The 126,256-nt window shown below is 48.9% G+C and overlaps 6 protein-coding genes across 6 annotated transcripts; 2 read left to right on the forward strand and 4 right to left on the reverse strand.

Moving 5' to 3' along the window:
- The first annotated feature begins 5,609 nt into the window (after positions 1 to 5,609).
- Positions 5,610 to 30,196, forward strand: LOC142026367 (E3 ubiquitin-protein ligase RBBP6-like). Its single transcript, XM_075019323.1, has 17 exons — positions 5,610 to 5,775; positions 9,881 to 9,980; positions 11,950 to 11,988; positions 12,622 to 12,658; positions 17,463 to 17,507; positions 19,918 to 20,006; positions 20,126 to 20,230; positions 21,075 to 21,206; positions 22,586 to 22,755; positions 23,550 to 23,653; positions 24,102 to 24,293; positions 24,374 to 24,452; positions 24,560 to 24,617; positions 25,785 to 26,150; positions 26,483 to 26,584; positions 27,871 to 28,781; positions 30,105 to 30,196. The coding sequence occupies exons 1-17, from the start codon at positions 5,610 to 5,612 to the stop codon at positions 30,194 to 30,196; spliced, it is 2,787 nt and encodes a 928-aa protein (XP_074875424.1).
- A 4,316-nt stretch (positions 30,197 to 34,512) lies between these two features.
- LOC142026368 (ubiquitin carboxyl-terminal hydrolase 42-like) lies at positions 34,513 to 38,243 on the reverse strand. Its single transcript, XM_075019325.1, has 9 exons — positions 38,219 to 38,243; positions 37,449 to 37,649; positions 36,925 to 37,035; positions 36,747 to 36,849; positions 36,538 to 36,605; positions 36,306 to 36,376; positions 35,766 to 35,848; positions 35,421 to 35,532; positions 34,513 to 35,102 (listed from the first exon to the last, which is right to left on the reverse strand). The coding sequence occupies exons 1-9, from the start codon at positions 38,241 to 38,243 to the stop codon at positions 34,863 to 34,865; spliced, it is 1,014 nt and encodes a 337-aa protein (XP_074875426.1). The 3' UTR covers positions 34,513 to 34,862.
- A 2,617-nt stretch (positions 38,244 to 40,860) lies between these two features.
- Positions 40,861 to 44,824, reverse strand: LOC142026369 (ubiquitin carboxyl-terminal hydrolase 42-like). Its single transcript, XM_075019326.1, has 11 exons — positions 44,809 to 44,824; positions 44,008 to 44,208; positions 43,448 to 43,558; positions 43,270 to 43,372; positions 43,055 to 43,122; positions 42,824 to 42,894; positions 42,195 to 42,277; positions 41,835 to 41,946; positions 41,429 to 41,569; positions 41,110 to 41,210; positions 40,861 to 41,014 (listed from the first exon to the last, which is right to left on the reverse strand). The coding sequence occupies exons 1-11, from the start codon at positions 44,822 to 44,824 to the stop codon at positions 40,861 to 40,863; spliced, it is 1,161 nt and encodes a 386-aa protein (XP_074875427.1).
- A 19,335-nt stretch (positions 44,825 to 64,159) lies between these two features.
- On the forward strand, positions 64,160 to 88,747 carry LOC142026370 (E3 ubiquitin-protein ligase RBBP6-like). Its single transcript, XM_075019327.1, has 18 exons — positions 64,160 to 64,325; positions 68,427 to 68,526; positions 70,496 to 70,534; positions 71,168 to 71,204; positions 76,006 to 76,050; positions 78,461 to 78,549; positions 78,669 to 78,765; positions 79,610 to 79,749; positions 81,129 to 81,298; positions 82,093 to 82,196; positions 82,646 to 82,837; positions 82,918 to 82,996; positions 83,104 to 83,161; positions 84,329 to 84,694; positions 85,027 to 85,128; positions 86,415 to 86,606; positions 86,802 to 87,331; positions 88,656 to 88,747. Exons 1-18 carry the CDS (start codon positions 64,160 to 64,162, stop codon positions 88,745 to 88,747), a joined length of 2,598 nt encoding a protein of 865 aa, XP_074875428.1.
- Positions 88,748 to 93,068: 4,321 nt separating this feature from the next.
- On the reverse strand, positions 93,069 to 96,299 carry LOC142026362 (ubiquitin carboxyl-terminal hydrolase 42-like). The gene is made up of 8 exons (XM_075019317.1): positions 96,005 to 96,299; positions 95,481 to 95,591; positions 95,303 to 95,405; positions 95,094 to 95,161; positions 94,862 to 94,932; positions 94,322 to 94,404; positions 93,977 to 94,088; positions 93,069 to 93,658 (listed from the first exon to the last, which is right to left on the reverse strand). The coding sequence occupies exons 1-8, from the start codon at positions 96,189 to 96,191 to the stop codon at positions 93,419 to 93,421; spliced, it is 975 nt and encodes a 324-aa protein (XP_074875418.1). The 5' UTR covers positions 96,192 to 96,299; the 3' UTR covers positions 93,069 to 93,418.
- Positions 96,300 to 99,972: 3,673 nt separating this feature from the next.
- On the reverse strand, positions 99,973 to 103,381 carry LOC142026371 (ubiquitin carboxyl-terminal hydrolase 42-like). Its single transcript, XM_075019328.1, has 9 exons — positions 103,366 to 103,381; positions 102,563 to 102,766; positions 102,007 to 102,117; positions 101,829 to 101,931; positions 101,614 to 101,681; positions 101,383 to 101,453; positions 100,754 to 100,836; positions 100,394 to 100,505; positions 99,973 to 100,128 (listed from the first exon to the last, which is right to left on the reverse strand). The coding sequence occupies exons 1-9, from the start codon at positions 103,379 to 103,381 to the stop codon at positions 99,973 to 99,975; spliced, it is 924 nt and encodes a 307-aa protein (XP_074875429.1).
- Positions 103,382 to 126,256: the final 22,875 nt, after the last annotated feature.

Raw genomic sequence — 126,256 nt, forward strand, 5'->3', positions numbered from 1 at the left:
CTTGTTTCTCATCCTCCTTCTTCTCCTCTTTCTCCCCCACCTCCTCCACTGCCTCCTCTTTGTTCTGTTCCTCTTCATCCCGCATGTCCTCTTCCTTCTCTGCGTCTTCCTCCTCCTCCTGTTCCCATTCCTCTTCATTCTCCTTCTCCATTTTCTTCCTCTTTCTCCTCTTCTTGCCCCTCTACCTCCTCTTCCTCCTCTTCTTTTCTCTTCTTTCTCATGTTTGTTCTCCTCCTCCTGTTCTGTATCTTGTTCCTGTGTTCTGTTCCTCCTCCTGCTCATCCTTCTTCTCTCCCTGTTTTTCCTCCTGTTTCTAGTCCTGTGCCACCTGTTCCTTGTGTTCCACCTCCACCTCTTCTTTCTCCTCCTCTTGCTCCTCCTCCTCTTCTTCCTCATCCCTCTTTTCTCTCTCTTCTTCCTCCTTGTTCTCATTCTCTTTCTATGTTCCTCGTCCTCTTCATTCCCTTCCTCCTCCTCCTTCTGCCGTCCACCAGTTCGTCCTGTTTGTCTTCTTTCTTTTTCTCCTCCTCCTCCTGTTTGTCCTTCTGTTAATTCTCTGCGATGGGGTCATCACAGCCTGGTTGGTTGGGTGTCTGGGACTCAGTGATGGATCAAGGGATTCGATTCCCCATTTAGAAATGGGTTTCCATAGGCCCTTTCCTGGTGCCAGCGTGACAGAAATGACAGGCTGACAGTGGGGGTTTTAAAGGGTTTGTGGGTTAGAGAGAGCAGGAAAATTAGCTCGTTCCACTGGGCATCCAGTGGGTACCTGCCCATTATGAAAGTGTTGTTATTTAAGTGCTGTTAGTTTGGGGTATCTAGGGCAGGTGGAAGACCCACGTGGCTCCGTGAGGTTCCCACCATTCCCATCCAGTTTGATGTGTATCAAGGCAGAAAGCCTCTGCCCCACGGGAGGGGAAGGTGTCATGTTCATTTCCTCCACCAATTAGCCCTCGGATGAGAAGAGGGAAAAAGTTCTGTCTGATTTTACAGAAGGTGCTCTGCGTGCTGCTGCGCTTCCCAGTTGTGTGCCAGGGTCATCACAACCTGGCTGGCCAGGTTCCTGGGACCTTAGAGGCCCATAAGGAGCGAAAAAGTCAGCCTGGCACCCAGGAACCTTGAGGCTGATAGGGAGCGGGGGAAGAAGTCTGCCTGGTGTGCGGGACCTCCGGGGCCTGATGCAGAGGGGAAAGGGGACTGATAAGCGACCAGCTTGGTCACAGAGCATGGCTGTTTGCCTCATAAAATGCAATTCGTTTTGCTAACTGTCCTACCAGGTGTCAGGAGCATGGGGGTACCGGTCACAAGTGCAATTGTGAATTGCCTTTCTTAAGTACTGGGACGGCAGCAATGCAGGGCCCAAGTCCCAGGTTAGGCTTGAGGCTACTGCTTTTACCCTGGTTCTCCCAGGCAAAGCACAAGATGAGTGTTTTAGATCACTTAAAAAATTTGTAAAAGTGCGACTTAACAGAGTTCGATGGCAAGGTTCACTCTGTTACTTACTACATGGGCGAAACATACAAAGGAAGATCGTGTTAGAATCGATTTGGAATGATTTACACAGAGATGGGAGGTGTGGAAAGGTATCACAAAGGGAGACCCTCCTGTGGAGTCACAAGGTTCAGAGTGGACCCCCTTGCTTTCAAGACTCCATCTCAGTGGGGAGTCGAGGCGCAGCTGGATCCAGACTTAGTCCCAGACTTGGTCATCAGTTTATGGCTAAAAGACTGTGTGTGCACAGTCAGTCCTTGTATCACTTAGTTAAGATTTCCAAGTTTAGCATGCTGTTCATCACTTAGCGATCCATTCGGGCACCTGGTGTTAGTTCGCTCTGCAGTTTGAGCCCTTGGTTTCCTGAAACAGGCCCTCAGGCATGGAGTCTTATAAAAGTACATAATTTAATAGAGTGGTACAGCAGCAGGATCAGCTCGAGCTCGGTGCCCCCAGACAGAAATCCAAACAAAGAAATCCCTGGGCAATTATACCCTTACAGACTATTCACCCCCCTCTTCATGTGATCTTCATGCACCTTTCACACGCCCTTTGGTCCAGTCGTGGTTGTGGTCGGAGATCTTCTGACACCTTACTGGATTCCTTCACTTTCTCCGGGCAGGCCCTTGTCTTGCCGAGCTGCAGGGGCTGTTGAGGGTTGTAGCCTTGAAGGCTCCTTATCATCTGATTTAGGCTGGCTCGGGAGGCTCCTGTTTTTACTAAGTAGGTACCCGTTCAGTACATCTCAGTGCAAGTTTACAGCTTGTGGCCTAAGGCTTCAGCAAATCCAGTTACTCATGCTAAGTAAACAGCGTACTAAATCCCAGAACATTATAATTCAGAAGTGAGTTGTTCTACTTGAAACTTACTTATTTAAGGTCAACGACTAATATCTCTTAACATTGAGAGTTGTCCCTGCTCAAGGGGAGAGTTGCCTGGTGGAGCAGGCCAGTTGCCGCCCAGGGAGAACTCAAATTGGGCTCATCCAACGACCTGTTGCTGTTAAAAGATCTCGTTGCTGGAGATTACTGCCGTGCAGCCATGCTGCCTAGCAGGGAGAGCTCAGAGAAGGCTCGCTTAGGCTGTCATAGTTATGGGGTAAAGTGGTTGGCTCATAGTCAAATTGCATACAATGGGAGAGGTATGCATAAGAGTCCTTGTACCCACAACTCTCGCTGTGCCGCTCTGCTCCTTTGTGGGTTTCCTAGAGGAGTTCTTGGCCCGGCTGCGGCTCAGGCTTTACCTCCTTTGGAGCCTGTACCAAATTGCTGCTGGTTTGGTTAAGGAGGGTTCAAGTGCATCCGTCACAATAATGCACATAGTCTGTCCTGTACTTCTCCAAGGTGGTCTAGGGGTGATTGATTCTGTATTACCATTTGTGCTAAAGGATTTTCAAACGTGGGTTTCTCTAGGTTTGCTTTATTAACAACTCAGAGTTGGGCCACCACCGCAGTGAATGGTGAAAGATAACTCAAAACCGCCTTCTATATATACGATTTTACAAAACAATATGCAATTGATGTTTTGTCAGAAGAAGTTCTTGGTGTTCTTGCACAAACTCTCACTTCTCTATTCTCCAGTGGTTTCAGAAGTCCAATACGTTTTCCTGTCTCAACCGATTCTTATTGTCCCGTCTCGGTTCTTCTGAAGTTAGTGGTCATAGGCAGAAGGTCTCCAGTCACCACAGTCACTTATCTTCTTACACACCAAAGATCACCTCTGAATTTCTGAGAATCACTCAGGTTGTTCTCTTAATTCGTCTTACTCTAAAGTTAATCACTTATCTATTCTTATGTCTGAGATCTAAGATGTATGATTCTTTTTCTGTTGATTCAGCTTGACTGGGTTTTAAGCCAGCTATGGTGAGGGCTACACGAGGGACAAGTGAGCAGCTTATGCATATTGTTTTATAAGCACCTGCATTCTATTAATCACATCTAAACCAAGCTCTAATCATTAGTTATATGTCTGATATGAATAGTCTTAGAAACAGTGAGGCTTAAGGCCTAGTTCCCTTTACATTTGTGATAATAATTTGATTTCTTTTTGTAGGGCTGTAATACTCTCTGCGCTTTCATTAATGGCTTTTTCTAAGTGTCTTGACACATTTGCAGCAGCTCTTTCTAGTTCTGCAACGCCTAACCCTGGGATAAAAGCTGTTGCAGGCAGGTGGAACTTTGTGCCACATTCTATCAGTGGGCTGTAACACTTCTTCCCATAGAGAGCAGTAGCTAGGAGCTACAGAGGCAGAAGAGAGACAGGTTCTAACCTGTGTGGATGGTATTAATGCACTTGGAATACACTTTTCAGCTCAGGTTGAGGGTCAATCCTCAACTGCCCTTTCTCCACCTCTCTAGTATCGCCCTGGTAGTTGTGTCAATGGGTAGTATAATCTCCAAATAAGTCTGAATCCTGTAAGTGATTTCCTGTAGAAGGGTTTGCATGTGCTGGATTTGGATGTTCAGGTAAACCGGTAAGGTTTGGACCCAGAGTAGATGACTCAGAGCAATCAGGATCCTACAGGCCTGTGGTGGCAACCAAAATTGTATCATTATCCTTGGTTTGATTACAGCTTCCTGCAGAATACCAGGTTAATCTATCTGCAAATATCCACATTGTCTCAAGAGTCTGCAGGGCCTGAGAAACTCCATCCAGGAAAAAACTCTACAGTGTGGTGGCTTATTAGAATAGGTTTGATGTACAGGCTTCTGGAGAAACTCCCTTCCATGTTCAGTGGATGTGGTATATAGTAAGGTCTTGGAAGAATCTGTGGAGGAAGACCAATTGCCTTTAGACCCAGAAACTGATCTGTGGAATGTTGCAGGCATAAGACTCCCCTTTTCATCTGTATGGTCCGAAGATGTGAATTGTCCATCTCCGTCCATTGTATCCATTTCAAGGCTCTGTTGGCATTTCCAGTTCCCAGCTGCTGCAGAGTCAGTAAGCTTGTCAATAGGTTTGCTCTCCAGGCATACCCAGGGACCTCCTTTGAGGCTAGCGACAAACCCTTCCTGGCGGAAGGGCCGTATGCTCACTTTCTTTGGTGAAAATTCATAACGTAGATGCCTGTCCTCGTACCACTGAGAATTCAGTGGGACAGATACCCAGGAGAGCTGATTTCTGGTAGAGGATGGGCTTTTAGTGCATACCCAACAGTCGGGCTCGTTTGCCTCCGCTGCCGTACTGTGGGCTGTGGCTATGGCCAAATTATGGAATGAATAGGTATAATCCATATTCCACCACAGGCTTATAAGCAAGGCTACCCTATTAAAACCTAGGCTTCCAAATCACTAGTAACAGGAAGAACAAACAGACGGAAATAGCAAAAATAACTATCCCTTGGATATAGAGGACAGCACTGAAATCAAAAGGGTTTCCTGACTCTGGAAACCCAGAAGGCATTGAAAGAGCTAAAGCAAGCAGTCATGGAAGCTCCCTCATGAGCCCTGCCAGACTACAACAAGCCTTTGGTATTATATTTACATGGGCAGAAAGGAATAGCCAGTTGGCCCAGAAACGTCTGCAAGCTGTAGAATGTGACTCAGCAGAACTAGACCTCGTAATTCAAGGCCTGATGTCCTGTGCTGGGGCTGTGGCAGCAGCAGCTGCGATGACTGAGAGAGCACTCAAACTCATTAGGCTAGTTAAGTGTCATGCGCGGTTTGTGCTTTCAGAACCTTCGGGAAATGGATCGCTGGGCTTGGAGGTCATTTGGGGAGTAACTCCTCCTTCCCTGCAGACCTGACCATTGTTTGATCTTTGGCCATGCATGGTGAGCTGCCCTGCTCAGCATATCAGATCAGCATATCAGAACACAGAGCTGCACACCCCCAGGCATGGCCTCCCCATCCTGTTGCTGATGTCTGTGCTGATCTGTGCCGATTGGCTTCTTTTCACCTGTGGTTCCTTGCTGTGCAGGGTTCGTTGTTAAGCAGAGTTCGTCATTACGTAGAACCTGCCCCACCGCCATGTTTGAGACATTAACTCTTTCGGTCTCTCACAGGGCCTCTCCCCATCGTCCGCCTGCCCGCCTGGGCTGCGAGGAGGAGCCGGGCGAGCATCGCCTCCATCTGCCACGGTAGACGCTGTCGTGGAGCAGGCATCGCCTGGCCCCGACCATGTCGTGTGTCCACTACAAGTTCTTCTCCAAGCTGAACTATGATATGGTCACCTTCGACGGCCTCTACATCTCTCTGCCTGACCTCAAGCTCCAGATCATGGCCCGTGAGAAGCTGACGGCGGCCAGCTGCGACCTGCTGATCACCAACGCCCAGACCAACGAAGGTGCGTGGGGGCAACAGGCACGGGGCCTCGGGGACTGCCCGGCTGGCGGTGTCGCAAACGACCCCGCGACAGCTTGGGTGGAAGCTGGAAATCCAGTAATAGTCCAGTCTGTTCATCAGGATGTTTCAAGGCAGTGCTTTCAGTGCAGCTACACAGATGATTTGTTTGTCGCAAAGTGTGCAAGGGGCGTTGATGAGAAGAGAGCTAAAAACTCACCTCGTGAGAAAGCATATTTTTAAGCGCTAGGGGGAAAACGTGTTCTCGGGAGTTACCCTCTTTTGTGGTAGAGAGAGTCTGGCATGTTAGTAGTCCTTGTCAGCTCTTACTCTGCAAATCCTTTCCCCAGCAGCATATCAGCTGGTTGGCAAGGCATCTAAGGCTAGTCAAGGCTTTTCTTTGTCATTTCACATATCGGCTTGCCTTCTGATGACTTCTGTTCTGAAGAGCTTCTGTACTTTATCTGGGTGAAAATACTTCTCTGCATAGTGCTCAGAGAGGTGCTTTTGCACTGCTGTCAGACTCCAAACGGTGGGTTAAAGCAGGCCGTAAAATAAAGTAGGAGCTTTTTTCAGTAACCTGTTGATAGCATACATATGACAGAAATTAGTAAAGCTAGCAGATTTTCAGAAGTATAGGTGAATTTAAAAATGGGATTTTTAAATTGTGCATTCAGCGCGAAGCGGAGCATAACCTGAGCTGCTTGTACTTTTTTGCAGGAGGAAGGTCGTGGATACTAATGCAATAGCTGATTTAAGATTTCCGAGTCCGTATGAGGCAGCAGTCAAAGTAGCTCTTGTTTAACTTGTCTGCCTCCATGAAATACTTCTTTGCCTTGGGTCTTTCAAGCATACCAAGTTTCTTGTCTTTTAGACTGTTATGTCTCTTCTGCTCTTGACTTGGAGATAACATCCAAATCTTCCTTTGCTTTTGCAAGCTTTCTGAGTTAACGGGATCCTTATTTTTAATCACAGGTCAGATTGACAAAAGCCCAGTAGCCCCTTACTGGCCATCCCTGCCAGTAAAACAAAAAACAAGTGTTGTGCTATCAGGGAATAGGAATCAACAATGTTGTTACCTCCAGCTTTGCTGAACATTTCTGTTGGAGCACTGCTTGGACAAGTGTGAAAAGTAGCCTTGTTGGGCATGACGTCACTGCTCACTTTGCAGATGTGGAGTCACGAGGTGAGGCAGTGTGACGCTGCTTTGCAGGTCCTGGTAGTTGCCGAGTCTCTGCTAGGGGATGCTGCTGCCCATGGGGAACAGGTTCCTGCTGGGAGACACCAGTTCATTCTGAGAGCTGTTAGACTAAGCTGGCTTCTGTTAAATTCAAATTGAGAGGGACTTCGGGAATAGCGCGCCAGATTTAGTCCTTCCCTATTTAAAAAAAGAAAAAAGTTGACTTTTTAGTCGACATTGTTTGGCTTCACCTCTCATAAAATTTCATCACCAAAATTAGTTCAGTTAATTGCGGCGAAGGAAAAATAAATGTCTTAAAGCCAATTGGTATCAGGCCCCTTCACAGAACTAACTCAGCAATGGACTCTGCTGTATGTAAACACTCTTCCACAAATTCTCTGAGACGGTGACCAAGCTGGTGGGATACTTCAGTACCAAATACAAATAGGTGCCGGGATAAGTGTCCTATACAGAGAAAGCCTTTCCTTCACCGCACTATTGTCACTCTTCAGCTGATCCATTTAAATGTGCGCTGATGGACTTTTAAGGTGAATTCAGTTTTATATCAGTCTGTTACTAGATGGCTGGACCTCTCTTCATGGTGCACTTAACAAGCGAATTGAAAACAAGCATATATCACCAGATATATATATATATATACACACACACATTCAAGGATAAGTCTATTCAGAAGGCAGGTGTCAATGCTTCTCTTCTAATGGTCAGTGAATTGTCACCAAGTACTAGAAGAGGACTTCTTCCTCTTTTTGCATCACACAGCTGTTGGGCATGTTCGAAGTGACCTCTGCAGGCTTGCATCATTTGTGAATAAATGCATTGGTTGCTGTCCTCATATATACAGTCTCTTCCTAGGCGAGGTGCTGCCACTTGTAAAGCTGCTGCAGAACTAGAACAATCCTCAGTTCAGCACAGGCGTAGCAAACTCCTGCCTTTTTGTGGAGCCGCTGTTGCTTGTCCTCTATCTCTGAAATGTCAGTCCAGCGGTTTGTGATCGGGACCAGAAAGAACGCTCTGTATGACTCCATTCAGCAGGTCGAAACAGCTGGTTTGGGCTTCTAGATCTGCAGCTGCCATGATGTCCCAGTTGCCTGCCTGGGCCCCAGTACTGCTTCAGCTCCTTCTCCATCAAAAAGTCCCAGTGCAGGCCTTTCTTGACAGGTGGCTGTGGAAGGGTTAGAGTTTCTTCTTTGAGAAGAGCTCTAGGGGTTGCTTTCAGGATATATGACTTCTGTAAAAGCTTCTGTTTTCGTCATTAGTAGTCCTTTCTCCTACAATTTGAACCTCCTCGGAAGTCCAGAGGAAGCTTGCTGTTCGGTTCCCTAGGGGGGAAGATCAGGAATTAGTTTCAGCTAAATGATTTCTCAGTTTTCTGAAGAAGCATTCTGTCATTTGGAAATAGAAGTAGAATGTTCATTTCATTGTGGAAATAATGTCTTCTGGTAGGTGAGTTTTGGGGTAAGAGAGGTTCCTGCCTGTAGGAATAATATACTGAAAAATGAAGCATAAATTGTGAAATATTCCTGTTTTGTGTGTGATCACTGAGCAAAACCACCCTGACAGAGCTTGACTAGATATACAGCATCTTTGGTTTTCAGACCATTGTTCTGATTCGGTCTGCAAAGGTAAGAGCTTTTAATATTTAAAACTGTAGGCAGATTACAGGGAATGGCTGCTGATAGTGATTTAAAATATTTAGTCATATCCAGCTTGTGTAAGGACAATATAAAAACCATTCTCATGGAGAGATCTTTGCATTTTAAGCTTACTCAGTCCAAGTGTCTCAGGTAGTTTGGTTTTTTGATTGTTTGGGCGTTATGTAGAAGGTCAGAAGGCTTTCCTCCTCTTCAAAGACTAACATGGTGTAAGCCCAGGCAAAGCATGGGTAGCTTCAGGCCCACTCTCTTTTCAAAAGGCTTTTCACGGCTGTCGTCGTAAGGAATTTTGTTTGAGTGTCTCAGCTCTGCAAAATGAATCGCAAGAATTCATAGAATCCTGGAATCATGGAATGGTTTGGGTTGGAAGGGACCTGAAAGATCATCCAGTTCCAACCCCCCTGCCATGGGCAGGGACACCTTCCACTAGACCAGGTTGCTCAAAAGCCCAGGGACAGGGCATCCACAACTATTGACATCCAATTCACATCCCTTGGGTTAATTCAAACTAGATGATAAGCTTCAGAGGGGAGATAGCACTTTAGTTGGAGCCAATTGTGCCCTACTTGTGAAAGCAAGCTCAACCCCCCCCCAGATTTCTCTGATCCAAATACTAGCATTGCCAGTTTTGTTTCCATTTACACGTAAAGCGCCGAGCAGCTGAGAAGCGGTGTTGTTGATGGATTAAGCTCCAAGGAATAGACAGAGATGGCAGGCACTCTTCTGTGTTCTGTCAGTCTTGACCACTAGCAGCACAGGGGAATTGATATAGTTAACAGCTAGGAAAGCAATGGCGCAGAGTTGTCATGCTTTAGCTGAGGGCCTCTTTTGTTGCAGGGCAAGCTAGTCAGACTTCAGAATCTGGTTTATGCAGGTGAGACTTTGCTGTGGTTGGTTTTTCTCCAAAGCTCTGTTGGTTTTGTAGCCTAACAGAAGCAAAAGCAACTTAAGCTAGATCAGGAAAGAACCTCACGCATTAGCAGACTCCGCTTCAGTGACCTTTGAGACCATTTTGCTGTTGGCATTCCAACCATTGTAAAACCATGAAAAAGATTGTGCTGCTTGTGTTTGATTATCAAACCTGAAGGTTTCTTGAAATGTACTTTCAGTGTGTTGGGACGATAAAAGTGCAACGTTCCATATCAAACTTTGCTTTTCCATCCGTAAAGGGATTCTCTGAAATGTTGTGTAATTATGTATTGATATAGGTTCTCGTAAAGTGGCAGATTCTTTTTCTGTATTGATGTTGTTTTCAGAATACACAGATGGTAATGCCCTGATTCCTAGGAACTCATCGGTAATTGTTAGAAGAATCCCTGCTGGAGGAGTTAAAGTCACCAGCAAACCCCGTGTTACGTAAGTATCCGTAAAGCATTGTATTCTTGGTTAGGGGTTTCAGTGCATTAACTTTTTAAATTGATATTAGTTTACAAGAGGCATTCAGATTGTATCTTTCTTGTTAAAGCTGCTGTTAATTTTTGTTGTCATGGGCTAGATTTTAATATATCTGTCCCAAAGCAGACGTACGTGTTTTGGCCTGCTGGGAGATGGGGTTGAAACTGCAACAATGGTAGCTTTTAAGATGATTCCATTGGGTTTGTTCTTGGGGTTGATTCTTCTGAGAGCCAAGTTGTAGATCCCATTTCCTCTACGTGGAGAGATTCCTTATTTTATGTGTTTGATTTGATTGCTTTTATAGTAAAGACAGATAGGCATTGTTGTGTAAACTTCTAATTTCTTCCCACCTCAGAAGAGTCTGATTGTCAGTGTTTGACTATTTCTTGCATTTGGGGGGTGCAGGGTGGGATATGGCAGGTATTCTTACCCCCTGGTAAATCTGGGTGTTTTGCATACTAGACACAGAGGAAAGACCAAGGGTTGCCAGCTGGCAAACCATGCAAACCAGAAGTTCCATTCATAAGTGATTCCTGTTAGTTTCCTAAAGACAATGTCCATTTCAGGCCAGAGAAAAAGAACACTCTCCTAAAGTGTATCACCTTTTGAGCGAGTACAACAAAGGAATAGTTAACCCCTTCCAAACTTGAAACTCAGTAAGCAGTTCAGCACGTTACCAGGCGTTACTAGTTCTCTAAGTCTGTTTTTACCCTAAGTTGCTATCAGTGCTCCAGGTTTTCAATCTATATTCCTCAGATTTCTGGAGGACAGAGAATCGGATGTGTTGGTTAAACTTACAGCTATGCAAATGCAGTGCTGACTACAGGATTATTGCTGTCATGTATGTATTCAGCTACATTAGCATTGTTTGAACATTCATGTTTTCCAGCCTTCTTAAAGAGACGCCTCTCCCCCACAATTAGTAGGTATTATTAGCTTGTGGTTTTGCCATGTCTTTCTCATGTTGGTTCTCAGGCAATAAAGTAGACTGGTGAGTTACTGTGTGTCTCGAAAAAACAGCACAGCAGCATCCTGGTACCTGTGAAGCATTTGCGAGCAAAAAACCCTGAATTGCTGTGAGTCTGCCTGTAAACTTTGGGCATATTACTTCAGCAGTTGCTGCAGTGCTTTCAGGCACTACCTAGGAATTCAGGACGGCACAGTGTTGTGCTTGTAACCATGGCCTTGTTTTGGCCATGTTTAACTTAAATATGTGTGCTTAGTGCCGCCTTGTCAACGCATCCTCCGTTTCTGGTTGGCTGGCGCTCTCTCCTGGTATCATAATCCTGCCCTGAAATGAGAGGAGAGATGCTGCTAGCATCAAAGATCAAGCAAAGACCTGTATGTGGGGATAAGGAAAGAATGGCGCTGCTGTTGTAGTGTTGAAAATGAACCAGGCAGATGAGCTTTCTATTCCTTCAGCTGGAAACATTGCAGAAACAACTGGTAGAGTGGTTAATGTTTGGGAACGAGGAATGTATGCTATAACGGTGGAGAGGCCTTCAAAAATGCGTTACTCACCTTGTTGTATGTTCTTCAAGGTAAATGGATGAAGAAAGCATTGCGTGGTAATCTAAAGTATTTCCCTGTACTTCCCCATCTTCAGGAGGTACGTGGCTGTACTTGCGAGCCTGGTGGTATTCTAGCAGTGGCAGGAAGCATGAGCCTTTCTAGTTGTACGTAAATTCCGCAGCAGCCATTGAATTGTCTCTGCTCATGGGATGCTTTGGATGACGTATGAATTGTTTGTTAACTAGATCAAGGGCTGCACGTCTGATTCCTGATGAGTGGCATGCAGATACAGATCAATAAGTGTGTGGAATCTCAGCAAGTTTTCAAATGTAATGACTATTGCCAAAAAGATTGTAGCCTTTTCAAGATTATCTTAAAGCAAATTCTGGCAAGTAAGACCTTTTCTTTTTCATCACAGGGCTCCTAAATCACACCAAACCCCAGAAACTGCTTTCAGGTGACATTTCTACTACTATTTTTAGTCAATCTTGCATATGCTAAATGTAGGAGCTATCTGAATACAGTGCTTGGGCTTTCACAAAGAAACTCTGTTCTAAAGCCTATGCTGCTGCCATTTTTGTTATCTCTTTGTCAGATGACTGACTGTTTTCTCTGAAGTAAACTTGCACTTCAAAGTGTCTAGAACGTCAGTGTTCTTTCTTGGAAATTAAAGTACTGTATCTGGTACCCATTTGTAATACTAGATATATACGGATTGGTTAAAGTTGCCTTTGTATTTTGAGAGTTGATTATTTAAGAACACCAAGCTGTGATACAGACTTCATCTTTTTGATACTGACGCAGCAGAGACAAAATACCTGAGGGCTTCCTCTTGCACTGTTGTGTTCTATAACTGTACATCTTAATTTGTGACAAAGTAGAAACGGGATTTGGGTCTGTTTGTTGGGTTTTTTAGTTGCGCTGAATGTGCCGAGAGAGAACAGTTTAGGTATATGAATAAATTTCCCCATTCCCTAGACTATCAGAACATGATGTTTTGATGTTCAGGTTTTATAACCTGTTGTCACTGCTTTATGCTGGGTACAAGTGCTTTACTTGAAATTCTAATCACCTTTATTTCTTCTTCCAGGAGTCAAACTGAGCCAGTGCGTGGAACATCAAAAGCAGTATGTAAAAACACAATCTCACACTTTTTTCTACACACTGCTCTTAATTCTAAACCATGTAGCCTTGTATTAATTTTCCAAACATTAACTAATTATATATTCCAGTAAAACCTGGTGTATGTTGTAAAGACAATGTCTTTGATTCAGCATAGGAAAAACTGGGTAATGCCATCACTTGCACAGTTCTAATGTAAATATTGGTTTTGGTGCCTAGTGATGCATTGCATTTCACATTGAATATGCTAGACTATTTCCTGGATGACTTTGTGTTGTACAGGTAATGTATGATCGCTTTTAGATCATGTAGGTCCGAGGTTTGCACAACTGAACATGGTGCCATGTTCTACATCTGTGTATAGCTAGTAAAGCGTATGTTTGTACATTGTTTTGTTTGTAGGTTGTTTTGTGCTTTTTGTTTCTTGCAATCCAAATTGTTTGGAGTGAATTTTCTGCTATTTCCACATTATATCACTTAGCTTTTTTTTTTTAAATACTCTTTTTGCCCAATGGATTTTGAAAATGTTATCAAAACTCACTGAGAAACCACCGTGGTTAAACTTGGTACTGTTTCTTAGTTGTGACCTGGGGGTTCAAACAAATAGCCAAACCAACATATCCCATACATTTTGAGGACAGTCATGTGCAGCTAAATGTTTCCGTTTCATGTCCTTAAATGCTTGGGTATTTGTTCCTAAAAGTGTATAATTGAAGTGATATTATTTGGGCCCCTCTGAGTACATGTATGTCTTTAAGAGATTGCCATGAATTTAAATATGGTTGCTCCGCAAAGTGGTATTTGGAAGTTCTGCATTTGATCTTTCCACTCTATCTGATGAAGCAGTTTAGTTTAATAGTTTGTCTGCAAATGAAAATATCTAAGACCCAGTGTAGAGATTTTGGCACAAGGTTAGAGCCTGGTGTATTTGTGGGTAAAATCCCTGTCATTTGTCTGAACTTCTGCCTGCAGTACTTTTTTGGACCTGGGTGGCTTCGGGGTTGGATGCTGCTTTGATTTCCCAAAGGTTAAGCCTTTCTTTAGTATACCCCCACTCTGAATTTCCATTTGGAAAAGGGGCAGCATTTTTCTTCGGGTTAGAAAACACTGTCATTCGGCTGCTAAACTAGAGAGAAGTCACACAAGGAAATACCTGACTGGTAATGGTCTAGATCTGGATTTGCGACTTGGGTCGAAGGCTAGGTGTAACTGTGCTTTTCAAAATAGCCCTTATAATGTAAAAATTCCTATTTGTTGGTTTTTATTTTTCATCTTCAAGTATAACTGCTTTTTCTTCACTAGAATGGTGTGAGGCTTTGCACTAACCCTGGATCATTGGATCTGATCCCTTGATCAGCTGTTTGGGTAACTTAATCTAGAAATTGATGAGCTCTGGGGTTGTGTTCTGTCAAGAATACAGCCTCTGATTCTCGTGGAATGGTATACAATGAACTTAAAGTGGAAAACTTCTTGTATGTTGGTGTAAAAACACTAAGCCTAAACCTGACATCCATAATTCTATCACTGATTGGTTCAACTTCCTTTTTGGACATGAAAGGCTCTCATTGTGAGCCCAGTGACCCTAGCAGTTAATGGAAGGCATTTATGTAAACTACCTTTATAGTATTTGATCTAACTGAGATGGGGTTTTATTTCTTGGAAAGAGTTCTTTTTCTCTTTGTTTACTAGCTTGTGTATAAACACAAATCACATCTTCATCAATAAGGTTACCATTCTTTCAGCCTCGTGTGTTCCCTGGTGTCTTTGTATTACGTTTCTAAGTAGCATCTTACCATAAGCTTAGATAGATGTCTCAAAAAAATATTTTGTTTTAAGAAAGGAAAAATCCTGGAGTGGGAGGGAAGACTTAGTGTTAGTTAGAACTAATTAAAAGGAAGACAAAGCAAAACTGTTCCCTTCTTGTTTGCTCTGACTGTACCTGATGTGGGTTGTGGGTAGCCATAGGGAGGGTGGAAGCCTTGCATCTCTCTTTACAAGTGTTCTCTCTCTCTCTCTGTCTCACACACAGAGTAGAAGCACTGCAGCCTCAGGTGCTTCTAGTGTTGGAGGCACAGTTAGCTTTATTCTTAAAGCTAACTCAGGTCTTGGTCTAAAGTGTGTGGGGTTTTGTTTTGTTTTGTTATTTTAAATAAACGTCTTTCTGCATGTATTTCAAAGCCAAACCTGGATCTTAGTGTGGTCTGAATAAATCACTGGGAAGGCTTGCCAATTATTGTTGAACAGTAAAGCAGCAATGTTAAAATCAGTTCAGATTTTTTTTTTTTAAAGGATGCACAAAACCTTATACTTTGAATATTTCTTAATTGTCTTGCTCTTATGTTAGCTGTCATTCTACACTTCCAAATCTGTGCTGCTGTCCTACCGTTACTACTGCCAAATCAAGAAAGTGAATCCTATTTGTTTTCGTATTCCTATTTCAGTAACTGCAAGGATCTCTAGTTGGTATTAGTCCTCAGAGGCTGCAGAAATGCAGAGAGTCACGCGCATTGTTTTAGCACCGCCAAGCACAGCTGTGATCCTTCCTGGCTGAATTTTCAGTTTAACCAAGCTATTGGGTTTTAGGAAACCACTGTAATTTAAATGCAGCACTCCAGCAGTGAGATTAGCCTTTTCCTCCTATTTTCTGTCCCCTTTCCCACTTGCTTTATGTGAATTTCTGTTTAGTCTTCTGTTTGAAATGGGAGTTAATACATTGACTGTTGATTGTGGGGTTTTTGAGGGTTTTCTTTATTTGGTTACTTTGGGGTTTTTTTCGGTTTGGGTTTTTTTTCCCCAGTTCTTCTGCAGTATTACCTTAGGGTTGTATACAAGTGTCGTGGAGGTGTTGTTTCTACTTGACCGATGGGAGGGACTGGCAGGAAATACTTCAGTAGAAATTTAAAGGAAAAAAACCAAAGACACAAGAATGTAGGATCATTGGAAGATGGCCGTTGGGCAAACGTACTAAATAGTACATTAATTTTCTATTTGCTGCTTTTGGTAACTGTTCATAGAAGGGAGTGCTTTCATCTCCTTTAAGAAATCAGACTGTTGCCTGCAGGCCATATAATAACTGCTTCCTAAAAAAATACAAGAACTAATATTAACTGTTATGTTTCAGTTACTGGTCAGTCCTAGACTGTTTAATGCCAGACTCCAATAGAGAGCTTTCCTAATTCCTTGTTTGCTTCTGAAAACCCGCAAAGTGATAATGGTTGTGCCTGCCATGAGAGAACATAGGCCTGTTTTTCCACATGTGAAGAAGAGTGGCATGTGGAGCATGAAGCTTCAAAATACTTGATCAGACTTCCGTTTTGACAGAAGTGGGTACCAAATGTTGTGAAGGGAAGGAAAGTTGAATCTTCTGGTAAGATTTGCAGTGGAAAGAAGGTCTCTTGTTCCAGGTCTGGGTGCTCCTTTCCAAAGGCACGTTTTCATGATTTTTTTACTTAGTGTTGGAGTAATGTTGTCTGCGCTTTCCTAAACATCTAGAGAAGACATGATTAACTGGAGTGAGGAAACATCTTCTGCATGTAAATATTTTGTCCCCAGAGTCTGCTAAAACTGCTCCCTTGAATTCTTCCACTACGTTAGGTAATAAAGGACAAGGGCTTTTTTCCAAGGAAGGATTTTAATCTCTGCTCCGATCCATTTAGGGACGTCTTGAGGAGAGCTCTTCAGTTTACGCTGTGACACTTTATTCTACATTTTTGAACAACCAAAGTCCTAATAAGCAGAGATTCAGGTGTCTTTCTGATCATGTTTTGCTAGTGTAAGCTTAACTGCTGCTTGTGGCATAATATAATTCCATATTCTGGAAAAGGAACAAGCTAAGCGTTACCCTGTTTACTTGTGGAAAACCAGCATTTCAGTATTAGTTCTCCATAAACGCTGCAGCCTATTGCAAACTAGTGGCCTGAGGGCTTCACTCCTGCAGGGTGTTCCAGGAGGTAGGTGGGAGGGAGGAGTGTGGTTGCAGTGGAGAAAAAAATTACAGGACTGTGCTCTGACTCCATGTTTTCATCATCATTAAAAATTGGGTTTGCTCTGCTAGTAAGAAGCATAATATTAAATTCTCACACCTCCGGAACTAATCTGGATAGTATGGCCTGTGGTCTAATAAAATACAAGACATCAGTATTGTCTGTTTTTGTAGGCCGCTCTGTCATGGTAAACACCTTTATTTCACTAATTTGAGCAGCCTGTTTTTTTCTAGACAAAGTGGTGGTTTACTTTCATGGCTGATGTTCTGGCTTGGTGTTTTTATTTGGGTGTTGTGGGGTATGGTGAGTTTGGCATTTTTAAACTTAGTGACGACAGGAGGGGCAGAGTTCATGGTTGAGGGCTGATACACCTGTGCTTGATTTTGCCAGGCAGCTACTGTCTTCATAAAAGCATAACTGTGTGCATTTAGAAGTGATGAGATGTTAACGGATTAATTGACAAGCTACACTGCAAATAAGTTTCCTGTAGTGATGCTTCCTTCTCAAATAAACTGAAATCCTTTTTAGCTGAAAATTGACAGATGTGAGCATTTGACAAGGGTCCCTCTCTGAGATACTGTGGAGCAGTAAGTTGATGTCGAGCGGGTTTGGTTATTTTCGTTTCTTCTCATTAACCACACAGGCACTCTTAAGGTGCCATAGGTTTGGACTTTGTTTTGAGCAAACACAAATTGCACGGGGTTGGCAGTGCCCCTGTCAGCGACACTCAGAGGATATAGTGCAGACTTTCAGACTACAGTAGACCTTAACTATTGCTATGTTTTGACTGTAGAACTTGAATATGTGTTTAATTTTTTGTGAACAGACAGATGACTCTCCTGCATCTCTTTCTCTGGCCCACCTTGCTAAGGTATAGATATATTTTTTTCAAATTCTTTAAAAAAAAAAAGTGTTTGCTTTGTTTTTTAAAATCTTATACTGTGATCTATAGCTGGATAACTGTTGTAATGGAAACAAAATTTAATTTAATTTTTATTAATTTAAAGTATTAATTTTAACTTTAAAATGGGTGTCTATTTTGGTACTAGCCTGTAAAGAGCAGTTCCCACTTTGGGAAGATAGAAGGGGAGTACCTTATCAGCCTCAACGTAATGTTGCACTATTACTCATCTTCCAGACACACAGAAGCAGCATTTCAGAAGCTGTTTACCATTTCTCATATGTTTCATTGATTTTGCATTGGAAACTAACAGTTTTTCCAGAAGAATTGAATGGGCTGTAAGTTACGGGCATTTGGAGGGGGGAGTGTGCAACAGCCAAAAGAGAATCGTTTCTGTAACATGGACAATTGCATGGCTGTTTTTGAATTTCTAGCCATTAAAGTTACAGATCCATTCTTTTAATGCTGCACAGTTTCATAAATGCTAGTATATAGACAGTAGACAACATAATCTAATTTGTTGGAATGCAGACTGTGTGAAGTGTGAAAGTGTACCTGATTGTTTCTAGGAATATACCGATGTGTATGTGTGGCATATTAGCAGATGTGACCTTCTGGAACTGTTGTAATGCCATGTTTTGCTATGGACCTGCTTGCATTTTTTGCTCAACAATGTGTACCTTCCTCTGGGAAAGCACTACTGGCTGCACTTTGTGAAAAGGCGTAGTGCTAGCCAATGAAAGAACTAGTCTTTAAAGTTACAAAGCTTAGAGAGGGCAGGGCCTAATGCAGAGGAGCTAGTTCTTTCTTCTGAAAAGGAAGGCTGGAGTTCATTTCCAAGAAAGAGGAATCTCTTCACACTGGTCACTTCTTTCCTTTCTCACTGAAGAAATTAAATTGTGTGCATCTGGGGGGGGAAAAAAAATGTTTGGAAGGTAGCCACCAAAAGAACTTGGTCTCCATTAGTGCTGTCCCTAAACATGTCCTTGGTACTGTAAACTTATGCCAAATTTTACTCTTAAAATATGAAGAAGTGTCCTTGTGGTGTACACATTTAAGCTTTTGAGAAAATTTCAGTATTTCAGAAAAATACAGGAACATAATGGAAAGCAGCTCAAACCTGTTACTTACTCTAACGTCTTTAGTGCAGACTGACTTGGCATGGAGGTGATGCGTTAAGAGTTTTCTGGTTTATTATTACTACGTATGAAATGCCATGTTTGAATTTTGGTCTATTCCTACTAATGTGTTGTGGGTTTTGGATGTGTTTTGTAAACTGTTGGGTTCAAAGAAATTAGTCAAGTATCTGTAAAGCTTTCTGTAAATGTTAATGGAAATGATTTCATAGGTGTTGCTCTGGATTATGTTACTGTGGAGAAAAAAATGGTGTCTATGAAACATCCATTTAATAGAATGTTGAAACTAGTTGGTTGCTTTTGTGAATGAATGCATATAAAAACAGAACCATGAGTGGTTGATCTGAGTGGTTGATCTGAATGCTAGGTGCTTGCAGGTCCACATCCTTTACAGCCTCTCCCTTAGACCCTGCTTGGATCTGGACTCGTGTGAAATAAAAACATTGGAACAAATACTACTTTGAAAAAACAGCTGGCTTCAATAATTTGAAAGATCTAGTTCTGCATAAGGTTGATATTACAATTTATATGTTAAAAGGACACAGTCAACTGGAAAAAAAAATGCAGATTGTGCTTCCTGTAGTTAAATCACTTAATATGAAGAAGTTAGTAGAGGGAGAAGCATGCAGTGTGGACTGCCTCCAGCACATGATGGTCAAATTTGTAGTGACAAGAATCTTTTGTCTTGCTGAGGGATTATAAAAAGCTTGCTTGCTTTTAATGCTTCTGTGTGGGAAGCTGCATTTCAGCAAGCAAAAACAACTTCCCTGACTCTTAAGTTGTGTGTCCCTTTAATGCTGCAAAATGTAAATAAGGATACTTGCATGCATCTTTCTCAATTAAATGTACAGTGGATGTCTTCTTCAAATAGGCTGGAGCTTAAAAATCACCTTAAAAATACTGGATCGTGTAATGTTGTCTCCTTATGCCTTCGGTCCACTTGGAAGACAATTGGATTGGTTACGCCAGTCTTTCTGTAAGGTACAAACAGAGCCTAAGGTTTTGAGTGCCCAAGAACACTCTTGTCAAGTAGGTTAACACGCACACAAACACCATGTAATAACGGTGTAAGGGCTCCCCAGAACATCTTCAGGACAACGGTATTTTCTATAAGCAGCTCTTTTCATGCAACCTCAGCTAGTGTTGTGCTGCTCTTTACAGGACTGGGTGAGCGGTGTTGTCTTTGGCTGTGTGGGCTTAAACGTGTTTCTAATGTGCATGTCAAATAATTGCCTGTTAAACAGACTGCCAATCTGGCTGAAGCCAGTGCTTCCAAAGAGGATAAAATAAAAGCTATGATGATCCAGTCCTGCCATGAATATGATCCAATCAAGTAAGTGTTGATAATGTCAGATCTGTTCTTTGAAGATTATGGAAAAAACTGTAGAGGTGTTTGGTTTAACAAGCGAGACATGTGCATACCTTGTTCTTTTATTCCCCCAAAACTTGCAGTTACATGAAGAAACCCGTGGGTCCACCTGCATCGTCATATACTTGCCATCGTTGCAGAAAACCTGGCCACTCTATGAAGAACTGCCCAAGAAATGGGATAAGATTGTGGGGGACTTCTGGTGTTACCTAGTTTTTAATTGTTTTACCCTGGCAGTTAGGTAACAAGTACATGAATACTCACGTGAAGAATTGTTTCTCTTGGGGTGAAATACAGAGCTTATATGGCAATGTTGCAAAGCCTTTCAGAATTTGAGGGAAACCTGGAATTAGAAATGTAAAATTTTCTTTTTTTCTAGGTCATGGACATGAAATGTGTCCATAGATCTTTCTCTGTGAACTTGTATGCGTGTTTTTGTACATTTCAATGTTATTGGAAATTTTTCTGGTTTTAACTCTTTTTAGTGACAGTTCATAGTTTTTAGTATTTTGTATAAAAAGAAGATGTTTCTGTTGACCCCATCTACTGAACATTTGTGTGTTTTAATCAGACAAGCCTCTGGTTGCGTCTTCATGCCGTTTAATGTTAGTCACTGAAGGTACATGCATGAGGTATGAATTTAGCCTTCATATAGAGATGGTGAACATAAGTTTCCCCAGTGAGTGATTCAGAGCACTGCATTAAGCTCTCCCTCTGCATTGCCCTTTGGAGGAGGAGGAGCGGCTTTGTGTCTCTTCTCTGAGTGGATGGTGAGCTAAGGACTGTTTCGCCCTTAAGGAACCTGAGGGTAAGCCAAAGAATGTCGACCGAATTCAAAACACTGCTCAAGCCTTTGGAACATCCTGGCTGTATTCATTTAGGAAAAGAAGTATTTTAGTCGAGCGACCCTTACGCTAGGTAAAAGGAGAGGATTAAAGGCTCTTGCTGCTTAAAATCATCATTGAAATGTCATTTTAAGTGTGGGTCTTAAGATGCGGTATGTCTGCATTTCTTGTCTCAACAGGACGAAAGTTTTGGGTCTGTGCCCAGGATGAAAAAGACCACAGGAATTCCAAGGAGTTTCTTGGTGGAGGTGAAAGATCCCAAAAGGAAGGGTGTCATGGTGACAAAAACTGGAAAATACGCAATACCACGTGTTAATGTGTAAGTATGGAATTAATTGGACCGACCAAAAAGTGAACGAGAGAAACCGTGCGTAAATGTCTGTATTGGCTTTGTGTGGCAAGTTTTTGGTAGCGGGGGTGGGGGGGAAGGTTACAGGGGTGGCTGCTGTAAGAAGCTGCTGGAAGCTTCCCCTGTGTTCAAGAGAGCCAATACCAGCCAGCTCTAAGACGGACCCGCCGCCAGCCAAGGCCGAGCCAATCCGCAATAGTGGTGACGCCTCTGTGATAACATTTTTAAGAAGGGAAAAAAAGTTGGGACAGAGGGAAAACGGCAGCCGGAGAGAGGAGTGAGAACATGTAAGAGAAACAACCCTGCAGACACCAAGGTCAGTGAAGCAGGAGGGGGAGGAGATGCTCCAGGCGCCGGAGCAGAGATTCCCCTGCAGCCTGTGGGGAAGACCATGGTGAGGCAGGCTGTCCCCCTGCAGTCCATGGAGGTCCACGGTGGAGCGGAGGTCCACAGTAAAGCAGATGTCCACCTGCAGCCCGTGGAGGACCCCACGCCGGAGCAGGTGTGTTCCCAAAGGAGGCTGTGACCCCGTGGGAACCCCGCTCTGGAGCAGGCTCCTGGCAGGACATGCAGATCTGTGGAGAGGAGCCCACGGAGCAGGTTTTCTGGCAGGACTTGTGACCCCGTGGGGTACCCACGCTGGAGCAGTGTGCTCCTGAAGGACTGCAGCCCATGGAAGGGACCCATGCTGGAGCAGTTTGTGAAGAACTGCAGCCCATGGGAAGGACCCACGCTGGAGAAGTTCATGGAGAACTGTCTCCCGTGGGAGGGACCCTGCACTGGAGTAGGGGAAGAGTGAGGAGTCTTCCCCCTGAGGAGGAAGGAGCGGCAGAGACAAGGTGTGATGAACTGACCGTAACCCCCATTCCCTGTCCCCCTGCGCCGCTGGGGGGGGAGGGTAGGTAGAGCATTTGGGAGTAAAGCTGTGCCTGGGAAGAAGGGAGGGGTGGAGGGAAGGTGTTCTGAGATTTGGGTTTATTTCTCATTACCCTACTCTGGTTGATTTGTAATATATTGAGTTAATTTTCCCCAAGCTGAGTCTGTTTTGCCCGTGACGGTGAGTGATCTCTCCTGTCCTTATCTCGACCCACAAGCTCATCTGAGCTAATTTCGTTGTTGATCCACTGAATGGGAGAGGTCTGCGGTGGGAAAATTGTTCCCCCCTCCCTATTCTAGTGTGGTGGCTATAGAAAAGTAGGTTCAACTAAATGCCTATGTTTTAGGAGGCTAATGTGGAGTGAGAAGAATTCCATCTCCTGTCTTCCTTTGATAAGATCCAAAGCTTGGAAAAGTTCTCCTTTACCCATCTTTAATTTGTTTCTTTTTCCTTCCCCTTTCCCCTCCTCCAGGGAAGCTTATGCTAGAAGAGAGAAGGAAAAGCCTCCCTTTTTACCGGAGGAGCCATCCTCTTCCTCCTCAGATGATCCTATTCCAGAGGAGATTTTATGTCTCATTTGTAAGGAGATAATGACTGATGCGGCTATTATTCCCTGCTGTGGAAACAGTTATTGTGATGAATGTAAGTGTGAACTCCCATGTTTGTTAATTCAAAACAGCACATCTGCTCTTCTGAAAGCAGAAAGAGGAGATAGCGAAATTATTTTGTTACCAGTTCTATTTTATACTTAAGTATACCCTGAATAGGAAAGGGCTCTTCTCGTATAAAGGGGGAAAAAAGCCACAGAGCTTTAATAGTTAAATAAATAAATAAATAGTAAAATACATAGCTTTTTAGTTAAATTTACATGCGGAAGGACGAGTATGAGAGGAGTGGCTGATTGTGCAGGTGATTGCAGTATTGGATATTGAGTGCATTTAGTTTGCCCACAGCCCTTTCTCTCATACAAAACTATATAGCCAACTCTGGTGACTTTCGGTGGTCTGCAACAAACGGATAGTTAGCAGCATTTGATCCACATTTTCCTCCACGGGAGAGTTGGTTAAAACCTTCAGAGCGCGAACCTAGTAATGGTTTTTTGAACCTACTATTTGTTTTTCTGAGACAAGTTTTATTCGTTAACCTGGAGGGTGGGGACTTCTCACTGTACTATATAGTGGGAAAAAGACTAGCTGAAACATCAAGACACAGCCTACTCTACATCTTCAAATGTTACAACAGTGACATACCAAAACTCTAGAGTTATTTGCTGCATACTAGAAATTTTTTACGCTATTGAACCTTTATAGCTTCATGCTCTCACTTCAAGACCATATTCACCTGTTGATCATATAGGTGTTTTTATAGTTGATTAGAACCCCCAAAACTTCCTTAGTTTGGCTAAATGCTATTTTGATTATTCTAATTGTACACAGGTATTAGAACAGCCTTACTGGAATCTGAGGAGCATAGATGTCCAGAGTGTCATCAGACAGGTGTTTCGCCTGATGCTTTAGTGGCCAACAAGTGCCTACGCCGGGTAACCTGATGACTTTTATGTAAAGTGCTTGTAAGAATAGGCTCTTTGTAAAAAGCTGAAAGGGAAGGAAATATTAGTTTACATCTGCTTAAGCAAGGTTGACTTGAATAAGGCTAAATTTACCTTTCAAGTGCATTATCTGTTATCACAGAAGCTTACAACTCCTTGGAGACAATCTGGCAAATTCAGGTCATGCTTTTGTTTAAGGTGATTGCCTCGCTTTCAAATTCTGTGTTAACAGGGCAGTACTTTGAATACAGACACTCCGAGTTACCAATCACTAGTATCAGTGTTTAATGTGATGTGTTCATGTATCGGCATGTTGATTTCTTTGGGGATTGATACAATTCCTTGGGATTACACAAGTAATTTTACTCTGTGGAGGCTTTTGTTCGTATATCTGCTGAAGTTTCATATTACCTTTGCGTAAATGTTTTTCTGCCTCTAGGCTGTGAGCAACTTCAAAAGTGGAGCCGGTTACAGAAGAAGGCACCGTCAGCAGATGTGGCACCAACAGCAGCAGCAGCTGCCACTGCCACCACCCCCACTCGTGAGTCTTACACCTCCTGCTGCTCTGGTGACTGCTGCTGAACATTCTACATATTCCTCTCTGTCAGTCAGCAGTTTGTTGGAAGAGAAGGTAAGCTTTGTTTCAACATTTGCAGCGATTCTTGTATTTTAGTAGAGCTTATTTTCCAACTGTCTGCATTTATTCACAAGGGCTGTCAGACCCCTGTACTAAGACAACCAGCATTACCAAGTCGTCTGGGCCCCCAAGGACAATCAACACACACCACTGGTAAGGAACTGTAACTTCTAATTTTTCTAAAAAGAATTTCTGTTAAAAAATGATCTTCAGATACACTGAATGGGATTTTTTGCTTTTTCCTCTCTCCACTCCAAAAGGTCATCCAGCGAGAGCCAGTACAATTTGCTCAGCAGGTGGCAGACCAGGCTGGGAACTGTAAGTGTTCTACAGAAATTCAATGTATTAATACTGGTAACCTGTTAAATGAGGCTGTAACACATAAATTCTACAACAGCTGATTTATGATGAAGTAAGTGTGCACAGATAGTTGTGTAGAATACAAGTGGTCATTAATTTTTAAATGGCCTAATTTGAATTGGCTTTAACAAAGGGGTATGTGCTCGCAGTAAGATTATTTACAATAGAAGTCCAGTGCATAATTGAAAAGAGGACTCTGAAAAATGCACGCTTTCTGAGGAAACCATAAGTGCATCTAAAAATCAAATCTAATTAAAGGATCAGGTGGAAAGCCACCCTTTTGCTCACTGGCTGTATAAGGCTGAAGAAATTGATTTCCCAATAGAAACCAGCCTCCAGCATTCTTTTTTGAACAACTTAGTTGATTCTGATTGAGCAAATCATTGGAAAAGTCAAGGCTGTTATTTTAGGACAATTCTGAGTTTCTTCAATTTAGTCGTCTCAGATAGCCAAGCTGCTTTCTCTCCGTTGGAAAGAGAAGAGTCTGTTTTATCTCTTATTGCTGTGCCAAGTCAGTCCTTCATTTTTTTATATGCTTGATGTTAGATCGACTGTAAGGGTGCACTGTGTTTATAAAATCTCAAAGATAAATCCAAACAAAAATGGGGATCCACCCCACAGATGATTTAAAATCTCAGATTCAGTAAGCAAGAAAATAACAATGCAGGGACAAGAACAGGCCAAGTACATCATCATGAGGCGACAGCACAGGAAGCGTATGTGGAAGAGGTTAAAAGAAGTTTGAGAGAAGATGAGTTAATATTTGTGCAGGACTTTGAAGGTTAGAAGTGCGAAATATTAAGTGTCTCCAGGAGTAGCAGAGGAGCGGTGGGCACATGGCACGTGGGAGATGGGAGTCTCTGTTAAGCGTGGGCAGCCTCCACTTGCAGCTGCAAAGCTGAGTGTCAGGAGAGAAGACCGAGGGGAGTGTTGGGGGTGAGGATGTGGAAGGCAAGTATGAGGATCAAGAAATGAGTGTAATCTCACATGAACGGAAAGCAGGGAGAAAAATGCTTAAGTTGAGAACAAGAAGTGCTCCCCACCATGCTCCCGCTTCCTTCGCTTTCCTCTTTAAAATCCGACAGAGTGTAACAAACAGTGACACATGGTTTTGGGTTTCTTTAGAGGTCCAAATCGAGGACGCCTGCACAGCGAGTGTACCCAAAGGACTCAGGCCCCAGCACTACCAGAATCAACACCAGTCTTTGTGCCTGTGCCTCCAGCTCCCTTGTATCCTCCAGCACGCCACGCACTTCCTCTTCCACTGGGGGTACCACCACCACCGTTTCCTCCTCAGTTTCCACCTGGCCAGCCTCCATCTGCTGGGTGCGCTGTCCCCCCTCCAGGATATCCCCCAGCTCCCGCAAACACGTCATCAGCTTGGGTTCCAAGAGCAGTACCCATGTCTCCTCCACCTACCATCCCAAGGACTCAAGCATCTCCTTTCTCTAGGGAGGAGTTTTACAGAGAACAACGGAGTCTTAAAGAGGAGTAAGTATTTGGCTCAGTGAAGCTGTGTTGTTCTTCATTTTTGTATTTTGATCACATAATGAGCTGCAGTTACACTCAAGTGCACCTGACGTAAGCAAAAATGACAGTGTTTTTTCCAGTATACTTTTGTGTTGCAGATGGTAAACATGCAAAACTAAACCAAGACAAATGTAATTCTAAAACTTTCCCTAAAACTTGTAGGAACGCTGAACTGTTTTTGCTGAAATGGGATGTTCCCCTGTTGCATTTGCATGCAGTCTATATTTTCTCATATTGGCCATGTTTTGTCTCTTGGTGCCTTTTTGTAATAAAGGTCAAACTTATTTTAACAGGGAAAAGAAAAAGTCCAAACTTGATGAGTTTACCAGTGATTTTGCTAAGGAATTGATGGAATGTAAAAAGATTCCAGAGGAGCGTAGGCATTCGTTTTCCAGGTAACTGGTTTACATGTCTGTAATGGAGCAGCAGGTTGTCTGGAAGAATCAGGGGGAGTTCCACTGCACCCCTCTCTCATTGGATGGATTGGATGATTCAAGGGATTAGCAGGGATAGGAGTTTCATAGGTAGGTTACTGGCTCAAATATGGCAGAGATTACAGTTGACTGATGGTGATAATGGGGCAGCAGTTGTTAAGGAACAGGGGTCTCTTTCCCTGAAGCTTCTCTGCAATGACATCCTTCACCTCCTGAGAGCCGTGAGGAGGCTAGGAACTGAATAGGTGTAGTAGCTGGATTTTCTGCATCTCCCTGTTCTGATTGTAACCATTACCTCAAAGCACATCGGAGGAGATATGTGAGAGAAATTGTCTTCCTCTTTTGTCTCTCTCCTGTAGGTACACGGAGAGATTTTAAGCTGGACTGCAGACTGGTGGCTTTCACTAGAATTTTGTTGACATTGTTAAATGAAAAACAAGAGAAACTTGTGAAGAAAAAACGCAGGGCAGCTGATGTTTTCTATCCCCCCAAATCACTTGGGCAGGAGTCTGCATAGCTGTCTCTTAGTAATGCTGTCAGTATCCTTCCTAGAGTAATGGCATTGAGTCATATTACTCGAGGCTGAGTTTAGAAGCATTTAGATACGACTCTTTCTTGAAGCGCTGTCACTATCCTTGGTTAGAGCTAGAGGTATGTGCAAGTTTTTGCTAGGACATTGGGCTAGAAGTGTTGATTGTAAGACTGCAGTGCAAGTATTTTGCATCCTGTACAAATTGCCAAAGAAGTAGTGAAGTTAAAGAGACTAAGCTGGCATTTTAAAATTGAGCTTTACTGTCTTCAGGCCAAATCGTGTTTTCCTGATGTTTGATACTGCACTGTAGCCATTAAGACTTGCTCTTTTTGCATCTTACTGCAACAAAAATGATTTGCGCTGCATGTCGTTGCAGAGTAGTGAAAAAATGGGTGCGTTCACATAGCAGTAGAGGCCACTATACACCACCTTAAATCAGCCGATAGCTATGGTAGTTCGCGTGGTAGAAGTGAGTGGAAACAGACTTAGCCTTCCTGTATGTTTTTCCATTAACAAAGCAACAGCTGTTCTGTCTTGTGAGCCGAAACTTGTACATGTTATTAAGTTCTTCGGTTGGCAGTAGCATTATGTCAGCAGCTGAAAGAACATAAGTGTATGGAGAGTCAAAAACCCCAAAGCAAATCTGGAAGGAAAAAACTGGGGAGAGTGACTGTTTTGAATTAACTTCGTGTGTGTGTGTTGTGTTTTTTTTAAGGTCCAAGTCTCCTTCTAGTGCTTCATCTTACTCTAGAAGTTTCTATACCTACTCCAAGTCAAGATCAGCTTCTTCCCCCTCTCGCTCCCACTCTCGATCATTTTGTCGTTCCCATTTGCATTCCTACTCGCGATCGCGGCTGTATCCAAGAAGAGGCGAAGGGAAGAGTCGTAACTATTGTTCTAGGTCAAGGTCAGCTGGTAATAGAGCTGGAAATTACCCTGGAAAATCTTCTGGAAGAGCACGCCATGTCGTCAAAGATCCTACCAAATCAAAAGAGAAGGAAGTGGAATATCCACAGGGAGATGGCAAAGGAAATAAACATCAAAAACACCAGAAGAGAAGAAAAGGAGATGAGAACGAAGGATTTCCTTCATTTCGTGAAAGATGTCCTGGAATGGAACCTCCTGCGAAAAAAGTGAAGGAGGAGCTTCCCAAGACAGGCGGCATTGAAACATCTTCCTCTCAAAAGGGTGAGAAGGTTCTTGGTACCCCACAGAAAGTTCACCCAAAAGTGACAAAAGATCACCCAGAAACCAGACCAGCCGAGGAGGAAAAGGCAAAGAAAGACCACAATGAAAATGACAGTGAGAGTAATGTATCTGCAAAAGATGAGGGAGCTGCAGGAAAAAGTCCAAAAGACCCCAAAGAAAAGTCTGCTGATAAGGTGAAAGAGGATACAGCAGCACCTGCTGCAGTTGACCAGCCTGAAGCAAGCAGAAGTCAAAGCCGTCCCAGTGTTAGCTGTAGTCAAAGCCCTTCTGAGAGTCAGCCTCGAAGCCACAGCAGCAGTGCCAGCTCGGGAGAGAGTCAAGACAGCAAGAAAAAGAAAAAGGAGAAGCAGCAGCACAAGAAGCATAAGAAGCACAAGAAGCATAAGAAACACAGGAAGCATAAGAAACACATTGGAAGCGAAACGGAATTGGAGAAGAGCCAAAAGCACAAACACAAGAAGGAAAAATCGAAGGAAAGCAAAGATAAAGATAAGCAAAACATGAAATCTGTCACTACATAGAATGACGGATATTAAAAAAATGACTTAATTCCTAAGTCATCTGTATTAGACTTTGATAAAATGTAAATGAATTCAAGCGTTGCAAATAGTGACATGGAAGACCCTGTGCTGCACTTAAAATATTGCTGCTTGATTATTTGATTTTTACATCAGAGCTTTATAAAAGTGAACATTTTGTAGAGAATTGTGAGTTGTGGCCATGTATCATGAAAGGTTTTGCTGGGGCATGTTATTTTTAACCATTGTTGATTAGTTTGGGTGGGGTATACTGCAAAAATTTTCACAGCTGAATTTTGTTTTAATTGCCTGGCAGAAGAAGGTGGTACCTGTTATAAAATAGCAGCAGCAAAATGCTTTGCAGAATCCATTACAGCCCTGTTATGTCACTTCTTGGTTATAATAAATTTTCAGTAAACTATCCAACGTGATGAGATTTCCAGTGATAGCTGAACATGAGCAGAGAAGAGACTAGTGACAGAAAAAAGGTACCAGTAGAAGCTTGCTGGTAGCTAACATGTACGAAAAATAACCATATCAAGGGGTTTCATTTGGAAAAGACAGGTAGGACTTTAAATCTTTTGAACTGATGCAATGTGGGGAGGTGCTGCCAAGAGGTATGTTTTTTTCCTGTGCCAAGCGGCCTTGTTTTTCTATTGTAAAAGGTAGGATGTGGCCCCAAACATAGAGCCACTCTTCACAGCTGGTCCTGACAATTTTAGACTAACGTTCAATAAGAAGCTGCCACATTTCAACCTTGTTCCAGTTTGTTTGGAAAGCTGTTGTCATTTGCCAGCAGACATTTACACATAGACTTTAGGATGCCCTGTAATCTGTATTTCCTCTCATAAGAATGCTGATCACCAAGGTGTTTGTGTTCCTTAAATAGAAGCTTTATTAGGAGTATTTTCATATGGTGGTGCCATGATACAGAGCTAACCCTTCCAATAAACGTGGGGTTCAGCAGATGAGTTTGGCAGAAGAAGAAAGCCCACTAGAAAGGCAGGCTTCTGCTTTAAGCTTCTTTGAACAATGACAGGAAATCTAGAAAATGGTTCGGGTGTGACGTCACGTTGGGGGGTCTGATGCCCTAGCGGGGCTGTGGTTCAGGAGGGGGGAGCCGGGGGGTGTGTGTGTGACGCAGGGGGGTCCCCGACTTTTGGTTCCCCCTCGTGACCCCCCCACCCGGACATGCGGGTTCCCCCCTGCCCCCTGCGTGCAGTGGGCGTGGCCTCGCCAGGCCCCGCCCCAAGCCCCCCGCCCCGCCTCCATCGCCCCGACAGACCCCGCGGCCCCACAGAGAGTGGAGGTTAACCCCACCCTATGGATCTCCGCCACCCCCCCCCGGACGCTATGGACTCTTCCCTGGCCCTATAGAACCCCCCTGGCCCTATAGACCCTGCCCTGATGCCCAGCCTTACAGACCGCCCCCAGACCCTCCATACTCTTCCCTGACACACACCCCCAGACCCTATAGACTCTCTTTGGATCCTATAGAACACTCCCTTTCCCCCCTGGACCCTGTAGATTCTGCCCCCCCAACCTTATAGTTCCCTCCTTTCACCGAACCCAGCCCCTGTAGATTCCCCCAGACCCCATGGAACCCACTCCCCCTCCAAGCCCTAAAGATTTCTTCTGGAAGCTATATACACACACACCCCCTCCCCCAGGACCCTATGGATCCCTGCCTCTCCCAAGCCTGGACCATCTAGATCCCCTGGACTGCCTGGATCCCTCTGTTATTCCCTGCCCTGGGCCATATAGATCCCTCTGGACCCTATAGATCCCCCTGTCACAGGAGGACCCAGTCATCTGGACATGCAGGCAGCCCCAGGTGTCCAGGTAGTGGACCAGGGTGTCCAGGGGTAGATGCCCCCCCGACCCAGATGCCCTGTAACTCCCCTCAGCCCCATATAAACCCCATAGTTCCTCTCCCCCCGGGTCATATAGACCTTATAGGCCACTCTTTCCATCCCTATAGGCCCTCCCCACAGTTCTATAGACTCCCCCAGCCCCATATGGACCATATAACCCCCCCGCGGCCATATAGACCCTAAAACACCCCCCCCACACCCCCATATAGATCATCTCAGCCCCATAAAACCCCCACAACCGCCCCTCCAAACCCCATACAGCCCCCCCAACCCCATATAGAACACCCATCTCCTTAGAGACCCTCTACCCTCAGCCCCTCCCACACCTTTGTCAGGATTTAACCCCAGCCGGCAACTCAGCACCACGCAGCCGCTCGCTCGCTTCCCCCCCACGCAGTGGGATGGGGGAGAGAATTGGGGGGAAAAAAGTCAAACTCGTGGGTTGAGATAAGAACAGTTTAACAGGACAGAAAGGAAGAAACTAATAATGATAGTAATAACAATACTAAGGTGACAATGGCCTGGACAACGCCCCGAGAGACCCAACATGGACGTCGCGGGGAGGGGCCCGGCGTCCCTTCTCCTGACTGACGGGGGTCTCGGACACTCCTGGAACTGGGGTGGGAGAAGGTTCCAGAAGGCCGGGACCTGGGGCCCAGAAATAGGGGCACAGCGGAGCAAAAAAATCACACACAAAAGCTTTTTTCACTCTGCTGTAGTAAGATGCTGGCAGTCTCCAATGTGAAAAATCATGAGTCCAGCAAAGCAAAATAATGAGACTTTAAGCTCATGATACTTGAAACAAACCCGTGATTTGCCTTCTAGTAATTAAGACGGAATATACTTGTTACAGAGATAGAAGACTATCTGTATAACAGTTACATAGACAGTTATGTAGATAGAAGAGGTAAATAACTTCTAGCGAGAGCCTGAAAGAGTTGCAGATCAAAAGATGACTGGAAAAAGCATGTAGAAATCTTTGGAAAAGAGAAAATGTAACACAGTAAAAGGCATAGCAGAAATTAAAAACTGAAGTCGGAGACATTGGTTTTTGGAGGTTTTTTTCTTCCTTTGAACTGTGGGAGAGACTAATTTTGGAATGAACTGTCAAAGGAAATGATGACTAGACGCTCTCAGGCAGGAGCCTTTATGTTTCCAAGACGTTCAATTTGGCGCTGAGATACATAGATGAAAATGGCCATTGCGTGCAGGAGGTTGGAGTAGATGATCTTCCTTTGGTGTACCTGACCCTCCAAGCAGCGTACCTTGGTACAGGCACATACAGTATGGTGTCGGGGTTTAACCCCAGCCAGCAACTAAGCACCGCGCAGCCGCTCGCTCACTTCCCCCCCCCCAGTGGGATGGGGGAGAGGATTGGGGGGAAAAGTCAAACTTGTGGGTTGAGATAAAGACAGTGTAATGGGACAGAAAAAGAAGAAAATAATAATAATGATGAGAATAATAAAAGAATGAGAATATGCAAAACAAGTGATGCAGAGTGCAATTGCTCACCACTCGCTGACCGATGCCCAGTTAGATCCCAAGCAGCAGCTCGCCCCCCCTGCCCAACTCCCCGCAGTTTATATACTGCACATGACGTCACACAGTATGGAATACCCCTTTGGCCAGTTTGGCTCAGCTGTCCTGGCTGTGTCCTTTCCCAACTCCTTGTGCCCCTCCAGCTTTCTTGCTGGCTGGGCATGAGAAGCTGAAAAGTCCTTGACATAGTATAAATACTACTTAGCAACAGCTGAAAACGTCAGTGTGTTATCAACATTCTTCTCATACTGAACCCAAAACATAGCACTATGCCAGCTACTAGAAAGAAAATTAACTCTATTCTGGCTGAAACTAGGACATATGGCATGCCAAAATCCTCTTCAGTCTGACTACAAGTACAAAGAAGCATTAGAAATACCACGCTTAAGTCCCTCTGGATTAGTATTTCATCTGCTTGTGTTGTGAATACTGAAGGACTGCATCTGAAGGGGAGAGATGCTTTTTTCCAGTTTTATCCTTTTGCTGCCACCAGGCAGCAGATTAGGGCTGAGACAGGGCAACTCTAGCCCACCAAGTTCATTATCCAGTTATATACTCACCCACCCCAAGTTTGCCAAATTCCTTTGTTATGGCTGTTTATAGCTCCTGCCTCCACAGTCTTCCATGGCAATGAGTTTTGCACCGTGTAATTGAGTCTTGGTGGGGATGTGGAACTCCTCCCCCCCCCCCTTTTCTTTATTTTAAACCTTTTATTTGATTGTTTCTTTAGGTTTCAACCAGTTCTTGTCTTGTAAGAAATCGTGTCTAATCATTGGGGTATTGCTATTCATAATTTCACATTTATTTTACACCTCTCATACAGGAACAGTTTGGCGTTGTGGGTTGTTCTTCTTGCCCCAAGTGATTGCCTGATGTGCGTCTCCGGGGTGCTGAAACCCTCCTCCTCCGTGCTGAGGGGTCACACTCGGTGCTGTGCACAAACTGGCTGCAGAGGTCAGAGCCCCGATGTGGGGATCTGCTCCGCTTTCTCGGCCGCAGCTGAGCGTGCTCCCGAGCGGCCCTGGGTGTGGGAGCCCGCTTGGAGCTGGCATTGGAGGGCCCTGCAGCCGCATCATCCCTTGGGGCTCGGTCATGACGTGGAGGACTTGCTCTCCGCCTCCTCTTCCTCCTCGCGGAGCGGTGGTAGTCCGTGGTCTCCACAACCCGGCTGCGGAGAGCGTAGCCCTGCCGCAGGGATCTGCTCTGCTTCTGCATTGGCAGGGTTTGCTCCTGAGCAGCACTGGGTGCAGGAGCCGACTGGGAGGTGCCGTTGGAGGGCCCTGGAGCAGCAGCATCCCTGGGAGCGTGATCACGACTTGGAGGACTCCTCCTCCTCTTCCTCCTCCTCGTCCCTGTTGAGTGGTCGTAGTCTGTGGTGTCCACCAACCAGCTCCGGACATCTCTTCCCCACTGCGGGGATCTGCTCCGGGCCCTCTCCCTGGCACCGTTCCTCTGGCAGCGGGAAGGGCTGCATCCGTGCTCCTCTTTGGTGCTGTCTTCTTGCACGGTGTGCAGAGGGGCAAGTGGTGGAGAGCAGACCGGGCACGCAGCTTTCCTTCTGGACACCAGCCTCAGGCAGCCGCAGAAGAAGCGATGCAAGCAGGAGCCCACGTAGGAGGTGATGCTGAGCCTGCCTGGCCAGCCCGCAGATGCCTCCCATGCACCTGCCTGGGTTAGCTGTCTGGTGCTGGCTGGTGCAGAGGAGCTGCTGTCCTCTGGAGAGTCCTCCATGCCCACCGCCATGTCCTGCAAAGAGAGCTGTGCAAAGGTCCTGCCCTTTCCTGCTGAAAGGACCTGAACAGTGGGGAAACCCCAGCAGCTGTGGGAGGGGACAGCTAAGGGCCTCCCAAAGCCTCTCCTGGAGGGCTGCAAAGGCAGAAGGGCCAAAGGCGGACAAATGGGGTGGATCGAGGTGGGATGCTTTGAGAGGGAGCAGCCTTGCGGCTGTGAAGAAAGCGGCAGCGTGGGAGGGAGAAGAGAGCAATGCCAAGATCCCAGAAAGAAATCTGCTGTCCCTCTGGTGCCCTGAGCCACCTCCCCAGGTTACCTTAGTCCTAGGAGGCAGACCCTCTGGTCCCACAGCATCCTCCTGCTTGCCCTCGGCCCCGCATTGACTGAGGGAGGAACAGGCATATGCTGGTGCCAGTGAGGAAGGCACCCTTTCTCCCATTTTCAAATCAGAGCACCTGGAGAAAAAATTTCGATGCACCATCGATCAGAATTTCTTCCTACCAGCTAACCTAATCCTACCCTCTTTCAGTTTAAAACCGTTCCCCCTAGTCCTATCACTACAATCCCTCGTAAAAAGTCCCTTCCCGTCTTTCCCTTACTCTCCTGTTATTACCTGACGTAAAACAGCAAATAGGCTTGCTGCTGGAGGACCGTGCTGATGTCACAATGACCCACAGATGAATCGTTCATCTCGTACCACAGTCCATTGCTGGCCTGTAAAAAAAAAAAAGGCAACGATATGAATCGTTGTTCATCAGGAGATGAACTGCATGGTTTCCCCACAAAAACGCAGGCAGAAAAACTCCAGAACCGCCAAAACAAACCCAAGCCAGCCTCTAAGGAGACGTTCTCCCCCAAATCCTTGGCTGCCGGTACCATTGCCGTGAAAGTTTGTCTTCCTTTTTCTCTTGGCGTGGAAGGAAGTTTCTCTTTACCTTTGTGTAGCAGAAATAGTGTCCCGAATGACACCCGTTACCGCTGTGCACCAGGACAGCGTATAAAGAGTAGAAGAGCGACTCTCCGTCTGGCTGAGACATGTACGGGCGAAGATCCAAGCAGTTGGAATACTTCACGACCTACGGAGAGACCAAGAGTGCTCAGAAATGATCCTGAAATACTACACGAAATATCCCTCCAAGACCAGGGGCCAGAGGTGTATAAATACATCTTTGGGGCTCACGAACACTTGGTTTTTCCCTAAAGCAACCTAAAGGTAATGGTTTGGGTGGCAGGAAACTATTGTCGGCCAAAGAGTACGTCCTTGTCTTCCCGCAGCAACTCTTCTCTTTCCAGAAGGGAACACAATAAAACTCAACAGCTTGTGAAAGTGCGGACCACCATGAGAAATATCCCGCTCCGGGAAGAAAAACGTTGCCCTCTGGTTGCATACTCACCTTGTTGATCTTCCCGCCGGTGAAATCTTCGAACCTTTTCAGGCACACCGTGAGGACCCTGGGCGCGCCATGGATTGTAAACCTCTTGGAGGCGGCGACCATCTTGTTACACCTTGAAACCGAGCACAGAGCCTTCGTATATGCCCTATCTTGCCCCAAAAAGGCCAGACACCCTTTCGTGTCTCCCCCACCCCTACGCTGTTTTAAGGCTGCTCAGATGCATAAAGCCATATTAAAATATTTGTGCCTGATCATTGCGCATCTAACCTACGCGAAAAGATGGCTTATGCTGGAGTATGCGCAGCACCTTCACGCAGGATCTAATATTGTTAATAATCATCTTACTGGCTGCATTTAAAGCAGTTTTCGCCATCCAGCTGCTCGGGTTTCACAAAGTCCGCCAGCGCTGCGGTGACAGATGAGGCTGCCTGGAGGAGTGAGAAAGGAGAGAGCTGATCTCCGGGAAATACTGATCTCCGGGAAATGTCCTCGCCCAAACACTTTATCAAGAGTTGACAAGACGACCCAGGTAGCTGACGCTGAGGAGAGACGCTGTGGACCCGCGAGGAGGCAGAAAGAGGGTACGATGCCGAATATTTCCCTCAATTCCTGGGGCTATCCAGAGTTACGTCTCTGTGCCACTGCTCGGTTCAGCTACCGATGGTGTGCAGGGTCATCGATAACGAAAATAATACAACCCGTCAGCCTAGGGGTCCGACGGGTGTCGAGGGAGGGCAAAAAGAAGAAGGATGCAGAGGGATCCTTCCATTCTGCCGCCAAGCTCTCTTGTGTTCACACTACGTGTTTTTTAAAGCAACTGTGTTGATTCTGGAAAGCTACGGGGGCCTTGGCGACATCTCGAAGCACGATTACAAACTCCCTTACTTTGATATCCAAAGGAATGTCCAGAAAGGCCTCGTAGGAATCGGAAACCGCTTTGCAGCTCGAGCACGTGACTGGAAGGAAATTCAAAATGCTCAGGGATAGGGGAAGTCGACCGGCTGTGCCGCTCTACGTCCTTCACACCTACTATGCCAGTCACACCATCGGCTGCTCATCACAGGCAGACAGAAGGACACGGACAATTCCAAGGAGAGCAACGGTTGTGGAAAAGTACCTCTGGATCGCAGAAAGCCCCCAAATATTTGGTGGACGATGGTAGTCGATTCAGAAGAGATGTCCAAGCTGGAAATAAATGGTAAGGCAGAGAGTTATTATCATCTCCTCCAGGTGTGAAAGCCCTGGGCATAGTTCTTCCTTGATGGCACTACACCAAGGAGTCCGAAGGGCTTGGGAACATTGCAAAATTAATTTGCTGGTGCTTACTTGCTGATTCCATTCAGACAAGCTCTCTGCATGGCATCAACAGTGTAACGTAAGAACTCGTGGGCATCCTCCTGCGTGCCAAGCTGGAAATGTTCTCCTATTACTAAAAAAGAAGAAGTTAGTAGCTTTCTCCTACAAGAACAGAAGAAAACTCGTCCAAGCCCCTGAGATGACTCACGTGAGAGAACACTGATGACAGCCGAAGGGTAGATGGCACTGCCCGAGGAGCGCAGGACTCTGTTAACGTGGCTTTCCATTCTACACATCACGCAGAAGCCTCGCTGGTGACCTGAAGAGGAAAGGAGGGAAGCAAGAGCCTTGGGTGAGCAAAATATCCACAGCGATGGGAAACCTAGTGGGGATTTTGAAGTTCTAAGTCTCCCCATCCCAACAAGCCCAGGCCGTTTTAGTGCAGAGAAAACTTTCTTCAGAGGGATGTTAAGCTGACAGAATATTTCAATAAAGCAAAGAGGGTTTAACCTGCAGGAATAGGGACCAAGACCTGGGGCTAGAAAGGGGTGCCCTTCTGAAGATGAACACGGCTCGATACGACAGGTGCCTTCTAGGCTTGAGCATTCAAAGACGACCAACTCGGGGGAACTGGGAAAGAAGGGCTGCTTTTTTTCTCTTCAATTCCAGATTCTTGGAATCCTGGGGAAGTGCCTGACAGGTTGACAAGGAGACGTTCCTCAAAGTACTCACACGACTGGCTGTGCTCACGAGACAGCAGGTAGTTGGCCAGAGGTGGGGTGTAGGTCAGGCACTGCAGGATGGAGTTGAGGAAACACAGATTGCTCGGGTTGTGGAGTCCGGCTCCAGCTCTCCATTGCTGCTGCCAGTCCATGTAAATCCTCTCCGGTGGAAAAAGGATCCTTTGCGGCGGAGCCATCCCCTCAGTGACGACTGCAGGGAAACGACATTTGAAAAGAGATGAGACAATATTGTTGCACGAAAGCACATGTAAAAAAGTTGAGTTCTTGACAGGAGTACGACCAGCTTAAACATCCAACCTGGAAGCATCAGGGGAAGCCTAACGCTGCCATCGAAAGTTTTCTGGTCAAGAAAGAGTTTTGGAAAACAATGTGTTGCCCTGCTTGCTTTCCCTAAAGTCCAACAAAGCCACACTCGGACTTCTACCTTCCTTTCCCTCTAGAGTCTTGAACTTCATTATCAAGCCTTCCCTCTTCCTGACTGTAATTTCAGGAAAACAAGCCCAGAAGGTAACCCTACTAATGTCAGATCTTTCTACGAGCAATGTCTTCTTTCGAAGACTGTACACAGTGGCAGAGCAGTGACCAAAAAACGCGTCTCCCTGCTTGAAAACACCTGGGTAAGTCTGGGTGCCATCAGGAAATGCCCCAGAATTCCCTCTCGGTTGTCAGGACCTCAACATCTAGGGACGGAGCACCAGCCACCTCCATTGCCTTTGGGGATTCCCAGAACCCAAGCCTGCTGCCGAAGTTGTTACTCACAGGACTCGTTCCCCATCACGGCCATCGCTCCTCGCCGGAACAGAGGGCAAAGCTCGGGATGACAAAGGATCTCAGGACACGCTCCGGAAAGACAAGACCGGCGCAAATCCCGTCACCTGATGGCAAAGAAATAATCGTAGCTCAACAAAATGATTAAAAAACTTCCGGCCGCTACTTTAACATCTGCCTTTGCCGTGCTCCTTTTCTGCCTCCTTTCCTACCGCTTCTTGCCGTTCTAGGCTGAGCCCAACGCCTCGGACTACGCTACCACCCCCTCTACTTACCTATCCTAGGATATAATAAAGAAATAATAATTAGCAAACAGGAACTCTGCCCGTAGCCCACCTCTGGCCAGCCCATCAAGGTGCAACAGCTCAGCCTACAGCTCCGACGGTATAGACCAGCCTATACTTTTATCCCGTTATCTACCCACTCTATGATCTGCCCTGAAAGTCAAACCATAATTACCTTTGTGCGAGGATGGCAGTTGAGAAGAAGCGAGCAGTAAACGATAAATGGTTGGGAAAAAACCCCAAACCAGTAGGCACTCAAGGAGCAGAGGAAGGAGCCGAGCTATCCCGAAGGCCAGCTCAGCCCAACTGGCTGCCCCTGGCTCGCTTTTTGGGATGCCAAAGCCGCGGCCAGGTGAGGTCACAAACGCCGGGCAGGCGCCGCATCGCTGCCCCTTTGTGACACGGGGGCTGTGGCCACGGACCGGGCACCTCAGGTAGCCAGCAACTGGGAGCCACTGGGCTTCCCCACGTACTGCTGGCAAAGGGCTGGTCATCCCTTGAACAGAGCTCCCACGTCTTCCCTGAGCCGCACCAGCCAGATGAATAAAAAGCTGCCCAGGGCCGTAATGAAGCGTCTTCACATCCGGGTTGACCTTGGATTTCTTTTCCACTCTTCCCAGGTCCAGGATTGCGTCTGAAGAGGTTCGTGTAGCGAAGCACGTGGTCTCTCGCGGGTTTATTTCCAATGGATTTTTAATCTGCCCCTCGAGATAGCGATGGGAAACCTAGTGGGGATTTTGAAGTTCTAAGGACAGTCGGCCACAGGCTGACTCTGAACTGGCGCTGCCAAAGAAACGTCTTCAGCAACTGCGCTGGGTTGACCTTGGTTGGCTGCCAGGCCCCCACCCAGCTGCTCTCTCACACCCTCGAGCTCCAAAAAAACCATTTGTACGTGGCTTTTTAGCACCTTCGCAGTTCGTAGAATCATTTAGGTTGGAAAAGACCTTCAAGGTCATTGACTCCAACCAGCAACCATGCCCACTAAACCACGTCTTGAAGTGCCTCGTCTACGCGCTTTTTGAACCCCTCCAGGGATGGTGACCCCACTGCTTCCCTGGGCAGCCTGTTCCAACGCCTGACAACCCTTCCAGTAAAGGATTTTTTTTCTAATATCCAAACTAAACCTCCCCTGGTGCAACTTGAGGCCGTTTTCTCTCCTCCTACCCCTAGTTACTTGATAGTAGAGACCAGCACCCACCTCACTACACCCTCCTTTCGGGTAGTTGTAGAGAGTGATCAGGTCTACTCTCACCCTCCTTTTCTCCAGACTAAACCACCCCAGTTCCCTCAGCCGCTTCTCCTAAGTTCTCCAGACCCTTCTCCTTGGCCTCCAGACCCTTCACCAACTTGGTTGCCCTTCTCTGGACACGCTCCAGCACCTCAACGTCTTTCCCGTAGCGAGGGGCCCAAAACCGAACCCAGGACTCGAGGTGTCACCTCACCGGTGCCCACTACAGGGGGACAACCACCTCCCTGCTCCTGCTGGCCACACCATTTCTGATACAGGCCAGGATGCCGTTGGCCGTCTTGGCCACCTGGGCACACTGCTGGCTCATCTTCAGCCGGCTGTCAACCAACACCCCCAGGTCTTCTTCTGCCAGGCAGCTTTCCAGCCACTCTTCCCCAAACCTGTAGCGCTGCGTGGATTCTTTGTGACCCAAGCGCAGGACCCGGCACTTGTTGAACCTCATACAATTGGCCTCGTCCCATCCAGCCAGCCTGTCCAGATCCCCCTGTAGAGCCTTCCTACCCTCCAGCAGATCAACCCTCCCTCCCAACTTGGCGTCGTCGCCAAACTTGCTGAGGGTGCACTCCATCCCCTGGAGAAAAAAAGAGTGATCTGCATTTAGGGCTGTTCTTGCAGCTTTCTCTGGGGTTCAGTCATTTTCTTGGAGCGGTTTCTACAACAGACAGAAGACGTAACCAAGACTACAAATGGGAAAATTGATTGGGGTCTAACCCACCAGGTCTGCCCCTGTCAGAGCAAGTCCTCGTCTTTATCATCCCTACGGCCTCCATTTCATAGAATCATAGAATCATCGAATGGTGTGGGTTGGAAGGGACCTTAAAGATCATCTAGGTCCAAGCCCCCTGCCATGGGCAGGGACACCTTCCACTAGACGAGGTTGCTCAAAGCCCCATCCAACCTGGCCTTGAACACCTCCAGGGAGGGGGCATCCACAACCCCTCTGGGAAAACTCTCCCAGTGTTTCACCACCCTCACCGTAAAGAATTTCTTCCTAATATCTAATCTAAATCTTCCCTCTCTCACTTTAAAACTGTTACCCCTCGTCCTATCGCTACACTCCCTGATAGAGAGTCCCGCCCCATCTTTCCTGTAGGCCCCCTTTAACTACTCTTCTCTACATTAGCCAGCTTCAGACAGCAGGCAAGTCGCACTTTACACCAGGGCAGCAGCCTGAAGCCCAGCAAGGGAAGATAAGGACTGACGGGGGGTAGTTCAGATTCAACAGCACTGAAGGAGGCAGGTAGTAATTGTCTCCTATGACAGAAAGAGAAACAGGCAGGAGGAGAAGAAAAAGAGCAAAGGTAGGAAAAGGAAACGCATTCTGAACACATTTTAACACTTGTCATCACCTGACATAAAACAGCAAATAGGCTCGCTGCCTGAGAACTGTCTCGATGCCACAACCATCCACAGCCATATCGTTCATCTCGTACCACAGTCCATTGCTGGCCTGCAAAGAAAGGCATCAGTCTCTGGAGATGAACCGCATGGTTTCTCCACAAAAACACAGGCGGAAAACTACAGAACCAAGAGTACGCCAACACAAATCCAATCCAGCCCCTAAGGAGACCTTCTCCCTCCAATTCTTGGCCGCCAGTTACACTGCCAGGAAGGTTTGTCTTCCCCAGCACACATTTTTCCCTTGCTAGGAAGGAAGTTGCTCTTTACCTTTGTGTAGCACAAATAGTCTCCTGCATGACAGCTGTCACCACGATGCACCAGGACAGCATATAAGGAGTAGAGGAGCACTTCTCCAGCTGTCTGGGACATGTATGGTCGAAGATCCAAGTACTCAGGATACTCCACAACCTACAGGGAGACCAGGAGGGCTCAGAAACGATCCTGAAGTACTACATGAAATAGCCTTCAACAGGCATGGTTTGGCTGGCAGGAAACTGCTCCCGGCCAAAGCAGCTCTGTCGGAGCAGAGTACATGCTTGTCTTCCCACCGGAACTCTCCTCTCCTCGGAAGGGAACACGAAAAAGCCAACAGGAACAGCTTGTGAAAGAGCGTACTGCTTTGGGAAATCTCCTGCTCCGGGAAGAGAAAGTTGCCCTCCAGTGGCATACACACCTTGCTGATCTTCCTGCCGGTGCAATCTTCAAACTTTTTCAGACACACTGTGAGAACCTTGGGCGCGCAATGGACTGTAAACCCCTTGGAGGCAGCAACCATCTTGTCACACCTTGAAAGCAAGCACAGAGCCAAGTGCTGAAATGCACCCAATTTTCCCCCAAGAAGACCAGACAAGCTTTCTTGTCTCACACAGCCTTACACTATTTTAAGGCTATTCAGTACCATAAGGCCATATTAAAAAAAAGCTGCGTCTCGTTATCGTGCATTAAGCCTATGTGAAACGATGACTTCTGCTCAATGACATGCAGCACCTTCCCGCAGGATCTAGTACTACTGGGTCGCTAGTAATCATCTTACTTGCTACACTTAAAGCAGTTTTCACCATCCGGCTGCTCCGGTTTCACAAAGTCCTCCAGAGCTGCAGTGACAGAAGAGGCTGCCTGGAGGAGTGAGAGAGGAGAGCAGTGAGCTGCGGGCAGTGCCCTTGCCCAAACACTTACTAGGAGTTGACAAGAAGACCCAGGTAGCTGATGCTGAGGAGACGCGCTGTGAACCCGCAAGCAGTGTCCAGAAGGAGGCAGAAAGAGGGTATGATGCTGAACATTTCCCTCAGGGAACTGAATTCCTGAGGGATTCCCGGGGCTATCAAGAGCTACTTCCCTGTGGCACTGCAGGGTCATCAATAATGAAAACGATACAACCCATCAGCCTGGGAGCCAGATGGGGTGCTGAGGGAGGGCAAAAGGAAGAAGGATGAGAGAACATCAAGGGTGCAGAGAGGATAATTCGTACTTGTCCAGCTTAAAGCCAGCACCTACAAGGAGATCAATGCCATGGCCTCCCCGGAAGAACTCAGCCCATTCCACTTCTGACCCTCCACCAAGCTCTCTTGTGTTCGCAGCATACGTTTTTAAGTCAACAGCATGGATTGCGGAAAGCTACAGGGGCCTTGGGATGTCTTGAAGCACAGCTATAAACCCTCTTACTTTTATATCCAAAGGGACATCCAGGAAAGCCTCGTAGGAATCGGAAACTGCTTTGCAGCTCAAGCACGTGACTGGAAGGCAAATCAAAATGCTCAGCGATAGGGGAAGTCACTGGCTGTGCCAGTTTCCGTCCTTCATACCTACTACGCCGGTCACACGATTGGCTGTTTATCACAGGCCAACAGAAGGGCACAGACAATTCCAAGTTGAGCAATAGTTGCGGAAAAGTACCTCTGGATCTCAGAAAGCCCCCAGATATTTGATGGATGATGGTAGTTGCTTGAGAAGACATGTCCAACCTGGAAATAAATGGGAAGGCAGAGAGTGTTCTCCTCCAAGAGTCTTGCTTTGTCTGAAAGCCCCGGGCATAGGTTTTCCTTGGTGGGAGTACATCAAGGAGTCCAAAGGGCTTGGGAACATCGAAAAGGTAATTTGCTTGTGCTTACTCGCTGCTTCCACTCAGACAAGCTGTCTGCATGGCATCGACAGTATAGTGTAGGAACTCGTGGGCATCTTCCTGCCTGCCAAGCTGGAAATCTTCTCCTATGCCTAAGAAAGAAGAAGTTAATAATTCTCTCCTACAAGAAGGGGAGAAAACCTGTAAAAGCACCTGAAATGACTTACGTGTGAGGACGTTGATGACAGCGCTAGGCTGGATGGCACTGTCCGAGGAATGCAGGACCTTGTTAACGTGCGCTTCCATTATGCACATCATGCAGAAGTCTTGCTGACGACCTGAAGAGGGAGAGAGGGAGGGAGGGAAGCAAGCTCTTCAGGTTAGCATAATAGCCATAGCGATGGGAAACCTCATGGAGATCCTGAAGTTTTAAGAACAGTCTCCACTCCTCCCAAGGTGCCAACGTCCCAACAAGCTCGGGACATTTTAGTGCGTAGAAAAGTTTCTTCAGAGGGATGCTTAACTGACAGAAGTTTTCTGTGCAATAAGCAAAGAGAGTTTGACTTGCAAGAATAGGGACCAAGACCCGGGGCTAGAAAGAAGTGCCTCTCTGAAGATGAACACACCTAGATAAGACAAGCGGCTGCTAGGCCTGAGTGTTCAAAGAACAACTCCTCGTGGGGTCAACAAAGAAGGGCTGCTTTTCTCCTAAATCAGATTCCAGATTCTGGGAATCCTGGGGAAGTGCCCAACAGATGTACAAGGAGATGTTCCTCCAAGTACTCACACGACTGGCTGTGCTCACGAGAGAGCAGGTAGTTGGCCAGAGGGGCTGTGTACGTCAGGCACTGCAGGACGGAGTTGACGAAGCACGTATTGCCCAGGTTGTGCAGTCCCGCTCCAGCTCTCTGTCTTTGCTGCCAATCCATGCGAATCTTCTCCGGGGGAAAGAGGATCCTTTGTTGTGGAGCCATTTCCTTGGCAATGACTGCAGGGAAATGACATTTGAAAAGAGATGACACGATTTTGTTGCACAAAAGCTTTTAAAAAAAGTCGAGTTCTGTACAGGAGCACTCAGGACAACCAGCTCTAACCTCCAACCCAGAAACACTGGGGGAAGCCTAATGCTCCCATTGATATTTACTGGTCAAGAAACAGTTTTGGAAGATAGGCTGCACCCCTGCTTATTTTGCCAGAAGTGCAACAAGCCCACACTCTGATTTCTGTGCCCAGGGCTACCTTCCTTTCCCTCTCGAGACTTGAATTGGATTCTCAGGTCAAGTCTCCCCTCTTCCTGATTGTAAATTGATGAAAACAAGCAAGTATCTAGCACAGAAGGTAACCCGACTGATGTCAGATCTTTCTGCGAGCAAGGTCATCTTTCAAAGTCTTGTACTAGTGGCAGAGGAGTGACAGAGGAGCGTTTCCCTGCGTCTAATCGGAAGCACCTGGCTAAGTCTGGCTGCTGTCAGGAAATGCCCCAGAATTCACTCTAGGTTGTCAGCACATTCAGGGATGGAGCACCAGCCACGTCCTTTGCCTTTGGGGATTCACAAAGCCTAAGCCTGCTGGCGAAGCCGTTACTTACAGGAGTCGTTCCCCATTGCGGCCATCACTCCTCTCAGGAACAGAGGGAAAAGCTTTGGATGACAAAGGAGGTCAGGACGTGCTCCAGAAAGAGAAGATCGGCGCCAATCCTGTCTCCTGATCACAAAGAAATAACTGTAACTCAACAAAATGCTGAAAAAAAAACCCAAACGCAACCCACAGAACAGCATCCGCCACCAACAGTGTTTCAGTGGCACTTGTAACCGCTGTCGAGCTGCAGGCTGATGGCCCCACTGTCCCTGTCACAGGACTCCAGTTGCCAGCAATTACCGAGGCCCTTTTGAAAGACTGCATTGCGTGTCACCTTCTCTGAAGAGGACCTGCTGCTTACCTGTGGCTAGCCTTAGCAGCAGAGCCCTCGGGCTCTCCAGCCCACACTTGCTCACCTTGGATGCAGGAGTGACCGGCTTTCGGCCACTATTTTAACGGCTGCCTTTGCCGTGCTCCTTCTCTGTCTCCCTTCCTACCGCCTCAGTCAGGGCAGGCTTCTTGTCATTCTAGGCTGAGCCCAACGCCTCAGACTACACTGCCACCCCCTACTTACCTATCCTAGGATATGGTAAGGAAATAGCAAACAGGAACTCTACCCGTAGCCCACCTCTGGCCAGCCTATCAAGGTGTAATAGCTCAGCCTGCAGCTCGGAAGGCGCAGACCAGCCTGTACTTTCATCCCGTATCTACCTACTCTATGATCCGTCCTGAAAGTCAAATCAGAATTACCTTGGAAAGAGGATGGAAGTTGAGAATTGAGCAGTAAATGATAAATGGTTGGGAAAATGTAGGCACGCAAGTAGCAAAGGAAGGAGCTGAGGTATCCCGAAGGCCAGCTCAGCCCAACTGGCTTTTGCTGGCCTGCTTTTCAGGATCCCAAGACCTGGCCAGGTGTGCTCACAAGCAGGGGAGGCTTTCTTCTTTTTATCTTCAGAGAAGTCTGGCAGGCAAAGCTGAAAGTGATGGAAACAGAACAGATGGCTAGTTTGAAGCAAAAACAAGAGGTTTTGGTGACTTAGTTTTGTCTTCAACTCGTTTTATGCCACTGCATTGGTATATCAGTGATACAGATGCTTCTTGAACCTTCCATAAGGGTGTTTTCCATGTGAAAATGCAAAAATCCCCCTGTGGTTTTCAGAGCAAAGCTAGAGAATACGTTTCGGCCTAGTATGTATGCCAAGTTTTTGGTTTACATGCATAACTGAGTTCACCCTGAGAGTCACTGCCACTATGATTCCAGTTGCCCCCAGCATGGCCCCAGAGTCCCACAGCATGGTCCTAGATGCTCCCAGTATGATGCCAGTTGCCCCCAGTGTGGTCCCACTTGCTCCCAGTATGATCCCAGATGCCCCTAGGGTGGTCCCAGTGGTCCTCATAAGTAAAGAGGGGGGGAATAGGGGATAGGGGGGACCCCAAAAATTTGAGGGCAGGGGGGCACCTACCTGTCTGCGCCAGGGAGGTGATGCTGACCGGCCGGGGCATGCTGCTCGTGCGTGGAGATATATGGGGGTGCCACCGCCAATGCTGTCACAGCCCCCCCCTTTGAAACCCCACAGCGGGGGTCTCACCTCCTGCCCCCTCACCAGCCAGGGGAGAGCTGTGGGGAGAGAAAATGGGGGGTGAGTGGGGGTGGGGAAGAGATGGGGGGACTGAACGAGAAGGGTGGGGGGAATAGGGGGGGTCACCTGAGTGCGCCGCAGCTCCCCGTACTCCGGCCGCAGCACCTCCAGCACCCTGCACTCCAGCAGGTCTGTGATGTGGAGCAGACCTTCCCAAGATGGTGGCAGGGAGAGGGTGTGGGGGGGCAGACCCTTCCAAGGTGGCGTCCAGGAAGGTGGACTCCTCTCAAGATGGCGGCCCTGAGGGAGGACAGCGTCACCTATTGCCGGGGTCCAGGACATGGCGGCCCGCTTCCTTGTGAGAGGCCAGCAGCAGGTTGGACTGCGCCCGCTGGAAACGCCAGACCTGTGGGGCAGAGGCTGTGGGGCTGGCCCCATGGCTGGTGTGGGGTGGGCTGCCCTCCATCCTCCTCCTCCTCCTCCTTGCCTGGGACTTGTGGGTCAAGTGCTTGAGGGCGATGTCGGCCAGGCTCTTGAAGAAGAGCTTCTCCCACAGACACACCTGTGGGGAGGGGAGGAGATGGCCACCAGTGATGGAGGAGGAGGAAGGTTCACAATGGTGGCCAGGGATGAAGGAGGAGAAGGGGTCAAAATGGCAGCCAGGACGGGGCAGCAACTCACCTTGTCGGTGATGGGGAGGTAGCAGCAGCTGGCGGCGCAGACAGGGCACGGACCTGCGTGAGAAACCAGACTCGAGCACCCCTCCAAAATGGCGGTTATGAGGGAAAAAGTTTGGCAAGATGGGAGGGGGAACCCTTTGGTGAGGTGGACGGGGGGCGGGAATCCCTCCCTTCCGCCATGTTATGGATATAAGGTGAGGGGGCATCCCTCCCTTCCGCCATTTTAGGAGGTTAAGGTCAGGGGGCTCCTTCCCTTCTGCCATTTTAGGGGTTCAAGATGAGGGGGGTGCCCCTCCATTTTGTAGGGGTGAAGGGGCTCCTACCTGCGCCCCTGCACACCGCACGGAGGACGTGGCCGCACCTGGCGACGGCAAAGCGGGCTCCCTCTTGGCATAAGCAGCGCTTGTACTGGAACCAGTCCATGCTGGGGGGGTCAGCCGCCTGCTAGGGTGTCCGTGTCCCCGTCCCCCCCTTCCGTACCACGACCTGCCGGCTGTGGCAGCGCCAGGACCCCTTCACCCCTCAGTCTGTGAGGAAACGGAAGGGCAACGGCCGTTAAAAAGGGCGGGAAGCCTGAGAGGGCGGGGCTACTGCAGAAGAGGGCGGAGTCACCGTTACAAAGGGCGAGGAGACTGACAGGGCGGAGCGACTGCGAGAGGGGGCGTGGCCAGGGTGGAAAGGGGTGGAGCCATGGCTACAGTGGGCGGGGAGCAGGCTGGGATGAACTGGGATCGTGCTGGGAGCAACTGGGAGGGACTGGAACCACACTGGGAGGAACTGGGATCATGCTAGGATCAACTGGGAGTAACTGGAATGACGTTGGGAGTGAGTAGGAGCAACCAGGAGCATGCTGGCAGGAAATGGGATAAAGTTGGTTGCAACTGGGATGATGTTCGGAGTAACTAAGATCAACTGGGGTCATGCAGGGAGCAACTGGGAGTGACTGCAACCACACTGGGATGAGCTAGGAAGATGTTGGGAGCATCTTGGATGATCTTGGGAGTAATTAAGATTAACTGGGATCATGCTGGGAGCAACTGGGAGTGACTGGAACCACACTGGTAGGAACTGGGATCATGTTGGGGGCATCTGGAGGCAACTGTAATGAAGTTGGGGGTGACTCGAAGTGACTAGGAGTAACTGGGAGCAGACTGGGATCCACTGGAATCGTGCTGGGAGCACCTGGGAGGGACTGGAACCACACTGGAAGGAAAAAGGATCATGCTGGAGGCAACTGGGGGCAACTGGAATGACATTGGTCGTGACTAGGAACAACCAGGAGCATGCTGGGAGGAACTAGGATCATGCTGGGAGCAACTGGGAGTGACTGGAATGACGTTGGGAGTGACATTGGGAGTGACTAGGAGCAACTGGGAACATGCTGGGAGCAAGTGGGATCATGCTGGGAGCAAGTGGGAGTGACTGGAACCACACTGGGAGGAACTGGGATCATGTTGGGGGCAACTGGGATAGTGTTAGGCGTGACTAAGATCAACAGGGATCGTGCTGGGAGCAACTGGGAGTAACTCGAACCAGACAGGTAGGAACTGGGATCATGTTGGGGGCAACTGGGGGCAACTGGAATGACATTGGCAGTGACTAGGAGCAACTGGCAACATGCTGGGAGCAACTGGGATCATGCTGGGAGCAACAGGGTGTGTCTGGAACCAGGCTGGGAGCAACTGGGATCTTGTTGGGGGCAACTGTGGGCAACTGGAATGACGTTGGGAATGACATTGGGTGTGAATAGGAGTAACTGGGAACACGCTGGGAGGAACTGGGATCATTCTGGGATCAAGTGGGATGATGTTGTTGAGAGTGACTAGGATCAACTGGGATCATAATGGGAGTAACTGTGTGTGACTGAAACCACACTGGGAGGAGCTGGGATCATGTTGGGGGCAACTGGGGGCAATTGGAATGAAGTTGAGAGTGACTCGAAGTGACTAGGAGCAAGTGGGAACATGCTGGGAGGAACAACTGGGATCATGCTGGGAGCAACTGGGAGTAACTGGAACCACACAAGGAGGAACTGGGAGCTTGTTGTGGGCAACTGGGATAGTGTTGGGAGTGACTAAGATCAACAGGGATCATGCTGGGAGCAACTGGGAGTAACTGGAACCACACAAGGAGGAACTGGGAGCTTGTTGTGGGCAACTGGGATAGTGTTGGGAGTGACTAAGATCAATAGGGATCATGGTAGGAGCAACTGGGAGTAACGGGAACCACACTGGGAGGAACTGGCATCATGATGGGGTCAACTGGGCGCAACTGGAATGACGTTGGGAGTGACATTGGGAGTGACTAGGAGCAACTGGGATCATGCTGGGAGCAATTGGGAGTGACTGGAATCACACCGGGAGGAGCTGGGATCATGTTGGGGGCAACTGGGAGTGTGTAGGAGCACAGTGGGGGCAACGGGGATATACTGGGAGCAACTGGGACTACTCTGAGGGAAACGAGGGAAACTAAGATCGTACTGGGAGTGACTGGAATCATACTGGGAGTGCCAGGGAGTGAGTCAGAGCCTTCTGGGGGCAACTGGGATCATATGGGGAGTTACCAGAATAATACTGGGACTGACTCGGAGTGACTAGGAGCATGCTGGGGAAACGGGGATCACAGTGGGAGCCACTGGAATCAAACTGGGAGTGACTCAGACCATGCTGGGGGCAACAGGTACCATGCTGGGGGCAACTGGGATCATACTGGGTTCATACTGGGAGGAAATGGCAGCAGCCCTGGCCCCCCGCCCCCCATCCCCGGTCAATAAACGCGGAGCTGCTTGTCCGGACGCCTGGGTCCCCCAGGGTGCCCTGCGGCTGGGGGAGGAGCGATGCAAATTCATGCTAATAACACCCCGCGGCTTCTCCCCCCCTCCCGCCCCCGCTCTGCACCTCCAGGGCACCATCGAGACGCGGCCTCCGGCGGCGCAGAGCGGCCGCGCGGGCGCCTATTGGTCGGACGGTGGGTGGGCGGGCGGGCGAGCGAGCAGAAATGACGTCAGTACAGGGCCGACGCGGCGGGAGGTTTGAATCCGGGCGGCGGCGGCCGCAGCTTGTGGGGGGGTTCGGGTGTGGCGTCACGTTGGGGGGCCTGATGCCCTAGCGGGTCTGTGAGGTCAGGAAGGGGGAGCCGGGGGGGGGTGTGTGTGACGGAGGGTGGGACCCGAACTTTTGGGTTTCCCCCCCCGTGACCCCCCCGAACACCCGGGTTCCTTCCCCCTCCCCGCAGTGGGCGTGGCCTCGCCATGCCCCGCCCCTAGCCCCCCGCCATCGCCCCGACGGACCCCGCGGCCCCACAGGGAGTGGGGGGAGAACCCCACCCTATGGATCCCTGCCGCCCCCCCGGATGCTATAGACCCCTGACCCAATAGAACCCGACCCTATAGATTTCTCCCTCCCCTTGTCCGTACCGATCCCCCAGACCCTATAGATCCTTCCCTCCCTCCAGCTCTACAGATCCCCCCAGACCCTATAGATCACTACCTTTCCCCCCTTGAACACTGTAGATTCTGCCCCCCCATCCTGGAAGCTACACACACACACACACACGACCCTATGGATCCCTGCCTCTCTCTAAGCCTGGACCATCTAGATCCCCTGGACTGCCTGGATCCCTCTGTTATTCCCTGCCCTGGGCCATATAGATCCCTCTGGACCCTATAGATCCCCCTGTCACAGGAGGACCCAGTCATCTGGACATGCAGGCAGCCCCAGGTGTCCAGGTAGTGGACCAGGGTGTCCAGGGGTAGATGCCCCCCCGACCCAGATGCCCTGTAACTCCCCTCAGCCCCATATAAACCCCATAGTTCCTCTCCCCCCAGGTCATATAGACCTTATAGGCCACTCTTTCCATCCCTATAGGCCCTCCCTACAGTTCTATAGACTCCCCAGCCCCATATGGACCATATAACCCCCCCGCGGCCATATAGATCCTAAAACACCCCCCCGCCCCATGTAGATCATCCCAGCCCCATAAAACCCCCACAACTGAACCTCCAACCCCATAGAGCCCCCCCAACCCCATATAGAACACCCATCTCCATAGAGACCCTCTACCCTCAGCCCCTCCCACATCTTTTTCGTTCCTTCACCCCAGCCGGCAACTCAGCACCGCGCAGCCGCTTGCTCGCTTCCCCCCCACACAGTGGGATGGGGGAGAGAATTGGGGGAAAAAAAGTCAAACTTGTGGGTTGAGATAAGAACAGTTTAACAGGACAGAAAGGAAGAAACTAATAATGATAGTAATAACAATACTAAAATGAAAATAGTAATAATAAAAGGATTGGAATATACAAGTGATGCACAATGCAATTGCTCACCACCCACTAACCGATGCCCAGTTGGTCCCCGAGCGGTGATTCCCCCCCACAACCACTCCCTGCAGTTTACATACTAGGCATGACATCATAGGGTATGGAATACCCCGTTGGCCAGTTTGCGTCAGCTGCCCTGACTGTGTCCCTTCCCAACTCCTTGTGCCCCTCCAGCACAACACTAGCTGAGGTTGCATGAAAAGAGCTGCTTATAGAAAATACCGTTGTCCTGAAGATGTTCTGGGGAGCCCTTACACCGCTATTACATGGTGTTTGTGTGTGTGTTAACCTACTTGACAAGAGCGTTCTTGGGCACTCAAAACCTTAGGCTCTGTTTGTACCTTACAGAAAGACTGGCGTAACCAATCCAGTTGTCTTCCAAGTGGACCGAAGGCATAAGTAGACAACATTACACGATCCAGTATTTTTAAGGTGATTTTTAAGCTCCAGCCTATTTGAAGAAGACATCCACTGTACATTTAATTGAGAAAGATGCATGCAAGTATCCTTATTTACATTTTGCAGCATTAAAGGGACACACAACTTAAGAGTCAGGGAAGTTGCTTTTGCTTGCTGAAATGCAGCTTCCCACACAGAAGCATTAAAAGCAAGCAAGCTTTTAATAATCCCTCAGCAAGACAAAAGATTCTTGTCACTACAAATTTGACCATCATGTGCTGGAGGCAGTCCACACTGCACGTTTCCCCCTCTACTAACTTCTTCATATTAAGTGATTTAACTACAGGAAGCACGACCTGCATTTTTTTTCCAGTTGACTGTGTCCTTGTAACATTCAAATTGTAATATCAACCTTATGCAGAACTAGATCTTTCAAATTATTGAAGCCAGCTGTTTTTTCAAAGTAGTATTTGTTCCAATGTTTTTATTTCACACGAGTCCAGATCCAAGCAGGGTCTAAGGGAGAGGCTGTAAAGGATGTGGACCTTCAAGCACCTAGCATTCAGATCAACCACTCATGGTTTTGTTTTTATATGCGGTCATTCCCAAAAGCATGCAGCTACTTTCAACATTCTCTTAAATGGATGTTTCATGGATACCGTTTTTTCCTCCACAGTAACGTAATCCAGGTCAACATCTATGAACCCAGGCATCCAGGGGAGGACCCAGGCGTCCGGGGATGCAGGCAGCAGGAGGACCCATTCATCTGGACGTGCAGGCAGCCCCAGGTGTCCGGGTAGTGGACCAGGGTGTCCAGGGGTGCAGGCAGCCCCAGATGTCTCAGCACAGAGGCAGCAGGCAGCCCCAGGCAGCCCCTTCCCGCAGTCCTGTGGACTCCTCAGCCCCATATAGACCATATACTACCCCCTCTGGCGCCATATACACCCTAAAACACCCATATAGATCATCCCAGCCCCATATAGACCATATACTACCCCCTCCGGCACCATATAGACCCTAAAACACCTATATAGATCATCCCAGCCCCATATAGACCATATACTACCCCCTCCGGTGCCATATAGACCCTAAAACACCCCCCACCACCACCTATGTATATCATCCCAGCCCCATAATACCCCCACGACCGCCCCTCCAAACCCCGTACAGCCTCCCCAACCCCATAGAGAACACCCATCTCTAGAAGAGAATTGGGGGAAAAAAAGTCAAACTCATGGGTTGAGACAGGAACAGTTTAATAGGACAGAAAGGAAGAGACTAATAATGACAGTAACAACAATACTAAAATGACGATAATAATAATAATAATAAAAGGATTGGAATATACAAGTGATGCATGCTTGGGTCCCCTCCCAGACTCCTGGGTCCCCGACCAGCTCCCCGAAGAGGAGGCGACCGATGGTGCTGCAGGTGTAGAAGGGGAAAACCTCAAAGGGGCCCAGGGGGGCCTCTGAGAGACTGAAAGAGTTAATGTCTCAAACACTGCGGGGGGGCAAGTTCTGCTCAACTGAGACTCCCCACAAGAAGGAACCCCAGGGCAAAAGCAGCGGATCAGCACCCATCAGCAACAGGAGGGGGGTGCCGGAGGGTGCACAGCTCCCTGTTCGGATGTGCTGCTCCGGTACACTGAGCAGCACAGCTCACCCTGCATGGCCAAAGACCGCGTCTGCAGGGAGGGGGAGGTTATTCCCCAAAGGACCCCCAAGCCCAAAAGCTCACAGACTGATCAGGACACCTAATGAGTTCGAGTGCCCGCCCGAAGGAGGGCCAAGGATGAGCACACAAACTGAAGCCCCACGTCGTGCGCAAGCCCACCGGGACTGGAGCCCTCGGCTGACTGGCCCAACGCTGGACCCAGGACCGGTGAAATCTTTCTCTCTCTGTCTTGTTCTCTCTTTCCTTTTGCTTTCCCACAATCCCTACGCCTCATCCCTTTAGGCATGACCTACGCTGACCAAGTCTGGGACTAGGAGTGGATTCAGCCGCCCCCAGGCTCCTCTCGGAGAAGGAGCCTAGAAAGCAAGGGGGTCTGCTCTGAACCTCCTGACCCAACGGGAGGGATCTCCTTCTGCCCTGAAGTGATGGACATGGTCACCACAGGTGACACGGGGCCCCGAGGTAGCTCCGCGCCAACTCCTGTTGTGAGAAAGCCCACCGCCTCCTCTTATACCTCCCAAGTTCAGTTTCACCTTAATTTAGCCTGAGGGAATGCCGAATTCAACAGGACTCCCTGGGCTGTCCAGCCCAGGTCGTGACAGGGACCCGCCGTGGGAACACAGCTCCTGCGGGGGGGTGGGGGGGGTGTCAGAAGGGGGTTTTGGGGGCACAGGGGGGTATTGGGAGACGCCAAGGGAGTACTGGGGTACCTTAAGGGGGCTTGGGGTGTCCTAAGGGGATACAGGGGGTCCAAGGGGGTATTGGGGGGCCCTAAGTGAGGCTTGGGGGGGGATGGTCCCAGGCAGGTTCAGGGGGTCTCCAAGGGAGTATTGGGGTGTCCCAGGGGGATAGAGGGGATCCCTAAGGGTTCCAGGACCCCCCCCATGTGAGAGCATAGTTTTGGGGGGAGTGTTGGTGTCTCCAGGGGGGTACTGGGGGGCCCTAGGCAGGGGTTTGGGGACCCTGAAGGGGTTTTGGGGTGGCCCAGAGGAATATAGGGGACGTTAAGAGGGTATTGAGGTGTCCCAGGGGCTTTTATATAAGGGGCTTTTAAGGGGGGTTTGGTGTCCCCATGGGTGGCATTGGGGGTCCTAAGAGGGTTTTAGGGAGCCTAAGGGGGTTTGGGGTCCCTAGGAGGGTATGAGGGTCCCAAGATGGTATTGGGGTGCCTAGAGAGGATATTGGGATGTGCTAGGGTGGGGCACTAAGGGAGCTTTGGGGGTCCCTAAGGGGATATTGGGGATATTGGGGGACTCCAAGGGAATGCTGGGGGGTCCTGAGGGGATATTGGGGTTCCTTAAGAGGGTTTTGGGGCACCCGAGGGGGATGGGAGGGGCTCTAAGGGTGATTTCGGGGTCCCTAAGGGGATGGGGGGGTCGGGGTCCCAGGGCAGGTTTAGGGGTGCCTGGGGGGGCATCAGGGTCCTGGGCTCCCCAAGGGGTAAGTTGTGGTTTGTGGGAGCGGTTCCAGGGGCAGGTTTGGGGGTTCGGGTGGGGGGTGTCAGTTTTGGGGTGCCCCCCCAGGCACACGCACAGGATGGCCATGCCGGCAGGTGAGGCGGCGGAGGTGCAGCGCCCCGCAGGCCCCTGCCCTCCCCACCCTTTACCAGCGGCAGCAGCGCGACTGCCATTCCTGGGGGGGGGCAACATGGGGTGCACCCCGGAGGAGTGCCTATATTAGAGGGGGGACCCAGAAAGCCACACCCTTGAAGCCACGCCCCCTAGCCACACCCTCCATCACCCCCTCAGTATCCCCATCCCCCCCAAACTGCACCCCCAAGGGAAGGGTGCCCCAACCCCCACCCTGCACCCATGGGACCCTCCTAGAGCCCCCCCTGCGCCCTGGGGACCCCCCTCCAGCTCCCATGGGACCCGCTCAGCACCCATGGCACCACCCCAGGCCCCCTTCCTGGCACGTATGGTCCCCCCCAGCACCCATAGGACCCCCTGATGTCCCCCCAGCACCCATGGCCCCCCTGCCAGACCCACCCCAGCAGCAGCAGCAGCAAACCCCCATTTATTGGGGTGCCTGCAGTGGGTGGGGGTGTCCCTCAGACCACCCCCACCTCCAGCCCCTGCCGGCACCGGGCCAGCTGCAGGTCCTCGGGGTTGAGGGTGACGCGGCGGGCGTGCAGGGAGCAGAGGTGGGCATCCTCCAGCACCCATGGGACCCCCCCCGATGACCCCCAGCACCCATGGGACCCCCCCCGCAGCACCCACGTCCTGCAGGGCCACCAGTGCCATGCGCTGCCACCAAGAGCCCACCCCCCCGAGAGAAGAGCAAGCTGATCTCCCACACCTGGGGACACTGGGGGGGACACCATGGGGACAGCATGGGCACGAGGACACCCCGGGGACACCCTACCCCAGGGCAAGGGACACCCTGGGGCATGGGGACATGGGGGACACCACCCTGGGGACGGGGACATGGGGGACAGCACCCTGGGGACGGGGAGATGGGGGACAGCACCCTGGGGACAGCACCCTGGGGATGGGGACATGGGGGACAGCACCCTGGGGATGGGGGACACCACCCGGGGGACACCACCCTGGGGACAGCACCCTGGGGACGGGGACATGGGGACACTGCCAACCTGGGGACAGCACCCCGGGGACAGGGACAGGGGGACAGGCCCACCCTGGAGATGGGGACACGGGGGACACCTTGCCCTGCGGACAATGCCGGCGTGGGGACGCTGTGGCTGTGGGGACATGGGGACAGTGCCACCATGGCGGGAGGGGCACAGGGGACACCACGTCCTGGGGGACACCGTCGGGGGGCAGGAGGGGACCCAAGGACATTTGGGGGGGACAAGGACACCGTGTCATGGCGGGAGGGGAGGGGACCTGCGTCATGGCGGGGAATGAGGACACTGGGGGCTGTGACGGTGCTGGGGACATGGGGGTCCCACTGGGGGGGGATGCTGGGGATGGCAGGGGCCCGAGAGGCTTTCGGGGGTCCTGGGCCGGGGGGACAGGGAACAGGCCAGAGAGATGATGGGAAAAAAGAGAGGGGTGCCGATCAGGACAAAGCGGTGGAGAAGGGCAAAGCTGCGACGGCCTGCAGGACAGAGAGAGACGGCAAGACCGAGGGACGGGGAGCAGGAAAGAGGGAAAAGACGAGGCAAGTCCAGGGAGAGGTGGGGTGGCAGAGGAAGAGAGAGCCTTGGAGGAGAGGGAAAGGGGGGTCAGGGAGCAGAGCCCCGTCCCAGAGAGGAGGAGAGGTCCAGGTGTGAGGGTCGAGCCCCGAGGGACTGTCCTGAGAGCCTGGACAGCGCCCCGAGAGACCCAACATGGACGTCGCGGGGAGGGGCCCGGCGTCCCTTCTCCTGACTGACGGGGGTCTCGGCCACTCCTGGAACAGGGGCGGGAGAAGCTTCCAGAAGGCCGGGACCTGGGGCCGACAAACAGGGGCAGGCAGGAGTGAGAAAAACCCTGTCTCCCTCCCGACACCGAATTCCGACGCTGGAGCCGGGGCTGGTGAGCTCTCTCCACCCCCCACCCCCCACCCCCCTTTCTCTTCAAGTTGTTAAGGCAAGGCCTTAACCTTGGTTTCCCAGAGAGCCACATAGCTTCTTCGGGAGAAGCTAGACCTGTGAGGGGGCCCATGGTTACAGAAGAGTCCTTCTAGAGACTTCTCCCGTCAAAGCTGGTGTCTCTGTGTGGACCTTGAGTGTCATCTCACCTTAATCCACACTGAGGGGTTTTGCAGATCTCGGTCTCTTCCCCCCTCCCCACAGGTGGGACGTGACAACCGGGGAGCAAAAAAACTTAGGCGGAGGGAAAGGGGACGGGGCAGGGAGGGACTGGGACACAGAAGAGGGCTGACGTGACCCCAAGGGCCCAGGACTCGCCGGAGGTCCTGCTCTCTGCCCTGCCAGGCAAAGTTTAGAGTTCAGGCACTTCTTTCCCTCATCTGTCTGTCCTTTCCTCCCTTCCTCTTCTGTAGCTCCACTCGCTCGACTGTCCTCCACCTAAGAGAACACGCTGGTGCCTTGCAGCTCTTACAGCGCGAGGCTTCCGAGGTACACAGCCCTGCACGTGCGCACACACGCTCTACGTGGCCGTGCTGTGATTTTCCTTCCTTCCGTGGGCAGGGAGCGGGACAGAGAGGTGTGGAGAAGGAAAAAAACAGCACGGGGCTCTAGGACAGAGAGAGAGGAATTGGAAAATACAGGCAGGGAGTCAGAGGAAGAAAGAGGAGGGAGGCAATAGCGATGGACTAAAGGCAGAGAGGGAGGAATAACAAATGGGGGCAGGGGGCTGGACAGAGACCAAAACTAGCAGTTCTGGGCAGCTGCCCCCATTTCTTGAGCACTCCCCAGGAGCCTCGAGAAAAGTGCTGCCTGCAAAAGCCCTGCCTTGGGCCCAATCCTGCGCCCTGATGTTGGTGGCAGTCACCACCTTGCAGAGTGTTCAGGACGGGGGAAGAAAAGGCCAGCTGGGGGCAAAAAGCTTACCCAGCTGGTTTTTTGTTTGTTTGCTTGTTGGTTTTGCTTTAAAAAAAACCTGTTTCCGCTCTAAAGACCACCTGCAAGGCAGAAGGAACCAGGCGTACCACCTTGGACACATTTAAGGCCCAAACCCACTCAACAGCCACACAAACCACCGCTCGCTCACGCTGCACACGCTCCACCACCTGCCTGCAGGTACAGGCAGCCGCCCTTGTTTCTTGAGTGCTCCCCAGGAGTGGCACCACCAGGTACCTCAAAAAACCATGCTGCCTGCAAAAACTTGAGCACAGCTTAATTCTGGGCAGTTTTTCCTCTTTTTAGGCCTGCTGGCTAAAGACTCGTCTGTCAAGCGGTGGCTCAGGACCACGCCAGGGCCGGCGGCACTGCTTTCTGAATCCTGTGGCAGCGGTAGGCAGAGGGACAGGTTGTCAACTCCCAGGGCCGGGTCTGCGTGCAGGGTGTCAGGGTCAGCCCTGCCTGGTTTTTCCCAGTGAAGCCCTGCTGCCGGCTGCCCTGGGCTTCCCCCGTTCTCTCCAGCTCTGCTTTCTGCCAGCGCGGGATGCGTGACAGAATGGCTTGCCCACTCCCCCCAGCCAGTCCTGACCCATGTCTGCAGCTCGTACGCGGTGTCCACGTCACACAGCTGATTTGGGGGTGGCAGGTCTCTCTTGTGGCACCCTGGGGATGGGGCAAAGCACACCCTCATTGCTACCTTTTGATCTTGTCCGCAGGGAGAGCAAGAGGAGACGTACTGTCTGCTGGAGAGCGTCCTGCACGGAGGTGACAGCCAATTGCCCGTGACAGCAACGCTGGGACCTGCCTGACAGCAAAGGTGCCCGGTGGCCGCAGAGCAGCCCAGGTGAGCTGGTTCTCTTGGAAGCCACCAAAGCAGCCTTCGTCCACCCCTGGTTTTGGTGAGATACAGAGCAGCACAGGGATGTTTCTCAGGCATCCAGGCCTGAGGAGGGCTTGCCAGTGCCCCCATGAGAGATCCTCCTCCCAGGAAGCACCTCCTCCTAGAGCAAAGGCTCTATCCGGCCTGGGTACGGGTGCCCCGCGCGGTGTCTCAGGGAGGACGGGGTCATCTGCCTGGTGGCTCTGAGACAGAAATGGTGAGCTGAAACCCCGTGGTCATGGCTGGCCGGTTCAAAGTCTCCGAGTGCCTCAGCCTTTCTCCCCGAGAGTGTTTAAGCCAGGCACTTTTTCCGGGTGTGACAGATGATGTCAAGATGGATGCTGGCAACATCCCGGTGGCTGTGTCCCACTCCCACTTCAGAGTTGTGATGTCTGAAATCTGGGGCCACCTGAAGGGCCTGGCAGAGATTTCCAGGGAGTTTGTGTTCAATTTTTTGCTCTCTTAGGGCTACCATGTGCTAGTGTTTTGGGATGCTAGGGTTGCAGTTCACTAGGGTTATGGGGTGGCAGGGTTATGGTATGCCAGAGCTGAAGAGAGTTAGGATTAAAGGGTGTTATTGTTATGGAGAGGATCTGGGTTTGTTGGCCCTGGGTTCCTGGGGTTAGGCTATTTTTGCCTTATCTTGTGTTCTGCATGGTCTTTTTTTGTGCAGAGTCCTTTTTTAGCTTGATTGCCTTTTCAGGGTTTGGATAGGGACCTTTGGTTTGCATGTGCTAATTCTGGTTGATTTGTTGCTGTTCTGGTGGATTGTGCTGTGTTTCCTGTCTTGAAACCAACATTTCTGGTCTACTATGTCTACAGCAGGTTGGGCAGTGGCAGTTCTGGTGCAGTCTGACTCATTTCTGGTGGGTTGGGAGGGAGGGAGGGAGGGAGGGAGGACTTGCGGTTCATGGAAAATGACTGCCAGATGACTGACGGGCAATTCTGGGGAGAGGTGAGAGGACTTCTGGCCCATAGGTAATGACTACCAGAGGACTAAGTGTACTTCTGAATGTATGTGGACTTCCAAATTCATGGCCATTTCTCCTGCCTTGAGGAAGAGCTATGGGAAGACACCAGCCACACGGAAGGACAAGGGTTTCCCAAGGGTACGTGGCTCTTTGGTTTTTGCTCATGAGTAAAAAACCTGCGGGGAGGCTGCTATCGTTAAGTTTAGTGACATTTTGTAAAGTGCTGGACTGAGTGTCACGTGACTTGAAGCATTGCTGAAAAAATGGTGGAGGTTTGTCTGTGTGTTCTGGATGCTTCGGGTTTGAACATCTGCTCGTGGTGGTGACTTCATGCAGTCCTTGGCTCCTACCTCAAGGCACAATGTGTGCTTAGGGTGAGGTTCATCATCCATGATAGTGGACGTGAATCTGCATTTCACATAGATTTCTTGATCATTTTGGATTTGGGGGGGCAATTTCTTGTCAGCTCTGATTCGATCATCCTTGGGTTTGCCTCTTCACGTGGCAGGTGGAGAGCTCGTAGGAGGAGCAGGAGAAGGGTCATCACTGCTGTTTCCACGTTGGTCGCTTGTACTGGACTTACCAGAGTTATCTTCCATCTGCAGTTTCTTTGCAGGCGTTTCTTTAAGCCACCTGTCTGTTTTGTGAAGGGTAGTGGACTGAACGGGAGACCTTTTGTTCCTCATTTGTGCCTCAGAGTTTTACCTGTCATTTTGTGTCTGTTTGTTTGCTTGTGTCCTGGTTTCGGCTGGGATAGAGTTGTCTTCCTAGTAGCTGGTATAGCGCTATGTTTTGGGTTCAGTATGAGAAGAATGTTGATTACACACTGATGTTTTCAGTTGTTGCTAAGTAGTGTTTATACTAAGGCAAGGTTTTTTAAGCTTCTCATGCCCAGCCAGCAAGAAGGCTGGAGGGGCACAAGAAGTTGGGAGAGGACACAGCCAGGGCAGCTGAGCCAAAGTGGCCAAAAGGGTATTCCCTACCATGTGATGTCATGCCCAGTATATAAGCTGGGGGGTGTGGGGCTGGGAGGAGTTGCTGCTTGGGGACTAACTGGGTGTCAGTTGGTGTGTGGTGAGCAATTGCATTGTGCATTGAACATTATAATTCAGAAGTGAGTTGTTCTACTTGAAACTTACTTATTTAAGGTCAACGACTAATACCTCTTAACATTGAGAGTCGTCCCTGCTCAAGGGGAGAGTTGCCTGGTGGAGCAGGTCAGTTGCCGCCCAGGGAGAACTCAAATTGGGCTCATCCAACGACCTGTTGCTGTTAAAAGATCTCGTTGCTGGAGATTACTGCCGTGCAGCCATGCTGCCTAGCAGGGAGAGCTCAGAGAAGGCTCGCTTAGGCTGTCATAGTTATGGGGTAAAGTGGTTGGCTCGTAGTCAAATTGCATACAATGGGAGAGGTATGCATAAGAGTCCTTGTACCCACAACTCTCGCTGTGCCGCTCTGCTCCTTTGTGGGTTTCCTAGAGGAGTTCTTGGCCCGGCTGCGGCTCAGGCTTTACCTCCTTTGGAGCCTGTACCAAATTGCTGCTGGTTTGGTTAAGGAGGGTTCAAGTGCATCCGTCACAATAATGCACATAGTCTGTCCTGTACTTCTCCAAGGTGGTCTAGGGGTGATTGATTCTGTATTACCATTTGTGCTAAAGGATTTTCAAACGTGGGTTTCTCTAGGTTTGCTTTATTAACAACTCAGAGTTGGGCCACCACCGCAGTGAATGGTGAAAGATAACTCAAAACCGCCTTCTATATATACGATTTTACAAAACAATATGCAATTGCTGTTTTGTCAGAAGAAGTTCTTGGTGTTCTTGCACAAACTCTCACTTCTCTATTCTCCAGTGGTTTCAGAAGTCCAATACGTTTTCCTGTCTCAACCGATTCTTATTGTCCCGTCTCGGTTCTTCTGAAGTTAGTGGTCATAGGCAGAAGGTCTCCAGTCACCACAGTCACTTATCTTCTTACACACCAAAGATCACTTCTGAATTTCTGAGAATCACTCAGGTTGTTCTCTTAATTCGTCTTACTCTAAAGTTAATCACTTATCTATTCTTATGTCTGAGATCTAAGATGTATGATTCTTTTTCTGTTGATTCAGCTTGACTGGGTTTTAAGCCAGCTATGGTGAGGGCTACATGAGGGACAGGTGAGCAGCTTATGCATATTGTTTTATAAGCACCTGCATTCTATTAATCACATCTAAACCAAGCTCTAATCATTAGTTATATGTCTGATATGAATAGTCTTAGAAACAGTGAGGCTTAAGGCCTAGTTCCCTTTACATTTGTGATAATAATTTGATTTCTTTTTGTAGGGCTGTAATACTCTCTGCGCTTTCATTAATGGCTTTTTCTAAGTGTCTTGACACATTTGCAGCAGCTCTTTCTAGTTCTGCAACGCCTAACCCTGGGATAAAAGCTGTTGCAGGCAGGTGGAACTTTGTGCCACATTCTATCAGTGGGCTGTAACACTTCTTCCCATAGAGAGCAGTAGCTAGGAGCTACAGAGGCAGAAGAGAGACAGGTTCTAACCTGTGTGGATGGTATTAATGCACTTGGAATACACTTTTCAGCTCAGGTTGAGGGTCAATCCTCAACTGCCCTTTCTCCACCTCTCTAGTATCGCCCTGGTAGTTGTGTCAATGGGTAGTATAATCTCCAAATAAGTCTGAATCCTGTAAGTGATTTCCTGTAGAAGGGTTTGCATGTGCTGGATTTGGATGTTCAGGTAAACCGGTAAGGTTTGGACCCAGAGTAGATGACTCAGAGCAATCAGGATCCTACAGGCCTGTGGTGGCAACCAAAATTGTATCATTATCCTTGGTTTGATTACAGCTTCCTGCAGAATACCAGGTTAATCTATCTGCAAATATCCACATTTTCTCAAGAGTCTGCAGGGCCTGAGAAACTCCATCCAGGAAAAAACTCTACAGTGTGGTGGCTTATTAGAATAGGTTTGATGTACAGGCTTCTGGAGAAACTCCCTTCCATGTTCAGTGGATGTGGTATATAGTAAGGTCTTGGAAGAATCTGTGGAGGAAGACCAATTGCCTTTAGACCCAGAAACTGATCTGTGGAATGTTGCAGGCATAAGACTCCCCTTTTCATCTGTATGGTCCGAAGATGTGAATTGTCCGTCTCCGTCCATTGTATCCATTTCAAGGCTCTGTTGGCATTTCCAGTTCCCAGCTGCTGCAGAGTCAGTAAGCTTGTCAATAGGTTTGCTCTCCAGGCATACCCAGGGACCTCCTTTGAGGCTAGCGACAAACCCTTCCTGGCGGAAGGGCCGTATGCTCACTTTCTTTGGTGAAAATCCATAACGTAGATGCCTGTCCTCGTACCACTGAGAATTCAGTGGGACAGATACCCAGGAGAGCTGATTTCTGGTAGAGGATGGGCTTTTAGTGCATACCCAACAGTCGGGCTCGTTTGCCTCCGCTGCCGTACTGTGGGCTGTGGCTATGGCCAAATTATGGAATGAATAGGTATAATCCATATTCCACCACAGGCTTATAAGCAAGGCTACCCTATTAAAACCTAGGCTTCCAAATCACTAGTAACAGGAAGAACAAACAGACGGAAATAGCAAAAATAACTATCCCTTGGATATAGAGGACAGCACTGAAATCAAAAGGGTTTCCTGACTCTGGAAACCCAGAAGGCATTGAAAGAGCTAAAGCAAGCAGTCATGGAAGCTCCCTCATGAGCCCTGCCAGACTACAACAAGCCTTTGGTATTATATTTACATGGGCAGAAAGGAATAGCCAGTTGGCCCAGAAACGTCTGCAAGCTGTAGAATGTGACTCAGCAGAACTAGACCTCGTAATTCAAGGCCTGATGTCCTGTGCTGGGGCTGTGGCAGCAGCAGCTGCGATGACTGAGAGAGCACTCAAACTCATTAGGCTAGTTAAGTGTCATGCGCGGTTTGTGCTTTCAGAACCTTCGGGAAATGGATCGCTGGGCTTGGAGGTCATTTGGGGAGTAACTCCTCCTTCCCTGCAGACCTGACCATTGTTTGATCTTTGGCCATGCATGGTGAGCTGCCCTGCTCAGCATATCAGATCAGCATATCAGAACACAGAGCTGCACACCCCCAGGCATGGCCTCCCCATCCTGTTGCTGATGTCTGTGCTGATCTGTGCCGATTGGCTTCTTTTCACCTGTGGTTCCTTGCTGTGCAGGGTTCGTTGTTAAGCAGAGTTCGTCATTACGTAGAACCTGCCCCACCGCCATGTTTGAGACATTAACTCTTTCGGTCTCTCACAGGGCCTCTCCCCATCGTCCGCCTGCCCGCCTGGGCTGCGAGGAGGAGCCGGGCGAGCATCGCCTCCATCTGCCACGGTAGACGCTGTCGTGGAGCAGGCATCGCCTGGCCCCGACCATGTCGTGTGTCCACTACAAGTTCTTCTCCAAGCTGAACTATGATATGGTCACCTTCGACGGCCTCTACATCTCTCTGCCTGACCTCAAGCTCCAGATCATGGCCCGTGAGAAGCTGACGGTGGCCAGCTGCGACCTGCTGATCACCAACGCCCAGACCAACGAAGGTGCGTGGGGGCAACAGGCACGGGGCCTCGGGGACTGCCCGGCTGGCGGTGTCACAAACGACCCCGCGACAGCTTGGGTGGAAGCTGGAAATCCAGTAATAGTCCAGTCTGTTCATCAGGATGTTTCAAGGCAGTGCTTTCAGTGCAGCTACACAGATGATTTGTTTGTCGCAAAGTGTGCAAGGGGCGTTGATGAGAAGAGAGCTAAAAACTCACCTCGTGAGAAAGCATATTTTTAAGCGCTAGGGGGAAAACGTGTTCTCGGGAGTTACCCTCTTTTGTGGTAGAGAGAGTCTGGCATGTTAGTAGTCCTTGTCAGCTCTTACTCTGCAAATCCTTTCCCCAGCAGCATATCAGCTGGTTGGCAAGGCATCTAAGGCTAGTCAAGGCTTTTCTTTGTCATTTCACATATCGGCTTGCCTTCTGATGACTTCTGTTCTGAAGAGCTTCTGTACTTTATCTGGGTGAAAATACTTCTCTGCATAGTGCTCAGAGAGTTGCTTTTGCACTGCTGTCAGACTCCAAACGGTGGGTTAAAGCAGGCCGTAAAATAAAGTAGGAGCTTTTTTCAGTAACCTGTTGATAGCATACATATGACAGAAATTAGTAAAGCTAGCAGATTTTCAGAAGTATAGGTGAATTTAAAAATGGGATTTTTAAATTGTGCATTCAGCGCGAAGCGGAGCATAACCTGAGCTGCTTGTACTTTTTTGCAGGAGGAAGGTCGTGGATACTAATGCAATAGCTGATTTAAGATTTCCGAGTCCGTATGAGGCAGCAGTCAAAGTAGCTCTTGTTTAACTTGTCTGCCTCCATGAAATACTTCTTTGCCTTGGGTCTTTCAAGCATACCAAGTTTCTTGTCTTTTAGACTGTTATGTCTCTTCTGCTCTTGACTTGGAGATAACATCCAAATCTTCCTTTGCTTTTGCAAGCTTTCTGAGTTAACGGGATCCTTATTTTTAATCACAGGTCAGATTGACAAAAGCCCAGTAGCCCCTTACTGGCCATCCCTGCCAGTAAAACAAAAAACAAGTGTTGTGCTATCAGGGAATAGGAATCAACAATGTTGTTACCTCCAGCTTTGCTGAACATTTCTGTTGGAGCGCTGCTTGGACAAGTGTGAAAAGTAGCCTTGTTGGGCATGACGTCACTGCTCACTTTGCAGATGTGGAGTCACGAGGTGAGGCAGTGTGACGCTGCTTTGCAGGTCCTGGTAGTTGCCGAGTCTCTGCTAGGGGATGCTGCTGCCCATGGGGAACAGGTTCCTGCTGGGAGACACCAGTTCATTCTGAGAGCTGTTAGACTAAGCTGGCTTCTGTTAAATTCAAATTGAGAGGGACTTCGGGAATAGCGCGCCAGATTTAGTCCTTCCCTATTTAAAAAAAGAAAAAAGTTGACTTTTTAGTCGACATTGTTTGCCTTCACCTCTCATAAAATTTCATCACCAAAATTAGTTCAGTTAATTGCGGCGAAGGAAAAATAAATGTCTTAAAGCCAATTGGTATCAGGCCCCTTCACAGAACTAACTCAGCAATGGACTCTGCTGTATGTAAACACTCTTCCACAAATTCTCTGAGACGGTGACCAAGCTGGTGGGATACTTCAGTACCAAATACAAATAGGTGCCGGGATAAGTGTCCTATACAGAGAAAGCCTTTCCTTCACCGCACTATTGTCACTCTTCAGCTGATCCATTTAAATGTGCGCTGATGGACTTTTAAGGTGAATTCAGTTTTATATCAGTCTGTTACTAGATGGCTGGACCTCTCTTCATGGTGCACTTAACAAGCGAATTGAAAACAAGCATATATCACCAGATGTATATATATACACACACACATTCAAGGATAAGTCTATTCAGAAGGCAGGTGTCAATGCTTCTCTTCTAATGGTCAGTGAATTGTCACCAAGTACTAGAAGAGGACTTCTTCCTCTTTTTGCATCACACAGCTGTTGGGCATGTTCGAAGTGACCTCTGCAGGCTTGCATCATTTGTGAATAAATGCATTGGTTGCTGTCCTCATATATACAGTCTCTTCCTAGGCGAGGTGCTGCCACTTGTAAAGCTGCTGCAGAACTAGAACAATCCTCAGTTCAGCACAGGTGTAGCAAACTCCTGCCTTTTTGTGGAGCCACTGTTGCTTGTCCTCTAGCTCTGAAATGTCAGTCCAGCGGTTTGTGATCGGGACCAGAAAGAACGCTCTGTATGACTCCATTCAGCAGGTCGAAACAGCTGGTTTGGGCTTCTAGATCTGCAGCTGCCATGATGTCCCAGTTGCCTGCCTGGGCCCCAGTACTGCTTCAGCTCCTTCTCCATCAAAAAGTCCCAGTGCAGGCCTTTCTTGACAGGTGGCTGTGGAAGGGTTAGAGTTTCTTCTTTGAGAAGAGCTCTAGGGGTTGCTTTCAGGATATATGACTTCTGTAAAAGCTTCTGTTTTCGTCATTAGTAGTCCTTTCTCCTACAATTTGAACCTCCTCGGAAGTCCAGAGGAAGCTTGCTGTTCGGTTCCCTAGGGGGGAAGATCAGGAATTAGTTTCAGCTAAATGATTTCTCAGTTTTCTGAAGAAGCATTCTGTCATTTGGAAATAGAAGTAAAATGTTCATTTCATTGTGGAAATAATGTCTTCTGGTAGGTGAGTTTTGGGGTAAGAGAGGTTCCTGCCTGTAGGAATAATATACTGAAAAATGAAGCATAAATTGTGAAATATTCCTGTTTTGTGTGTGATCACTGAGCAAAACCACCCTGTCAGAGCTTGACTAGATATACAGCATCTTTGGTTTTCAGACCATTGTTCTGATTCGGTCTGCAAAGGTAAGAGCTTTTAATATTTAAAACTGTAGGCAGATTACAGGGAATGGCTGCTGATAGTGATTTAAAATATTTAGTCATATCCAGCTTGTGTAAGGACAATATAAAAACCATTCTCATGGAGAGATCTTTGCATTTTAAGCTTACTCAGTCCAAGTGTCTCAGGTAGTTTGGTTTTTTGATTGTTTGGGCGTTATGTAGAAGGTCAGAAGGCTTTCCTCCTCTTCAAAGACTAACATGGTGTAAGCCCAGGCAAAGCATGGGTAGCTTCAGGCCCACTCTCTTTTCAAAAGGCTTTTCACGGCTGTCGTCGTAAGGAATTTTGTTTGAGTGTCTCAGCTCTGCAAAATGAATCGCAAGAATTCATAGAATCCTGGAATCATGGAATGGTTTGGGTTGGAAGGGACCTGAAAGATCATCCAGTTCCAACCCCCCTGCCATGGGCAGGGACACCTTCCACTAGACCAGGTTGCTCAAAAGCCCAGGGACGGGGCATCCACAACTATTGACATCCAATTCACATCCCTTGGGTTAATTCAAACTAGATGATAAGCTTCAGAGGGGAGATAGCACTTTAGTTGGAGCCAATTGTGCCCTACTTGTGAAAGCAAGCTCAACCCCCCCCCAGATTTCTCTGATCCAAATACTAGCATTGCCAGTTTTGTTTCCATTTACACGTAAAGCGCCGAGCAGCTGAGAAGCGGTGTTGTTGATGGATTAAGCTCCAAGGAATAGACAGAGATGGCAGGCGCTCTTCTGTGTTCTGTCAGTCTTGACCACTAGCAGCACAGGGGAATTGATATAGTTAACAGCTAGGAAAGCAATGGCGCAGAGTTGTCATGCTTTAGCTGAGGGCCTCTTTTGTTGCAGGGCAAGCTAGTCAGACTTCAGAATCTGGTTTATGCAGGTGAGACTTTGCTGTGGTTGGTTTTTCTCCAAAGCTCTGTTGGTTTTGTAGCCTAACAGAAGCAAAAGCAACTTAAGCTAGATCAGGAAAGAACCTCACGCATTAGCAGACTCCGCTTCAGTGACCTTTGAGACCATTTTGCTGTTGGCATTCCAACCATTGTAAAACCATGAAAAAGATTGTGCTGCTTGTGTTTGATTATCAAACCTGAAGGTTTCTTGAAATGTACTTTCAGTGTGTTGGGACGATAAAAGTGCAACGTTCCATATCAAACTTTGCTTTTCCATCCGTAAAGGGATTCTCTGAAATGTTGTGTAATTATGTATTGATATAGGTTCTCGTAAAGTGGCAGATTCTTTTTCTGTATTGATGTTGTTTTCAGAATACACAGATGGTAATGCCCTGATTCCTAGGAACTCATCGGTAATTGTTAGAAGAATCCCTGCTGGAGGAGTTAAAGTCACCAGCAAACCCCGTGTTACGTAAGTATCCGTAAAGCATTGTATTCTTGGTTAGGGGTTTCAGTGCATTAACTTTTTAAATTGATATTAGTTTACAAGAGGCATTCAGATTGTATCTTTCTTGTTAAAGCTGCTGTTAATTTTTGTTGTCATGGGCTAGATTTTAATATATCTGTCCCAAAGCAGACGTTCGTGTTTTGGCCTGCTGGGAGATGGGGTTGAAACTGCAACAATGGTAGCTTTTAAGGTGATTCCATTGGGTTTGTTCTTGGGGTTGATTCTTCTGAGAGCCAAGTTGTAGATCCCATTTCCTCTACGTGGAGAGATTCCTTATTTTATGTGTTTGATTTGATTGCTTTTATAGTAAAGACAGATAGGCATTGTTGTGTAAACTTCTAATTTCTTCCCACCTCAGAAGAGTCTGATTGTCAGTGTTTGACTATTTCTTGCATTTGGGGGGTGCAGGGTGGGATATGGCAGGTATTCTTACCCCCTGGTAAATCTGGGTGTTTTGCATACTAGACACAGAGGAAAGACCAAGGGTTGCCAGCTGGCAAACCATGCAAACCAGAAGTTCCATTCATAAGTGATTCCTGTTAGTTTCCTAAAGACAATGTCCATTTCAGGCCAGAGAAAAAGAACACTCTCCTAAAGTGTATCACCTTTTGAGCGAGTACAACAAAGGAATAGTTAACCCCTTCCAAACTTGAAACTCAGTAAGCAGTTCAGCACGTTACCAGGCGTTACTAGTTCTCTAAGTCTGTTTTTACCCTAAGTTGCTATCAGTGCTCCAGGTTTTCAATCTATATTCCTCAGATTTCTGGAGGACAGAGAATCGGATGTGTTGGTTAAACTTACAGCTATGCAAATGCAATGCTGACTACAGGATTATTGCTGTCATGTAGGTATTCAGCTACATTAGCATTGTTTGAACATTCATGTTTTCCAGCCTTCTTAAAGAGACGCCTCTCCCCCACAATTAGTAGGTATTATTAGCTTGTGGTTTTGCCATGTCTTTCTCATGTTGGTTCTCAGGCAATAAAGTAGACTGGTGAGTTACTGTGTGTCTCGAAAAAACAGCACAGCAGCATCCTGGTACCTGTGAAGCATTTGCGAGCAAAAAACCCTGAATTGCTGTGAGTCTGCCTGTAAACTTTGGGCATATTACTTCAGCAGTTGCTGCAGTGCTTTCAGGCACTACCTAGGAATTCAGGACGGCACAGTGTTGTGCTTGTAACCATGGCCTTGTTTTGGCCATGTTTAACTTAAATATGTGTGCTTAGTGCCGCCTTGTCAACACATCCTCCGTTTCTGGTTGGCTGGCGCTCTCTCCTGGTATCATAATCCTGCCCTGAAATGAGAGGAGAGATGCTGCTAGCATCAAAGATCAAGCAAAGACCTGTATGTGGGGATACGGAAAGAATGGCGCTGCTGTTGTAGTGTTGAAAATGAACCAGGCAGATGAGCTTTCTATTCCTTCAGCTGGAAACATTGCAGAAACAACTGGTAGAGTGGTTAATGTTTGGGAACGAGGAATGTATGCTATAACGGTGGAGAGGCCTTCAAAAATGCGTTACTCACCTTGTTGTATGTTCTTCAAGGTAAATGGATGAAGAAAGCATTGCGTGGTAATCTAAAGTATTTCCCTGTACTTCCTCATCTTCAGGAGGTACGTGGCTGTACTTGCGAGCCTGGTGGTATTCTAGCAGTGGCAGGAAGCATGAGCCTTTCTAGTTGTACGTAAATTCCACAGCAGCCATTGAATTGTCTCTGCTCATGCGACGCTTTGGATGACGTATGAATTGTTTGTTAACTAGATCAAGGGCTGCACGTCTGATTCCTGATGAGTGGCATGCAGATACAGATCAATAAGTGTGTGGAATCTCAGCAAGTTTTCAAATGTAATGACTATTGCCAAAAAGATTGTAGCCTTTTCAAGATTATCTTAAAGCAAGTTCTGGCAAGTAAGACCTTTTCTTTTTCGTCACAGGGCTCCTAAATCACACCAAACCCCAGAAACTGCTTTCAGGTGACATTTCTACTACTATTTTTAGTCAATCTTGCATATGCTAAATGTAGGAGCTATCTGAATACAGTGCTTGGGCTTTCACAAAGAAACTCTGTTCTAAAGCCTATGCTGCTGCCATTTTTGTTATCTCTTTGTCAGATGACTGACTGTTTTCTCTGAAGTAAACTTGCACTTCAAAGTGTCTAGAACGTCAGTGTTCTTTCTTGGAAATTAAAGTACTGTATCTGGTACCCATTTGTAATACTAGATATATACGGATTGGTTAAAGTTGCCTTTGTATTTTGAGAGTTGATTATTTAAGAACACCAAGCTGTGATACAGACTTCATCTTTTTGATACTGACGCAGCAGAGACAAAATACCTGAGGGCTTCCTCTTGCACTGTTGTGTTCTATAACTGTACATCTTAATTTGTGACAAAGTAGAAACGGGATTTGGGTCTGTTTGTTGGGTTTTTTAGTTGCGCTGAATGTGCCGAGAGAGAACAGTTTAGGTATATGAATAAATTTCCCCATTCCCTAGACTATCAGAACATGATGTTTTGATGTTCAGGTTTTATAACCTGTTGTCACTGCTTTATGCTGGGTACAAGTGCTTTACTTGAAATTCTAATCACCTTTATTTCTTCTTCCAGGAGTCAAACTGAGCCAGTGCGTGGAACATCAAAAGCAGTATGTAAAAACACAATCTCACACTTTTTTCTACACACTGCTCTTAATTCTAAACCATGTAGCCTTGTATTAATTTTCCAAACATTAACTAATTATATATTCCAGTAAAACCTGGTGTATGTTGTAAAGACAATGTCTTTGATTCAGCATAGGAAAAACTGGGTAATGCCATCACTTGCACAGGTCTAATGTAAATATTGGTTTTGGTGCCTAGTGATGCATTGCATTTCACATTGAATATGCTAGACTATTTCCTGGATGACTTTGTGTTGTACAGGTAATGTATGATCGCTTTTAGATCATGTAGGTGCGAGGTTTGCACAACTGAACATGGTGCCATGTTCTACATCTGTGTATAGCTAGTAAAGCGTATGTTTGTACATTGTTTTGTTTGTAGGTTGTTTTGTGCTTTTTGTTTCTTGCAATCCAAATTGTTTGGAGTGAATTTTCTGCTATTTCCACATTATATCACTTAGCTTTTTTTTTTTAAATACTCTTTTTGCCCAATGGATTTTGAAAATGTTATCAAAACTCACTGAGAAACCACCGTGGTTAAACTTGGTACTGTTTCGTACTTGTGACCTGGGGGTTCAAACAAATAGCCAAACCAACATATCCCATACATTTTGAGGACAGTCATGTGCAGCTAAATGTTTCCGTTTCATGTCCTTAAATGCTTGGGTATTTGTTCCTAAAAGTGTATAATTGAAGTGATATTATTTGGGCCCCTCTGAGTACATGTATGTCTTTAAGAGATTGCCATGAATTTAAATATGGTTGCTCCGCGAAGTGGTATTCGGAAGTTCTGCATTTGATCTTTCCACTCTATCTGATGAAGCAGTTTAGTTTAATAGTTTGTCTGCAAATGAAAATATCTAAGACCCAGTGTAGAGATTTTGGCACAAGGTTAGAGCCTGGTGTATTTGTGGGTAAAATCCCTGTCATTTGTCTGAACTTCTGCCTGCAGTACTTTTTTGGACCTGGGTGGCTTCGGGGTTGGATGCTGCTTTGATTTCCCAAAGGTTAAGCCTTTCTTTAGTATACCCCCACTCTGAATTTCCATTTGGAAAAGGGGCAGCATTTTTCTTCGGGTTAGAAAACACTGTCATTCGGCTGCTAAACTAGAGAGAAGTCACACAAGGAAATACCTGACTGGTAATGGTCTAGATCTGGATTTGCGACTTGGGTCGAAGGCTAGGTGTAACTGTGCTTTTCAAAATAGCCCTTATAATGTAAAAATTCCTATTTGTTGGTTTTTATTTTTCATCTTCAAGTATAACTGCTTTTTCTTCACTAGAATGGTGTGAGGCTTTGCACTAACCCTGGATCATTGGATCTGATCCCTTGATCAGCTGTTTGGGTAACTTAATCTAGAAATTGATGAGCTCTGGGGTTGTGTTCTGTCAAGAATACAGCCTCTGATTCTCGTGGAATGGTATACAATGAACTTAAAGTGGAAAACTTCTTGTATGTTGGTGTAAAAACACTAAGCCTAAACCTGACATCCATAATTCTATCACTGATTGGTTCAACTTCCTTTTTGGACATGAAAGGCTCTCATTGTGAGCCCAGTGACCCTAGCAGTTAATGGAAGGCATTTATGTAAACTACCTTTATAGTATTTGATCTAACTGAGATGGGGTTTTATTTCTTGGAAAGAGTTCTTTTTCTCTTTGTTTACTAGCTTGTGTATAAACACAAATCACATCTTCATCAATAAGGTTACCATTCTTTCAGCCTCGTGTGTTCCCTGGTGTCTTTGTATTACGTTTCTAAGTAGCATCTTACCATAAGCTTAGATAGATGTCTCAAAAAAATATTTTTTTTTAAGAAAGGAAAAATCCTGGAGTGGGAGGGAAGACTTAGTGTTAGTTAGAACTAATTAAAAGGAAGACAAAGCAAGACTGTTCCCTTCTTGTTTGCTCTGACTGTACCTGATGTGGGTTGTGGGTAGCCATAGGGAGGGTGGAAGCCTTGCATCTCTCTTTACAAGTCCTCTCTCTCTCTCTCTGTCTCACACACAGAGTAGAAGCACTGCAGCCTCAGGTGCTTCTAGTGTTGGAGGCACAGTTAGCTTTATTCTTAAAGCTAACTCAGGTCTTGGTCTAAAGTGTGTGGGGTTTTGTTTTGTTTTGTTATTTTAAATAAACGTCTTTCTGCATGTATTTCAAAGCCAAACCTGGATCTTAGTGTGGTCTGAATAAATCACTGGGAAGGCTTGCCAATTATTGTTGAACAGTAAAGCAGCAATGTTAAAATCAGTTCAGATTTTTTTTTTTAAAGGATGCACAAAAGCTTATACTTTGAATATTTCTTAATTGTCTTGCTCTTATGTTAGCTGTCATTCTACACTTCCAAATCTGTGCTGCTGTCCTACCGTTACTACTGCCAAATCAAGAAAGTGAATCCTATTTGTTTTCGTATTCCTATTTCAGTAACTGCAAGGATCTCTAGTTGGTATTAGTCCTCAGAGGCTGCAGAAATGCAGAGTCACGCGCATTGTTTTAGCACCGCCAAGCACAGCTGTGATCCTTCCTGGCTGAATTTTCAGTTTAACCAAGCTATTGGGTTTTAGGAAACCACTGTAATTTAAATGCAGCACTCCAGCAGTGAGATTAGCCTTTTCCTCCTATTTTCTGTCCCCTTTCCCACTTGCTTTATGTGAATTTCTGTTTAGTCTTCTGTTTGAAATGGGAGTTAATACATTGACTGTTGATTGTGGGGTTTTTGAGGGTTTTCTTTATTTGGTTACTTTGGGTTTTTTTTCGGTTTGGGTTTTTTTTCCCCAGTTCTTCTGCAGTATTACCTTAGGGTTGTATACAAGTGTCGTGGAGGTGTTGTTTCTACTTGACCGATGGGAGGGACTGGCAGGAAATACTTCAGTAGAAATTTAAAGGAAAAAAACCAAAGACACAAGAATGTAGGATCATTGGAAGATGGCCGTTGGGCAAACGTACTAAATAGTACATTAATTTTCTATTTGCTGCTTTTGGTAACTGTTCATAGAAGGGAGTGCTTTCATCTCCTTTAAGAAATCAGACTGTTGCCTGCAGGCCATATAATAACTGCTTCCTAAAAAAATACAAGAACTAATATTAACTGTTATGTTTCAGTTACTGGTCAGTCCTAGACTGTTTAATGCCAGACTCCAATAGAGAGCTTTCCTAATTCCTTGTTTGCTTCTGAAAACCCGCAAAGTGATAATGGTTGTGCCTGCCATGAGAGAACATAGGCCTGTTTTTCCACATGTGAAGAAGAGTGGCATGTGGAGCATGAAGCTTCAAAATACTTGATCAGACTTCCGTTTTGACAGAAGTGGGTACCAAATGTTGTGAAGGGAAGGAAAGTTGAATCTTCTGGTAAGATTTGCAGTGGAAAGAAGGTCTCTTGTTCCAGGTCTGGGTGCTCCTTTCCAAAGGCACGTTTTCATGATTTTTTTACTTAGTGTTGGAGTAATGTTGTCTGCGCTTTCCTAAACATCTAGAGAAGACATGATTAACTGGAGTGAGGAAACATCTTCTGCATGTAAATATTTTGTCCCCAGAGTCTGCTAAAACTGCTCCCTTGAATTCTTCCACTACGTTAGGTAATAAAGGACAAGGGCTTTTTTCCAAGGAAGGATTTTAATCTCTGCTCCGATCCATTTAGGGACGTCTTGAGGAGAGCTCTTCAGTTTACGCTGTGACACTTTATTCTACATTTTTGAACAACCAAAGTCCTAATAAGCAGTGATTCAGGTGTCTTTCTGATCATGTTTTGCTAGTGTAAGCTTAACTGCTGCTTGTGGCATAATATAATTCCATATTCTGGAAAAGGAACAAGCTAAGTGTTACCCTGTTTACTTGTGGAAAAGCAGCATTTCAGTATTAGTTCTCCATAAACGCTGCAGCCTATTGCAAACTAGTGGCCTGAGGGCTTCACTCCTGCAGGGTGTTCCAGGAGGTAGGTGGGAGGGAGGAGTGTGGTTGCAGTGGAGAAAAAAATTACAGGACTGTGCTCTGACTCCATGTTTTCATCATCATTAAAAATTGGTTTTGCTCTGCTAGTAAGAAGCATAATATTAAATTCTCACACCTCCCGAACTAATCTGGATAGTATGGCCTGTGGTCTAATAAAATACAAGACATCAGTATTGTCTGTTTTTGTAGGCCGCTCTGTCATGGTAAACACCTTTATTTCACTAATTTGAGCAGCCTGTTTTTTTCTAGACAAAGTGGTGGTTTACTTTCATGGCTGATGTTCTGGCTTGGTGTTTTTATTTGGGTGTTGTGGGGTATGGTGAGTTTGGCATTTTTAAACTTAGTGACGACAGGAGGGGCAGAGTTCATGGTTGAGGGCTGATACACCTGTGCTTGATTTTGCCAGGCAGCTACTGTCTTCATAAAAGCATAACTGTGTGCATTTAGAAGTGATGAGATGTTAACGGATTAATTGACAAGCTACACTGCAAATAAGTTTCCTGTAGTGATGCTTCCTTCTCAAATAAACTGAAATCCTTTTTAGCTGAAAATTGTCAGATGTGAGCATTTGACAAGGGTCCCTCTCTGAGATACTGTGGAGCAGTAAGTTGATGTCGTGCGGGTTTGGTTATTTTAGTTTCTTCTCATTAACCACACAGGCACTCTTAAGGTGCCATAGGTTTGGACTTTGTTTTGAGCAAACACAAATTACACGGGGTTGGCAGTGCCCCTGTCAGCGACACTCAGAGGATATAGTGCAGACTTTCAGACTACAGTAGACCTTAACTATTGCTATGTTTTGACTGTAGAACTTGAATATGTGTTTAATTTTTTGTGAACAGACAGATGACTCTCCTGCATCTCTTTCTCTGGCCCACCTTGCTAAGGTATAGATATATTTTTTTCAAATTCTTTAAAAAAAAGAAGTGTTTGCTTTGTTTTTTAAAATCTTATACTGTGATCTATAGCTGGATAACTGTTGTAATGGAAACAAAATTTAATTTAATTTTTATTAATTTAAAGTATTAATTTTAACTTTAAAATGGGTGTCTATTTTGGTACTAGCCTGTAAAGAGCAGTTCCCACTTTGGGAAGATAGAAGGGGAGTACCTTATCAGCCTCAACGTAATGTTGCACTATTACTCATCTTCCAGACACACAGAAGCAGCATTTCAGAAGCTGTTTACCATTTCTCATATGTTTCATTGATTTTGCATTGGAAACTAACAGTTTTTCCAGAAGAATTGAATGGGCTGTAAGTTACGGGCATTTGGAGGGGGGAGTGTGCAACAGCCAAAAGAGAATCGTTTCTGTAACATGGACAATTGCATGGCTGTTTTTGAATTTCTAGCCATTAAAGTTACAGATCCATTCTTTTAATGCTGCACAGTTTCATAAATGCTAGTATATAGACAGTAGACAACATAATCTAATTTGTTGGAATGCAGACTGTGTGAAGTGTGAAAGTGTACCTGATTGTTTCTAGGAATATACCGATGTGTATGTGTGGCATATTAGCAGATGTGACCTTCTGGAACTGTTGTAATGCCATGTTTTGCTATGGACCTGCTTGCATTTTTTGCTCAACAATGTGTACCTTCCTCTGGGAAAGCACTACTGTCTGCACTTTGTGAAAAGGCGTAGTGCTAGCCAATGAAAGAACTAGTCTTTAAAGTTACAAAGCTTAGAGAGGGCAGGGCCTAATGCAGAGGAGCTAGTTCTTTCTTCTGAAAAGGAAGGCTGGAGTTCATTTCCAAGAAAGAGGAATCTCTTCACACTGGTCACTTCTTTCCTTTCTCACTGAAGAAATTAAATTGTGTGCATCTGGGGGGGGAAAAAAAATGTTTGGAAGGTAGCCACCAAAAGAACTTGGTCTCCATTAGTGCTGTCCCTAAACATGTCCTTGGTACTGTAAACTTATGCCAAATTTTACTCTTAAAATATGAAGAAGTGTCCTTGTGGTGTACACATTTAAGCTTTTGAGAAAATTTCAGTATTTCAGAAAAATACAGGAACATAATGGAAAGCAGCTCAAACCTGTTACTTACTCTAACGTCTTTAGTGCAGACTGACTTGGCATGGAGGTGATGCGTTAAGAGTTTTCTGGTTTATTATTACTACGTATGAAATGCCATGTTTGAATTTTGGTCTATTCCTAGTAATGTGTTGTGGGTTTTGGATGTGTTTTGTAAACTGTTGGGTTCAAAGAAATTAGTCAAGTATCTGTAAAGCTTTCTGTAAATGTTAATGGAAATGATTTCATAGGTGTTGCTCTGGATTATGTTACTGTGGAGAAAAAAATGGTGTCTATGAAACATCCATTTAATAGAATGTTGAAACTAGTTGGTTGCTTTTGTGAATGAATGCATATAAAAACAGAACCATGAGTGGTTGATCTGAGTGGTTGATCTGAATGCTAGGTGCTTGAAGGTCCACATCCTTTACAGCCTCTCCCTTAGACCCTGCTTGGATCTGGACTAGTGTGAAATAAAAACATTGGAACAAATACTACTTTGAAAAAACAGCTGGCTTCAATAATTTGAAAGATCTAGTTCTGCATAAGGTTGATATTACAATTTATATGTTAAAAGGACACAGTCAACTGGAAAAAAAAATGCAGATTGTGCTTCCTGTAGTTAAATCACTTAATATGAAGAAGTTAGTAGAGGGAGAAGCATGCAGTGTGGACTGCCTCCAGCACATGATGGTCAAATTTGTAGTGACAAGAATCTTTTGTCTTGCTGAGGGATTATTAAAAGCTTGCTTGCTTTTAATGCTTCTGTGTGGGAAGCTGCATTTCAGCAAGCAAAAACAACTTCCCTGACTCTTAAGTTGTGTGTCCCTTTAATGCTGCAAAATGTAAATAAGGATACTTGCATGCATCTTTCTCAATTAAATGTACAGTGGATGTCTTCTTCAAATAGGCTGGAGCTTAAAAATCACCTTAAAAATACTGGATCGTGTAATGTTGTCTACTTATGCCTTCGGTCCACTTGGAAGACAATTGGATTGGTTACGCCAGTCTTTCTGTAAGGTACAAACAGAGCCTAAGGTTTTGAGTGCCCAAGAACGCTCTTGTCAAGTAGGTTAACACGCACACAAACACCATGTAATAACGGTGTAAGGGCTCTCCAGAACATCTTCAGGACAACGGTATTTTCTATAAGCAGCTCTTTTCATGCAACCTCAGCTAGTGTTGTGCTGCTCTTTACAGGACTGGGTGAGCGGTGTTGTCTTTGGCTGTGTGGGCTTAAACGTGTTTCTAATGTGCGTGTCAAATAATTGCCTGTTAAACAGACTGCCAATCTGGCTGAAGCCAGTGCTTCTGAAGAGGATAAAATAAAAGCTATGATGATCCAGTCCTGCCATGAATATGATCCAATCAAGTAAGTGTTGATAATGTCAGATCTGTTCTTTGAAGATTATGGAAAAAACTGTAGAGGTGTTTGGTTTAACAAGCGAGACATGTGCATACCTTGTTCTTTTATTCCCCCAAAACTTGCAGTTACATGAAGAAACCCGTGGGTCCACCTGCATCGTCATATACTTGCCATCGTTGCAGAAAACCTGGCCACTCTATGAAGAACTGCCCAAGAAATGGGGTAAGATTGTGGGGGACTTCTGGTGTTACCTAGTTTTTAATTGTTTTACCCTGGCAGTTAGGTAACAAGTACATGAATACTCACGTGAAGAATTGTTTCTCTTGGGGTGAAATACAGAGCTTATATGGCAATGTTGCAAAGCCTTTCAGAATTTGAGGGAAACCTGGAATTAGAAATGTAAAATTTTCTTTTTTTCTAGGTCATGGACATGAAATGTGTCCATAGATCTTTCTCTGTGAACTTGTATGCGTGTTTTTGTACATTTCAATGTTATTGGAAATTTTTCTGGTTTTAACTCTTTTTAGTGACAGTTCATAGTTTTTAGTATTTTGTATAAAAAGAAGATGTTTCTGTTGACCCCATCTACTGAACATTTGTGTGTTTTAATCAGACAAGCCTCTGGTTGCGTCTTCATGCCGTTTAATGTTAGTCACTGAAGGTACATGCATGAGGTATGAATTTAGCCTTCATATAGAGGTGGTGAACATAAGTTTCCCCAGTGAGTGATTCAGAGCACTGCATTAAGCTCTCCCTCTGCATTGCCCTTTGGAGGAGGAGGAGCGGCTTTGTGTCTCTTCTCTGAGTGGATGGTGAGCTAAGGGCTGTTTCGCCCTTAAGGAACCTGAGGGTAAGCCAAAGAATGTCGACCGAATTCAAAACACTGCTCAAGCCTTTGGAACATCCTGGCTGTATTCATTTAGGAAAAGAAGTATTTTAGTCGAGCGACCCTTACGCTAGGTAAAAGGAGAGGATTAAAGGCTCTTGCTGCTTAAAATCATCATTGAAATGTCATTTTAAGTGTGGGTCTTAAGATGCGGTATGTCTGCATTTCTTGTCTCAACAGGACGAAAGTTTTGGGTCTGTGCCCAGGATGAAAAAGACCACAGGAATTCCAAGGAGTTTCTTGGTGGAGGTGAAAGATCCCAAAAGGAAGGGTGTCATGGTGACAAAAACTGGAAAATACGCAATACCACGTGTTAATGTGTAAGTATGGAATTAATTGGACCGACCAAAAAGTGAACGAGAGAAACCGTGCGTAAATGTCTGTATTGGCTTTGTGTGGCAAGTTTTTGGTAGCGGGGGTGGGGGGGAAGGTTACAGGGGTGGCTGCTGTAAGAAGCTGCTGGAAGCTTCCCCTGTGTTCAAGAGAGCCAATACCAGCCAGCTCTAAGACGGACCCGCCGCCAGCCAAGGCCGAGCCAATCCGCAATAGTGGTGACGCCTCTGTGATAACATTTTTAAGAAGGGAAAAAAAGTTGGGACAGAGGGAAAACGGCAGCCGGAGAGAGGAGTGAGAACATGTAAGAGAAACAACCCTGCAGACACCAAGGTCAGTGAAGCAGGAGGGGGAGGAGATGCTCCAGGCGCCGGAGCAGAGATTCCCCTGCAGCCTGTGGGGAAGACCATGGTGAGGCAGGCTGTCCCCCTGCAGTCCATGGAGGTCCACGGTGGAGCGGAGGTCCACAGTAAAGCAGATGTCCACCTGCAGCCCGTGGAGGACCCCACGCCGGAGCAGGTGTGTTCCCAAAGGAGGCTGTGACCCCGTGGGAACCCCGCTCTGGAGCAGGCTCCTGGCAGGACATGCAGATCTGTGGAGAGGAGCCCACGGAGCAGGTTTTCTGGCAGGACTTGTGACCCCGTGGGGTACCCACGCTGGAGCAGTGTGCTCCTGAAGGACTGCAGCCCATGGAAGGGACCCATGCTGGAGCAGTTCGTGAAGAACTGCAGCCCATGGGAAGGACCCACGCTGGAGAAGTTCATGGAGAACTGTCTCCCGTGGGAGGGACCCTGCACTGGAGAAGGGGAAGAGTGAGGAGTCTTCCCCCTGAGGAGGAAGGAGCGGCAGAGACAAGGTGTGATGAACTGACCGTAACCCCCATTCCCTGTCCCCCTGCGCCGCTGGGGGGGGAGGGTAGGTAGAGCATTTGGGAGTAAAGCTGTGCCTGGGAAGAAGGGAGGGGTGGAGGGAAGGTGTTCTGAGATTTGGGTTTATTTCTCATTACCCTACTCTGGTTGATTTGTAATATATTGAGTCAATTTTCCCCAAGCTGAGTCTGTTTTGCCCGTGACGGTGAGTGATCTCTCCTGTCCTTATCTCGACCCACAAGCTCATCTGAGCTAATTTCGTTGTTGATCCACTGAATGGGAGAGGTCTGCGGTGGGAAAATTGTTCCCCCCTCCCTATTCTAGTGTGGTGGCTATAGAAAAGTAGGTTCAACTAAATGCCTATGTTTTAGGAGGCTAATGTGGAGTGAGAAGAATTCCATCTCCTGTCTTCCTTTGATAAGATCCAAAGCTTGGAAAAGTTCTCCTTTACCCATCTTTAATTTGTTTCTTTTTCCTTCCCCTTTCCCCTCCTCCAGGGAAGCTTATGCTAGAAGAGAGAAGGAAAAGCCTCCCTTTTTACCGGAGGAGCCATCCTCTTCCTCCTCAGATGATCCTATTCCAGAGGAGATTTTATGTCTCATTTGTAAGGAGATAATGACTGATGCGGCTATTATTCCCTGCTGTGGAAACAGTTATTGTGATGAATGTAAGTGTGAACTCCCATGTTTGTTAATTCAAAACAGCACATCTGCTCTTCTGAAAGCAGAAAGAGGAGATAGCGAAATTATTTTGTTACCAGTTCTATTTTATACTTAAGTATACCCTGAATAGGAAAGGGCTCTTCTCGTATAAAGGGGGAAAAAAGCCACAGAGCTTTAATAGTTAAATAAATAAATAAATAGTAAAATACATAGCTTTTTAGTTAAATTTACATGCGGAAGGACGAGTATGAGAGGAGTGGCTGATTGTGCAGGTGATTGCAGTATTGGATATTGAGTGCATTTAGTTTGCCCACAGCCCTTTCTCTCATACAAAACTATATAGCCAACTCTGGTGACTTTCGGTGGTCTGCAACAAACGGATAGTTAGCAGCATTTAATCCACATTTTCCTCCACGGGAGAGTTGGTTAAAACCTTCAGAGCGCGAACCTAGTAATGGTTTTTTGAACCTACTATTTGTTTTTCTGAGACAAGTTTTATTCGTTAACCTGGAGGGTGGGGACTTCTCACTGTACTATATAGTGGGAAAAAGACTAGCTGAAACATCAAGACACAGCCTACTCTACATCTTCAAATGTTACAACAGTGACATACCAAAACTCTAGAGTTATTTGCTGCATACTAGAAATTTTTTACGCTATTGAACCTTTATAGCTTCATGCTCTCACTTCAAGACCATATTCACCTGTGGATCATATAGGTGTTTTTATAGTTGATTAGAACCCCCAAAACTTCCTTAGTTTGGCTAAATGCTATTTTGATTATTCTAATTGTACACAGGTATTAGAACAGCCTTACTGGAATCTGAGGAGCATAGATGTCCAGAGTGTCATCAGACAGGTGTTTCGCCTGATGCTTTAGTGGCCAACAAGTGCCTACGCCGGGTAACCTGATGACTTTTACGTAAAGTGCTTGTAAGAATAGGCTCTTTGTAAAAAGCTGAAAGGGAAGGAAATATTAGTTTACATCTGCTTAAGCAAGGTTGACTTGAATAAGGCTAAATTTACCTTTCAAGTGCATTATCTGTTATCACAGAAGCTTACAACTCCTTGGAGACAATCTGGCAAATTCAGGTCATGCTTTTGTTTAAGGTGATTGCCTCGCTTTCAAATTCTGTGTTAACAGGGCAGTACTTTGAATACAGACACTCCGAGTTACCAATCACTAGTATCAGTGTTTAATGTGATGTGTTCATGTATCGGCATGTTGATTTCTTTGGGGATTGATAGCATTTACAGCTAATTACACAAGTAATTTTACTCTGTGGAGGCTTTTGTTCGTATATCTGCTGAAGTTTCATATTACCTTTGCGTAAATGTTTTTCTGCCTCTAGGCTGTGAGCAACTTCAAAAATGGAGCCGGTTACAGAAGAAGGCACCGTCAGCAGATGTGGCACCACCAGCAGCAGCAGCTGCCACTGCCACCACCCCCACTCGTGACTCTTACACCTCCTGCTGCTCTGGTGACTGCTGCTGAACATTCTACATATTCGTCTCTGTCAGTCAGCAGTTTGTTGGAAGAGAAGGTAAGCTTTGTTTCAACATTTGCAGCGATTCTTGTATTTTAGTAGAGCTTGTTTTCCAACTGTCTGCATTTATTCACAAGGGCTGTCAGACCCCTGTACTAAGACAACCAGCATTACCAAGTCGTCTGGGCCCCCAAGGACAATCAACACGCACCACTGGTAAGGAACTGTAACTTTTAATTTTTCTAAAAAGAATTTCTGTTAAAAAATGATCTTCAGATACACTGAATGTGATTTTTTGCTTTTTCCTCTCTCCACTCCAAAAGGTCATCCAGCGAAAGCCAGTACAATTTGCTCAGCAGGTGGCAGACCAGGCTGGGAACTGTAAGTGTTCTGCAGAAATTCAATGTATTAATACTGGTAACCTGTTAAATGAGGCTGTAACACATAAATTCTACAACAGCTGATTTATGATGAAGTAAGTGTGCACAGATAGTTGTGTAGAATACAAGTGGTCATTAATTTTTAAATGGCCTAATTTGAATTGGCTTTAACAAAGGGGTATGTGCTCGCAGTAAGATTATTTACAATAGAAGTCCAGTGCATAATTGAAAAGAGGACTCTGAAAAATGCACGCTTTCTGAGGAAACCATAAGTGCATCTAAAAATCAAATCTAATTAAAGGATCAGGTGGAAAGCCACCCTTTTGCTCACTGGCTGTATAAGGCTGAAGAAATTGATTTCCCAATAGAAACCAGCCTCCAGCATTCTTTTTTGAACAACTTAGTTGATTCTGATTGAGCAAATCATTGGAAAAGTCAAGGCTGTTATTTTAGGACAATTCTGAGTTTCTTCAATTTAGTCGTCTCAGATAGCCAAGCTGCTTTCTCTCCGTTGGAAAGAGAAGAGTCTGTTTTATCTCTTATTGCTGTGCCAAGTCAGTCCTTCATTTTTTTATATGCTTGATGTTAGATCGACTGTAAGGGTGCACTGTGTTTATAAAATCTCAAAGATAAATCCAAACAAAAATGGGGATCCACCCCACAGATGATTTAAAATCTCAGATTCAGTAAGCAAGAAAATAACAATGCAGGGACAAGAACAGGCCAAGTACATCATCATGAGGCGACAGCACAGGAAGCGTATGTGGAAGAGGTTAAAAGAAGTTTGAGAGAAGATGAGTTAATATTTGTGCAGGACTTTGAAGGTTAGAAGTGCGAAATATTAAGTGTCTCCAGGAGTAGCAGAGGAGCGGTGGGCACATGGCACGTGGGAGATGGGAGTCTCTGTTAAGCGTGGGCAGCCTCCACTTGCAGCTGCAAAGCTGAGTGTCAGGAGAGAAGACCGAGGGGAGTGTTGGGGGTGAGGATGTGGAAGGCAAGTATGAGGATCAAGAAATGAGTGTAATCTCACATGAACGGAAAGCAGGGAGAAAAATGCTTAAGTTGAGAACAAGAAGTGCTCCCCACCATGCTCCCGCTTCCTTCGCTTTCCTCTTTAAAATCCGACAGAGTGTAACAAACAGTGACACATGGTTTTGGGTTTCTTTAGAGGTCCAAATCGAGGACGCCTGCACAGCGAGTGTACCCAAAGGACTCAGGCCCCAGCACTACCAGAATCAACACCAGTCTTTGTGCCTGTGCCTCCAGCTCCCTTGTATCCTCCAGCACGCCACGCACTTCCTCTTCCACTGGGGGTACCACCACCACCGTTTCCTCCTCAGTTTCCACCTGGCCAGCCTCCATCTGCTGGGTGCGCTGTCCCCCCTCCAGGATATCCCCCAGCTCCCGCAAACACGTCATCAGCTTGGGTTCCAAGAGCAGTACCCATGTCTCCTTCACCTACCATCCCAAGGACTCAAGCATCTCCTTTCTCTAGGGAGGAGTTTTACAGAGAACAACGGAGTCTTAAAGAGGAGTAAGTATTTGGCTCAGTGAAGCTGCGTTGTTCTTCATTTTTGTATTTTGATCACATAATGAGCTGCAGTTACACTCAAGTGCACCTGACGTAAGCAAAAATGACAGTGTTTTTTCCAGTATACTTTTGTGTTGCAGATGGTAAACATGCAAAACTAAACCAAGACAAATGTAATTCTAAAACTTTCCCTAAAACTTGTAGGAACGCTGAACTGTTTTTGCTGAAATGGGATGTTCCCCTGTTGCATTTGCATGCAGTCTATATTTTCTCATATTGGCCATGTTTTGTCTCTTGGTGCCTTTTTGTAATAAAGGTCAAACTTATTTTAACAGGGAAAAGAAAAAGTCCAAACTTGATGAGTTTACCAGTGATTTTGCTAAGGAATTGATGGAATGTAAAAAGATTCCAGAGGAGCGTAGGCATTCGTTTTCCAGGTAACTGGTTTACATGTCTGTAATGGAGCAGCAGGTTGTCTGGAAGAATCAGGGGGAGTTCCACTGCACCCCTCTCTCATTGGATGGATTGGATGATTCAAGGGATTAGCAGGGATAGGAGTTTCATAGGTAGGTTACTGGCTCAAATATGGCAGAGATTACAGTTGACTGATGGTGATAATGGGGCAGCAGTTGTTAAGGAACAGGGGTCTCTTTCCCTGAAGCTTCTCTGCAATGACATCCTTCACCTCCTGAGAGCCGTGAGGAGGCTAGGAACTGAATAGGTGTAGTAGCTGGATTTTCTGCATCTCCCTGTTCTGATTGTAACCATTACCTCAAAGCACATCGGAGGAGATATGTGAGAGAAATTGTCTTCCTCTTTTGTCTCTCTCCTGTAGGTACACGGAGAGATTTTAAGCTGGACTGCAGACTGGTGGCTTTCACTAGAATTTTGTTGACATTGTTAAATGAAAAACAAGAGAAACTTGTGAAGAAAAAACGCAGGGCAGCTGATGTTTTCTATCCCCCCAAATCACTTGGGCAGGAGTCTGCATAGCTGTCTCTTAGTAATGCTGTCAGTATCCTTCCTAGAGTAATGGCATTGAGTCATATTACTCGAGGCTGAGTTTAGAAGCATTTAGATACGACTCTTTCTTGAAGCGCTGTCACTATCCTTGGTTAGAGCTAGAGGTATGTGCAAGATTTTGCTAGGACATTGGGCTAGAAGTGTTGATTGTAAGACTGCAGTGCAAGTATTTTGCATCCTGTACAAATTGCCAAAGAAGTAGTGAAGTTAAAGAGACTAAGCTGGCATTTTAAAATTGAGCTTTACTGTCTTCAGGCCAAATCGTGTTTTCCTGATGTTTGATACTGCACTGTAGCCATTAAGACTTGCTCTTTTTGCATCTTACTGCAACAAAAATGATTTGCGCTGCATGTCGTTGCAGAGTAGTGAAAAAATGGGTGCGTTCACATAGCAGTAGAGGCCACTATACACCACCTTAAATCAGCCGATAGCTATGGTAGTTCGCGTGGTAGAAGTGAGTGGAAACAGACTTAGCCTTCCTGTATGTTTTTCCATTAACAAAGCAACAGCTGTTCTGTCTTGTGAGCCGAAACTTGTACATGTTATTAAGTTCTTCGGTTGGCAGTAGCATTATGTCAGCAGCTGAAAGAACATAAGTGTATGGAGAGTCAAAAACCCCAAAGCAAATCTGGAAGGAAAAAACTGGGGAGAGTGACTGTTTTGAATTAACTTCGTGTGTGTGTGTTGTGTTTTTTTTAAGGTCCAAGTCTCCTTCTAGTGCTTCATCTTACTCTAGAAGTTTCTATACCTACTCCAAGTCAAGATCAGCTTCTTCCCCCTCTCGCTCCCACTCTCGATCATTTTGTCGTTCCCATTTGCATTCCTACTCGCGATCGCGGCTGTATCCAAGAAGAGGCGAAGGGAAGAGTCGTAACTATTGTTCTAGGTCAAGGTCAGCTGGTAATAGAGCTGGAAATTACCCTGGAAAATCTTCTGGAAGAGCACGCCATGTCGTCAAAGATCCTACCAAATCAAAAGAGAAGGAAGTGGAATATCCACAGGGAGATGGCAAAGGAAATAAACATCAAAAACACCAGAAGAGAAGAAAAGGAGATGAGAACGAAGGATTTCCTTCATTTCGTGAAAGATGTCCTGGAATGGAACCTCCTGCGAAAAAAGTGAAGGAGGAGCTTCCCAAGACAGGCGGCATTGAAACATCTTCCTCTCAAAAGGGTGAGAAGGTTCTTGGTACCCCACAGAAAGTTCACCCAAAAGTGACAAAAGATCACCCAGAAACCAGACCAGCCGAGGAGGAAAAGGCAAAGAAAGACCACAATGAAAATGACAGTGAGAGTAATGTATCTGCAAAAGATGAGGGAGCTGCAGGAAAAAGTCCAAAAGACCCCAAAGAAAAGTCTGCTGATAAGGTGAAAGAGGATACAGCAGCACCTGCTGCAGTTGACCAGCCTGAAGCAAGCAGAAGTCAAAGCCGTCCCAGTGTTAGCTGTAGTCAAAGCCCTTCTGAGAGTCAGCCTCGAAGCCACAGCAGCAGTGCCAGCTCGGGAGAGAGTCAAGACAGCAAGAAAAAGAAAAAGAAAAAAGAGAAGCAGCAGCCCAAGAAGCATAAGAAGCACAAGAAGCATAAGAAACACAGGAAGCATAAGAAACACATTGGAAGCGAAACGGAATTGGAGAAGAGCCAAAAGCACAAACACAAGAAGGAAAAATCGAAGGAAAGCAAAGATAAAGATAAGCAAAACATGAAATCTGTCACTACATAGAATGACGGATATTAAAAAAATGACTTAATTCCTAAGTCATCTGTATTAGATTTTGATAAAATGTAAATGAATTCAAGCGTTGCAAATAGTGACATGGAAGACCCTGTGCTGCACTTAAAATATTGCTGCTTGATTATTTGATTTTTACATCAGAGCTTTATAAAAGTGAACATTTTGTAGAGAATTGTGAGTTGTGGCCATGTATCATGAAAGGTTTTGCTGGGGCATGTTATTTTTAACCATTGTTGATTAGTTTGGGTGGGGTATACTGCAAAAATTTTCACAGCTGAATTTTGTTTTAATTGCCTGCCAGAAGAAGGTGGTACCTGTTATAAAATAGCAGCAGCAAAATGCTTTGCAGAATCCATTACAGCCCTGTTATGTCACTTCTTGGTTATAATAAATTTTCAGTAAACTATCCAACGTGATGAGATTTCCAGTGATAGCTGAACATGAGCAGAGAAGAGACTAGTGACAGAAAAAAGGTACCAGTAGAAGCTTGCTGGTAGCTAACATGTACGAAAAATAACCATATCAAGGGGTTTCATTTGGAAAAGACAGGTAGGACTTTAAATCTTTTGAACTGATGCAATGTGGGGAGGTGCTGCCAAGAGGTATGTTTTTTTCCTGTGCCAAGCGGCCTTGTTTTTCTATTGTAAAAGGTAGGATGTGGCCCCAAACATAGAGCCACTCTTCACAGCTGGTCCTGACAATTTTAGAATAACGTTCAATAAGAAGCTGCCACATTTCAACCTTGTTCCAGTTTGTTTGGAAAGCTGTTGTCATTTGCCAGCAGACATTTACACATAGACTTTAGGATGCCCTGTAATCTGTATTTCCTCTCATAAGAATGCTGATCACCAAGGTGTTTGTGTTCCTTAAATAGAAGCTTTATTAGGAGTATTTTCATATGGTGGTGCCATGATACAGAGCTAACCCTTCCAATAAACGTGGGGTTCAGCAGATGAGTTTGGCAGAAGAAGAAAGCCCACTAGAAAGGCAGGCTTCTGCTTTAAGCTTCTTTGAACAATGACAGGAAATCTAGAAAATGGTTCGGGTGTGACGTCACGTTGGGGGGTCTGATGCCCTAGCGGGGCTGTGAGGTCAGGAGGGGGGAGCCGGGGTGTGTGTGTGTGACGCAGGGGGGTCCCCGACTTTTGGTTCCCCCTCGTGACCCCCCCACCCGGACATGCGGGTTCCCCCCTGCCCCCTGCGTGCAGTGGGCGTGGCCTCGCCAGGCCCCGCCCCAAGCCCCCCGCCCCGCCTCCATCGCCCCGACAGACCCCGCGGCCCCACAGAGAGTGGAGGTTAACCCCACCCTATGGATCTCCGCCACCCCCCCCCCCGGACGCTATGGACTCTTCCCTGGCCCTATAGAACCCCCCTGGCCCTATAGACCCTGCCCTGATGCCCAGCCTTACAGACCGCCCCCAGACCCTCCATACTCTTCCCTGACACACACCCCCAGACCCTATAGACTCTCTTTGGATCCTATAGAACACTCCCTTTCCCCCCTGGACCCTGTAGATTCTGCCCCCCCAACCTTATAGTTTCCTCCTTTCACCGAAGCCAGCCCCTGTAGATTCCCCCAGACCCCATGGAACCCACTCCCCCTCCAAGCCCTAAAGATTTCTTCTGGAAGCTATATACACACACACCCCCTCCCCCAGGACCCTATGGATCCCTGCCTCTCCCAAGCCTGGACCATCTAGATCCCCTGGACTGCCTGGATCCCTCTGTTATTCCCTGCCCTGGGCGATATAGATCCCTCTGGACCCTATAGATCCCCCTGTCACAGGAGGACCCAGTCATCTGGACATGCAGGCAGCCCCAGGTGTCCAGGTAGTGGACCAGGGTGTCCAGGGGTAGATGCCCCCCCGACCCAGATGCCCTGTAACTCCCCTCAGCCCCATATAAACCCCATAGTTCCTCTCCCCCCGGGTCATATAGACCTTATAGGCCACTCTTTCCATCCCTATAGGCCCTCCCCACAGTTTTATAGACTCCCCCAGCCCCATATGGACCATATAACCCCCCCGCGGCCATATAGACCCTAAAACACCCCCCCCACACCCCCATATAGATCATCCCAGCCCCATAAAACCCCCACAACCGCCCCTCCAAACCCCATACAGCCCCCCCACCCCATATAGAACACCCATCTCCTTAGAGACCCTCTACCCTCAGCCCCTCCCACACCTTTGTCAGGATTTAACCCCAGCCGGCAACTCAGCACCACGCAGCCGCTCGCTCGCTTCCCCCCCACGCAGTGGGATGGGGGAGAGAATTGGGGGGAAAAAAGTCAAACTCGTGGGTTGAGATAAGAACAGTTTAACAGGACAGAAAGGAAGAAACTAATAATGATAGTAATAACAATACTAAGGTGACAATGGCCTGGACAACGCCCCGAGAGACCCAACATGGACGTTGTGGGGAGGGGCCCGGCGTCCCTTCTCCTGACTGACGGGGGTCTCGGACACTCCTGGAACTGGGGTGGGAGAAGGTTCCAGAAGGCCGGGACCTGGGGCCCAGAAATAGGGGCACAGCGGAGCAAAAAAATCACACACAAAAGCTTTTTTCACTCTGCTGTAGTAAGATGCTGGCAGTCTCCAATGTGAAAAATCATGAGTCCAGCAAAGCAAAATAATGAGACTTTAAGCTCATGATACTTGAAACAAACCCGTGATTTGCCTTCTAGTAATTAAGACGGAATATACTTGTTACAGAGATAGAAGACTATCTGTATAACAGTTACATAGACAGTTATGTAGATAGAAGAGGTAAATAACTTCTAGCGAGAGCCTGAAAGAGTTGCAGATCAAAAGATGACTGGAAAAAGCATGTAGAAATCTTTGGAAAAGAGAAAATGTAACACAGTAAAAGGCATAGCAGAAATTAAAAACTGAAGTCGGAGACATTGGTTTTTGGAGGTTTTTTTCTTCCTTTGAACTGTGGGAGAGACTAATTTTGGAATGAACTGTCAAAGGAAATGATGACTAGACGCTCTCAGGCAGGAGCCTTTATGTTTCCAAGACGTTCAATTTGGCGCTGAGATACATAGATGAAAATGGCCATTGCGTGCAGGAGGTTGGAGTAGATGATCTTCCTTTGGTGTACCTGACCCTCCAAGCAGCGTACCTTGGTACAGGCACATACAGTATGGTGTCGGGGTTTAACCCCAGCCAGCAACTAAGCACCGCGCAGCCGCTCGCTCACTTCCCCCCCCCCCAGTGGGATGGGGGAGAGGATTGGGGGTAAAGTCAAACTTGTGGGTTGAGATAAAGACAGTGTAATGGGACAGAAAAAGAAGAAAATAATAATAATGATGAGAATAATAAAAGAATGAGAATATGCAAAACAAGTGATGCAGAGTGCAATTGCTCACCACTCGCTGACCGATGCCCAGTTAGATCCCAAGCAGCAGCTCGCCCCCCCTGCCCAACTCCCCGCAGTTTATATACTGCACATGACGTCACACAGTATGGAATACCCCTTTGGCCAGTTTGGCTCAGCTGTCCTGGCTGTGTCCTTTCCCAACTCCTTGTGCCCCTCCAGCTTTCTTGCTGGCTGGGCATGAGAAGCTGAAAAGTCCTTGACATAGTATAAATACTACTTAGCAACAGCTGAAAACGTCAGTGTGTTATCAACATTCTTCTCATACTGAACCCAAAACATAGCACTATGCCAGCTACTAGAAAGAAAATTAACTCTATTCTGGCTGAAACTAGGACATATGGCATGCCAAAATCCTCTTCAGTCTGACTACAAGTACAAAGAAGCATTAGAAATACCACGCTTAAGTCCCTCTGGATTAGTATTTCATCTGCTTGTGTTGTGAATACTGAAGGACTGCATCTGAAGGGGAGAGATGCTTTTTTCCAGTTTTATCCTTTTGCTGCCACCAGGCAGCAGATTAGGGCTGAGACAGGGCAACTCTAGCCCACCAAGTTCATTATCCAGTTATATACTCACCCACCCCAAGTTTGCCAAATTCCTTTGTTATGGCTGTTTATAGCTCCTGCCTCCACAGTCTTCCATGGCAATGAGTTTTGCACCGTGTAATTGAGTCTTGGCGGGGATGTGGAACTCCTCCCCCCCCCCCCTTTTCTTTATTTTAAACCTGTTATTTGATTGTTTCTTTAGGTTTCAACCAGTTCTTGTCTTGTAAGAAATCGTGTCTAATCATTGGGGTATTGCTATTCATAATTTCACATTTATTTTACACCTCTCATACAGGAACAGTTTGGCGTTGTGGGTTGTTCTTCTTGCCCCAAGTGATTGCCTGATGTGCGTCTCCGGGGTGCTGAAACCCTCCTCCTCCGTGCTGAGGGGTCACACTCGGTGCTGTGCACAAACTGGCTGCAGAGGTCAGAGCCCCGATGTGGGGATCTGCTCCGCTTTCTCGGCCGCAGCTGAGCGTGCTCCCGAGCAGCCCTGGGTGTGGGAGCCCGCTTGGAGCTGGCATTGGAGGGCCCTGCAGCCGCATCATCCCTTGGGGCTCGGTCATGACGTGGAGGACTTGCTCTCCGCCTCCTCTTCCTCCTCGCGGAGCGGTGGTAGTCCGTGGTCTCCACAACCCGGCTGCGGAGAGCGTAGCCCTGCCGCAGGGATCTGCTCTGCTTCTGCATTGGCAGGGTTTGCTCCTGAGCAGCACTGGGTGCAGGAGCCGACTGGGAGGTGCCGTTGGAGGGCCCTGGAGCAGCAGCATCCCTGGGAGCGTGATCACGACTTGGAGGACTCCTCCTCCTCTTCCTCCTCCTCGTCCCTGTTGAGTGGTCGTAGTCTGTGGTGTCCACCAACCAGCTCCGGACATCTCTTCCCCACTGCGGGGATCTGCTCCGGGCCCTCTCCCTGGCACCGTTCCTCTGGCAGCGGGAAGAAGGGCTGCATCCGTGCTCCTCTTTGGTGCTGTCTTCTTGCACGGTGTGCAGAGGGGCAAGTGGTGGAGAGCAGACCGGGCACGCAGCTTTCCTTCTGGACACCAGCCTCAGGCAGCCGCAGAAGAAGCGATGCAAGCAGGAGCCCACGTAGGAGGCGATGCTGAGCCTGCCTGGCCAGCCTGCAGATGCCTCCCATGCACCTGCCTGGGTTAGCTGTCTGGTGCTGGCTGGTGCAGAGGAGCTGCTGTCCTCTGGAGAGTCCTCCATGCCCACCGCCATGTCCTGCAAAGAGAGCTGTGCAAAGGTCCTGCCCTTTCCTGCTGAAAGGACCTGAACAGTGGGGAAACCCCAGCAGCTGTGGGAGGGGACAGCTAAGGGCCTCCCAAAGCCTCTCCTGGAGGGCTGCAAAGGCAGAAGGGCCAAAGGCGGACAAATGGGGTGGATCGAGGTGGGATGCTTTGAGAGGGAGCAGCCTTGCGGCTGTGAAGAAAGCGGCAGCGTGGGAGGGAGAAGAGAGCAATGCCAAGATCCCAGAAAGAAATCTGCTGTCCCTCTGGTGCCCTGAGCCACCTCCCCAGGTTACCTTAGTCCTAGGAGGCAGACCCTCTGGTCCCACAGCATCCTCCTGCTTGCCCTCGGCCCCGCATTGACTGAGGGAGGAACAGGCATATGCTGGTGCCAGTGAGGAAGGCACCCTTTCTCCCATTTTCAAATCAGAGCACCTGGAGAAAAAATTTCGATGCACCATCGATCAGAATTTCTTCCTACCAGCTAACCTAATCCTACCCTCTTTCAGTTTAAAACCGTTCCCCCTAGTCCTATCACTACAATCCCTCGTAAAAAGTCCCTTCCCGTCTTTCCCTTACTCTCCTGTTATTACCTGACGTAAAACAGCAAATAGGCTTGCTGCTGGAGGACCGTGCTGATGTCACAATGACCCACAGATGAATCGTTCATCTCGTACCACAGTCCATTGCTGGCCTGTAAAAAAAAAAAAGGCAACGATATGAATCGTTGTTCATCAGGAGATGAACTGCATGGTTTCCCCACAAAAACGCAGGCAGAAAAACTCCAGAACCGCCAAAACAAACCCAAGCCAGCCTCTAAGGAGACGTTCTCCCCCAAATCCTTGGCTGCCGGTACCATTGCCGTGAAAGTTTGTCTTCCTTTTTCTCTTGGCGTGGAAGGAAGTTTCTCTTTACCTTTGTGTAGCAGAAATAGTGTCCCGAATGACACCCGTTACCGCTGTGCACCAGGACAGCGTATAAAGAGTAGAAGAGCGACTCTCCGTCTGGCTGAGACATGTACGGGCGAAGATCCAAGCAGTTGGAATACTTCACGACCTACGGAGAGACCAAGAGTGCTCAGAAATGATCCTGAAATACTACACGAAATATCCCTCCAAGACCAGGGGCCAGAGGTGTATAAATACATCTTTGGGGCTCACGAACACTTGGTTTTTCCCTAAAGCAACCTAAAGGTAATGGTTTGGGTGGCAGGAAACTATTGTCGGCCAAAGAGTACGTCCTTGTCTTCCCGCAGCAACTCTTCTCTTTCCAGAAGGGAACACAATAAAACTCAACAGCTTGTGAAAGTGCGGACCACCATGAGAAATATCCCGCTCCGGGAAGAAAAACGTTGCCCTCTGGTTGCATACTCACCTTGTTGATCTTCCCGCCGGTGAAATCTTCGAACCTTTTCAGGCACACCGTGAGGACCCTGGGCGCGCCATGGATTGTAAACCTCTTGGAGGCGGCGACCATCTTGTTACACCTTGAAACCGAGCACAGAGCCTTCGTATATGCCCTATCTTGCCCCAAAAAGGCCAGACACCCTTTCGTGTCTCCCCCACCCCTACGCTGTTTTAAGGCTGCTCAGATGCATAAAGCCATATTAAAATATCTGTGCCTGATCATTGCGCATCTAACCTACGCGAAAAGATGGCTTATGCTGGAGTATGCGCAGCACCTTCACGCAGGATCTAATATTGTTAATAATCATCTTACTGGCTGCATTTAAAGCAGTTTTCGCCATCCAGCTGCTCGGGTTTCACAAAGTCCGCCAGCGCTGCGGTGACAGATGAGGCTGCCTGGAGGAGTGAGAAAGGAGAGAGATGATCTCCGGGAAATACTGATCTCCGGGAAATGTCCTCGCCCAAACACTTTATCAAGAGTTGACAAGACGACCCAGGTAGCTGACGCTGAGGAGAGACGCTGTGGACCCGCGAGGAGGCAGAAAGAGGGTACGATGCCGAATATTTCCCTCAATTCCTGGGGCTATCCAGAGTTACGTCTCTGTGCCACTGCTCGGTTCAGCTACCGATGGTGTGCAGGGTCATCGATAACGAAAATAATACAACCCGTCAGCCTAGGGGTCCGACGGGTGTCGAGGGAGGGCAAAAAGAAGAAGGATGCAGAGGGATCCTTCCATTCTGCCGCCAAGCTCTCTTGTGTTCACACTACGTGTTTTTTAAAGCAACTGTGTTGATTCTGGAAAGCTACGGGGGCCTTGGCGACATCTCGAAGCACGATTACAAACTCCCTTACTTTGATATCCAAAGGAATGTCCAGAAAGGCCTCGTAGGAATCGGAAACCGCTTTGCAGCTCGAGCACGTGACTGGAAGGAAATTCAAAATGCTCAGGGATAGGGGAAGTCGACCAGCTGTGCCGCTCTACGTCCTTCACACCTACTACGCCAGTCACACCATCGGCTGCTCATCACAGGCAGACAGAAGGACACGGACAATTCCAAGGAGAGCAACGGTTGTGGAAAAGTACCTCTGGATCGCAGAAGGCCCCCAAATATTTGGTGGACGATGGTAGTCGATTCAGAAGAGATGTCCAAGCTGGAAATAAATGGTAAGGCAGAGAGTTATTATCATCTCCTCCAGGTGTGAAAGCCCTGGGCATAGTTCTTCCTTGATGGCACTACACCAAGGAGTCCGAAGGGCTTGGGAACATTGCAAAATTAATTTGCTGGTGCTTACTTGCTGATTCCATTCAGACAAGCTCTCTGCATGGCATCAACAGTGTAACGTAAGAACTCGTGGGCATCCTCCTGCGTGCCAAGCTGGAAATGTTCTCCTATTACTAAAAAAGAAGAAGTTAGTAGCTTTCTCCTACAAGAACAGAAGAAAACTCGTCCAAGCCCCTGAGATGACTCACGTGAGAGAACACTGATGACAGCCGAAGGGTAGATGGCACTGCCCGAGGAGCGCAGGACTCTGTTAACGTGGCTTTCCATTCTACACATCACGCAGAAGCCTCGCTGGTGACCTGAAGAGGAAAGGAGGGAAGCAAGAGCCTTGGGTGAGCAAAATATCCACAGCGATGGGAAACCTAGTGGGGATTTTGAAGTTCTAAGTCTCCCCATCCCAACAAGCCCAGGCCGTTTTAGTGCAGAGAAAACTTTCTTCAGAGGGATGTTAAGCTGACAGAATATTTCAATAAAGCAAAGAGGGTTTAACCTGCAGGAATAGGGACCAAGACCTGGGGCTAGAAAGGGGTGCCCTTCTGAAGATGAACACGGCTCGATACGACAGGTGCCTTCTAGGCTTGAGCATTCAAAGACGACCAACTCGGGGGAACTGGGAAAGAAGGGCTGCTTTTTTTCTCTTCAATTCCAGATTCTTGGAATCCTGGGGAAGTGCCTGACAGGTTGACAAGGAGACGTTCCTCAAAGTACTCACACGACTGGCTGTGCTCACGAGACAGCAGGTAGTTGGCCAGAGGTGGGGTGTAGGTCAGGCACTGCAGGATGGAGTTGAGGAAACACAGATTGCCCGGGTTGTGGAGTCCGGCTCCAGCTCTCCATTGCTGCTGCCAGTCCATGTAAATCCTCTCCGGTGGAAAAAGGATCCTTTGCGGCGGAGCCATCCCCTCAGTGACGACTGCAGGGAAACGACATTTGAAAAGAGATGAGACAATATTGTTGCACGAAAGCACATGTAAAAAAGTTGAGTTCTCGACAGGAGTACGACCAGCTTAAACATCCAACCTGGAAGCATCAGGGGAAGCCTAACGCTGCCATCGAAAGTTTTCTGGTCAAGAAAGAGTTTTGGAAAACAATGTGTTGCCCTGCTTGCTTTCCCTAAAGTCCAACAAAGCCACACTTGGACTTCTACCTTCCTTTCCCTCTAGAGTCTTGAACTTCAGTATCAAGCCTTCCCTCTTCCTGACTGTAATTTCAGGAAAACAAGCCCAGAAGGTAACCCTACTAATGTCAGATCTTTCTACGAGCAATGTCTTCTTTCGAAGACTGTACACAGTGGCAGAGCAGTGACCAAAAAACGCGTCTCCCTGCTTGAAAACACCTGGGTAAGTCTGGGTGCCATCAGGAAATGCCCCAGAATTCCCTCTCGGTTGTCAGGACCTCAACATTTAGGGACGGAGCACCAGCCACCTCCATTGCCTTTGGGGATTCCCAGAACCCAAGCCTGCTGCCGAAGGTGTTACTCACAGGACTCGTTCCCCATCACGGCCATCGCTCCTCGCCGGAACAGAGGGCAAAGCTCGGGATGACAAAGGATCTCAGGACACGCTCCGGAAAGACAAGACCGGCGCAAATTCCGTCACCTGATGGCAAAGAAATAATCGTAGCTCAACAAAATGATTAAAAATCTTCCGGCCGCTACTTTAACATCTGCCTTTGCCGTGCTCCTTTTCTGCCTCCTTTCCTACCGCTTCTTGCCGTTCTAGGCTGAGCCCAACGCCTCGGACTACGCTACCACCCCCTCTACTTACCTATCCTAGGATATAATAAAGAAATAATAATTAGCAAACAGGAACTCTGCCCATAGCCCACCTCTGGCCAGCCCATCAAGGTGCAACAGCTCAGCCTACAGCTCCGACGGTATAGACCAGCCTATACTTTTATCCCGTTATCTACCCACTCTATGATCTGCCCTGAAAGTCAAACCATAATTACCTTTGTGCGAGGATGGCAGTTGAGAAGAAGCGAGCAGTAAACGATAAATGGTTGGGAAAAACCCCAAAACCAGTAGGCATTCAAGGAGCAGAGGAAGGAGCCGAGCTATCCCGAAGGCCAGCTCAGCCCAACTGGCTGCCCCTGGCTCGCTTTTTGGGATGCCAAAGCCGCGGCCAGGTGAGGTCACAAACGCCGGGCGGGCACCGCATCGCTGCCCCTTTGTGACACGGGGGCTGTGGCCACGGACCGGGCACCTCAGGTAGCCAGCAACTGGGAGCCACTGGGCTTCCCCACGTACTGCTGGCAAAGGGCTGGTCATCCCTTGAACAGAGCTCCCACGTCTTCCCTGAGCCGCACCAGCCAGATGAATAAAAAGCTGCCCAGGGCCGTAATGAAGCGTCTTCACATCCGGGTTGACCTTGGATTTCTTTTCCACTCTTCCCAGGTCCAGGATTGCGTCTGAAGAGGTTCGTGTAGCGAAGCACGTGGTCTCTCGCGGGTTTATTTCCAATGGATTTTTAATCTGCCCCTCGAGATAGCGATGGGAAACCTAGTGGGGATTTTGAAGTTCTAAGGACAGTCGGCCACAGGCTGACTCTGAACTGGCGCTGCCAAAGAAACGTCTTCAGCAACTGCGCTGGGTTGACCTTGGTTGGCTGCCAGGCCCCCACCCAGCTGCTCTCTCACACCCTCGAGCTCCAAAAAAACCATTTGTACGTGGCTTTTTAGCACCTTCGCAGTTCGTAGAATCATTTAGGTTGGAAAAGACCTTCAAGGTCATTGACTCCAACCAGCAACCATGCCCACTAAACCACGTCTTGAAGTGCCTCGTCTACGCGCTTTTTGAACCCCTCCAGGGATGGTGACCCCACTGCTTCCCTGGGCAGCCTGTTCCAACGCCTGACAACCCTTCCAGTAAAGGATTTTTTTTCTAATATCCAAACTAAACCTCCCCTGGTGCAACTTGAGGCCGTTTTCTCTCCTCCTACCCCTAGTTACTTGATAGTAGAGACCAGCACCCACCTCACTACACCCTCCTTTCGGGTAGTTGTAGAGAGTGATCAGGTCTACTCTCACCCTCCTTTTCTCCAGACTAAACCACCCCAGTTCCCTCAGCCGCTTCTCCTAAGTTCTCCAGACCCTTCTCCTTGGCCTCCAGACCCTTCACCAACTTGGTTGCCCTTCTCTGGACACGCTCCAGCACCTCAATGTCTTTCCCGTAGCGAGGGGCCCAAAACCGAACCCAGGACTCGAGGTGTCACCTCACCGGTGCCCACTACAGGGGGACAACCACCTCCCTGCTCCTGCTGGCCACACCATTTCTGATACAGGCCAGGATGCCGTTGGCCGTCTTGGCCACCTGGGCACACTGCTGGCTCATCTTCAGCCGGCTGTCGACCAACACCCCCAGGTCTTCTTCTGCCAGGCAGCTTTCCAGCCACTCTTCCCCAAACCTGTAGCGCTGCGTGGATTCTTTGTGACCCAAGCGCAGGACCCGGCACTTGTTGAACCTCATACAATTGGCCTCGTCCCATCCATCCAGCCTGTCCAGATCCCCCTGTAGAGCCTTCCTACCCTCCAGCAGATCAACCCTCCCTCCCAACTTGGCGTCGTCGCCAAACTTGCTGAGGGTGCACTCCATCCCCTGGAGAAAAAAAGAGTGATCTGCATTTAGGGCTGTTCTTGCAGCTTTCTCTGGGGTTCAGTCATTTTCTTGGAGCGGTTTCTACAACAGACAGAAGACGTAACCAAGACTACAAATGGGAAAATTGATTGGGGTCTAACCCACCAGGTCTGCCCCTGTCAGAGCAAGTCCTCGTCTTTATCATCCCTACGGCCTCCATTTCATAGAATCATAGAATCATCGAATGGTGTGGGTTGGAAGGGACCTTAAAGATCATCTAGGTCCAAGCCCCCTGCCATGGGCAGGGACACCTTCCACTAGACCAGGTTGCTCAAAGCCCCATCCAACCTGGCCTTGAACACCTCCAGGGAGGGGGCATCCACAACCCCTCTGGGAAAACTCTCCCAGTGTTTCACCACCCTCACCGTAAAGAATTTCTTCCTAATATCTAATCTAAATCTTCCCTCTCTCACTTTAAAACTGTTACCCCTCGTCCTATCGCTACACTCCCTGATAGAGAGTCCCGCCCCATCTTTCCTGTAGGCCCCCTTTAACTACTCTTCTCTACATTAGCCAGCTTCAGACAGCAGGCAAGTTCCACTTTACACCAGGGCAGCAGCCTGAAGCCCAGCAAGGGAAGATAAGGACTGACGGGGGGTAGTTCAGATTCAACAGCACTGAAGGAGGCAGGTAGTAATTGTCTCCTATGACAGAAAGAGAAACAGGCAGGAGGAGAAGAAAAAGAGCAAAGCCAGGAAAAGGAAACGTATTCTGAACACATTTTAACACTTGTCATCACCTGACATAAAACAGCAAATAGGCTCGCTGCCTGAGAACTGTCTTGATGCCACAACCATTCACAACCATTCACAGCCATATCATTCATCTCGTACCACAGTCCATTGCTGGCCTGCAAAGAAAGGCATCAGTCTCTGGAGATGAACCGCATGGTTTCTCCACAAAAACACAGGCGGAAAACTACAGAACCAAGAGTACGCCAACACAAATCCAACCCAGCCCCTAAGGAGACCTTCTCCCCCCAACCCTTGGCCGCCAGTTACGCTGCCGGGAAGGTTTGTCTTCCCCAGCACACATTTTTTCCCTTGCTAGGAAGGAAGTTGCTTTGTGTAGCACAAATAGTGTCCTGCACGACAGCTGTCACCACGATGCACCAGGACAGCATATAAGGAGTAGAGGAGCACTTCTCCGGCTGTCTGGGACATGTATGGCTGAAGATCCAAGTACTCAGGATACTCCACAACCTACAGGGAGACCAGGAGGGCTCAGAAACGATCCTGAAGTACTACATGAAATAGCCTTCAACAGGCATGGTTTGGCTGGCAGGAAACTGCTCCCGGCCAAAGCAGCTCTGTCGGAGCAGAGTACATGCTTGTCTTCCCACCGGAACTCTCCTCTCCTCGGAAGGGAACACGAAAAAGCCAACAGGAACAGCTTGTGAAAGAGCGTACTGCTTTGGGAAATCTCCTGCTCCGGGAAGAGAAAGTTGCCCTCCAGTGGCATACACACCTTGCTGATCTTCCTGCCGGTGCAATCTTCAAACTTTTTCAGACACACTGTGAGAACCTTGGGCGCGCAATGGACTGTAAACCCCTTGGAGGCAGCAACCATCTTGTCACACCTTGAAAGCAAGCACAGAGCCAAGTGCTGAAATGCACCCAATTTTCCCCCAAGAAGACCAGACAAGCTTTCTTGTCTCACACAGCCTTACACTATTTTAAGGCTATTCAGTACCATAAGGCCATATTAAAAAAAAGCTGCGTCTCGTTATCGTGCATTAAGCCTATGTGAAACGATGACTTCTGCTCAATGACATGCAGCACCTTCCCGCAGGATCTAGTACTACTGGGTCGCTAGTAATCATCTTACTTGCTACACTTAAAGCAGTTTTCACCATCCAGCTGCTCCGGTCTCACAAAGTCCTCCAGAGCTGCAGTGACAGAAGAGGCTGCCTGGAGGAGTGAGAGAGGAGAGCAGTGAGCTGCGGGCAATGCCCTTGCCCAAACACTTACTAGGACTTGACAAGAAGACCCAGGTAGCTGATGCTGAGGAGACGCGCTGTGAACCCGCAAGCAGTGTCCAGAAGGAGGCAGAAAGAGGGTATGATGCTGAACATTTCCCTCAGGGAACTGAATTCCTGAGGGATTCCCGGGGCTATCAAGAGCTACTTCCCTGTGGCACTGCAGGGTCATCAATAATGAAAACGATACAACCCATCAGCCTGGGAGCCAGATGGGGTGCTGAGGGAGGGCAAAAGGAAGAAGGATGAGAGAACATCAAGGGTGCAGAGAGGATAATTCGTACTTGTCCAGCTTAAAGCCAGCACCTACAAGGAGATCAATGCCATGGCCTCCCCGGAAGAACTCAGCCCATTCCACTTCTGACCCTCCACCAAGCTCTCTTGTGTTCGCAGCATACGTTTTTAAGTCAACAGCATGGATTGCGGAAAGCTACAGGGGCCTTGGGATGTCTTGAAGCACAGCTATAAACCCTCTTACTTTTATATCCAAAGGGACATCCAGGAAAGCCTCGTAGGAATCGGAAACTGCTTTGCAGCTCAAGCACGTGACTGGAAGGCAAATCAAAATGCTCAGCGATAGGGGAAGTCACTGGCTGTGCCAGTTTCCGTCCTTCATACCTACTACGCCGGTCACACGATTGGCTGTTTATCACAGGCCAACAGAAGGGCACAGACAATTCCAAGTTGAGCGATAGTTGCGGAAAAGTACCTCTGGATCTCAGAAAGCCCCCAAATGTTTGATGGATGATGGTAGTTGCTTGAGAAGACATGCCCAACCTGGAAATAAATGGGAAGGCAGAGAGTGATCTCCTCCAAGAGTCTTGCTTTGTCTGAAAGCCCCGGGCATAGGTTTTCCTTGGTGGGAGTACAGCAAGGAGTCCAAAGGGCTTGGGAACATCGAAAAGGTAATTTGCTTGTGCTTACTCGCTGCTTCCACTCAGACAAGCTGTCTGCATGGCATCGACAGTATAGCGTAGGAACTCGTGGGCATCTTCCTGCCTGCCAAGCTGGAAATCTTCTCCTATGCCTAAGAAAGAAGAAGTTAATAATTCTCTCCTACAAGAAGGGGAGAAAACCTGTAAAAGCACCTGAAATGACTTACGTGTGAGGACGTTGATGACAGCGCTAGGCTGGATGGCACTGTCCGAGGAATGCAGGACCTCGTTAACGTGCGCTTCCATTATGCACATCATGCAGAAGTCTTGCTGACAACCTGAAGAGGGAGAGAGGGAGGGAGGGAAGCAAGCTCTTCAGGTTAGCATAATAGCCATAGCGATGGGAAACCTCATGGAGATCCTGAAATTTTAAGAACAGTCTCCACTCCTCCCAAGGTGCCAACGTCCCAACAAGCTCGGGACATTTTAGTGCGTAGAAAAGTTTCTTCAGAGGGATGCTTAACTGACAGAAGTTTTCTGTGCAATAAGCAAAGAGAGTTTGACTTGCAGGAATAGGGACCAAGACCCAGGGCTAGAAAGAAGTGCCTCTCTGAAGATGAACACACCTAGATAAGGCGAGCGGCTGCTAGGCCTGAGTGTTCAAAGAACAACTCCTCGTGGGGTCAACAAAGAAGGACTGCTTTTCTCCTAAATCAGATTCCAGATTCTGGGAATCCTGGGGAAGTGCCCAACAGATGTACAAGGAGATGTTCCTCAAAGTACTCAACGACTGGCTGTGCTCACGAGAGAGCAGGTAGTTGGCCAGAGGGGCTGTGTACGTCAGGCACTGCAGGACGGAGTTGACGAAGCACGTATTGCCCAGGTTGTGCAGTCCCGCTCCAGCTCTCTGTCTTTGCTGCCAATCCATGCGAATCTTCTCCGGGGGAAAGAGGATCCTTTGTTGTGGAGCCATTTCCTTGGCAATGACTGCAGGGAAATGACATTTGAAAAGAGATGACACGATTTTGTTGCACAAAAGCTTTTTTAAAAGTCGAGTTCTGTACAGGAGCACTCAGGACAACCAGCTCTAACCTCCAACCCAGAAACACTGGGGGAAGCCTAATGCTCCCATTGATATTTACTGGTCAAGAAACAGTTTTGGAAGATAGGCTGCACCCCTGCTTATTTTGCCAGAAGTGCAACAAGCCCGCACTCTGATTTCTGTGCCCAGGGCTACCTTCCTTTCCCTCTCGAGACTTGAATTGGATTCTCAGGTCAAGTCTCCCCTCTTCCTGATTGTAAATTGATGAAAACAAGCAAGTATCTAGCACAGAAGGTAACCCGACTGATGTCAGATCTTTCTGCGAGCAAGGTCATCTTTCAAAGTCTTGTACTAGTGGCAGAGGAGTGACAGAGGAGCGTTTCCCTGCGTCTAATCGGAAGCACCTGGCTAAGTCTGGCTGCTGTCAGGAAATGCCCCAGAATTCACTCTAGGTTGTCAGCACATTCAGGGATGGAGCACCAGCCACGTCCTTTGCCTTTGGGGATTCACAAAGCCTAAGCCTGCTGGCGAAGCCGTTACTTACAGGAGTCGTTCCCCATTGCGGCCATCACTCCTCTCAGGAACAGAGGGAAAAGCTTTGGATGACAAAGGAGGTCAGGACGTGCTCCAGAAAGAGAAGATCGGCGCCAATCCTGTCTCCTGATCACAAAGAAATAACTGTAACTCAACAAAATGCTGAAAAAAAACCCCAAACGCAACCCACAGAACAGCATCCGCCACCAACAGTGTTTCAGTGGCACTTGTAACCGCTGTCGAGCTGCAGGCTGATGGCCCCACTGTCCCTGTCACAGGACTCCAGTTGCCAGCAATTACCGAGGCCCTTTTGAAAGACTGCATTGCGTGTCACCTTCTCTGAAGAGGACCTGCTGCTTACCTGTGGCTAGCCTTAGCAGCAGAGCCCTCGGGCTCTCCAGCCCACACTTGCTCACCTTGGATGCAGGAGTGACCGGCTTTCGGCCACTATTTTAACGGCTGCCTTTGCCGTGCTCCTTCTCTGTCTCCCTTCCTACCGCCTCAGTCAGGGCAGGCTTCTTGTCATTCTAGGCTGAGCCCAACGCCTCAGACTACACTGCCACCCCCTACTTACCTATCCTAGGATATGGTAAGGAAATAGCAAACAGGAACTCTACCCGTAGCCCACCTCTGGCCAGCCTATCAAGGTGTAATAGCTCAGCCTGCAGCTCGGAAGGCGCAGACCAGCCTGTACTTTCATCCCGTATCTACCTACTCTATGATCTGTCCTGAAAGTCAAATCAGAATTACCTTGGAAAGAGGATGGAAGTTGAGAATTGAGCAGTAAATGATAAATGGTTGGGAAAATGTAGGCACGCAAGTAGCAAAGGAAGGAGCTGAGGTATCCCGAAGGCCAGCTCAGCCCAACTGGCTTTTGCTGGCCTGCTTTTCAGGATCCCAAGACCTGGCCAGGTGTGCTCACAAGCAGGGGAGGCTTTCTTCTTTTTATCTTCAGAGAAGTCTGGCAGACAAAGCTGAAAGTGATGGAAACAGAACAGATGGCTAGTTTGAAGCAAAAACAAGAGGTTTTGGTGACTTAGTTTTGTCTTCAACTCGTTTTATGCCACTGCATTGGTATATCAGTGATACAGATGCTTCTTGAACCTTCCATAAGGGTGTTTTCCATGTGAAAATGCAAAAATCCCCCTGTGGTTTTCAGAGCAAAGCTAGAGAATACGTTTCGGCCTAGTATGTATGCCAAGTTTTTGGTTTACATGCATAACTGAGTTCACCCTGAGAGTCACTGCCACTATGATTCCAGTTGCCCCCAGCATGGCCCCAGAGTCCCACAGCATGGTCCTAGATGCTCCCAGTATGATGCCAGTTGCCCCCAGTGTGGTCCCACTTGCTCCCAGTATGATCCCAGATGCCCCTAGGGTGGTCCCAGTGGTCCTCATAAGTAAAGAGGGGGGGAATAGGGGATAGGGGGGACCCCAAAAATTTGAGGGCAGGGGGGCACCTACCTGTCTGCGCCAGGGAGGTGATGCTGACCGGCCGGGGCATGCTGCTCGTGCGTGGAGATATATGGGGGTGCCACCGCCAATGCTGTCACAGCCCCCCCCTTTGAAACCCCACAGCGGGGGTCTCACCTCCTGCCCCCTCACCAGCCAGGGGAGAGCTGTGGGGAGAGAAAATGGGGGGTGAGTGGGGGTGGGGAAGAGATGGGGGGACTGAACGAGAAGGGTGGGGGGAATAGGGGGGGTCACCTGAGTGCGCCGCAGCTCCCCGTACTCCGGCCGCAGCACCTCCAGCACCCTGCACTCCAGCAGGTCTGTGATGTGGAGCAGACCTTCCCAAGATGGTGGCAGGGAGAGGGTGTGGGGGGGCAGACCCTTCCAAGGTGGCGTCCAGGAAGGTGGACTCCTCTCAAGATGGCGGCCCTGAGGGAGGACAGCGTCACCTATTGCCGGGGTCCAGGACATGGCGGCCCGCTTCCTTGTGAGAGGCCAGCAGCAGGTTGGACTGCGCCCGCTGGAAACGCCAGACCTGTGGGGCAGAGGCTGTGGGGCTGGCCCCATGGCTGGTGTGGGGTGGGCTGCCCTCCATCCTCCTCCTCCTCCTCGCCTGGGACTTGTGGGTCAAGTGCTTGAGGGCGATGTCGGCCAGGCTCTTGAAGAAGAGCTTCTCCTACAGACACACCTGTGGGGAGGGGAGGAGATGGCCACCAGTGATGGAGGAGGAGGAAGGTTCACAATGGTGGCCAGGGATGAAGGAGGAGAAGGGGTCAAAATGGCAGCCAGGACGGGGCAGCAACTCACCTTGTCGGTGATGGGGAGGTAGCAGCAGCTGGCGGCGCAGACAGGGCACGGACCTGCGTGAGAAACCAGACTCGAGCACCCCTCCAAAATGGCGGTTATGAGGGAAAAAGTTTGGCAAGATGGGAGGGGGAACCCTTTGGTGAGGTGGACGGGGGGCGGGAATCCCTCCCTTCCGCCATGTTATGGATATAAGGTGAGGGGGCATCCCTCCCTTCCGCCATTTTAGGAGGTTAAGGTCAGGGGGCTCCTTCCCTTCTGCCATTTTAGGGGTTCAAGATGAGGGGGGTGCCCCTCCATTTTGTAGGGGTGAAGGGGCTCCTACCTGCGCCCCTGCACACCGCACGGAGGACGTGGCCGCACCTGGCGACGGCAAAGCGGGCTCCCTCTTGGCATAAGCAGCGCTTGTACTGGAACCAGTCCATGCTGGGGGGGTCAGCCGCCTGCTAGGGTGTCCGTGTCCCCGTCCCCCCCTTCCGTACCACGACCTGCCGGCTGTGGCAGCGCCAGGACCCCTTCACCCCTCAGTCTGTGAGGAAACGGAAGGGCAACGGCCGTTAAAAAGGGCGGGAAGCCTGAGAGGGCGGGGCTACTGCAGAAGAGGGCGGAGTCACCGTTACAAAGGGCGAGGAGACTGACAGGGCGGAGCGACTGCGAGAGGGGGCGTGGCCAGGGTGGAAAGGGGTGGAGCCATGGCTACAGTGGGCGGGGAGCAGGCTGGGATGAACTGGAATCGTGCTGGGAGCAACTGGGAGGGACTGGAACCACACTGGGAGGAACTGGGATCATGCTGGGGGCAACTGGGGGCAACTGGAATGACGTTGGGAGTGACACTGGGAGTGACTAGGAGCAACTGGGAACGTGCTTGGAGGAACTGGGATCATGCTGGGAGCAACAGGGGGCAAATGGAATGAAGTTGGGAGTGACTCGAAGTGACTAGGAACAACTGGGTGCAGGCTGGGATTGACTGGAATCGTGCTGGGAGCAACTGGGAGGGACTGGAACCACACTGGGAGGAACTGGGATCATGCTAGGATCAACTGGGAGTAACTGGAATGACGTTGGGAGTGAGTAGAAGCAACCAGGAGCATGCTGGCAGGAACTGGGATAAAGTTGGTTGCAACTGGGATGATGTTCGGAGTAACTAAGATCAACTGGGATCATGCAGGGAGCAACTGGGAGTGACTGCAACCACACTGGGAGGACCTAGGAAGATGTTGGGAGCATCTTGGATGATCTTGGGAGTAATTAAGTTTAACTGGGATCATGCTGGGAGCAACTGGAAGTGACTGGAACCACACTGGTAGGAACTGGTATCATGTTGGGGGCATCTGGAGGCAACTGTAATGAAGTTGGGGGTGACTCAAAGTGACTAGGAGTAACTGGGAGCAGACTGGGATCCACTGGAATCGTGCTGGGAGCACCTGGGAGGGACTGGAACCACACTGGAAGGAAAAAGGATCATGCTGGAGGCAACTGGGGGCAACTGGAATGACATTGGTCGTGACTAGGAACAACCAGGAGCATGCTGGGAGGAACTAGGATCATGCTGGGAGCAACTGGGAGTGACTGGAATGACGTTGGGAGTGACATTGGGAGTGACTAGGAGCAACTGGGAACATGCTGGGAGCAAGTGGGATCATGCTGGGAGCAAGTGGGAGTGACTGGAACCACACTGGGAGCATCTGGGATCATGTTGGGGGCAACTGGGATAGTGTTAGGCGTGACTAAGATCAACAGGGATCGTGCTGGGAGCAACTGGGAGTAACTCGAACCAGACAGGTAGGAACTGGGATCATGTTGGGGGCAACTGGGGGCAACTGGAATGACATTGGCAGTGACTAGGAGCAACTGGCAACATGCTGGGAGCAACTGGGATCATGCTGGGAGCAACAGGGTGTGTCTGGAACCAGACTGGGAGCAACTGGGATCTTGTTGGGGGCAACTGTGGGCAACTGGAATGACGTTGGGAATGACATTGGGTGTGAATAGGAGTAACTGGGAACACGCTGGGAGGAACTGGGATCATTCTGGGATCAAGTGGGATGATGTTGTTGAGAGTGACTAGGATCAACTGGGATCATGCTGGGAGTAACTGGGAGGGACTGAAACCACACTGGGAGGAGCTGGGATCATGTTGGGGGCAACTGGGGGCAATTGGAATGAAGTTGAGAGTGACTCGAAGTGACTAGGAGCAAGTGGGAACATGCTGGGAGGAACAACTGGGATCATGCTGGGAGTAACTGGAACCACACAAGGAGGAATTGGGAGCTTGTTGTGGGCAACTGGGATAGTGTTGGGAGTGACTAAGATCAACAGGGATCATGCTGCGAGCAACTGGGAGTAACTGGAACCACACAAGGAGGAACTGGGAGCTTGTTGTGGGCAACTGGGATAGTGTTGGGAGTGACTAAGATCAACAGGGATCCTGCTGGGAGCAACTGGGAGTAACTGGAACCACACAAGGAGGAACTGGGAGCTTGTTGTGGGCAACTGGGATAGTGTTAGGAGTGACTAAGATCAATAGGGATCATGCTGGGAGCAACTGGGAGTAACTGGAACCACACTGGGATGACCTAGGAAGATGTTGGGAGCAACTGGGATGATCTTGGAAGTAATTAAGATTAACTGGGATCATGCTGGGAGCTACTGGGAGTGACTGAAACCACAGTGGTAGGAACTGGGATCATTTTGGGGGCAACTGGGATGATGTTGGGAGTAATTAAGATTAACTGGGATCATGCTGGGAGCAAGTGGGAGTGACTGGAACCACACTGGGAGGAACTGGGATCATGTTGGGGGCATCTGGGGGCAACTGGAATGTCGTTGGGAATGACATTGGGTGTGAATAGGAGTAACTGGGAACACGCTGGGAGGAACTGGGATCATTCTGGGATCAAGTGGGATGATGTTGGGAGTGACTAGGATCAACTGGGATCATGCTGGGAGTAACTGGGAGGGACTGAAACCACACTGGGAGGAGCTGGGATCATGTTGGGGGCAACTGGGGGCAATTGGAATGAAGTTGAGAGTGACTCGAAGTGACTAGGAGCAAGTGGGAACATGCTGGGAGGAACAACTGGGATCATGCTGGGAGCAACTGGGAGGGACTGGAACCACACTGGGAGGAGCTGGGATCATGTTGGGGGCAACTGGGAATGTCTAGGAGCACACTGGAGGCATCGGGGATATACTGGGAGCAAGTGGGACTACGCTGAGGGAAACTAGGGTCATACTGGGAGTGACTGGAATCATACTGGGTGTGACAAGGAGTGAGTCAGAGCATTCTGGAGGTAACTGGGATCATATGGGAGTGACCAGAATCATACTGGGAGTGACTCGGAGTGACTAGAAGCATGCTGGGGAAACTGGGATCATAATGGGAGTGACTGGAATCATACTGGGGGTGATTGGGAGTGACTTTGAGCATGCTGGGGAAACTGGGATCATAGTGGGAGCCACTGGAATCAAACTGGGAGTGGCTCAGACCATGCTGGGGCAACAGGTACCATGCTGGGGGCAACTGGGATCATACTGGGAGCAACTGGGATCATACTGGGTTCATACTGGGAGGAAATGGCTGCAGCCCTGGCCCCCCCCACCCCGGGTCAATAAACGCTGAGCTGCTTGTATGGGCGCCTCAGATGATATTGGGAGTGACTAGGATCAACTGAGATCATGCTGGGAGCAACTCGGAGTGACTGGAATGACACTGGGAGGAACTGGGGTCATGTTGGGGGCAACTGGGGGCAACTGGAATGAAGTTGGGAGTGACTCGAAGCGACTAGGAGCAACTGGGAACAGGCTGGGATCAACTGGAATCGTGCTGGGAGCAACTGAGAGGGACTGGAACCGCACTGGGAGGAACTGGGATCATGTTGGGAGCAACAGGAGGCAACAGGAATGGTGTTGGGAGTGACTCGAAGTGACTAGGAGCATGCTGGGAGGAACTGGGATCATGCTGGTAGCAACTGGAGGCAACTGGAATGATGTTTGGAGTGACATTGGGAGTGACTAGGAGCAACTGGGAACATGCTGGGAGCAACTGGGATCATGCTGGGAGCAAGTGGGAGTGACTGGAACCACACTGGGAGGAACTGGGATCATGTTGGGGGCAACTGGGAGCAACTGGAATGACATTGGGAGTGAATAGGAGCAAAGAGGAGCATGCTGGGAGGAACAGGGATCCTGCTGGGAGCAAGTGGGAGTAACTGGAACCACACAAGGAGGAAGTGGGAGCTTGTTGTGGGCAACTGGGATAGTGTTGGGAGTGACTAAGATCAACAGGGATCATGCTGGGAGCAACTGGGAGTAACTGGAACCACACTGGGAGGAACTGGGATCATGTTGGGGGCAACTGGGGGCAACTGGAATGACGTTGGGAGTGACACTGGCAGTGACTAGGAGCAACTGGGAACATGCTGGGAGGAACTGGGATCATGCTGGGAACTACTGGGAGTGACTGGAACCACACTGGGAGGAACTGGGATCATGCTGGGGGCAACTGGGGGCAACTGGAATGACGTTAGGAGTGACTAGGAGCAACTGGGAGCAGACAGGGAGGAACTGGGATCATGCTGGGAGCAACTGGGAGTGAGAGGAACCACAATGGGAGCAACTGGGATCATGCTGGGGGCAACTGGGGGCAACTGGAATGACGTTAGGAGTGACTAGGAGCAACTGGGAGCAGACAGGGAGGAACTGGGATCATGCTGGGAGCAACTGGGAGTGAGAGGAACCACAATGGGAGGAACTGGGATCATGCTGGGGGCAACTGGGGGCAACTGGAATGACGTTAGGAGTGACTAGGAGCAACTGGGAGCAGACAGGGAGGAACTGGGATCATGCTGGGAGACACTGGGAGTAAATGGAACCGCACTGGGAGGAACTGGGATCATGACAGGGGCTACTGGGGGCAAATGGAATGACGTTGGCAGTGACTCGAAGTGACTAGGAGCAACTAGGAGCAGGCTGGGATCAACTGGGATAATGCTAAGAGCAACTGGGAGTGACTGGAACCACACTGGGAGGAACTGGGATCATGTTGGGGGCAACTGGGGGCAACTGGTATGATGTTGGCCGTGACTAGGAGCAACCAGGAGCATGCTGGGAGGAACAGGGATCATGCTGGGAGCAACTGGGAGCGAATGCAGTGATGTTGGGAGTGACATTGGGAGTGACTAGGAGCAACTGGGAACGTGCTTGGAGGAACTGGGATCATGCTGGGAGCAACAGGGGGCAAATGGAATGAAGTTGGGAGTGACTCGAAGTGACTAGGAACAACTGGGTGCAGGCTGGGATCGACTGGAATCGTGCTGGGAGCAACTGGGAGGGACTGGAACCACACTGGGAGGAACTGGGATCATGTTGGGGGCAACTCGGGGCAACTGGAATGACGTTGGGAGTGAGTAGGAGCAACCAGGAGCATGCTGGCAGGAAGTGGGATAAAGTTGGTTGCAACTGGGATGATGTTCGGAGTAACTAAGATCAACTGGGGTCATGCAAGGAGCAACTGGGAGTGACTGCAACCACACAGGGATGAGCTAGGAAGATGTTGGGAGCAACTGGGATGATCTTGGGAGTAATTAAGATTAACTGGGATCATGCTGGGAGCAACTGGGAGTGAGAGGAACCACAATGGGAGGAACTGGGATCATGTTGTGGGCAACTGGGGGCAACTGGAATGAAGTTGGGGGTGACTCGAAGTGACTAGGAGTAACTGGGAGCAGACTGGGATCCACTGGAATCATGCTGGGAGCACCTGGGAGGGACTGGAACCACACTGGAAGGAAAAAGGATCATGCTGGAGGCAACTGGGGGCAACTGGAATGACGCTGGGAGTTAGTAGGAGCAACCAGGAGCATGCTGGGAGGAACTGGAATCATGCTGGGAGCAAATGGGAGTGACTGGAATGACGTTGGGAGTGACATTGGGAGTGACTAGGAGCAACTGGGAACATGCTGGGAGCAACTGGGATGATGCTGGTGGCAACTGGAAGTGACTGGAACCACACTGGGAGGAACTGGGATCATGATAGGGGCACCTGGGGGCAACTGGAATGACGTTGGGAGTGACTAGGAGCAAATGGGAACATGCTGGGAGCAACTGGGATCATGCTGGGAGCAACTGGGAGTAACGGGAACCACACTGGGAGGAACTGGCATCATGATGGGGTCAACTGGGGGCAACTGGAATGACGTTGGGAGTGACATTGGGAGTGACTAGGAGCAACTGGGATCATGGTGGGAGCAATTGGGAGTGACTGGAATCACACCGGGAGGAGCTGGGATCATGTTGGGGGCAACTGGGAGTGTGTAGGAGCACAGTGGGGGCAACGGGGATATACTGGGAGCAACTGGGACTACTCTGAGGGAAACGAGGGAAACTAAGATCGTACTGGGAGTGACTGGAATCATACTGGGAGTGCCAGGGAGTGAGTCAGAGCCTTCTGGGGGCAACTGGGATCATATGGGGAGTTACCAGAATAATACTGGGACTGACTCGGAGTGACTAGGAGCATGCTGGGGAAACGGGGATCACAGTGGGAGCCACTGGAATCAAACTGGGAGTGACTCAGACCATGCTGGGGGCAACAGGTACCATGCTGGGGGCAACTGGGATCATACTGGGTTCATACTGGGAGGAAATGGCAGCAGCCCTGGCCCCCCGCCCCCCATCCCCGGTCAATAAACGCGGAGCTGCTTGTCCGGACGCCTGGGTCCCCCAGGGTGCCCTGCGGCTGGGGGAGGAGCGATGCAAATTCATGCTAATAACACCCCGCGGCTTCTCCCCCCCTCCCGCCCCCGCTCTGCACCTCCAGGGCACCATCGAGACGCGGCCTCCGGCGGCGCAGAGCGGCCGCGCGGGCGCCTATTGGTCGGACGGTGGGTGGGCGGGCGGGCGAGCGAGCAGAAATGACGTCAGTACAGGGCCGACGCGGCGGGAGGTTTGAATCCGGGCGGCGGCGGCCGCAGCTTGTGGGGGGGTTCGGGTGTGGCGTCACGTTGGGGGGCCTGATGCCCTAGCGGGGCTGTGAGGTCAGGAAGGGGGAGCCGGGGGGGGTGTGTGTGACGGAGGGTGGGACCCGAACTTTTGGGTTTCCCCCCCCGTGACCCCCCCGAACACCCGGGTTCCTTCCCCCTCCCCGCAGTGGGCGTGGCCTCGCCATGCCCCGCCCCTAGCCCCCCGCCATCGCCCCGACGGACCCCGCGGCCCCACAGGGAGTGGGGGGAGAACCCCGCCCTATGGATCCCTGCCGCCCCCCCGGATGCTATAGACCCCTGACACAATAGAACCCGACCCTATAGATTTCTCCCTCCCCTTGTCCGTACCGATCCCCCAGACCCTATAGATCCCTCCCTCCAGCTCTACAGATCCCCCCAGACCCTATAGATCACTACCTTTCCCCCCTTGAACACTGTAGATTCTGCCCCCCCATCCTGGAAGCTACACACACACACACACACGACCCTATGGATCCCTGCCTCTCTCTAAGCCTGGACCATCTAGATCCCCTGGACTGCCTGGATCCCTCTGTTATTCCCTGCCCTGGGCCATATAGATCCCTCTGGACCCTATAGATCCCCCTGTCACAGGAGGACCCAGTCATCTGGACATGCAGGCAGCCCCAGGTGTCCAGGTAGTGGACCAGGGTGTCCAGGGGTAGATGCCCCCCCGACCCAGATGCCCTGTAACTCCCCTCAGCCCCATATAAACCCCATAGTTCCTCTCCCCCCACGTCATATAGACCTTATAGGCCACTCTTTCCATCCCTATAGGCCCTCCCTACAGTTCTATAGACTCCCCAGCCCCATATGGACCATATAACCCCCCCGCGGCCATATAGACCCTAAAACACCCCCCCCACACCCCCATGTAGATCATCCCAGCCCCATAAAACCCCCACAACCGCACCTCCAACCCCATACAGCCCCCCCAACCCCATATAGAACACCCATCTCCATAGAGACCCTCTACCCTCAGCCCCTCCCACATCTTTTTCGTTCCTTCACCCCAGCCGGCAACTCAGCACCGCGCAGCCGCTTGCTCGCTTCCCCCACACACAGTGGGATGGGGGAGAGAATTGGGGGAAAAAAAGTCAAACTTGTGGGTTGAGATAAGAACAGTTTAACAGGACAGAAAGGAAGAAACTAATAATGATAGTAATAACAATACTAAAATGAAAATAGTAATAATAAAAGGATTGGAATATACAAGTGATGCACAATGCAATTGCTCACCACCCACCAACCGATGCCCAGTTGGTCCCCGAGCGGTGATTCCCCCCCACAACCACTCCCTGCAGTTTACATACTAGGCATGACATCATAGGGTATGGAATACCCCGTTGGCCAGTTTGCGTCAGCTGCCCTGACTGTGTCCCTTCCCAACTCCTTGTGCCCCTCCAGCACAACACTAGCTGAGGTTGCATGAAAAGAGCTGCTTATAGAAAATACCGTTGTCCTGAAGATGTTCTGGGGAGCCCTTACACTGCTATTACATGGTGTTTGTGTGTGTGTTAACCTACTTGACAAGAACGTTCTTGGGCACTCAAAACCTTAGGCTCTGTTTGTACCTTACAGAAAGACTGGCGTAACCAATCCAGTTGTCTTCCAAGTGGACCAAAGGCATATGTAGACAACATTACACGATCCAGTATTTTTAAGGTGATTTTTAAGCTCCAGCCTATTTGAAGAAGACATCCACTGTACATTTAATTGAGAAAGATGCGTGCAAGTATCCTTATTTACATTTTGCAGCATTAAAGGGACACACAACTGAAGAGTCAGGGAAGTTGCTTTTGCTTGCTGAAATGCAGCTTCCCACACAGAAGCATTAAAAGCAAGCAAGCTTTTAATAATCCCTCAGCAAGACAAAAGATTCTTGTCACTACAAATTTGACCATCATGTGCTGGAGGCAGTCCACACTGCACGTTTCCCCCTCTACTAACTTCTTCATATTAAGTGATTTAACTACAGGAAGCACGACCTGCATTTTTTTTCCAGTTGACTGTGTCCTTGTAACATTCAAATTGTAATATCAACCTTATGCAGAACTAGATCTTTCAAATTATTGAAGCCAGCTGTTTTTTCAAAGTAGTATTTGTTCCAATGTTTTTATTTCACACGAGTCCAGATCCAAGCAGGGTCTAAGGGAGAGGCTGTAAAGGATGTGGACCTTCAAGCACCTAGCATTCAGATCAACCACTCATGGTTTTGTTTTTATATGCGGTCATTCCCAAAAGCATGCAGCTACTTTCAACATTCTCTTAAATGGATGTTTCATGGATACCGTTTTTTCCTCCACAGTAACGTAATCCAGATCAACATCTATGAGCCCAGGCGTCCAGGGGAGGACCCAGGCGTCCGGGGATGCAGGCAGCAGGAGGACCCATTCATCTGGACGTGCAGGCAGCCCCAGGTGTCCGGGTAGTGGACCAGGGTGTCCAGGGGTGCAGGCAGCCCCAGATGTCTCAGCACAGAGGCAGCAGGCAGCCCCAGGCAGCCCCTTCCCGCAGTCCTGTGGACTCCTCAGCCCCATATAGACCATATACTACCCCCTCTGGCGCCATATACACCCTAAAACACCCATATAGATCATCCCAGCCCCATATAGACCATATACTACCCCCTCCGGCACCATATAGACCCTAAAACACCTATATAGATCATCCCAGCCCCATATAGACCATATACTACCCCCTCCGGTGCCATATAGACCCTAAAACACCCCCCCACCACCTATGTATATCATCCCAGCCCCATAATACCCCCACGACCGCCCCTCCAAACCCCGTACAGCCTCCCCAACCCCATAGAGAACACCCATCTCTAGAAGAGAATTGGGGGAAAAAAAGTCAAACTCATGGGTTGAGACAGGAACAGTTTAATAGGACAGAAAGGAAGAGACTAATAATGACAGTAACAACAATACTAAAATGACGATAATAATAATAATAATAATAAAAGGATTGGAATATACAAGTGATGCATGCTTGGGTCCCCTCCCAGACTCCTGGGTCCCCTACCAGCTCCCCGAAGAGGAGGCGACCGATGGTGCTGCAGGTGTAGAAGGGGAAAACCTCAAAGGGGCCCAGGGGGGCCTCTGAGAGACTGAAAGAGTTAATGTCTCAAACACTGCGGGGGGGCAAGTTCTGCTCAACTGAGACTCCCCACAAGAAGGAACCCCAGGGCAAAAGCAGCGGATCAGCACCCATCAGCAACAGGAGGGGGGTGCCGGAGGGTGCACAGCTCCCTGTTCGGATGTGCTGCTCCGGTACACTGAGCAGCACAGCTCACCCTGCATGGCCAAAGACCGCGTCTGCAGGGAGGGGGAGGTTATTCCCCAAAGGACCCCCAAGCCCAAAAGCTCACAGACTGATCAGGACACCTAATGAGTTCGAGTGCCCGCCCGAAGGAGGGCCAAGGATGAGCACACAAACTGAAGCCCCACGTCGTGCGCAAGCCCACCGGGACTGGAGCCCTCGGCTGACTGGCCCAACGCTGGACCCAGGACCGGTGAAATCTTTCTCTCTCTGTCTTGTTCTCTCTTTCCTTTTGCTTTCCCACAATCCCTACGCCTCATCCCTTTAGGCATGACCTACGCTGACCAAGTCTGGGACTAGGAGTGGATTCAGCCGCCCCCAGGCTCCTCTCGGAGAAGGAGCCTAGAAAGCAAGGGGGTCTGCTCTGAACCTCCTGACCCAACGGGAGGGATCTCCTTCTGCCCTGAAGTGATGGACATGGTCACCACAGGTGACACGGGGCCCCGAGGTAGCTCCGCGCCAACTCCTGTTGTGAGAAAGCCCACCGCCTCCTCTTATACCTCCCAAGTTCAGTTTCACCTTAATTTAGCCTGAGGGAATGCCGAATTCAACAGGACTCCCTGGGCTGTCCAGCCCAGGTCGTGACAGGGACCCGCCGTGGGAACACAGCTCCTGCGGGGGGGTGGGGGGGGTGTCAGAAGGGGGTTTTGGGGGCACAGGGGGGTATTGGGAGACGCCAAGGGAGTACTGGGGTACCTTAAGGGGGCTTGGGGTGTCCTAAGGGGATACAGGGGGTCCAAGGGGGTATTGGGGGGCCCTAAGTGAGGCTTGGGGGGGGATGGTCCCAGGCAGGTTCAGGGGGTCTCCAAGGGAGTATTGGGGTGTCCCAGGGGGATAGAGGGGATCCCTAAGGGTTCCAGGACCCCCCCCATGTGAGAGCATAGTTTTGGGGGGAGTGTTGGTGTCTCCAGGGGGGTACTGGGGGGCCCTAGGCAGGGGTTTGGGGACCCTGAAGGGGTTTTGGGGTGGCCCAGAGGAATATAGGGGACGTTAAGAGGGTATTGAGGTGTCCCAGGGGCTTTTATATAAGGGGCTTTTAAGGGGGGTTTGGTGTCCCCATGGGTGGCATTGGGGGTCCTAAGAGGGTTTTAGGGAGCCTAAGGGGGTTTGGGGTCCCTAGGAGGGTATGAGGGTCCCAAGATGGTATTGGGGTGCCTAGAGAGGATATTGGGATGTGCTAGGGTGGGGCACTAAGGGAGCTTTGGGGGTCCCTAAGGGGATATTGGGGATATTGGGGGACTCCAAGGGAATGCTGGGGGGTCCTGAGGGGATATTGGGGTTCCTTAAGAGGGTTTTGGGGCACCCGAGGGGGATGGGAGGGGCTCTAAGGGTGATTTCGGGGTCCCTAAGGGGATGGGGGGGTCGGGGTCCCAGGGCAGGTTTAGGGGTGCCTGGGGGGCATCAGGGTCCTGGGCTCCCCAAGGGGTAAGTTGTGGTTTATGGGAGCGGTTCCAGGGGCAGGTTTGGGGGTTCGGGTGGGGGGTGTCAGTTTTGGGGTGCCCCCCCAGGCACACGCACAGGATGGCCATGCCGGCAGGTGAGGCGGCGGAGGTGCAGCGCCCCGCAGGCCCCTGCCCTCCCCACCCTTTACCAGCGGCAGCAGCGCGACTGCCATTCCTGGGGGGGGGCAACATGGGGTGCACCCCGGAGGAGTGCCTATATTAGAGGGGGGACCCAGAAAGCCACACCCTTGAAGCCACGCCCCCTAGCCACACCCTCCATCACCCCCTCAGTATCCCCATCCCCCCCAAACTGCACCCCCAAGGGAAGGGTGCCCCAGCCCCCACCCTGCACCCATGGGACCCTCCTAGAGCCCTCTCAGCACCCGTGGGAGCCCCCCCTGCGCCCTGGGGACCCCCCTCCAGCTCCCATGGGACCCGCTCAGCACCCATGGCACCACCCCAGGCCCCCTTCCTGGCACGTATGGTCCCCCCCAGCACCCATAGGACCCCCTGATGTCCCCCCAGCACCCATGGCCCCCCTGCCAGACCCACCCCAGCAGCAGCAGCAGCAAACCCCCATTTATTGGGGTGCCTGCAGTGGGTGGGGGTGTCCCTCAGACCACCCCCACCTCCAGCCCCTGCCGGCACCGGGCCAGCTGCAGGTCCTCGGGGTTGAGGGTGACGCGGCGGGCGTGCAGGGAGCAGAGGTGGGCATCCTCCAGCACCCATGGGACCCCCCCCGATGACCCCCAGCACCCATGGGACCCCCCCCGCAGCACCCACGTCCTGCAGGGCCACCAGTGCCATGCGCTGCCACCAAGAGCCCACCCCCCCGAGAGAAGAGCAAGCTGATCTCCCACACCTGGGGACACTGGGGGGGACACCATGGGGACAGCATGGGCACGAGGACACCCCGGGGACACCCTACCCCAGGGCAAGGGACACCCTGGGGCATGGGGACATGGGGGACACCACCCTGGGGACGGGGAGATGGGGGACACCACCCTGGAGATGGGGACATGGGGGACAGCACCCTGGGGACAGCACCCTGGGGATGGGGACATGGGGGACAGCACCCTGGGGATGGGGGACACCACCCGGGGGACACCACCCTGGGGACAGCACCCTGGGGACGGGGACATGGGGACACTGCCAACCTGGGGACAGCACCCCGGGGACAGGGACAGGGGGACAGGCCCACCCTGGAGATGGGGACACGGGGGACACCTTGCCCTGCGGACAATGCCGGCGTGGGGACGCTGTGGCTGTGGGGACATGGGGACAGTGCCACCATGGCGGGAGGGGCACAGGGGACACCACGTCCTGGGGGACACCGTCGGGGGGCAGGAGGGGACCCAAGGACATTTGGGGGGGACAAGGACACCGTGTCATGGCGGGAGGGGAGGGGACCTGCGTCATGGCGGGGAATGAGGACACTGGGGGCTGTGACGGTGCTGGGGACATGGGGGTCCCACTGGGGGGGGATGCTGGGGATGGCAGGGGCCCGAGAGGCTTTCGGGGGTCCTGGGCCGGGGGGACAGGGAACAGGCCAGAGAGATGATGGGAAAAAAGAGAGGGGTGCCGATCAGGACAAAGCGGTGGAGAAGGGCAAAGCTGCGACGGCCTGCAGGACAGAGAGAGACGGCAAGACCGAGGGACGGGGAGCAGGAAAGAGGGAAAAGACGAGGCAAGTCCAGGGAGAGGTGGGGTGGCAGAGGAAGAGAGAGCCTTGGAGGAGAGGGAAAGGGGGGTCAGGGAGCAGAGCCCCGTCCCAGAGAGGAGGAGAGGTCCAGGTGTGAGGGTCGAGCCCCGAGGGACTGTCCTGAGAGCCTGGACAGCGCCCCGAGAGACCCAACATGGACGTCGCGGGGAGGGGCCCGGCGTCCCTTCTCCTGACTGACGGGGGTCTCGGCCACTCCTGGAACAGGGGCGGGAGAAGCTTCCAGAAGGCCGGGACCTGGGGCCGACAAACAGGGGCAGGCAGGAGTGAGAAAAACCCTGTCTCCCTCCCTCCCTCCCGACACCGAATTCCGACGCTGGAGCCGGGGCTGGTGAGCTCTCTCCACCCCCCACCCCCCACCCCCCTTTCTCTTCAAGTTGTTAAGGCAAGGCCTTAACCTTGGTTTCCCAGAGAGCCACATAGCTTCTTCGGGAGAAGCTAGACCTGTGAGGGGGCCCATGGTTACAGAAGAGTCCTTCTAGAGACTTCTCCCGTCAAAGCTGGTGTCTCTGTGTGGACCTTGAGTGTCATCTCACCTTAATCCACACTGAGGGGTTTTGCAGATCTCGGTCTCTTCCCCCCTCCCCACAGGTGGGACGTGACAACCGGGGAGCAAAAAAACTTAGGCGGAGGGAAAGGGGACGGGGCAGGGAGGGACTGGGACACAGAAGAGGGCTGACGTGACCCCAAGGGCCCAGGACTCGCCGGAGGTCCTGCTCTCTGCCCTGCCAGGCAAAGTTTAGAGTTCAGGCACTTCTTTCCCTCATCTGTCTGTCCTTTCCTCCCTTCCTCTTCTGTAGCTCCACTCGCTCGACTGTCCTCCACCTAAGAGAACACGCTGGTGCCTTGCAGCTCTTACAGCGCGAGGCTTCCGAGGTACACAGCCCTGCACGTGCGCACACACGCTCTACGTGGCCGTGCTGTGATTTTCCTTCCTTCCGTGGGCAGGGAGCGGGACAGAGAGGTGTGGAGAAGGAAAAAAACAGCACGGGGCTCTAGGACAGAGAGAGAGGAATTAGGAAATACAGGCAGGGAGTCAGAGAAAGAAAGAGGAGGGAGACAATAGCGATGGACTAAAGGCAGAGAGGGAGGAATAACAAATGGGGGCAGGGGGCTGGACAGAGACCAAAACTAGCAGTTCTGGGCAGCTGCCCCCATTTCTTGAGCACTCCCCAGGAGCCTCGAGAAAAGTGCTGCCTGCAAAAGCCCTGCCTTGGGCCCAATCCTGCGCCCTGATGTTGGTGACAGTCACCACCTTGCAGAGTGTTCAGGACGGGGGAAGAAAAGGCCAGCTGGGGGCAAAAAGCTTACCCAGCTGGTTTTTTGTTTGTTTGCTTGTTGGTTTTGCTTTAAAAAAAACCTGTTTCCGCTCTAAAGACCACCTGCAAGGCAGAAGGAACCAGGCGTACCACCTTGGACACATTTAAGGCCCAAACCCACTCAACAGCCACACAAACCACCGCTCGCTCACGCTGCACACGCTCCACCACCTGCCTGCAGGTACAGGCAGCCGCCCTTGTTTCTTGAGTGCTCCCCAGGAGTGGCACCACCAGGTACCTCAAAAAACCATGCTGCCTGCAAAAACTTGAGCACAGCTTAATTCTGGGCAGTTTTTCCTCTTTTTAGGCCTGCTGGCTAAAGACTCGTCTGTCAAGCGGTGGCTCAGGACCACGCCAGGGCCGGCGGCACTGCTTTCTGAATCCTGTGGCAGCGGTAGGCAGAGGGACAGGTTGTCAACTCCCAGGGCCGGGTCTGCGTGCAGGGTGTCAGGGTCAGCCCTGCCTGGTTTTTCCCAGTGAAGCCCTGCTGCCGGCTGCCCTGGGCTTCCCCCGTTCTCTCCAGCTCTGCTTTCTGCCAGCGCGGGATGCGTGACAGAATGGCTTGCCCACTCCCCCCAGCCAGTCCTGACCCATGTCTGCAGCTCGTACGCGGTGTCCACGTCACACAGCTGATTTGGGGGTGGCAGGTCTCTCTTGTGGCACCCTGGGGATGGGGCAAAGCACACCCTCATTGCTACCTTTTGATCTTGTCCGCAGGGAGAGCAAGAGGAGACGTACTGTCTGCTGGAGAGCGTCCTGCACGGAGGTGACAGCCAATTGCCCGTGACAGCAACGCTGGGACCTGCCTGACAGCAAAGGTGCCCGGTGGCCGCAGAGCAGCCCAGGTGAGCTGGTTCTCTTGGAAGCCACCAAAGCAGCCTTCCTCCACCCCTGGTTTTGGTGAGATACAGAGCAGCACAGGGATGTTTCTCAGGCATCCAGGCCTGAGGAGGGCTTGCCAGTGCCCCCATGAGAGATCCTCCTCCCAGGAAGCACCTCCTCCTAGAGCAAAGGCTCTATCCGGCCTGGGTACGGGTGCCCCGCGCGGTGTCTCAGGGAGGACGGGGTCATCTGCCTGGTGGCTCTGAGACAGAAATGGTGAGCTGAAACCCCGTGGTCATGGCTGGCCGGTTCAAAGTCTCCGAGTGCCTCAGCCTTTCTCCCCGAGAGTGTTTAAGTCCACCAGGCACTTTTTCCGGGTGTGACAGATGATGTCAAGATGGATGCTGGCAACATCCCGGTGGCTGTGTCCCACTTCCGAGTTGTGATGTCTGAAATCTGGGGCCACCTGAAGGGCCTGGCAGAGATTTCCAGGGAGTTTGTGTTCAATTTTTTGCTCTCTTAGGGCTACCATGTGCTAGTGTTTTGGGATGCTAGGGTTGCAGTTCACTAGGGTTATGGGGTGGCAGGGTTATGGTATGCCAGAGCTGAAGAGAGTTAGGATTAAAGGGTGTTATTGTTATGGAGAGGATCTGGGTTTGTTGGCCCTGGGTTCCTGGGGTTAGGCTATTTTTGCCTTATCTTGTGTTCTGCATGGTCTTTTTTTGTGCAGAGTCCTTTTTTAGCTTGATTGCCTTTTCAGGGTTTGGATAGGGACCTTTGGTTTGCGTGTGCTAATTCTGGTTGATTTGTTGCTGTTCTGGTGGATTGTGTTGTGTTTCCTGTCTTGAAACCAACATTTCTGGTCTACTATGTCTACAGCAGGTTGGGCAGTGGCAGTTCTGGTGCAGTCTGACTCATTTCTGGTGGGTTGGGAGGGAGGGAGGGAGGGAGGGAGGACTTGCGGTTCATGGAAAATGACTGCCAGATGACTGACGGGCAATTCTGGGGAGAGGTGAGAGGACTTCTGGCCCATAGGTAATGACTACCAGAGGACTAAGTGTACTTCTGAATGTATGTGGACTTCCAAATTCATGGCCATTTCTCCTGCCTTGAGGAAGAGCTATGGGAAGACACCAGCCACACGGAAGGACAAGGGTTTCCCAAGGGTACGTGGCTCTTTGGTTTTTGCTCATGAGTAAAAAACCTGCGGGGAGGCTGCTATCGTTAAGTTTAGTGACATTTTGTAAAGTGCTGGACTGAGTGTCACGTGACTTGAAGCATTGCTGAAAAAATGGTGGAGGTTTGTCTGTGTGTTCTGGATGCTTCGGGTTTGAACATCTGCTCGTGGTGGTGACTTCATGCAGTCCTTGGCTCCTACCTCAAGGCACAATGTGTGCTTAGGGTGAGGTTCATCATCCATGATAGTGGACGTGAATCTGCATTTCACATAGATTTCTTGATCATTTTGGATTTGGGGGGGCAATTTCTTGTCAGCTCTGATTCGATCATCCTTGGGTTTGCCTCTTCACGTGGCAGGTGGAGAGCTCGTAGGAGGAGCAGGAGAAGGGTCATCACTGCTGTTTCCACGTTGGTTGCTCGTACTGGACTTACCAGAGTTATCTTCCATCTGCAGTTTCTTTGCAGGCGTTTCTTTAAGCCACTTGTCTGTTTTGTGAAGGGTAGTGGACTGAACGGGAGACCTTTTGTTCCTCATTTGTGCCTCAGAGTTTTACCTGTCATTTTGTGTCTGTTTGTTTGCTTGTGTCCTGGTTTCGGCTGGGATAGAGTTGTCTTCCTAGTAGCTGGTATAGCGCTATGTTTTGGGTTCAGTATGAGAAGAATGTTGATTACACACTGATGTTTTCAGTTGTTGCTAAGTAGTGTTTATACTAAGGCAAGGTTTTTTCAGCTTCTCATGCCCAGCCAGCAAGAAGGCTGGAGGGGCACAAGAAGTTGGGAGAGGACACAGCCAGGGCAGCTGAGCCAAAGTGGCCAAAAGGGTATTCCCTACCATGTGATGTCATGCCCAGTATATAAGCTGGGGGGTGTGGGGCTGGGAGGAGTTGCTGCTGGGGGACTAACTGGGTGTCAGTTGGTGTGTGGTGAGCAATTGCATTGTGCATCACTTGTATATTCCAATCTTTATTATTATCATTATTGCAATTTTATTATTGTTATCATTAATTATTTCTTCTTTTCAGTTCTATTAAACTGTTCTTATGTCAATCTCAGCTGGGGTTAAACCACGACAGCTTGTGATTTGCGGTGCTTGGTTTAAAAAGCTTATTGTAGCTCTCTGGATTTCCTTCCTTAAAGGAAGTCTCTAGGATTTCTACCCAGGAGTGAGATGTCCAGAAGGGACTGTTGTCGTTGTTTAACCCCAGGCAGCAACTAAACACCACGCAGCCGCTTGCTCACTTCCCCCCCGCCCAGGAGGATGGGGGAGAGAATTGGGGGAAAAAAAGTAAAACTCGTGAGTTGAGATCTAAGAACAGTTTAATAGAACAGAAAAGAAGAAACTAATTGATGGTAATAGTAACAATAATAAAATGACATTAATAATAATGAAAGGCTTGGAATCTACAAAACAAGTGATGCAGAGTGCAATTGCTCACCACTCGCTGACCGATGCCCAGTTAGATCCCAAGCAGCAGCTTGCCCCCCCTGCCCAACTCCCCGCAGTTTATATACTGCACATGACGTCACACAGTATGGAATACCCCTTTGGCCAGTTTGGCTCAGCTGTCCTGGCTGTGTCCCCTCCCAACTTCTTGTGCCCCTCCAGCCTTCTTGCTGGCTGGGCATGAGAAGCTGAAAAAACCTTGCCTTAGTATAAATACTACTTAGCAACAACTGAAAAAATCAGTGTGTTACCAGCTGAACCCAAACATAACACTATACCGGCTACTAGAAAGAAAATGAACTCTATCCCAGCCAAACCCAGGACAGCTGTCCTTGTACATTGCCGTCAGCCTTCAGTCTAGAGAAATGTCTGCTAGTGGTGTGTGTTTAATGGTAATGTAACTCAAGTGCATCTGAAGTGGGGACCCTTTAGAGTAGAGAAGAGAATGTGAGAAACACTTCAATGATATGCAGCTAGTGAGGATGCAAGTACCTGCTTTAACCTTTTTTTTTCGGTTGGTTTTGCATTCTTTGGCAATATCTACTTGAAAGCCTACTTCAGCAAAAGACAAAGAAATCACTCCTGATTTCTGTGTCTGACTAAAAGAACTAACGTGATCATACAGCGAACTGATGTCAAGAGCCATTTTTTGGCATTAGTGGATATTGCATCTGACTTGTCATGCTTTCCCTGTGTGTAGGGTGGTGGTTTGTGCCTGGCACTGATCTGTGCTGCCGGGTCTGCATCCCTGTTGGTTGCCAGATGCAAAGGCAAAGGGCTTATCCTCATTAAAGTTTACTTGTCTAATTTCAGAGACCGTCTACATCGACTCAAAAATGAAACCCCTGCTAATCTCTTTGTGCACTGGTAGAGAAGCAGTGGGGGGGTTTCAGGGCAGTGCCTATGCAAGAGCCTTTAGGAGATCCTGTCCCTTGACTGTCAGATGGGGCAGTGGAGAGTTTGAGAAAATGATGGGTGTTTTGGTGTTCACCAAAGCAGTTTTTTTTCTTTTGTAGCTTACGTTTCTTATGTAGGAGAGCTGTGCGTCTGGGAGGAAAGACTGTGGGTAGAAGGGAATGTGCTTAGTTAGAGGTCAAAGGAAGGTACAATAAAGATGTAAGGAAGGGTCAGCATAACTGTTCAGAGTTTTGGTTGTTTAAATGTTGACCTGAACTTTTACCAAAATGGATTTGCTTGCACTTTTCTTCCCTTTGAGTTCACGCGTGGGTACAGGAAAGCAGGTAGCAGATGTACACACTAGATAACCCCCCTTTTAATTGTCAGCCATAAAGGTGCCTCTCGGCTGGGAGCCTGAGAAGGACCCCCCATAAGAATTCTTGACTCTTTATATGCAATCGTAAGGCTACTCACATATTCATTTTTACAGTCTAAAAAAACCTCTTGGCTTTGGCCGTGAGATCACCTGTTACCATTCACTTTTGAGTGTTTGTCCACACAACTCCCGCGTGCAAGCACGCTTAATGCCTATTTATTAGCTGTGTTTGCACTACTTTGTTGCAACTTTGCCACTTTCAGCTCGTTTCTGTCTGGTCTCTTCTAACCATAGACCCACCTGCATAGGCAAGGTCTCTGTGGGTCAGGTTCTCTTGCACGTGTCTTCAAAGCCATCTTCACATAGGAGCTTTTTCTTACGTAGCATAATCTGCTGGTCAGCTTTTTCACCAGGCTAGTTCAAAGCCTACACAACAGGATGCGACTGCTGCCTGACAAGTTTTCTTTATATCCCACAGGAGCTCGATGGTGATCAAGCCATTTCTAGCTTTCCTTGGGAGACAGGGAGGACCGAAGCTCTTGTATCACAGCTTGGCTTGGTCGGGATGGCAAACTGACAAGCAGGTGGTGGCCCCAGACGCACCTTTCCTGGGCTGTGAGCTGTGCAAAGGCCAGCAGAAAGCTCTGGGAACACTTGGCACATAGGCCAAAGCGTTCCTGCTGGTACGCCAAGTGTCGGCAGCCCGAGCCCTCACATCTGGAGACCGATGTTTCATGCCAGCAGGGCAGGGGAAGGTAGAGTTACCTCCTCTCTGACAGGAGGCTGCCACGCTTTGGAGGGGGGCGGTCAGACCAGGTGCCTTTGTTGTCTTCTGGCCTTCATGTGGTTCTCGTGCTCCTGGACAGCCCCATCTCTGTTGGCAGTCTTTCATCAACAGAGGTTTGCAGAAGTGGAAGTTGTTTCTGCCTCCTGGTGGGAGCACTCACCGGGGCTTTGTTGTCAGAGAAGCAATGGGGAGCGCTCCTGGTTGGACGCAGCTCCCTTGGCAGATGCTTGTGCTCGTCTCTCGGCCCCAAGGTCTTCCTGGTGCCTTCCCCCCACGCAAGCTGTGCTGCTGGCTCTTGTGAAATGGAAGTACGGAGGGAGGGTGGTTTTACCACA

Source organism: Buteo buteo, chromosome 33 (genome assembly GCF_964188355.1).
Source record: "Buteo buteo chromosome 33, bButBut1.hap1.1, whole genome shotgun sequence".
NCBI classification, from domain to species: Eukaryota; Metazoa; Chordata; class Aves; order Accipitriformes; family Accipitridae; genus Buteo; species Buteo buteo.

Bases quoted from the DNA above. Each gene is read 5' to 3' on its own strand.
- LOC142026367 (XM_075019323.1), top strand. From the start codon at position 5,610: ATGTCGTGTGTCCACTACAAGTTCTTCTCCAAGCTGAACTATGATATG. The intron at 20,231-21,074 runs GTGGGGGACTTC...ACAGGACGAAAG, and splicing joins CCAAGAAATGGGATAAGATT to TTTTGGGTCTGTGCCCAGGA. The intron at 24,453-24,559 runs GTAAGGAACTGT...CCACTCCAAAAG, and splicing joins ACAATCAACACACACCACTG to GTCATCCAGCGAGAGCCAGT.
- LOC142026368 (XM_075019325.1), bottom strand. From the start codon at position 38,243: ATGGCCGTGATGGGGAACGAGTCCT. The intron at 36,850-36,924 runs GTGAGTCATCTC...CTTCTTTTTTAG, and splicing joins TGTCATCAGTGTTCTCTCAC to TAATAGGAGAACATTTCCAG. The intron at 36,606-36,746 runs GTAAGCACCAGC...ATTTATTTCCAG, and splicing joins TGTCTGAATGGAATCAGCAA to CTTGGACATCTCTTCTGAAT.
- LOC142026369 (XM_075019326.1), bottom strand. The intron at 43,123-43,269 runs GTAAGCACAAGC...ATTTATTTCCAG, and splicing joins TGTCTGAGTGGAAGCAGCGA to GTTGGACATGTCTTCTCAAG. The intron at 42,278-42,823 runs GTAAGAGGGTTT...TCACTCCTCCAG, and splicing joins ATGTCCCTTTGGATATAAAA to GCAGCCTCTTCTGTCACTGC.
- LOC142026370 (XM_075019327.1), top strand. From the start codon at position 64,160: ATGTCGTGTGTCCACTACAAGTTCTTCTCCAAGCTGAACTATGATATG. The intron at 68,527-70,495 runs GTAAGTATCCGT...TTTTCGTCACAG, and splicing joins ACCAGCAAACCCCGTGTTAC to GGCTCCTAAATCACACCAAA. The intron at 81,299-82,092 runs GTAAGTGTGAAC...AATTGTACACAG, and splicing joins AAACAGTTATTGTGATGAAT to GTATTAGAACAGCCTTACTG.
- LOC142026362 (XM_075019317.1), bottom strand. From the start codon at position 96,191: ATGGCTCCGCCGCAAAGGATCCTTTTTCCACCGGAGAGGATTTACATG. The intron at 94,405-94,861 runs GTAAGGGAGTTT...TCACTCCTCCAG, and splicing joins ACATTCCTTTGGATATCAAA to GCAGCCTCATCTGTCACCGC. The intron at 94,089-94,321 runs GTAAGATGATTA...CTCGGTTTCAAG, and splicing joins AACTGCTTTAAATGCAGCCA to GTGTAACAAGATGGTCGCCG.
- LOC142026371 (XM_075019328.1), bottom strand. The intron at 102,118-102,562 runs GTACTTTGAGGA...CTCCCTCTTCAG, and splicing joins TGAGCACAGCCAGTCGTTGA to GTTGTCAGCAAGACTTCTGC. The intron at 100,837-101,382 runs GTAAGAGGGTTT...TCACTCCTCCAG, and splicing joins ATGTCCCTTTGGATATAAAA to GCAGCCTCTTCTGTCACTGC.